General features: G+C 40.1%; 1 protein-coding gene, 1 long non-coding RNA gene, 1 other non-coding gene and 1 pseudogene across 6 annotated transcripts; 1 reads left to right on the forward strand and 3 right to left on the reverse strand.

The window, feature by feature from the left end:
• Nucleotides 1–231: 231 nt before the first annotated feature.
• Nucleotides 232–50,589, reverse strand: LSM14A (LSM14A mRNA processing body assembly factor). Of its 4 annotated transcripts, XM_043599069.1 has the most exons (11): nucleotides 50,250–50,589; nucleotides 26,876–27,039; nucleotides 23,857–23,986; nucleotides 18,145–18,267; nucleotides 12,444–12,620; nucleotides 12,094–12,159; nucleotides 9,229–9,411; nucleotides 8,953–9,124; nucleotides 7,375–7,606; nucleotides 1,918–1,976; nucleotides 232–978 (listed from the first exon to the last, which is right to left on the reverse strand). In XM_043599069.1, exons 1-10 carry the CDS (start codon nucleotides 50,368–50,370, stop codon nucleotides 1,953–1,955), a joined length of 1,392 nt encoding a protein of 463 aa, XP_043455004.1. In that variant the 5' UTR covers nucleotides 50,371–50,589; the 3' UTR covers nucleotides 232–978; nucleotides 1,918–1,952. The 4 variants fall into 4 exon arrangements, with proteins under 4 accessions (XP_043455004.1, XP_043455006.1, XP_043455003.1 ...); XM_043599071.1 differs by lacking the exon at nucleotides 12,444–12,620; XM_043599068.1 differs by lacking the exon at nucleotides 1,918–1,976.
• Nucleotides 50,590–56,624: 6,035 nt separating this feature from the next.
• LOC122495167 lies at nucleotides 56,625–62,841 on the reverse strand. Its single transcript, XR_006300349.1, has 2 exons — nucleotides 62,364–62,841; nucleotides 56,625–56,908 (listed from the first exon to the last, which is right to left on the reverse strand). It is a non-coding gene; the product is annotated as an uncharacterized LOC122495167 (long non-coding RNA).
• Nucleotides 62,842–71,288: 8,447 nt separating this feature from the next.
• LOC122494304 lies at nucleotides 71,289–103,996 on the forward strand (annotated as a pseudogene).
• Nucleotides 77,626–77,733, reverse strand: LOC122495339. The gene has a single exon (XR_006300411.1). It is a non-coding gene; the product is annotated as a U6 spliceosomal RNA (small nuclear RNA).
• Nucleotides 103,997–144,179: the final 40,183 nt, after the last annotated feature.

Genomic DNA, 144,179 nt, shown 5'->3' on the forward strand with positions numbered 1-144,179 from the left:
GTGATATGCCATTTGTTATAAAATGAAGTTCTTACAATGAGTATGAGCAATTTATCCTTTTCAGGTAATGGAAGAAATGTATCAAATCTTCATTTGTGTTCCAAACATTAAAAAAAAAAAAAAAAAAAAAAAATCAAAATCAGAAATCTCAAGCCTGGAAAACTATGAAAAAAGACCCACCACCCATAGCTCTGCTCCTCAGCACATCAACTTCTGCAAGGACACAGTATGTTTGCTGACTTTAAAATGTTTATTCTTTAAAAAATTAGTTGCTTTTTATACAGCTATACAAAGTTCTTAATGTTTCTTTGGCAATGGAATATAATGGAATTTTACAACTATATAAAAAAGTTACCTTTGCCTAAGAAACAGTATTTACTGTGTTTACATAGTTGACTGACAAAATTCTCTACCATCCAGCACCCTAATTAATTGACGAAATAAGCTACCTCAAAAGGGATATTACAGGATTTCCAAAAAGAAAGAAACAAAGAGAGATACACACACACACACACACACACACACACACACACACACACACAACCTTCTGTGGCTCAAAACACAGTATCACGGCCCTATCTGCAGGCAACTTACAATCATTGCCAAATACAATTTAGTGATAAGAAAAATCCTTTCAGTGATGAAAAAATACTTATAAGTCCCATTGAAGTACTGTTGTAGTTTAACTATACATAAGAAATTACTTAACCTTCTGCTATTCCAAATATATTTAATGCTCATTTTTTAAGATGAGCCTTCCCGCCCCCTCCCTCCCCCCCAAAGTAACTGCATTGGATCTTTGAAATTAAGCAGAAAAAAACACACAAACAAACACCCAGTGCTGGTGACAAATATACAGCGGATTCACCTCTTCCTTCTTCTCAAAGACCGGAACCAATTCTCAGGACCATGAAGAGCTAGAAATTCACCTACTTTCAAAGACTTGTCTGTAGACTATGCAGCAACTTTGTTGTCTTTCTAAAAAGGAAAAAAAAAAATTAGCTCATGCTTCACATGATTGGTTTATTAGTATTTCTTTCTAATTTACTTAAGTATATTTCCCATTACTTTTAAATATACCCTCCTTTTCCTTTCATGTATAAATCTTTTCACTAATTTCCAGAAAACATTTTGTAACTTCCACACACCCAGCAGTAGCTCATTATTTGTTAACTGCATTTTCCAGTTAGTGGAGGTTAAAGCAGTCATGGTGTGGGCTGGTTCCAGCAAGAAGGCCCCCTAAGATATAGGCATACCTTACTATCTTTGTTTGCATCCTAATTATTTTTAAACAGAATGATAGAACTTAAACTTTCAACACAGTTAGCCAAGGTCATCGAATATAACTGACAACATACTCTGGAAAAAGATTAATAAAATCCCTAAGTCTCTGATGCCCTTACTAAGCAATAAAATATCCAGACAGTAAAATAACATTTCTCTCCAAAGTTTCATGCAAGGAGAAAGCAATGATTTAGAAATTCATTTTAAAACGATAACTTTTAAATTTCAAGTAAGTTCTGCAAATCAGCAAGCTGACAGGGTAATTTTTAAAAAGTAACCATGGAAAAAACAAAAATGTCAGAGAGTCTCTAGCTTCCTAGTGAGATGAATCCTAATCTAAAGTCTTGTATATAACATCAGAGCCAGGGGTCTGTTTTCCTCAGGACTAGTTGTTACCACATACCTGAGTTTAACTGCTGATTTTCATCCTGTTAGAAATACACTATTTCCTATGTTAAAGATTTAACTTTATCTGTGTATACGGGCACCAAACCATTTGTACAATGTCATTAAACTGGAATACATATGGCATGGTGTAAACTGGTACAGAAAGAAATAAACTGAAGATAATCCCACCCCACTGTCCCCCACCAAAGCCAACCTTCACACGCCCCCATTTTTTTTTTTTTTTACCTTTCAGAAAGCTGTACGATCAATCCAGACCTATTTTAGGGTCCAAAAGCTGTGGTTTTCTGAAAGGTAAAAAAAAAAGAAAGCAAAAGAGAGAGAGAGAGAGAGAGAGAGAGAGAGAGAGAGAAGGGAAGAGGAGGGGGATACAGAGAAATAGAGGGAGGGAGGGGAGAAAATAAAAGGGGGGAAGGGAGAGAGAGTACCATGCTGAGTCATTTTGGTTACCTCTTTGTCTCTGGACCCTATCTGAAAAAACAGACTCAAACGGAAAGTAATCTGTCTTACCTGCCATGGTGGCTTAACCATCTTAGAAGCAGCATATAAAATAAGAGCAGACTATACTCTTATTACACCCAACCTGATCTCCTTGCCCTCCACCCCCACAAAGCATCAAAGGACCAAGCTCAGCACAAGTTTATGTTTCTAACATTATCCTTGAGGAAAACTGGGCTAGAAGTCAACGAGAGGAAGTTTTGGCTTTATTAGCTTGTATCCATATCAAGAGAGTTAACCTTGGGGCGCCTGGGTGGCTCAGTCCATTAAGCAACTGACTTCAGCTCAGGTCATAATCTTACAGTTTGTGAGTTCGAGCTCCATGTCGGGCTCTGTGCTGACAGCTCGGAGCCTGGAGCCAGCTTCAGATTCTGTGTCTCCCTCTCTCTCTGCCCCTCTCCAACTTGTCCTCTGTCTCTCAAAAATAAACATTAAAAACATAAAAAAAAAAAAAAAAAAAAAAGAGTTAACCTCTCTGGGTCCTTGGTTTCCTAACTATCTACTGGGGGTAGGGTGAGAGAGAGCCTACAGTTCAGCTGATACTTTAAAGGAGTTCTAAAAATCTACAATTCTGCTTTGCCCATGTTTTCATTAAACAACCACTTGCTTATGTACACCTCAAAACTAATGATTCATGCCAATAGAGCACAAAGAACAAAGCCAACCCATTACATAAAGGCTGCTGCAAATGCCACTGACATCCATTTATGAGAAGTATTAGATGTTGTTTTAGAAACAAGTTTAATCCTTGAAAGTAAATCTCCTTTATGTAATAGTGATCACTATTTCTGTCAGGTGATATGATTTAGAAGGCATAGAATGCAGAGAAGGTCACTGCTCTAGTGGCAGACATAAGGGTCATGCAACTTTGGAATGGGCAATCAAGGGCTAGCCACACTGATGGATCTTCTGCCTTACTGAAGGCTGAAATAGTGTATTCCTAATCAGCATGCTGAGCATTTACTTCAAGCCCACTATGGTTCCATGTCCATTGGTGGAAATGAAAGTAAAATACATATTCACTAATTGCCAAGAGACTCCCATCTAGCTGGCGATGCAGAACAAAACACATGAAATATGGAAAATGAGTGTTAAAATGTGTGCCAATGAAAGCAGATACCACAAGAGGTCAGAAAAGGAAGAAATCTGTGGAGGAAGGAAGAGAAGTTTCTGAAGACAGAGCATACCTTGGACAAGACTGTGAAGGGTGTGAAAGGGACCCCGTGACTTTCAGCTGTGTCTATCTCTACATTGGACTAAAACACAAGAAGACTGCATCTGTTTTGCTTACACTAACATCCAGGCTAGTGCATGGCATATATGAATTCAATGTATTTGGTCAAGGAATGAGGTCAGTGTTGGAATCAAGGACAGTGTATACAAGTGATGACCACGAGTCAAACTGCTTGAACCAGATAGCTTAAAGGGTAATGAGAAATGGGGCTGGATACATTAGCAGGATCCTCACAGAGTATGAAGAGCAGGCAGTACAAGGTCACATTTGAACCTTCTTGTCATCAGGGCAATACCTAGGGTCCGGTCAATCTATCACCCCTTGAAACACTCAAGCAGAGGCTGGACTATTTGTCAAGGATACACTAATGTGGATAAAGACTCATGCAGATAACTTCTACAGTGCATTCTAATTCTGCAATGTATGTGACAGGGGATTTAACTGAAGGCTCAAAGTGACCAAAGAGTGAGACAGAGCTTCAAAAAATGTTTGTATTCATAAATGTATGTACTGTGCACCCAGCAGTTAATCAACAGTTTATGGATGACTGTTCAGTTAAAGGGAAATAATAGTTCAATCTTACAGACAACATGACAGCTCTTTTTTCAAATATCTGCCAAATTATTAAGACAATTATGTATATTCTGTACTTTTACAAGGGTAGAGTTAAACTAATAGGGTGAGGATACAGGGGAAAAAAATCTTCACTCACATTGTAAAATTGTAACAATTAAGACCATTCCTGAGGTAGGATGGATGCTCTTAGAAAAAGTAAGCTGCCAGCTCCTTAACAGGGATACTTCAGGACTCATGGCTTGGCCAAGAGCTCAGACCTCTCAAATGTTTTCCAACTCTGAAATTTTAATGATCTTTAGAAGGTGTATAGGAGATAAAACTGTGTTAACTCTCTTTCCACAATGTGAAAACTGAGGGCCTGAAAGGTTTGACGACTCAACTGAGGTCACACTAGCAACAATCACTAAAATCCTCATTGGGATCCAAGTTTAATTTAAATGTACTTTTTCTCAAACCAAGCTGACTCAATGTGGTCTTCAACAAGAAGGTGTCATAGGTTCTTCAACAGGTAACTGACATGCCTGAAGACCAATCAGTGAGTTGTTATGGTAGCTGGCAGGGACATCTCACAGGAATGAATGTGGTAATGCGGACATGGGCTATACTGCCTGGGAGATGAAAAGAGTGACACACCATTAGCCAATGCAGACACTGGGAGGAGGCTGTGCGGAGACGATGGAAAGGCTAGAAGATGATAAGGTCATTTGAGGAAGGTTAAGTTTAAGTTGGTCACAGGACATAAAGCACATAAAGACAGAGAAATGCAGGTAGAAGCACAGAAGGTCCTAGGTGAAAAACCAATTAAAAGCGATGAATCAACACGTTCACAAAGGAGAGGAGGAAAGAAAGGGGAAGGGAGAGGAAAAAGAAAGAAGGGAGAGGAAGCAGGAGCCCAAGCATGAGCACAAATGCTTACAAGGAGCAAACTGAACATTCTGGGCAGAAGGAATGGGTGAAAAGGTCCTGAGATAGTTGTAAGTTTGGCACTGAACAAGAGCAAGAAGGTCCACATATCTGCAGCAGAGTGAATAAAGAAAAGGTGAGTCCCACTGGCAAAAAAGACCAGAGCCAGTATAAGACTTATGACCTGAAGAAGCAGTCAGATCATGAAGTGCCTGGCTGTGGTGAGGAACACACGTTATTATTATTTTCTAAAGATTTTATTAAATAATATTTTATTTTTAAGTAATAGCTACACTTGGGGTGCCTGGGTGGCTCAGTCGGTTAAGCGTCCGACTTCAGCTCAGGTCATGATCTCCTGGTTCGTGAGTTCGAGCTCCACGTCAGGCCGTGTGCTGCCAGATCAGAGCCTGGAGCCTGTTTCAGATTCTGTGTCTCCTTCTCTCTGCCCCTCCCCCGCTCATGCTCTGTCTCTGTCTCTCTCTCTGTCTCTTTCTCAAAAAATAAACATTAAAAAAAATTTTTTTTACATTGTATTCCATTTTAAAACGAAAACTTGGGCGCCTGGGTGGCGCAGTCGGTTAAGCGTCCGACTTCAGCCAGGTCACGATCTCGCGGTCCGTGAGTTCGAGCCCCGCGTCAGGCTCTGGGCTGATGGCTCGGAGCCTGGAGCCTGTTTCCGATTCTGTGTCTCCCCCTCTCTCTGCCCCTCCCCCGTTCATGCTCTGTCTCTCTCTGTCCCAAAAATAAATTAAAAAAAAAAAAAGTTGAAAAAATAAAACGAAAACTTGCCTCAATGCTTATAATCTTTTCTGAGTAAGATATTGAAAAGCAAAAAAAAAAAAAAAAAAAAAAAAAAATTGTTTTTAAAGATTAAAACAAAAAGAAAAAAGTAGTAGCTATACTCAATGTAGGGCTTAAATTCACAACCCCGAGGTCAAGACTCATACTCCACTGACTAACCAGCCAGGTGCCCTGGAATATGTGTTATTTTTTAAAAAGAAAAAAACAAAACAAAAAGACCCCAAACAACAGTATTTAAAAAAAAACTAGGAAGAAAGTTTCTAAGTTGGGTCAGTGGTTGTCAGTGTCAAATATTGCAGAGGAGTTCAGGGCAAATATTTGTGAAAAGGCTACTGACCTCTATAAGCAAAAGGTCACTGGCAAGAACCTTAATAGTGACAAGCAAAAGGCATTCTATAACTCCTAAGACACAGTCTCCCCAGCCAGAACGGCAACTTTCCAAGTTACAAGTCCTGTAGCTGCACCAGGTCACCAGTGCTGGATAGCCTGAGCTAATGAACTGAGGCTAATTTTCAGCAGTCTTGGCTGGATGATACAGTATCAGAGGTGTCAAAGTTAACAGACCAGACCCAAAAGCCACTAACACTGATCCTTCAAGAAGGATCTCAACAATGTCCAGTTCAAATAATGGACAGTGAAACTCCTGCCAGTAGGTCTTTTTGTTTCCAGCTGCCCTGTGCAACTCTTAGATCTCTTTATAAGGTGATTTTGATCCCTTCTGTGATTATATAAAGTTCCTCTCTACTAAACCTAAAAATCAATAAACTAGGAAGTGACATTGACTTAATTGACAGACTCCTTTAAATAAATTAATTATATATATAAACAATACTATACAGAGCTATATAGTTTTCTAGCAGCAGTTTGCAAATACCAACATATCACAGTATTTTCAAGACCAAGGTAAAATAAGAAAACCAGGGAAAACATAGTTGAATTTTCCACAAAACTAAATTAAGGGTACTGACTCAGAAACAAACTTACAAGGCTTGAGACCCTGAAGCATCGCTTACTAGCTGACCTTGGACAAGGTATTTACTATCTCAATACCTATTTCTTCATCTGTAAAATGGCGGTAAGAATAGTACTATCTTACAGAGTTCATGTGAGGTTTAAGCGAGTTAATACAAAAAAAACATTTAGAACAATGCCTAGTAAGTACATGCAAAATTCTATATAAATGTTGACTGCTATGAATGCTTTCCACTCTGGAGTATGTGCTTCCTAGACTCTTTTGGTGTTAAAGCACACTCCATAATATGAAATAAAGGTGACATTATACAGTCTTTTTTTGGTATAATTTCTTTAGCAATCCCCCATGCCTCCAAAAAAAAAAAAAAAAAAATCCTAAGCCTATCTCTAATACATTTTTTATTTTGGGGGGAAATTTTACTATCCATGAAATCTAAAACCATGGTTCTATAATAAAAAAGACCCCTCCACCCCAATCTCATTTCTATCTTTTGCTTCCTCCAAATGGAAACAGTTAAAAAAAACTTGGACTCATTAGCCAAGAAATTACTGCTCCTTATAATTATATAAACAACCTCATCCCCCACTGAAGAGTCAAAATGGAAGTTATACAATGTCTTAAAAATATTCACCCAATATAAAGTAAAAACATTCCAAATTTCATAAAACTGCCTGCCAACCCCAAAGCAGACAATACTTACTCTGTATTCAAAATCTGCAAACTCCCTGCCCCCACGGCCTCCTCTGAATCCACCACGAAATCCTCGAGGGGTAGTGAAGGTACCACCTCTGCCACCACCACGCCCTCGGCCACCACGGAAACCAAGACCTCCTCTGCCTCTGTAACCGCCACGGCCACGGTTTGGACGAAGTGGGATTCCAAATGTTTCGGCATTTAATCTTCTTTCCTCAGCCCAGGTTGGTCTCCGTTCTCTGTTATAAGAATAAACTCTACTGTATCAGGTCGTAAGAACATTTTCCGGCAAAACTATGTGACACTAATTCCCAAATTACGGATAAGTAATTCCTAAAGATCAAATAAAAATAAGCACCTTATCTGCGCTGACAGTGTGGAGCCTGCTTGGGATTCTGTCTCCTCTCTCTGCCCCTCCCCCATGCACTCTCAAAAATAAACATTAAAAAAATAAAAAATAAAAAACCAAGCACCTTATCTAAGTCATCACAAGCCATCCATGGCAAAATGTCCTCATGATATTCTCTTAAATTTCATATGCAAATATGACCAGTATTAGTTTTTTCCAAATACAGTATATAAAACAAACATGGTAATAGCCTCCAATATAATGGGAATTCAAATATAGGATTGGCAACTGACTCCACTCTCCCTTTGGCCCAATGTAAGAGAGGGCAAAGCCAGGAAAGGGGACTCTGTCTCAGGAAGCTGGAAGAAGGAAGCTAAGTCCCCAAGTTCCTAGTATGCTCCTGGCCCAGTCCCCGGACCTGGTGTCTGAAGCAAGTGTTTAAATTGCTACTGATGCAGGGGTGCCTGGGTGGCTCAGTCAGTTAAGTGTCCAACTCTTGGCGTCAGCTCAGGTCATGATCTCATGGTTCGTGGGATCGAGCCCTGCATCAGGCTCTGCTCCGACAGTGTGGAATCTGCTTGGGATTCTCTCTCCCTCTCTCTGTCCCTCCTCTGCTCATGCTCGCTCTCTGTCTCACTCTCAAAATAAATAAATAAACAACAAAAAAAATTAAATTGCTACTGCTGCTGTAGTAAATTGCTCCAGCCCAGACAATCGCAGGACTTTGATCACAACATCTCCATCCGTGTTTACACTGAAGTAGACAACTGCCACCAGGTGGCACCAAACTATAGTCAGAAACTCTGGAACTAGTGATGCTGGATCTTTCAATTAACCTGACAATTTTCTGGATCCACATTTGCTGTGATATGACAAAGTTTTACTGTATCAACAAACTTCAAAGTAACATTAGTGCTTTTGGCCTTGGCTTCATTTGAACCACACTGAAGAGGAGTAAAATAAAAGGTCTTACTTAGATGTCAGATGTTAGCTTTTGGTTTAATTACCAATTTTCAAATGTGAATGCATCCCTAAACAAAAGTATATGGTTATTTCTTCTTCACAAGGAGTAATATCACTGAAAATTTTAGTATGGATTATTTTCTTCTAGCAAAATAAAACATTAAAAAATTATAGTCATTAGATATCTTTAAGTATTCATTAAAGTTTGTGGATTTCTAAGAAATCATTTCATATTTCAAGCTAAGAATATAAGAGCAGCTTAAAAGACTGTACCTATTATCATCACAAGAAATATTATCAAAGAAGGATTTGGTTTTATCATAGTAGCAATTAGGTCCAAGTGGATCTTCTTCATCTGCATTTCCTTCACTGTTTTGGGTATCAACTCCTGAGTCTCCTTTATCTTCACCATTTACAGGCTTTTCCTGCTTCTCAAGTTTATCTTCTAATGAAAAACAAGCACATACCAGAAAGTCAAGACTTCTATTAAACATCCATGATTCACAAGTCAAATCAGAACATTTTCTGAATAGAAAAACGAAAACTCACCTTTCAATTTAAGTTTATTATGAAACTCTCTGTCAATTTCCTCCTTGTTAAATTGTGCATTCGCACTTTCAAAGTCAAAGTCTTTCTCAAACTTCATTGGACCATCTCGTCGGATACCAAATCGTCCCCTGCCACCTCGATGACCCCCACGTCCTCTTCTTGGAGCTGAAGGAGCACCTGGAACTAGGTCAATAAAGAAAGAATAAGCTGGTTTAGGACAGAAACTATTATTGTAGTCAACAACAAAAATGCTTACAAGTCTCTATACACTTCACTGTACTTGTAGTTTTTACATATAAAAAAAAGGAGTTTCACTAACACTTAATATATAGTAGGCTGAGAACCACGCACATGAAATTTATTTTTATGGGGTCCACACTCATATATGTTATTTATAGAGTGTACAACCAAACAATTTTGGAGGTTCCTGTACCAAATTACTCTAATACTCTTTGAGGGAGGGGCTTTGCTCTGCTTATAGTTTTAATTCCTACAATGTGCCAAACGTATAGTGAATTCTCAAAATTTAGGAAGTCTTCTATGAAAGGATCATAAGAATCAACATTTAGAATGAGAAAAATAGGGGCGCCTGGGTGGTGCAGTCGGTTAAGCGTCCGACTTCAGCCAGGTCACGATCTCGCGGTCTGTGAGTTTGAGCCCCGCGTCAGGCTCTGGGCTGATGGCTCAGAGCCTGGAGCCTGTTTCCGATTCTGTGTCTCCCTCTCTCTCTGCCCCTCCCCCGTTCATGCTCTGTCTCTCTCTGTCCCCAAAAAAATAAATAAATGCTGAAAAAAATTAAAAAAAAAAGAATGAGAAAAATAAATGAACACTAATAAACACAAATTGCAAGGTAGGAGGTATTCTTTCCACATCACAGATCACAAAAGAAGCACCAGGTCTCAACCACTCCAACCACTTCCTCTTTCACCTTTCTTTTCTCCCTCTAAATGTCTTCATATTATTCAAGTCTTCTAGCACCTATTCTTTCTCTATTATGATAACAGGATTTATGAGATATGATAATGAAATACCAAAGTAGCATAAATGACAGTGAAAAGTTGAGAACCCAAATATACAACACAAGAGGAAAAGTTAAGAAAAAATAAAAGAGGAATATGGAGCAGTAATTGATGTGAGTTAACAGAAACAACACAAAGCAGTATGAATTCAATGATTATAATTATGTGAAATGTTTAATACTGACAAAGATCAGAAAGTGGCTGCACAGTAATAGGTTTGTGATCAGTGTTTGCTGAAGTTTGGCAAATTGCCCATGTTTGAGAAAACAAACCACAAAAAGCCACAGCGGCATATCCAGACACTTAGATCTAGATAAGCAGGATGTTTAAAACATTCAACTTCACTATTAAAAACACTTTGGCCACAAGCCAGGAAGTAAGTATAGCACAATCTTTCCGTGTTAAAAAAAGTTTAAGTGTAGTCTGTTTGTAAAACCATAAGAAAAACAATCTGAAAGAATATTCACTGTTCTGTTAATGAACCTTTGAGGGATGAATTTAAGGGCAGTAAAAGGTCCTTTTATTTATTACTTTATATGATTTTTAAATGATGGTAGTATGGCAATTATCTTCTTTTTTTCTTTTATTTAGATTTATTTATTTTTGAGAGAGAGAACACATGAGTGGGGGAGGGACAGAGCAAGAATCCCAAGCAGACCCTGCACTGTCAGTGCAGAGCCCAGAGCCCGACGCAGGTCTCAAACTCACAAACGATGAATTTATGACCTGACCCGAAGTTGCACCGTGGCATTTATCTTATTTTGAGAGAGAAGTTCTCTCTTTCAAGATAAAAAAAAAGTGAAATGTAGTAAATCAAACCAAAACTTCTGTATTCTATGGCACATAGCACATACAAAAATACATACAGCAACGTACAAGAGAAATACAGTATACGTTTTCTGAAGTGAAAAATCACTTTCTTATTATTATCTAAACAAGGTGGTTAAAACTTGCCTTTTATTTTTTAATTTGGACATTTAAAATAATACTTTATCTTCTAATAATATATTTGAAAGTATTAATAAAATGAATGAATCTGGGGATAAATGTTATAGATTACAAAACAGAAGAGTACAATCATGTGAAGTCAAAAATCATGAAAGAAAATTAAAGTTCTTCAACAATTATAGAAAAAAAGCTCAGGGCTTAAATAATTATATTAAGAAAGCCTCAAACCTTCAAGGTACAGATAATTTTACTCCTAACAGCACAGAAAACATTGAAAATAATTTTATAATGCTAATGTGAAACTGACACAAAAATGTAAAAAAAGAATACAAAAGTACAAATGAGGAAACCATACAACAATGTAAGTATACAAATCTTACTGACAGATAAAGTCAATATACTTTAAGACAACTGCCTACCATCCAGTAGAGTTTATTCCAGAAATATAATGGTCATTAAAAAAAAAAAAACTTGTAATTTAAAACAATTAGACACAAAAAAATTGAAAATATAGTACAGAGCAGTCCTATATGCTCATTACCTAGTCTCCCATCTAATGGTAAAATCTTATTTAACTATTTTACTTTACAAAAACCAGGAAACTGACCCTGGCACAATATAATTATACTACCAATCTCACTCCGATTTCAACAGTTTTTTGTGCATACTCATTTTTGGTGTATCTTTGTAATTCTATAACATTCTGCTACATGCATACATCTGCACAACTAGTGCCCTAATCAAGATTAAGAAATGTTTTGTTTCCCCAATAAAACTCCCCAGTGCTACTCCTTCATAGTCACCAACTCAGGCTTTCATTTTTTAAAAGTAATTATGCATCAAATGTTCCTTCTAACTGAGCAGCACAGAATATGGCTTTCAGAATAAAGTAACTTACCGATTTGTCTCTTGCTATCATTTCTGAGTTGCTCATTTTCTGGTCTTGAAACTTTGTGTACTTCAGCTACAAAAGATATACAAAGTCACAAATCAGCTCAGTACACAAAATCAAACACTTCTGTAAAGTTCAAAAATGGGAAAAACAAAGAAACCCAAAACAAAAAGCAAAAAATCTATACCCCCACCACCATCACTACTTTGAGTCAAATTTGAAAGACTGAACATCTATCAAGTACAGTTTAAACCTTCTAGGATCATTTGTATAAAGTAAATCTTTTTAATGAAAAATAAGGTGAATGGAAAATGTGGATCAGTCAATTAATGAATAGTAAATAGCTAAAGTTCTACCTCGCCTGTGCTCTTGATTCTCTATTGCTTTTTGGCTGGTAGATGGTAAAGGCCTGGTTGATACAGGGCTCCTCCTCCCAACAGGTGCTGGAGCAGGTAAGTGGGCCGAGGCGGTCTGTACTGCTTGTTCCATGGTTGGGCTTTTTCTCAAAGGGTCTAACTGAGGGCTTGAACGACCTAAAACGTAACCAAAAGATAAGAAACTACCCTATCCTCTGGGGATTTCAAAATAATCTAGACCCTCAACAAAAATGTCTACAGTTTTATTTCTACCAATTTAAATCTTTAGCACAAATTTGAATTCACCTACTTATTAGACCAGAGTTTAAACCTGGTTATCTTTAGTGGGCTGGTGACTAGGCTATAAAGAAACATTGAAAAAGCAAAACAAAACAAAAAAACAAAACCACCCAACGACTGACCAACCAACCAACCAACCTTTGGAACTTTATTTGTATTTTAACTGGTGGAATAAGATTTAAGTAAGTTTTTAAAAAAGTACTGCCTGGGCAAGATTTCTGAAGAATACTATCAAAGATCATGTTGTAGGCAGTCAGATGCAGGCTTTCCCCAGTAATGACAGCCACAAGATTATACTGACACCTCAGCCATTATTTCCAAAGGCTGTAACCTAAGGTTTTATATCTCCATTACAATCCATTATAAAGGAAGTAAAGGATTAGAAAATTAGACAGGTGAAGTTCTCTAATACCTTAGGTAAATTATATATCAATACTCAGGCCAGCAACAGATAACAACCTTCAGATAATTACACAGCAGCTGTATTCATTTCTGGCCATTTGAAACATCTCTTGGAAGTTTTTGTTTAATATGGGTTTTATACTTACAACTTCCATTTTTCCTTTTATGAGGTCAGAGTCTGGTCATATGAACAGAAGACTGTAACATCAGATGCTCCCATCATGCTTTTTGTCCCTATAATGTTTTCTATAAATCTCTGCTCCAGGTGCCCTCATATCCCATGATATTGCACCAAAATGTTCTAAGGAAATTATGCTCATTTCATGTAAAAAAAAAAAATTCCAAGTATGCTGTACATGTTACTACCCACCTGTGCATATCTGCATAGGCTCCAACCACTGGTAAACTGCGGTGAGTGCTGACAATGCACTGGTTACTGTGTACCAGATGCTTCAGGGACCGTTTATTAGTAACACTTCCCAAGTTTATGGTTATCTAAAGTATGCATTCATAAATGTGTATCACCATTTCCAGCCATTAATGCCAAAGTTTACCATTAAGAGGAACAGTACAATGTTCCCACTGATTAATGGGAAACCATGGCAGTCTGTGTAAGTTTTGGCCTGTGAGAAAGCATTCTATAATCACTTACCACCTTACAAAGGGCTTTATTTACAAAACAAGTGCTAAGGTTTTTTTGAAAAGCCTAATGTTTAATTTTACAATACTAAATTAAATAATCTTATAAATATACAAGACTTGTCTCATCAAGGCTTTTGAGAAAAAAATCCTGTGACTCCCAAGTGTTATAGAACTACAAGTGATGGGGCAATCAAAGCAATCAAGTCTAGTCTTCTAGTCACAGCAATTTCGTTATCGGAGGGAAAGACAGGTAATGCTGGACATACCATTAGGAATAAGATCAGAAGGTGGTTTTAGCATAGTAAAAACACACCCCTTCACCTAGCGTCACATTCTTATCAGTTCAAAGAATATTCTTGGTATTTTAATTTTGTAAAATTCAGAAGTTTTAATTGATGAAACTTAATAATGCAGAATCCCAGGCTTTCTCCATCACTGCTTTATAGAAATACATCCCTCTCTTCTAATAAATATGTACTTGAAAAAAAATCTTAAAATACATTAATCTATTTAAAATTTATTTTCTAAGCATGCAAGAAAGAATCTAGATTTATTTCTCCCAAATGATCAGGCAGTTGTCTCTCCCAACATCACTTACTGGATAGCCAGTTTTCCTCTACTAATTAAAAAATATCTTTATCATATATTAATCACTTATTTATATTTAGAACAGTATCTTTTTTTTTTAAATGTTAATTCCTTTTTTTTTTTTTTTTGAGGGAGAGAGACAGAGCATGAGTGGGGGAGGGACAGAGAGAGCGGGAGACACAGAATCTGAAGCAGGCTCTAGGCTCTGAACTGTCAGCACAGAGCCCGACAGAGGGCTCAAACCCATGAACCATAAGATCATGACCTGAGCCGAAGTCGGACGTCCAACTGCCTGAGCCACCCAGGTGCCCCAATATTTGGAACTATTTCTGACTTTTATTTCTGCATTGCTTTATTTTAGGTGTACTATTATCAATTAGGTAAGCCCATGTCATTACTTTTATTCTAAAAATATGTCTAATTATACTTCCATGTTTATTTTTTTTTTTAATTTTTTTTTTTCAACGTTTTTATTATTTTTGGGACAGAGAGAGACAGAGCATGAACGGGGGAAGGGCAGAGAGAGAGGGAGACACAGAATCAGAAACAGGCTCCAGGCTCTGAGCCATCAGCCCAGAGCCCGACGCGGGGCTCGAACTCACAGACCGCGAGATCGTGACCTGGCTGAAGTCGGACGCTTAACCGACTGCGCCACCCAGGCGCCCCAACCATGTTTATTTTTAAGACTGTGTATGTTTTATTAAGTTCTCCTACTATTTTATTTAGATTTATTACAAGTATCATAAATTTAATTATATGAGACATAAAGTCTTTCTAATACTACATCTTTCTATCTAGGAACAAGATCTGTTTCTTCAATTATATGTACATTTTGTATTTTCTACAGAAATTGGCCATATTTATTACGTATTTTATATATAATTTTTATTTCTCATTATTGTGAACACCTTTTATCTCCATTACATAATCAGTGGGTAGGTTTTAGGACCACTGTTGGTTTTTCACACGTCTGACTTTACAGCTGACCTCGAATTTAGTCCTTTATTAGTTCTAGGTTTTTCAGTGAATTCTCAATTCCAAGTACAAAGTCACAGCACTGTCAAATAATACTAATTCTAATCATTTATGCTTATTTCTTTTTCATGTGTTCCTGATTTGGCTAAAGCTTCCAGAACAATGCTGAGTAGCAGTGGTAACAGGCTTCCTTATTTATGATTTTAATAAATGCTTCAATATTAAGGTTAATGTTCGCTATTAAGATATTTAACAACTAAGCACACTATGTGTTAGGCACTATGCTAAAGGCACTGCACACGTTTTAAGAAATGTAATTCTCACGATAAATGTTAGTTACCAAGGAAGTCCATTTTAATTTTTTTTAAACTTTATTTCTGACAGAGAAAGAGTGAATGGGGGAGATACACACAGAGAGAGAGAGAGAGAGAGAGAGAGAGAGAGAGAGAGAGAGAGAAAGAATCCCAAACAGGCTCTGCACTGTCACTGTGGGAGCCTGAAGTGGGGATCAAATCCACAAACTGAGATCATGATATGAGCTGAAATCAAGAGCCAGATGCTTAACGGTCTGAGCCACGCAGGTGCCCATTTTAAATTTTTTAAAAGATTTTATTTTTAAGTAATTAATGTCTACACCCCATGGGGGGCTTGAATTCACAATCCGGAGATCAAGAGTTGCATCTTCTACTGACTGAGCCAGCCACATGCCCCCTAAAGTCCCATTTTATAGTTTAGAAAACTAATGCTTAAAAACATGAAGTATTTTATTTAAGAAAGAATTCTTAAAAACAACCATTTTAGCTACAGATAAAAATAGAAACAGAATCTTGGGACCACCAAAGATTATAAGACTGGCTGGTGGCAAAACAGATTAAATGGGAATGCAAGCTGGTGCAGCCACTCTGGAAAACAGTATGGAGGTTTCTCAAAAAACTAAAAATAGAACTACCCTATGACCCAGCAATTGCACTACTAGGCATTTATCCACAGGATACAGGTGTGCTGTTTCAAAGGGACACGTGCACTCCCATGTTTATAGCAGCACTATCAACAATAGACAAAGTATGGAAAGAGCCCAAATGTCCATCGATGGATGAATGGATAAAGAAGATGTGGTATATCTATACAACGGAGTATTGCTCGGCAATCAGAAAGAAGGAAATCTTGCCATTTGCAACTACGTGGATGGAACTGGAGGGTATTATGCTAAGTGAAATTAGTCAGAGAAAGACAAAAATCATATGACTTCACTCATATGAGGACTTTAAGAGACAAAACAGATGAACATAAGGGAAGGGAAACAAAAATAATATAAAAAACAGGGAGGGGGACAAAACAGAAGAGACTCATAAATATGGAGAACAAACTGAGGGTTACTGGAAGGGTTGTGGGAGGGGGGATGGGCTAAATGGGTAAGGGGCACTAAGGAATCTACTCCTGAAATCACTGTTGCACCATATGCCAATTTGGATGTAAATTGAAAAAAATAAAAAGCAAAATAAAAAAAAAGATAAAGATTAAAAAAAAAGAAAAACAGATTAAAAAAAAATTAAAAGATCTTTTAAGAAGCTAATTAGAATGCACATCCCCAAACTCCAAGGAGTCTAATACAGCAGTTTTCAGGATCTACATATACTTTTTAAAGTTATTCTTTTCTTTCTCTTTTTTTTTCAGGATCTACATTTTTTTAAGTTTTTAAAATTTATTTATTTAGAGAGAGAGAGAGCGCGCGAGCGAGTGCATGCAAATGTGGGCAGAGGAGGGGTATGAGAGAGAGACAGAGAATCTCAAGCAGGCTTCATGCTATCAGTGCAGAGCCCAGCAGGGGGCCACCCAGGCGTCCCTTAGCATCTACATCTTCAAGAAGCACTCCAGGGGTGCCTGGGTGGCTCTGTCGTTGTCCGTTAGGTGTCCGACTTCAGCTCAGGTCATGATCTCGTGATATATGGGTTCAAGCCCCACATCAGGATCTGTGCTGACAGCTCAAAGCTTGGAGCCTGCTTTAGATTCTGTGTTTCCCCTTCTCTCTGCCCCTCCCCTACTCGTGCTGTCTCACTAGGTCTCTCAAAAATAAATAAATTTATTAAAAAAAAAAAAAAAAAAAAGCACTCCAGATGATTCGGTTGTGTGTGGTCTACACTGAGAACCACTGCTTTAGATCCTGTGAGGATGCTAAGAAAGACCCAACAGCATAAAGCAAAGCTTGCCTTTTTTTTTTTTAAGGTATTTCTTTTTGTTGTTGTTAATGTTTATTATTTTTGAGAGAGTGCAGGCGGGGGAGGAGTAAAGAGAGAGAGGGGGACAGAGGATCCTAAGCAGGCTCTGTAATGACAGCAGAGAGCCCGACACAGGGCTCGAACTCATGAACCACGAGATCATAACCTGAGCCAAAGTCATTATGTTCAACTGACTGAGGCAACCCAGGCTTCCCTTAGCTGCTATTTCAAATTCATTAAGAATAGTTCATCTTCAATGGTGAGTCCGGGACTAATTTGATATATTTAAGTATTATATACAAGTTATATAATTGCCTTGCAAAAAAAAGTGTCAAATTTAGAGAGTGTTCACTGGTTCACAGTTTTATGATCTAAGAATTGTAGAGTATAAATGGTGGATGCCATTCAATAATACACCTATTGCAAGAGCAAGCAGGAGAAAAATTAAAAACAAAACAAAACAAAACAAATTACACATGTGATTTGCAAGCTGCAAAAGCTCTTATATTCAGAGAAAGACAAAAACCACTATAGATGTCAGGAATGGAAACATATGAAGAAAAAAAACCCCGGCTTACCTTGAGATAACTGTGTTTTTAGAGATCTTGTATCCTGTGTAAAGGCAGAACCAACTGCACTACTTTGGGATAGGGTACCACTGTTTGATGTTTCTGTTCCAAAGGATGTCAAAGAGCTTCCAGCTTTAAGAGATTTTTTTAATGACAAAAAAAAAGTATTAATTTAAACTTTTCAATTATATAAAGCAATATTCCATTTTAATGATGATAACTGTTGCCACCCTTCCCCTTTTGGAACACTTGTGCAAATTAATAATCGTGAAAAATTAATGGAAGTGCATCAAAAATAATTTGAGAAATCTTTCACACTATATGAAAAAAGCAAGCCAACACATACATACTCCAGCATCCTTGGATGCAAACAATTTTTATTTTTATTTTTAAAGTTTTATTTTAAGAGAGAGAGTGTGAGCAGGGGAGGGACAGAGAGAAGGAGAGAGAATCTCAGGTAGGCTCCCCATTGCCAGTGCAGAGCCTGACACAGGACTTGAACTCACAAACCATGAGATCATGACATGAGCTGAAACCAAGAGTGGGACACTCAACCAACTCAAGCCACACAGGCACCCCCACACAATTTCTGTAATAGCAACACTGTCCTAGGCAGTTACATGTATGGGACAGCAAGGACCCATGTCAGACAGAGAAGTAGCAGGAAAAGGCACATTCTACACCAATATTAAGATTTAATTACTCTAATACCAAGTATCTGTACAAACAGCCAAACGGGCAGTCAGGTCTATGAAGAGCTTGTCCAGCATTTCTAAGGCAACAGCCAGTTGGCTCCTGATTTTAATGCTTTCCCCCAGGATGGCACTGAGGGGCTGCATTCTGCCTAAAGCAACCAAAAAAATTCTGCTTTTGTGATGTGAATAACAAATCCCTAGAAAGAACCCAAATTCTTTGCTATACAAGGTTATGTCAATCTTTAAGTTTCTACAGCACTTGTGGATCATTTACTTTTCACATGCTATGTTCTCTTCTGGTAGTGCCCCCATCTGTCTGATATTAATTTGTCTAACATAGTTTTGTTACTAGTGTTTGTATGGTACATCATGCTGTTTCTTATTCTTTTACCTCTTTCAGGGTATTTCTTATAGACATCATATAGTTGGATCTTGCTTTTTTTTAAAAATTCATTTTGATGCTCTCTGCTTTTTAACTGGAATGTTTAATTCCTTTCACTTTACCGAAGTGGATCCTTAACAATCCTTACTTAGCCTGTCAGTCCCAACGTATGAAATAGCCTCCTGGCTTTATGCTCACTATAAAGTTCATAAGCATGCCTTCTAATGTTCATCAAACTCAGTGATTAAAAATTAATCTGTATGAAGCACTGGAGACATAAGAGAATCATTGTCTAATATGGTTAGACTACTTAACCAGCTAAAATGTATCCAATTGTCTGTCTCTTCAGCCAGTACCCCTCCATCCTCTCCACAAAGGTACTGTGAGACTTAGCTTGCCATGGCTGTTCTGCTGCTTCCTTTATCGTGGGATCATTATTTTTTCCTAAGGATCCACTCATTAAAGTGAATAAAGACTGAAAATCTTTGCACACAAGAATTACTTTAGCATCAGTTTAAAAAAAAGAGTGCTTTAATTCTGTCTGGTGCATCACCCCTTTCAATGTATCTGTTTCCCCACTATCTTATAAAGATAGTATATATATACTCAAACTTTTGGGTTTTTGCCAAATTGATAGTAAGAAACGATGCCTCAGTGCAGATTTAATTTTTATATCTATTATAAGCAAAATTTAAGCATTTTTCCTGTTCAGGGGACATTCGTATTCCTTTTTGAAAAAGGCAAAGTAGTTCCTAACACCTGCCTCTTTTTCTGTAGGGTTGTAGGTCCTCATTTCCGGAAGCCCTATAGATGTTATGGATATTAATTCTTCATGATATAAATTCCAAATAAAACTGTAAAGACTGTAATATATAAAAATTAAAAAGGAAAAATTTTCCCCCAAATAGCAATAGTGTTTTCCTGATTTATTTAAACCTTTTTTTTTTTTTTTTTAAAGTAGGCTTCATGCCCAGTGCGGAGCTTAACGTGAGGCTTGAACTCATGACCCTGAGATCAAGACCTAGGCTGAAATCAATAGTCCAATAATTAACTGACTGAACCACCTAAGCATCCCTAACCTTCCTTTTTAAGTCAGAATACTGTACTATATTCTGACAATAAGCTGGAGAAAAGAAAATGTTATTAACAAAATCACATGGTAGAAAAAATACATTTAGTACTGTATTTATCAGGAAAAAACCCACGTTTAAGTGGACTTATGCAGTTCAAACCCATATTGTTCAACGATCAATTGCACTAGGAATTGAAAATGAAAACAAGAGGTTTAGATTAAAATGGCTTCGTTGGTGCCAACACAAACCATATCTGAGTTAATTCTTTTTCCAAAAAATGCCTGCCACCTTAATCAATGCTACAATTTTCCTCTTCCTCATTTAACAACTTCTAAATATTATTATAGCTCTCTAGCCACTCCATAAATTATCCTACAAATACAGAAATCAAAAAATCAAAAATAATCTGCAAAAATTACTCAACTGACATAGAAAATACAAACACCCTCTACCTTTGTGACACCCAAAGAACATTGAACTTGCAACTCCCAGTAATATTAAAACTAGACAAAAGCATTTATAAGGAAGAGATATTTCACCACCACAAAATATTTCTTGGTTAGAAGACCAGGCTCTGAAGAATGGTAGAAGCAGTATTTACTATGTAACACCATGTGCTAGACCCTATTCAAATGCTTTATACATATTAAATCATACAAACATCACAGTAATGTAGGAGGTAAGTACAATAAAAATCTGTGTTGGGGCGCCTGGGTGGCTCAGTCGGTTAAGCGTCCAACTTCAGCTCAGGTCACGATCTCGCGGTCCGCGAGTTCGAGCCCCACGTCGGGCTCTGGGCTGATGGCTCAGAGCCTGGAGCCTGCTTCCGATTCTGTGCCTCCCTCTCTCTCTGCCCCTCCCCCATTCATGCTCTGTCTCTCTCTGTCTCAAAAATAAATAAACGTTAAAAAAAAAAAAATTAAGGGGCGCCTGGGTGGCGCAGTCGGTTGAGCGTCCAACTTCAGCCAGGTCACGATCTCGCGGTCAGTGAGTTCGAGCCCCGCATCGGGCTCTGGGCTGATGGCTCAGAGCCTGGAGCCTGTTTCCGATTCTGTGTCTCCCTCTCTTTCTGCCCCTCCCCTGTTCATGCTCTGTCTCTCTCTGTCTCTCTCTGTCCCAAAAATAAATAAAAAACGTTGAAAAAAAAAATTAAAAAAAAAAATCTGTGTTAGCCAACTATTCAATTTAATCAAAGGAATCTCAAAAGGCTAATTTGCAACCATCCCTTATTTAAAACCTCAGAATAGGATTCTAACAGTTATAGCTAACAGAGTAAATCTTGATTTCCCTCCTCCCTATATCATCACATTAGGAGACATTTAATTAGTTAACTATGGCAATGCCAAACTGTATGACTTGATTAAAATGGTGAGCATCAGGGGCGCCTGGGTGGCGCAGTCGGTTAAGCGTCCGACTTCAGCCAGGTCACGATCTCGCGGTCCGTGAGTTCGAGCCCCGCGTCAGGCTCTGGGCGGATGGCTTGGAGCCTGGAGCCTGTTTCGATTCTGTGTCTCCCTCTCTCTCTGCCCCGCCCCCGTTCATGCTCTGTCTCTCTCTGTCCCAAAAATAAATAAATGTTGAAAAAAAAAAAATAAAAAAAAAATAAAATGGTGAGCATCAGATCTCTCCCTTACAAAGGCACGATGTCTTCCCTCTGTAATTAATAAGTTAACTCTGAGATGATACTTTAGGACCATTTTAATATTCTGCCCAGCACTGTTCACCCAATGATTTTAGCATCCACTAATAATCCTTGCTAATTAGTATATTGGAGATTACAAAAATGATGATTTTCTACATCTACCATTCCTTCTATTTATTAGCTAGCATTTTTTGGTAAAAAAAAAAAATAAGTAAATAAAATAAAGAACTTTTATTTTATTTACTGTTGGGATGCCTAGCTGGCTCAGTTGGAAGAGTATGCAACTCTTGATCTTGGGGTCATTAGTTCAAGCCTCATGCTGGGTGTAGAGATTACTTAAACAAACAAACAAACAAACATAAAAAGAAAAAAGAGCAGTTTCCCCATCTTCTTTTTTCAAGGGTTCCAGTTCCTTTTAGTGGGGAACAGTATTTAGAAACCAATTTCAGGTGTATCTTGAAACTCACTAGTCTACACATATTCTCTGCCACTGGGCATCATTGCTTCTAGGCCCCTTCTATGAACAGAATCAAGAAATAACCAGTTTTAAAAAAATAAGTTCACATTCATACTTCCAATTCATATTCAACACCACAGGGTTCTGCATCATCCCTATATTTCTATCTCCCTTCTCCATGGAAAGAACAGCATTTGCCAACAATATTAATATACTAGTCATTTGCCCTATCCTGTAATACATACAAAATAGTTTAAAAATTAACATCAATACCACTACCAATTACAAACCCTAAGTCAAGGTTTTTTTACGTTGCTATTTATTCTTACAATATATCCCTACTACAAGTGTAAAAGTTACTTGAATTCTTTTTTTTCTCTGTGGTTATATTATCAATTTGATATACACTTAGCACCAGTTGTGGATACCAGTTGTATCCATTCAACTTTAGGATTTATTTTGTCCCATCCTTTTTGATTTTGTGAAAGCCAAACATTCAACATACTTGAAATTACAACTATATAAAAAAGTATATTTATAAAAAGAAATTAATTTTAATAAAACCTGTTAACATACTGATGAGTTTTAAGCTATATCTGAAACTGGATTTGTGATTCAGAGAAACAAGGTAAACTGATAAATGGTTATTTCAATTGAACGAACAAAGATTAAGGGCTAGAATTTGAGATTTAAAAAGTTATTCCTTACTGTGGGAATTTCAGTAAAGGTGTAGAGCTAAATAGCTATAAAAACAAAACAACACTGAGCTGATCTTATTATATCTAGCTTTCTCCTTACAGTGTTAATGTTTCTAAAACATTGTTACAATAAACAAAGCACCACACCCTCGAAACATGCTATATAGGAGTATCTTTTCACATTCTGCATAATATAAATACTCCTTACTGGCATCATCATTCCCTAATAATTACAGCATTATCTCTAATCCCTTTCTGAAAACCCAACCTGCTGGGAATAAATGGTTATTTTACTATTATTTTTATTTTTTATAGTTTATTAATTTAATTTTAGTAATCTCCACATCCAACGTGGGGCTCGAACATACAACCCTGAGATCAAGAGTCACATAGTCTTCTGACTGAGCCAGCCAGGCACCCCAGAAAAAAAATGCTTATTTTAAACGGAGATAGCTTATATAAATTTAAAATAACATTCAATGAAAATTGGTACTTGGATATATGTAGGTTTAAAAACAAATGTGACTATTCTGGGCGATGACCTTCATAGAACCACTAGTCAGTCATCAAGGGCATTAAATAAAGCCTTTAAAATAATAGGTTACAGAAAGAACAACAAACAACATGTCTGCAAATTTGTGGTAAAGGCAGGTAAATTAAAAAAAAAGAAAGAAAAGAAAGAAAGAAAGAAAGAAAGAAAGAAAGAAAGAAAGAAAGAAAAGAAAAAGAAAGGAAGAAAGAAAGGAAGAAAGAAAAAGCAAAAGCACAACATACCAACACCAACAGCACCAAACTGCTGCCCCACTAATGAACTTGGACTGAACTGACTGTATGTCGACATCCTGCCAAAAGGTCCATAGGAACCCACTGACTGGAATGAAGAAGTAGATGAGCCTAGTGAAGACTGAAGAAAGACCGGGGTTATTTTTCCAGGCTCTACACAACATGTATAGAATGAAAAAATTTGAGTATTTACACTTTTAAGAAAACTTTAATTATAATTACTAGATACAAAACCAATTATAACAACTTACAACATGCATTTAATATCAAAACAGTTTAATACCCTTCTGATTTCAATATTTGCAGATAATGTGCCAATTACACTGGATGTGATTTATAAATAATTTTTTCTGCAATAAACTCCTACTTTGAGTTAAGATTTTTATAGCAGATTTAGGAAAGAAAAGTTACTTGAATAAGTAACTCTGCTTGAAGAAAAAAAATATGGGAAAAATTACATTTGGTTATACTGTGTTTCAGTCTGGTGCTGACAAAAATAAGACAACTCACTTTTGATTTTGCTCATATTTTCAATCATTTGAGATGCACTATTAAATTTACAGGAAAGAGATGAAGAAACAAACTATCTCACATAAGACCATTTACATTTTTAAATATATTTATCATTACGTTAAAGGTCATTTTCTAAAAACTTTAACTTACTAAACCTAAAATAATTATAATATGTAAGTATGCATGCTATACACTAATTTATCTTAATATATAAAATATCTCATAATACAAATATGAAGTGTACTAATAATGACCAAAAGAATATAAGCTCACTAATGGCAGGACTCTGTGTGTTTACCGCTACTATGAGGAACATGGCAGGTACTCACTAAATACTACTGAATATTTGAATCAAAAGATCAAAAGTGAAAATTTATGGTGGCTGGAAGAAATTCAACACCAGTTTAACTTGTGTTCTTTTGGTTCTTCTTATTCCATAAAGCTGATTACTTAAGTAACTATTTCCCTGGAGAATTATCAGAAGATATATATACAAAAGACAATCAGCTAACACCACTATTTGGTGAGGGCTAGCTCTATTAAAATGTGTCTCTTCTCCCTCCATTAAAAAAAATCACATTTTTGGGGTGTCTGGCTGGCTTAGTCAATAGAGTTTGTAACTCAATCTCAGGGTCATGAGTTCAAGCCCTGCACTGGGAGTGGAGCCTACTTAAAAGAAAAAAAAAAATTTCTTTTAAGGATTTTCTCAGGATTCCTTCAGACTACTTCCTCAAAAGTTAAGACTTAAAAAGGACCAGGGGGTGGAAGGGGAGATGAGAGTAGAGAATTTCTCCAGTTTATGTATATTACAAGAATAAATTTAACTATTTCTTATTAAAAAGCTTATATTCAGGGGTGCCTAGTAGCTTGGTCAATTGAACATCCGACTTTTGATTTAGGCTCAGGTCATATCCCAGGGTCATGGGACTGAGCCCTGTGTCAGGCTTCACGATGGAGCCTGCTTAACATTCTCTCAAAACAAAAACAAAAAAACAGAGAGAGATTCTCTCTCTCTCTCTCTCCCCTGTTTGCATGTGCTTTCTCTCTAAAATAAAAAAAAAAATGTTTTAAAGCTTATATTCAGGAAAAATAAATACTAAATAAATGTTAAAAGGTACTTTCTCTTTTTTCCTTTTTTTTTTTTTTTAACTAATTTCTATACCCAATGCGGGGCTTGAACCTACAACCCTGAGATCATACACCCCCTCCACTGAGCAAGACAGGCACCCCTCTTTTTTTCCATTTTAATTTTATATACCACTTACTATTTTCTTCAGAAGAGTTTATCAGGTATTTTCTTTTAATAGCTGGAAGTAAGACAAACCTTATGCAAGATAATATTTATTCTAAGAATCTGTTTTGTGGAAAACTAAGATTTTATCACGTACAGCATTAAAAAGGGGAAGTTAATTTTTAAAAATCTAAAAGTATAACCTTAAAAAAAGTCAACAAGCATATTTTAGTGCAAATGACCAAAAATTCTGACAAGAAAAAAGGCTGAGAAGAAAATGGGTCCAGGAGAAAAACCTAGGGGGTCATAAACTTTTAATCAGCTATGCCCTAAAATGAAAATATTCCTATATGAAATCTGCTTCCTCTGCTGTTATAACTAAATTCAGGCAGTTTCTATACACTTCCAATTAACATGGAAACAAGTACTGAAAGGAACAGCCTTTTTAATTCATAATTTACAATCTCTTAGATATGTTATATCTATTTCTAATAAATTACAAATTTTTTATTTCTTTTACTGAGAATACTTAGGGTCTTCTTTTTTCATACCTTTTTAGAAGTATACATAAAATCCTTTTATGTTTTTGTGCTATCTTATTATATAACACTGCATGCATATTATGTAATATACATATATAAAGTACCAATGTGATTTATCACTTTTTTTCACTGAACTTAATTATCTTAACCTAAGAGTAGCCATTACCACCCTGGTTTATAATATGAACCAAATGTGAATAATATAGTGAGTGGCATGGATTCTGGATTCCAGAGCCAGACTGCTTGGTCTGTCCAAATTGTGGCTCTATATTAAATTATTCACTTATAAAAATGAGAAATATAAAAACAAGATTATAGTACCAAGCTCAGAGAGTATTGTGAGGATTGATTTACTGTATGTGCAGTGGTTTGAATAGTGCTTCTCATACAGTTAGACTTCAATAAATATAAGCTATTTTAACTATTGCTGAAATTAGAAAATATTTTATGATAAAAATAAATTCCTCTGCTATCGCTTACTTTATTTAGTCCCAACTTACGATCTAAAGAATAAAACCTGGGTGAAAACATTATCCAGGTATTTTAGGTATCTAGGTGACTAGGAAATGGTAAGTACACGAACATTCAACTGAGAAAATTAAAAAAAAACAAAAAACAAAAAACAAAAAAAAAAACCATGCCAAAATCCAAGAGAGGTACAAGCTAAGGCTAGCCATGTACTTGCAGTTTTCTTGCACTCTAAGACAAATTTACTATCTGTTACCTGAACGATAGCTGGGTCCTGAGGCAAAGAACATTGTGGTTTTGGTGGCTCACAAACAGTGAGGTCTTTAATATCACTCCCACGGAATATGATGTATTCAAAGACTTCATCACGAGGTGGTATTGGACGATCTGTTGGTCTGTCTTCTGTACCAAAGGATCGAACTGGTGAGAAGAGAGAGGATATGAGATATATGTCTACTCATTATATTCAGGTAGTGACTGTACAGTTCCAATAAACTGCTGTTCCAATACAGCAGTTCTTAAATGTCAGCTGTGAGAAAATATCTATTAATCTGTAGCTAAAGAAATTTTGTTTAAAAAAAGAGGAAAACAGAGTGGGTTTTGCCTAGAGCTCAATGTACTCAATTTAAAAAACAATCTGTATCATGAGGTCGTGTTCTTCCTACATCTTTATTTATTTATATCTTTGGTGATTATGGTGAGAGGAGGTGTTAAAAATGTCCTTTCATTGTTGATTTATTTTGAATGTCATCATTCAGCAACATAAAAAACTGGCAAGCCTACGTGAGATTTCTTGTTGGGAGTGGCAAGTGAAGACTTCCCTGTCCACAAAATACCAAATTGAACTTTTGGATTAAAAGAAGACAATGAAGGGAACATCTATCCTGGTGAGTAGTAGGTCCTCTAGAAGCCAAGCCAAGCGGCTGTCAGGTATTCACCCCAGGGGACAGCCTGAAATGACCTAGTTACCTAAATTTTTTTTCTCATAATTAAATATGATTATTTCAACACTTAAGACAGCATGACTCAAAGTTAAACTGTAGACCACCTGCACAATGGTAAGCTGGCTAAAAAGATTTCTGGAATCCTATTCAAATCCATTGAATCAGACTTTGAGGAGAGTCTAGAAATCTGTATTTTAAACCAATTCCTTAAGAGTTTCTTATGAACACTAAAGTTTCAGGTTTACTGTCTTACACCTCTGAAAATATCTGCGTCCATACGTAAGTTCCATATAAGAAAGTTTGAAAGATCATATATTATCCACTTAAAGACTAACCTAAAGGGAGTAAACGCTTTAACACTGTGCAACATTTTGAATGTATGCATTTTTCTGCAAAACTGATTCAGGGCTAGATTAAATATGAATGCTATTTCCTTTTAAATAATGACCCACCCATCCTAAAAATTCTATTACTTATGCTGCTTCCAGGAAAGATGGTGGCATAGATGTAGGCTTGCAGAAGAATATCCCTCCCTAAAATTAAAGAAAATGAAAAGTTAAAATACCCCTATTGAGAAGATCTCAAATTCATACCATAACTTTTATTAAAAAGTATCACTCAGCTACTGAATTTGTTAGTCCAAACTGGAAGGCCAGTCTGAGAATCCACATGCGTGCGGCATGCCCTGAGAAATTTTCACTGGCACCTCCATATTGGTAGATGGGGACAGAAACACTGATGTGGTAAGGGCAAAGATGCAGAATGCCCTAGTTGAAGTTCTTCTTTCCCTAATGGCCAAAGAATACTTTATAAGGAGAGGAGTAAGTGACAAGGTTCTATATTTTGTCCTATATCCAAAAGGAAGGGTAAAGAGTTAGAAAAATCAGGATTAAGAAAATTGCATATAAATCAGTATCATCCCTAACCTCAGTAACAGCAGCACCACCACAACCACCACACAATGTATAAAGTTCCAGGCCTCAGAAGTAATAGACTAGTTCATCTGAAGCAGAAGGAGGGAAAGTTCAAAGTCTTCCTTACACAAAAATGACGGACAAGCCCCATCAGCTTTTCCAAGGCCTAACAAAACCATTCAAACTATACCCACGTAGCCATTAGACAGATGAAAAATCCATGCAGGATTAATATTTGTCCCAGGAAATAGAAGAAAATTTCAGGAACATACTGCTTTACCTTTTGAAAAAATTAAAACTCTTATGATCAAAATGATACTGAGGGGTGGCTGGGTGGCTAGGTCGGTTAAGCGTCTGACTCTTGATTTTGGCTCTGGTCATGATCTGTTTGTATGTTCAAGCTCCTTGTTGGGCTCTGCATTGACAGCTCAAAGCCTGCTTGGGGTTCTTTCTCTCTCTCCCCCTCTCTCTCTGCTCCTCCCCTGCTCACGCACACACGCTCTCTCAAAATAAACAAATAAACTTAAAAAAAAAAAAGATGCTGAAAAGGTAGCATACAGAGTTAAGGAAAAAATAGATAAGACAAATATAATATAGAACATAATATAGAGTTATTAGCAGAATAATTACATCAGCAGATCAAAGCAGTAAAGCCAAGTCATTAATAGAGAATAATTTTGAGAAAAAGTAAGTAAAGAAAAACTACAGCAATAAAATGGTTGGAGGTGATTATTCTTGCAGACCCAACAGTTAACTGATGCTGGTTAGAAAGACAACAAAATGAGAAAATATACTTAAATATATAACAGAAATTTCCTGAATGAAGCTCTAAATTTGATCAAAAGGTTCCTCTGTATTTCCAGAAAAAGACTTACTGCTCTATAAGCCATAGCGACTTATCCTTTGCTGTATCAAAATAAGGAACTCACAGAAAAGTGGTATCAAATAAAAGACAAGAGATGAAAAATAAATTCATTTAAGCACATAAATGTGTATGACAATTTACTATGGTCTTAGAACAGAATGTGTTGAATAGTTGTCAAAAAAGCTACAAAGTTACACACTGACAAAATCAGTCAAGACAGTGTATCACATAGTATTCTAACAAAAATTGGAAGATGAAGATGAGTGGAAACAGGAAAACAAAAGGAAATACATAAATTAATACTCTCCCTTTTTATAACAGGGACTCACTTGACAAAATTTTGGAGAAAGTTGATAAATTAATATATGTAGGCTTAAAATTGTGTTATTTGAGGTTCTAAAGGTAACCAATAATAGAGTTTAAAGCTTAGGGCATATTTTCCAAAATGTGGTGTGAAGAAAATCTCTTATCATAGAGGAAAATGAAAATAGAGACCATGGAGAATGAATTGCACACAACAAGAGTATGGGAAACACGCTCTAATGATAGAAACTGATTTGATTAGATTTAATGTTTCTAACAGACAATTCTTGTACCATTATAAAGAACAAATTAAAAGACATCAGAAGGACACACATGGCTGGAAGATGATACAAATAACCTGGGCACTGTGAGTGGAAAGAAAGGAATGGTAAGCACAGAAAAGGTAGAATGTCACCACCACCATTCAGCTACAACACAATTCAACACATGAATTAGCTCATGTACACGTACAACTTGTAAGCAGGGGAATTATGTCAATGCACTAAGAAATCACACTGGTTCACCCCAGTTTATCCTGTTATTTAATTTTTGCACTTGGAGGTAACAGCAGCTAAACACAACAAACCATGGAAGAATAGTATATGATACCCACTCACCCCAAGTTTCCTCTTGGCTCAATCTGGTTATGCAAAGAAGACTTAAAAGTGCTTATTGTATGGTTCTCCCTGATCTTTATGCACTCGTCTCCAGGAACAAGCCTGAATTCTTTATCTTCTTCTATCAGGCTTTCAATTTTTTCTTTAAAGCTGACAACTTTATTAGGTATACGTCACCAGCATTTTTGTTAATGCTATCATTTTGATTTTTTAAAAAACTGCAGTAAGAACACATGAAATCTACCCTCTTAACAAAATTTTAAGCATACAGTACAGTATTTGCATAACAAAATGTTGTATAGTAGAGATCTAGAACTCTATCATCTTTTTTAAAAAAAATTTTTTTTTTCAACGTTTATTTATTTTTGGGACAGAAAGAGACAGAGCATGAACGGGGGAGGGGCAGAGGGAGAGGGAGACACAGAATCGGAAACAGGCTCCAGGCTCTGAGCCATCAGCCCAGAGCCTGACGCGGGGCTCGAACTCCCGGACCGCGAGATCGTGACCTGGCTGAAGTCGGACGCTTAACCGACTGCGCCACCCAGGCGCCCCTATCATCTTTTTTTTTTAATTTTAATGTTTATTTTTTATTTTTGAGAGAGAAAGAGAGCGAGTGAGCACGAGCGGGGAAGGGGCAGGGACAGAGAGGGAGACAGCCTCTGAAATAGGCTCCAGGCTCTGAGCTGTCAACACAGAGCATGACGTGGGGCTCGAACTCAGAAACGTTGAGATCATGACCTGAGTCAAAGTCAGACGCTTACGCCACCCAGGTGGCCCTAGAACTCTATCATCTTGCTGAACTAAAACTTTATACCCACAGAACCACGATTCTTCATTTCCCCTGCTCTTAGCCCCTGGCAACCACTATTATATGTCCTTCTGTGACCGTGGAAAACAAAGTGAAAATAGAAACAAGAAGACCAGTTTGGAATTTGCCAGGCAAGTAATGGTGAACAGGAACTTAAAGAAAGGGGCCAGTCTTAAAGAGACTCAAGCTTGGGGTGCCTGGGTGACTCAGTCAGTTAAGCATCCAGCTCTTAATCTCGGCTCAGGTCTAGGTCATGATCTGCTGTGCTGCCGGTGGGGAGCTTTTGGGATTCTCTCTCTGACCCTCCCCTGCTCACACATGCTCTCTCTCAAAATAAATAAATATACTTAAAAAAAAAAGAGAGACTCGAACTCACCAAAATAATATGATTTGTTGAATGCAATGTCTTAGAATTCTACAACTCTGATCATTATTTTTTCCAAAATAGATAGGTATATTATTTGTAGCATTAAAAAATCAGGTAAATATATAGTAACATTAAACATCTTATATAGGCAGATTATAAAACTGTAATTTTCAAGAGATTACAATTATCTAAAATAAAAACACAGATGCAACTGCTATAATGAAAGATGGCAAAGTAGGAAGATCCAGGATTCAGTCCCTACACCGAAACAACTATTTAGTTGGCACGTAACGTCTGAATAAACCATTTTGGAACTGTGATGTCTACTCATACACTTGTAGCATCTGTGGGAGTACCTGATGAAGAAAGAGACTGTTAACTTGAGGTAAATTTTAGCATTTTGTGTAGTGGCTGGCTGTACCATTCATTAACTCCCAACTCCACAAAAGGCAGCTATGGGGATGGCGGCTCATGTTCCTGGTGCAGCTTTGCTAGTGATAGAGGGACAACAGGAAGCATATCCTACAAAAATTGGGGTTGTATGATTTGAAACTACCTGGCAATTCATTGAGAGACCACTGTTTCAACCCTCAAGGGCCAAAAGCACTTCCCCCATAGTGTCTTTAAAGTATTTAAAAGCAACAGATTATGCCCCTACCCCCCACCACCAACAGCAGAATATACATTATTCTCAATTGCACATGGAACATTCTTCAGGAAAGACCACATGTTAGGTCAAATTCAACTCTCAATAGATTGAAAAAAATTGAGATTTACAAAATATCTTCTCTGACCACAGTGGAATAAAGCTGGAAACAATAATAAAAAGAAAACTGGAAAGGTCACAAGTACCTGGAAATCAAATAACACACTCTTAAACAACCAATGAGTCAAAGAAATCACTAAGGAAATTAAGAAAAATTGAGACAAATGAAAAAGAAAAAACAACATGCCAAAATTAAGGGATATAAAGAATGATTAACTCAAAAGGAAAATTTATAGCTATAATCACATTAAAAAAAATCTCGTATCAATTTTACATCTTAAAAATCTAGAATAAGAGCAAACTAAACCCAAATCCAGCAGAAAGAAGGAAATAAGAGAGATTAGAGCTGAGATTAAAAACACAGAACAGAAAAATAGAACTAACAAAACCAAAAGTAGGTTCTTGGAGAAGACCAACAAAATTGACAAGATTTTAGCTAGAATGACTAACGGAAAAAGGTGAGAAGATGCAAATAACTAAAATCAAAAAGGAAAGCAAGGACACTGCTACCAACCTTATGGAACTTAAAAGGCTTATAAGAAAAAACTACAACTGTATGCCAACTAACTAGAAAATCTGGATGAAATAGAAAAATCTCCAGAAATACCAAATTACCAAAACTGACTCAGGAAGGAACAGAAAATCTTAACAGACCTATATAACAAGCAAAGAGACTGGACCAGTAATCAAAAACCTCCAAAGAATTAGGACCAGATGGTTTCACTGGTGAATTTTACCAAACATTTAAAGAAGAAACAACACCAATCCTACTCAAACTCCTTCAAAAAAGAGAAAAGGGAACACTTCCTAATAGACTCTTTGAGCCCATGTTACTCAAGTAATACTAAAGTCAGACAAAGATACCATAAGAAAACTAAAGACCAGTATCTCTTATGAATACAGATATATAAGTCCTCAACAAAATAACAGTAAAGAGAATCTAAAAGTATATTAAGAGGATTATATATCACAACCAATGGGGATTTTATTCTAAGAAGGTATGGGTAGTTGAACAACAACAACAAAAAATCCGGGGCGCTTGGGTGACTCAGTTTAAGTGTCCAACTCTTGATTTCAGCTCAGGTCACAATCTCACGGTTTGAGGGATCCAGCCCCATGTTGGGCTCCACACTGTCAGCATGGAGCCTGCTTAGGATTCTCTCTCTCCCTCTCCCTGCTCGCACACATGCTCTCTCTCTCTCTTTCAAAGTAAATAAACTTAAAAAAATCCAATGTAATACACATTAATAAATCAAAGGGGAAAAATACCCCACACGATCATTTCAATATATGCAAAAAAACCAAACCAAAACAAAACCACATGTGATAAAATTTAACACCTTTTCACTATAAAAACACTTAGCAAACAAGGAATAGAAGTTATTTCCCCAACAGGATAAATGGCATATATGAAAAACCAAGAGCTAACATCATATTTACTGGTAAAAGATTGAAAACTTTCCCTTAAGATCAGAAACAAGACAAAGATGTCCACTTTCACCACTGCTATTCAACGTACTAGAAGTTCGAAACAGTACAATTAGCAAGAAAAAGAAATAAAAGGCATCCAAACTGGAGAAGTAACTCTTTTCTTGCAGATGATATGATTCCATGTGGGAATTCTACATATAAAGAATCCATTAAAAAACTAAACACTAGTGTTAATAAATGAATTAAGCAAAATTACAGGTACAATATCAAAATACAAAAATCTGGGGGTGCCTGAGTGGCTCAGTTGGTTGAGCATCTGATTTCAGCTCAGGTCATGATCTTGCGGTTTGTGAGTTCAAGCCCTGTATCAGGCTCTGCTGACAGCTCGGAGCCTGGAGATTGCTTCGGATTCTGTGTCCCCCTCTCTCTCCGCCCCTCCCCTGGGTGCACTCTGGCTCTCTCTCTCTCAAAGATAAATAAACATTAAAAATTTTTTTTAAAAGTAAAAACAAAACAAAACAACAACAACAAAAAAACAATCTCACTTACAGTACCATCCAAAATGAATAAAGTACCTAAGAATAAATTTAACAAAGGAGGTAAATGAATTGTACACTGACAACTACAAAACATTGCTGAAATAAATTAAAAAGCAGCTGAATAAATGGAAAGTCATCCCATGTTCATGGACTGGAAGACTTAAGTATTAAGATTACAGTGCTCCCCAGAGTGAGCTAAGATTCAGTGCAATCCCTATTGAAAATGCAATTCCCCCACCCTGCAAAAAAGGTAAAGCCAAACTTCAAATTGATAGGAAACTTCGAGGGAACCTGAATAGCCTGAAAAGGTTGGAAGACTCATACTTCCCAATTTCAAAACTTACTACTAAGTTACAGTAGTCAAAACAACGTGGTAGACCTATAAGGGGAGACATATAGATTTATGGAATGGAACAGAGTCCAGAAATAAACCCAAACATCTCTGGCCAATTGATTTTAGATAAGGGTCCAAGGATATCCAACGGGGAAAAGAATGGTCTCTTCAAACAATGGTTTTGGGACAACTGAATGACCATATACAAAAGAATGAGACTAGAACTCCATCTTATTCCAAAACAAAATTTAACTCAAAGCAGGTATGATGCTGTACTATAATAAACAATATATATTTGGTCTCTATCTGCAGCTCCCGGCCAGAACTCCTAAAACCTTTGCATCTCCTAAGAGATAAAGGTACTAAGAGCATCTTTTTTTTTTTTTTTTTTTAAAGATTTACTCTTAAGTAATCTCTATACCCAACATGGCGCTTGAACTCACAACTCCCAAGATCAAGAGTCTCACGCTCTTCCGACTGAACCAGCAAGGCGCACCGATCATCTTTTGTTCTAATATTTGGTTCCTAATACAGAGCTCCCAAATCTCTTGGAATTTCCTGGGCAATAAGAGCATCTTTTGTTCTAATGAAGAGACTCTTGGTGGGCTCCTGGACAGCTTCAGAAAAGGGGCTGGTCACCAGAAAGCCCATCCTCTGGGGAGAAAGGGCTGGAGACTGAGTTGATAACCATGCCCACGTGATGAAACGTCCAAAAAAATCCATGAACTATGGGGTTTAGAGAGCTCCTGGGTTGGTGAACACGTGGAGGTGCTGGGAGATTGACTCACCTGGAAAAAACACAGGATCTCTGTATTCATTCCCACATATCTTGCCCTATATATGTTCTATCTGGATGTTCCTGAGTTGTATTCTGTTATAATAAACCAATAATCTAATAAGTAAGCTGATTTCCTGAGTTTTGTAAGCTATTCTATCAAATGACCAAACCAAGGAGGGGGTCATGGGAACCCCCAAATTATAGCCAGATGGTTAGAAATACAGTTCACAAGTTGTGACTGGAGACTGGCATGTGAAGTAGGCGGGATGGGTCATCTTGTAGGACTGAGCCCTTAACCTATGGGTTCTGACATCAACTTCAGACAGTATCAGAAAACGAATTAAATTGTAAGATACCCAGTTGGTGTCTAGGGAGTTGGGAAAATTGGTTGATGACTTGACACATGTGGTGGTAGCCAGAACTACTGAGTAAACTGTTAAGTAGAGGAAAAGCAGTTTTTCTTTTAGTGAGTCAACAATATAAACCAAAACTATAAAACTATTAAGAGAATACAGGAGTAGGGGTGCCCGGGTGGCTCAGTTGGTTAAGTGTCCAACTATTTCGGCTCAAGTCATGATCTCACAGTTCATCAGAGCCCTGCATCTGCACTGTCAGTGCAGAACCTGTTCGGGATTCTCTCTCTCAAAATAAATAAATAACTTAAAAAAAAAAAAAAAAAGAATGTAATCAATTCCCTATTTCTGGCTACAAATGATTTATTCAGAAATATGTGTCGGGGAGCCTGGGTGGCTCAGTCAGTTGAGCGTCTGACTTTGGCTCAGGTCATGATCTTGCAGTCTGTGAGTTCGAGCCCCGTGTCGGGCTCTGTGCTGATGGCTTGGAGCCTGGAGCCTGCTTCAGATTCTGTGTCTCCCTCCCTCTCTCTCTGTCCCTCCCCTGGCTCATGCTCTGCCTCTCTCTCTGTCAAAAATAAATAAACATTAAAAAAAAAGAAAAAAGAAAAAAGAAATATGTGTCCCATGATTGTCTTTAAAAAATAATAATAATAATAGAAGTGACCAGGTGGCTCAGTTGGTTGAGTGTCCAATTTTGGCTCACGTCATGATCTCACGGTTTTTGAGTCTGAGCCCCTCATTGAGCTCACTACTGTCAGCACGGAGTCCACTTTGGATCCTCTGTATCTGTCTCTCTGCCTCTCCCTGACTTGTCTGCACTCTCTCTCTCAAAAATAAACAAACATTAAAACAAAAACATAAATAGCGTCAAGGTTCTGTCAAAATCACTTACCTAAAAAAAAAAAATCTCTATTTCTAATAGATCAAGTTCAAACATCACACTAATGTCAAATCTAGTTACCAGTATATTAATACCTCCACATACAGTGATAGTACATGCATAGAGGGAAGAGCTATAGTGACCAACTTCCCAATACAATATCTCTATTATAAAATACCAAAGCTTGATAAATATATACATAGTTAAATATAGTCAATATGCCAAAATGACATCATTAGTATTTTCCAAAGACTTCACCTTTGGATACAAACTAAAAATTATAAATTAGGCTCTAATACCAATTTGATAAGGAAGAAACACAAGTCTGTTGAATACCAAAATGTGAGAGCAATAAACAAAAGACTGAATTATTCAAGTTAAGTTAGAAATCTAAGACTAAGTTCAAATGAAGTCTAGAATAAGATTTCTGATGTAGTCTCAAAGTTAAAACTGTAGTCAAGTATCAGTTGAAGATCTGGTCCCAACCCACTTACAGAATCTTAAGTTCCAACCAAGCTCATTATTCTCAATGCACAGAGCAGTTCTGTACTCTACCACAGCTTCTCCCCACATTCAACCCATCCTAAATTTCAGCTTATATACTACTTGTATTCATCAGGTTTCTCAGAGAAACAGAACCAACAGGATGTGTTTGTGTGTGTGCATGCACACACACATTTATTTACATTAAGGAACTGGTTCATGTGAAAATCCAAAATCTTCAGAGTAGGTTGGGAGGCTGAAATTGAGGGAAGAGCCACAATCTGAAGTCCAAAAGTGGTCTGGTGGTAAAATTCCTTCTTGCTCAGGGGAAGTCACTCTTTGTTCTATTAAGGCCTTCATATGATTGGATGAGGCCCACTCACATCATGGAAGGTAACCTGCTTTACTTAAAGTCTACTGATCTAAAAATTAATATCATCGAAAAAAACATCTTCACAGAAACATCCAGAATATGTTACCAAATATCTGGGCACCTGGCCCAGCCAAAGTGACACAACTCTATCCGTAGTATTTCCAGGTGGAAGTAGCAAATTCTCCCTCTAAAAATGACAGTGCATTCTACCCGTCTATAGCTCCCCCTTCCTAGAATTGAAAGATCTTTAGAAAGATCTGTATTAAAGTAATCTTTGCAACTCCCCCAGTATCCAACGCAGTGCCTTACATACTGCTGACATCTGAATACTTCCTGAATAAATTCCACAGTGGAAAAAGCTATTAAGTAGGCAATTTCCAAAATTACTGGATGACTACATCAAAAAGAAATGACAATTAGAAATCAATAGGATGGGAAAACAGAAAAACAGCATTATTTAAAAAACAGCATATATGGAAAAGCATCGAACCAAGGGAAAAAAAGTGAAAAGTTGCACTTGGTATTTTTCTCCTCTGATAGTTATCCAGAAGTACAGTTCTTGTTGCACATCCAGTATCATACACTAACTCTTGTCAAAAGCATATGAAATACTGAACATTTATTACCTGTTATATATGGTTTAATTATTTAAAATACTAAAAGAAGTAGTGCAGAAGAGAAGCCATCTATCTCTTCTACAATGTAGTATCCTTGTACAAACACTGAAAATATGCTCTTCATTTTTTATTTGGGAGGGACACAGGCCTGCTTGTGAATCACATCACAAACTGCCTCCACAAAGCTTCACTTTCCACATATCTGCCCTTTGGCCCCTTCTTCATTCTTGCCCACACTACTTTGTGTCAGGAAGTATTACTACACTGAGTGAAAACATCAGTCTCTGGCCTCTATCATCTCTCTCCTGTATGTATATGCAGCTATAGACATGTCACCCCTAATAGACTTTACTACCAATCTTTGTCTGCAATATTCCGAATCTCCTCAGCACTTATCACATGCCAATCACTGGTGATCCGAAGACAAAAAAAACCCACCTCCACCTCCAGAGTTCACAACCCAGATGACTTTCCCCTCACCTTTCAAACATTCTTAGAACCAACTCCTTCTACTTTACCTCTAAAGGATGGGGAGCCTGTATGGCTCAGTTGGTTAAGTGCCCGACTCGATTTCAGCTCAGGTCATGGTCTCACGGCTTGTGAGTTTGAGCCCCTCATCGGGCTCCACAGTAGCAGTGTGGAGCCTTCTTGGGATTCTATCTCCCTTTCTCCCTCTCTCTCAAAATACATAAACTTAAGAAAAAAATTGGGGTACTTTGGGTGGCTCAGCTGATTAAGCATCCGACTCTGGGTTTCGGCTCAGGTCATGATCTCGCAGTTCCTGAGTTCAAGTCCCACATCAGGCTCCTCCGCACTGACAGCGTGGAGCCTGCTTGGGCTTCTCTCTCTCTCCCTCTCTCAAAATAAGACTTTTGAAAAAAGAAATTTTAAATAAATAAATAACTGCTAAAATAAAAAAACTTGTCCTTTTCATCAATACATTTCATCATCTTCACTGATTTTCTTCCCTCTTGCTTGCACACTTGGGGGGGAAGAAAGACCCTTACATTTCCTTTAACCTAAAGTCATCTCCCACAATTACAGGTTTGAGACCTTGCTCAGTTAACTAGCTCCTCTCATTTGCAACTTCACTTCTTATGCAAGACTCTTTCCCTCAAATTACTAATATATGCAGATTTACTCAGATGCATCTTTCCTCAAACATAATTTCAGACTAAGCGTAAGGGAAGAATGACTTGTGAGAATAAGAATTTGAGGAGAGTGGCATGCAGAGAGAATGGTAAAACCAAAAAGCAATTAAAAAATTTAGATGGTGAGGCAGTAACAAGACAACAGTAATAACGCTAAATGCATTTACGAGGACCTTTTTGAAACTGTAAATAGGAGACTCTGAAACATTTCTATCAGGCACAGGATGGCAAAAGAAAATTGAGTTATACTCATTAATCTGAGAGTAAAATATCTTTAATAGTGTCTTCATTTATCACACTGTCTTTTCCTATTAAATATCAAGCTGTTCAACTACATGTTTTCCAACGAAGGAAAATTTTCAGATAATAACCCTTCATGTGACCAACAAAGAGTTAATAGTTAATTTGCTATGTACGAGGGACATAAGGGGGACAAGATGCTGAGGTCTAGTAGTGAAATATAATAAGAAAGGCGCAATAAGCACAAGAAAATGAAAGACAAAAAGAGAACACAGAAGGTACATCTAACATTTCCTGACTTATGGGAATTAGGGAAGGCTTTGCGGGGTGATGACACTCAAGCAGAATCTAGAAGGATATACCTGATTACCTCCTGATCCACTCCTAATTTGTTGACAGGAACCACTATATGTACTATCACTTAATTCCTCCCAGTCAACTTTTTTTTTTTAACTTTTTTTTTCAACGTTTATTTATTTTTTTTGGGACAGAGAGAGACAGAGCATGAACGGGGGAGGGGCAGAGAGAGAGGGAGACACAGAATCGGAAACAGGCTCCAGGCTCTGGGCCATCAGCCCAGAGCCTGACGCGGGGCTCGAACTCCCGGACCGCGAGATCGTGACCTGGCTGAAGTCGGAGGCTTAACCGACTGCGCCACCCAGGCGCCACGCCCAGTCAACTTTTGAAAAGCCACGCCATTCTTCTCATTTCTCATGTATCTGTTCCTCCTTCTCTATTTTAACTAGTTTAGGTCCGTATTTCCTCTTTTCCAAACTCTTAAAAATACTCCAACTGACCTCACTACTATCAGCCTCTCCTCTCACCCCCCATCAATCTTTGCACAGAGTTGCAGCATAAGCTTCCTAAAGCTGGACTCGGACATGCCACTTTACTGGTTAAAAAACTCTCAATGGCTCCCTACAATCTACCAACAAAATTCAGACTTGTTAGCCTGTCATTCAGATGACAAACTGAATATATTAAGATAAATTTAGCAGTGGAAGCAAAATAAAAGGGGAGGGGAGAGTACCTGAGCCTGTTATTTGACACATCTTCGCTGTCACTTAAGCTTCCAGAGCTGTTAGTTCTTTTCTTTCCACTGTGACTTCTTAATCTGGTGCATTGTTCATTTCTTCAACAATAGCCATATAAGGGGAGTAGGGAAAGAGAATTCCAATTCAAGGGAAGCTTGTGAAAAGGCCCCAAATCTGAAGGAACTTGACTGAGTTGAGGACCTGAATGACCCCTAGTATAATCCTACCCTTAGTGAGCTGCAAGGTGTTATAAGTCAGGATGAAAGTTTTAGACTCTAGTTGCTTTTGTGTTTGCTTCCCTGGTAGACGGCAAACTCCCTGTGGCTTGGAACCAGACACTTACTTCCTCCCAGATATCCTCTTCCTGTGGCTAACTGTGATTATCTGTCAGGCTGCACCTTAAGACACTGTGTTCTCAAGAATCTTGTCTGTAAGCTCTCTTTTGTTTCCTAGCACCTAGTATACTATCTAGTAAGCACTCAGTAATTCTCCTGAATGAAATAATAAGCACCAGGGGTGCCTGGGTGGCTCAGTCGATTGAGCGTCTGAGTCTTGATTTCGGGTCAGGTCATGATCCCAGGGTCGTGGGATTGAACCCCGTGTTGAGCTCTGCTCTGAGCACGGAGCCTGCTTAAGATTCATTCTCTCTCTCTCTTTCTCTCTTCCTCTGCCCCTCTCCCCTGCACTTGTTCTCTCTCTGTCTCTCATGAATGAATGAATGAATGAATGAATGAATGAATGAATACACCAGGCATATGCAAGCTTCTTCTATGACCCATTTGCTCCAAACTGTTCTTAGTGTGGTAGTAGGTACCTATGTTCCCAACTGTGCCTGGGTTTCCCCAGAACCTCTATTTTACCAGGGTTGGAGAAGAGTACCTACCCAGGTTGTGTGAAATGCAAAAGGGGATTTGGAAATCTGACCACTGCTGAAACAAATTATGAGTTACTCTTCTAGTTTTTAGCTCCATCTTCACTCCTAATTACTTCATAGCCTTCTAGTTTCCCTGCACCTGGTGATGGTCAATTGCTGAGCCTTTTAGGAGTTTGGATGTAAATCAGGCTTTACCTACTGTCTACTTAGGTTGCAGCTTTCTCAATTCTTCTAAGTCATTTAAATTCACCCATTTGCTTTTCAGACTGTTGCTGTTGTCTCCTTTCCAAATCTACCTTGTCCTTTATGGGTTTATGCCTAAAACAATAAAAAAGTCCCTCTCACATAGTTTTAGTAGGATTTATCAGCAGGAAGTAAAAGTAAAAGCTTGTCCAATTTGCAGTCTAAATTTAATCTTCACCCTGTAAGCTGCTTTCAGTTGTGCATTCTTCGTTATAGTTAGTTTTATATCTTAATCTCCCAAACTATCAAACCAAGAGACAGAGATATGAAAATATAAGAGCAAATACACGCACGCACAATATTGCATCCAAAAGGAATTAAAACAAAACAAAAAACAAACAAAACAAAACAAAACATGGATGAGGAAGGGAGGAACAGAAACAAGACTGTCTAATCTGAGATAGACACAGAATTTATTAGGTTAAAGAGACTCTGAGTCTTCAGATTTGTAAGGTCTACAGAGAAACCATTCAGGAATCAGTGTGGTAACATTTCTCAACTCTTAAGAATAAAAGCTTCCAGAGAGAAAAGTGACTGAGAATCAGACTGACATCAGTAATCAGAATGTTAGAACACAACAAACCCATACCCTCAAAGTTCCACAGAAAAAGATTCTAAATTTAGAATCATACAGTCAAGTGATTAAGAAAAACATAGGCTCACTAAAAAAACTTGCTACCCACACATTCCATGTTGTTTTAATGGTAAAGATACACTCAAACAGTACTGAGGGTGAAAAGAGAATCAAATAAGAGGCCGACACTGAAATAGGAACCCCTGAGTGTCTCTGAATAATCTAGTGAAAGATAATAAACCAAGGTAGAGCAGTAGAGGTACTAAGAGGTCAAATTTTGGATATATTTTTAAAATAGAGGCGATAGGATCCAAAACGCATATGAGGTGTGCGAGAACAGAGGAATTAAGGATGGCTCAAAGGTTTTTGGTCTTACCAACTAAAAGAATGAATTGTCATTCAAATAGATGGAGAAGGCTGAATGAGAAATAGGTATGCAAGATCCTTACTAGATATCCCTCCAGGTGGCAGTGTTAGGGAGGCAGGTGGTATATACATCAGGAGTTCAAGAGGTCCAGGATGGAGATAGGAGTCAGTAATGTACAGAAAGTATTCAAAGGTAGGTATTGCAGATTATCAAGAGAAAAGTGCAGATGGTAAAATAAAGTAAATTTTAAAACACAGAAACAGTGGGGAGCTTGGGTGGCTCAGTTGGTTGAGCTTCGGACTTTGGCTCAGGTCATGATCTTGCAGTTCGTGAGTTCAAGCCCCGCACTGGACACACTGATGTCAGTGCAGAACCCACTTCGGATCCTCTGTCCCCCTGCTCCTTGCCCCTTACCAGCTTGTGCTCTCTCTCAAAAATAACTAAACATTAAAAAAATAAATAAATAAAGAGTGAAAGACACATACACACAGAAACAAGACAGAATGAGACCCTGGAGCCGGCCAACATATGGAGGTTTGTAGAAGAATCAACAAAAGAGACTGAGATGCAACCCATGAGGTATGAGAGAAAACCAGGATAAGTCAAGTGAAGAAAGTATTTCAAGGAGAACAGACCAACTATGCCATATATTGGTGATGGGTCAAGTAGACTGAGGATAAGCACCAACCACTAGATTCAGCAACATGGAAGTTTTTGGGGACCTTGATAAGTTTGTCATCTGTGCAAATAAAAAACCTAAATAAAATGGGTTCAACAATTAACGGATAAGTGATGTAGACAACTCCTTCAAGGGGTTTTGGTGTAAAGGAAAGGACAGAAACGGGGTGATAGAAAAGAGGAAACAGTTAAGAGTAGTAGTGTTTTCTTGTTGCTGTTTTTAAGATGGGTGAAATAGCATCATATCTCTTAGACAGGAAAGATCTGGTAGAGAAGGAAAAACTGAATACACAGAAGAGAGAGTACAGAATCACTAAAAGAAATACCTTCAAATCAAGAGGAGATGAAATCTGCACAAGGGGAAGGGTGGTCTAACAGAGAAGAAAGAACACTTTATCTACACTGACCAGAGAAATGGTAGAGGTGTGGAGCACAGCTGTGAGGAACTGGGTACATGTCGGATAAGTTAATCAAAAATTTCTATTTGCTATTCTTTCCTCAATTAAATAGGAAGGAAGGCTCACAGGCTAAAAGTGAAGATGGGAAGGAGGTGTTGGAGGTTGGAGGAAAACAAGGAATAAAAGAGTCATTAGGAAAAATGGAACAAATAGACTATGGAAATGCATTAAGACTGCTGGGAAGTAACTATGACTGATGAGGTCATAGTTTTAGAGTGAAGATTTAGAGTGAAACTGGTCACCATGTCTGTGTTAATATAATCGGGACGGTGGTTTCTCTAAGCTTGTGCAAGAAAGCAGAAGGGCAGGGGGGGTTAGAGTTTATGCTAAGTACTGATTGTAACAACTGCTCATGGAATTTAAACAGGATAAAGAAGGAAGTAAAGTCATGAGGGGGATGTGGGACAGTGAAAGGTAGTAAGATCAACAGACTAGAATACAGCAGGTCCGAATGACTTATGGAGTTCAGGTACTAGAGAGACACAGATGGAGATGGTAGCTAGAAATAACAATGAGATAGTTACTCTCTATTAAGCACCTACAGTAAACTAGTTACGTTTGATATTATCTCATTTAATTTTCAGAATGACTGAAAGATGGGCATTATTATCTATATTTAAAAGATGCAGAAGTTAAAAGCTAAGGGTTCAATAACTTGTCCAAGGTGAAAGAGCTCCTAAGCATTCCAACTGGCCTTTTGGGTCACATTTTCTTCCAGAAACAAACACCTCACAAAACTAGAATAAGATCCCTGTGAATAAAATATTTTACAAATGAACTCACACTTTATTCATTAAAAAACTTACCTCAGTGATACCTAGCTTTTAATACAACTAAGTAAAGTATCGTAGAGAAGTAAAAGGTAAACTGTTCCTGTAGAGGGCATCTTCTACTACGGAGTAATAAATTGAAGCTAAACCATCTGCAGTTACTGCTATTATTACTTTGGCACTGGGTTTATTATTATAAAAACTCTTGCTATGTGTCAAGAACAGATAATATTTCTTTATTCTTCCTACTTCCGTCTTTTTACTACTACTATTATTATTATTATTTCGGGGGGGGGGGGCTTTCTGCTGTTTTCTCTACTTCTGATTCAGAAGGCCACAGCTTATCTCGCTCTGCTGGAAAGTGCAGTTGGTTTCTGGCATCTGACTTCAGACTCCCAAAATTACTAAATATTTCTGTGGACTGTACAGCAACAATAAACTGTTTCCAAGGCTCCCAGTTCTGGCAACCTCACTAAACAGAGGAACCAAAAGAAACTACTGCTTTAAGTGTTACTAGATCTTTGACATTCTAAGTAGTGATTTTGTGAACTGCTAGATTTAGGTCCCCAACTCATGTGAGAATGGAAGAAATCAATAAAGTACTTTACAAGTATTTCATCCACCATACAAAGCTCTCCTACTTGCTCACTCGAGTCTATGAGTACGTCGCTAATTAACAATCAAGAAGTGGGTAAGATACACCAATGGGGAAGACTTAGCAGATGATTTAAGGAAATAATTCATTACCAACTTTTATATTCCCTTTACCAAAGCCCTGATTTTAAGGACAAATCATTTTAAAAGCAGCTAGCTTGGGGCGCCTAAGTGGCTCAGTTGGTTAAGCATCTGACTTTGGCTTAGGCCATGATCTTGCCCTTCCTGAGTTCGAGTCCTGGGTGGGGCTCTGTGCTAACAGCTCAGAGCCTGGAGCCTGCTTCGGATTCTGTGTCTCCCTCTCTCCCTGCCCCCCCCCCCTCCCTGCTCGCACTGTCTCTCTCTTTCTCTCTCTCAAAAATAAATAAACATTAAAAAATTTTTTTTTAATCAATAAAAGCAGCTGGCTTATAATCATTCTTCTTTACAAAGTCTCTTTTCCTAATGCAGCAGCAACCTGGTTTTCATTAGAGTAGTGTATTATCCAGGTATGGCTGACTTAATATGTTAGATAAGAATTTTGCTCTTTTTAGGGGCACCTGGGTGGCTTAGTCGGTTAAATGTCTAACTCTTGATTTCAGCTGGGGTCTTGATCTCACAGTTCCAGGGATCAAGCTCGCTAAGCAATCTGCGCTGGAGCCTATCTGGGACTCTTTCCCTCCCCCTCTCTCTAACCCTCCTCCGCACTCCCTCTCAAAAATAAACAAAAAAGAACTTTACTTATTTTAGCCCATTTTATTTAAATAGTGTAAAAGTCTACACATATGATGCTTATAGTAAATGTGTACTTTCTCCAACTTTGAAATTCCCATAATTAGAAACCTTCACTAACTACAAGTATCCTTTCATTTATTCAAATATTTACCAAGGGCGTGCTATGTGCCAGGCACTGTTCTAGGCACTGAGGATACAGCAGCGAAGGGGACAAAAATCCTGCATTCACGCAACTTCCATTCTGTGGGCAATCTCTTGGCATCCAGGATCTAGTATGTGCTTGAGCATCATGTTCACAAGACACAGGTGGGAATATACAGTAAATTGATAACATGCCACCACTTTGTAATTCCCTCAAACATCTTGAACTAATTCTTCCCTTAAATTTTAAATGAAAATTATAATTGAGCTTGAGTCATAAGGTAAAACTCTGTCTTCCTAACAATGTCAATTTTGTTATAAGATTTTTTTTATCCTCTTGTATCCCTATTCTCCAAAATCTCTCACTGTTGGGGGGGGGGGACAACAACATATCTTAGGCATTGTAATTTTAGGGAGATATACAATTGTGAACATGGAAAGCATTATTTGGAGATACCCCAAGAAACTTCTACAAGATTAATAAACAAAAATGCTAAATCATTTTCACTTATTCATTAAATAAACATTCTTTCTTCCAGGAGCTCAGACTATGGTGGGGAGGGAAGGTGACAATAAACACATGCAAATAAAGCAAAGCAGATTACGTGCAGATCATAATCAGTGTTAGGAAGAAAATCTCAGAGATGTGACAAAGACTCTTAAGAGACAAACTACAGACAGATGATCTATTAGCATACTTAGGAAACTGACATCAAGGTTGCCTTTATGACTTCTTGACATTCATACAGAAGATCCTGTGTATCAAAGCCCATCAAACTTACTTCTATTTTACCTTCACGGAACTAGAGCTAATCTGTGAAATCTCTAGTAGAAAATAAAGGACATCACTCACTTAGTTATGATCTCTGGGATTGGGCTTTTGATTATATTTAGTGTGACCATACAATTTATTACCCAAACTGGAACATTTTCAAGAAAATAAAGGGATACTTTAATAATCATGCCAGAACAACAGGCACAAACAAGGACCTTCCATCAGGCCAAAACAAGCCATACGGTCACCCTAATTATATACCACATCAAACATAACGAATCCAAAATTTTAAGAGCATTGTATAATTCCACATGAATTTAAATTATAAGTAACATCCAAGTAAGGGACATAAATTTTAATCTGGACCATATAAACCAAGTGACTCTCTTACTAAATTTAAGTGAAAAGTGAAACAAAAAGTTTTGTAAAAGTAATCAAAGTACCTCCATGACCTTGGGGTAGGGAAAAATTCCTTAAAAAAAAAAAAAAAAGAAAAACACTAGCCATAAATAAAAGTGATAAACATGTCTACATTAAAATGAACTTCTGTTCACCAAAAGAAACCATTAAATGGAGAAAGATGTTTACAACAGATATTCCCAGCAAAGGATTCATACTCAAAATGCTGAACTCTAGAAAGAGACATGCATTTCAGTAGTAAAATGGGCACAAGATTTCAAAGGCATTTCATGAAAGATGAAATCCAAATGAGTAAGATATGAAAAAGTGTTCACCTCATTAGCAATCAGGAAGATTAAAGCCAGGTACAATCACACCCACCAGATTGGAGAGAATTAAAATATCTGATACTAAATATTACTGTTAGTAAAGGATGTGGAACTACAATTCTCATATACTAGTAACTGAAATCAAAACTAGTAAACAACCACTTTGGAAACTGCTTGGCATTTCCTAATAAAGACGAACTTTCCCCATGATCCTCCAATTCAAGTATATACCCTCAAGAGAGGTACACAGGCCATCAGTGTACTTAAACACAAATATTTATAAAGGCATTGTTCGTAATAGCAAAAAACTGTAAACAATTTAATAAACACTAACTGTAGAATATCAAAAACAAATGCAGAATAAAGCTGTGTTATACTCATGATGGAATACTATGCCACAACAAAAGCCAAAATCAAAAATATACAAGATGGTTCCATTTATATAAAGTTCAAAAAAGGACAAACATAAACACTATTACTTAGGGATGTAAACTTAAGTGATAAATCTACAAATGTGAGAATAACGTTTCTATCTAGCTTAAGAGTGTAGTAGTGATAATGGGAAGATGCAGGGGGTGGGAAGCTTCTGAGATTCTGCAATGTCTTTCTTGCCCTGGGTGGTAGTTACACGGAGGTTTGTTTAAAAATATTTCATTTTTATGCATGCATCTTTTCAAATGTGTGGTTATTTCACAATAAAAAAGGGGAAAAAACTCTTCCCAAAGGGGGAAAAATTAACATCCAAAAGAGAATTCTAAGAATGTCACTTGAAGAGATTAACTCAATTGATAGTTTACAAAGATAAGGGATCTCTAAATCCAAAAAATATTGTATTCTAAACTCCACAAATAAACTTTAGGCTTTTATCTGTTAGACTGCCATTCTTCAACCAAATTTTCAAAAAGGGGGAAGTGGAATATCAGATATCAAATTACTCACAAGGCATGTAAATTGTAAAATTTGAAGACCAAACACCCCACTTCTAATTTTAAAATTTGAATTAAGTGCCCAGGGTTGACTAGACAGCTATATAGTAGTTCTAGATTAGATACTGCTAAGTAGAATAAGCTACCAAAATTTGGTAACTTCAGTTTTTACAAACACAATTAACTTCCCAAACCTGTCACACATTAAATAACTCCTACTGCTTAAGAAAAAGCATATATTTTGTGTTGTGAGATTATCAAAGCCATAAGTACAGATATAAATTCAATGATTAAAAAAATCTTTTCACTGTTGTACTATTTATGAAGTCATGACTGATACAAAGGAACAAACTGGCATATGAATTATTACAGAATAATAAAATTTTAGTTTATGGACTCTAGAAGCTGTTGAAAATAAGTTTTTTAAAATGTTGGTCATTAACAAAATAAAGATTTTTTAGTTTTCCTGCATAAAAGAACATATTCAAAGATTTTTAAAAGACTTTTTGAAATCTTACATATGTACGTATTTTTTTTCACTGTGAAGAATAAAGGCACAGCCAATTCAACAATAAGTCACTAGGCTGGCAACACACCTTAAATAAAAAATTATTAAACGCCCTTAATGAAAAGTACTGTATGTGGCTCTCATCGAGAACTTTAGGAAGCCTTTTTCATAATTTCATAAAGCCATAAAAACTAAGACAACATACAGCTAAATATCCATGGGGGGAGAGCGGGGTGGCAAGGAACCTAAGATAAAAAAATTTAAGACCTCTTACTCAGGTAATAAAATTTGTTCCAACCCAAGTGTTATTAAAAAGGACACAAAAAATGTCACTAAAACGTTTGCTTGATATTGTGAAACGACTCTCCTGTAAGTCATACGTTAATTTTCTTTTCTTTTCTTTTTACAGATTTAGATAATTTCTTCCTAGCCCTTGGCCCTCTGTCTCTACCACGGTATTCATTCTGTAACTCCACCAGATGTGCTGGGAAAGCTACCTTGGTTATCTTGCTACCCTCTCCTAAGCATTCTTAACTTGCGAGATTTCTTTCTAGAGAATGAGCTAAAGTTTATTTTCTTCCTGGTTTTCTGGCGGAGCGAAGGCACAGGACGTGTGAACGGAAAGAAAACCCACTCAGCCTGTGCGACCCTTAATTACATACTCTACTACGGGTAGGGCACTATCCTCAACACCCAGAAGAATCCGCCGGCCCAGGGAGGCTGCCCGACGATCGGTCAGCGCCCAATGACCACTCCGATTAAGGGGACTCCGCACCGGCTTTCCAGAAACAGGGTCGACGCGACAACAGCAAGCAGCTTTAAAGAGGTGGTTGCACAACAGCCTTGGAGAAGGATTCCGGTTTAACAGGTAAATACCACGTATGAGACAAGTGGGATGCGATCTGCTGGATGGTACCGATGGCACTCCGAGACCGTCTGCGTCGCTGAGCAAACCCAAAGTTTTGCACATTACTTACAGTTCACCTGATGAATTCCGTAACGGATTGAAATTAAGAACGTGAGAAAATAGGTGCCTCAGATTCAACAAATCAGCACTAAACTCAAGCTAGGCGGAAAAATTCTTTGAATACTTAGGCTTTGTTTTGCGGTAAGACGACAGAACCACCGAATTTCGGAGTTGGAAGACACGTCTCTCCGTGTTCTCCGGCCCGTTCTCGGACTTCAGGGCCGCCCCGCCCGCCCCGCTCACCGTCCTGTAGTTCCCGGATTGAAGGCGCGGACCTTCGGGGTGGGAGCCGGGAAGCCCGGGGAGGCCGCGGCCCAGCCCGAGACGCCGGGGCCCGGAGGGAGGGAAGGGAGCGGCCTCCGGGAGGACGACGGAGGGGGCAGGGAGGGAGCGAGGAGGCCGCGGGCCGAGAGCCGGGCGCAGCACCCCACCCCGAGGCCCGCCCCGGCGTACCTTTGGCGAGAGCTACGGTGGAGTTCTCGGTGTCGATGGTGTAGAGGATGCCCTCGTAGCGGATCTCCGCCTTGGAGATAAGGCTGATCTTGCTGCCGATGTAAGGGGTGCCCCCGCTCATGGCGCCGCCGCCGCCGCCGCTCCCGGCCGCTCGCAGAGAGGCAGATCCCACGTCGCTGTCGCCGCTCCTCAAGTCCGCTCGCTCCGTCGGCGCCTACAGCAGCCGCCTCAGACCCAACATGGCGGCGGCGCCGGCTCCGCTACCCTCCCCCAGCCTCCCGCCCTCAAGCCGCGGCGCGGCGGCGGCGGCGGCGGCAGCGGCGGCGGCGCGGGGCATGCTGGGCTGGCGAGGCCGCGCTCTCGCGAGAGTCGGCCGGTTTCGAGCGGCTCAGCCCTCCGCGGCGTGCGGCCTCGGTGGTCCCGACAGCGCCGCTGGGCGAAGCCCAGGGCTGCCGTGTCCGCGCGGGCGGAGAGGCGACTCAGGGAGAGACGAAGTACCTCGTGGCTCTCGGACGCCGTGGGCTGGAGTGGAAGTGCGCGCGGCGCTCTTAACCTCACCTGCGGCCTCCGCCATTTCCAGACCCGTCGTATCTAGTCCTAACTCCTGTGTCTTTGCTAATGCGGATACCTCAGCCTGGAAAGTTGCCCATCCGCCTCCAAGCTGCTGGCGAGCCCCTCTATGACCGGGTCCTTTCCCCTTTGAGACTATTATGCCCCCTTTGAAGCTCTCAAGGCCCCATTACGGCATCCATTAGCCAACTATCCCCCCCCCCCCCCCCCCCCCCCGTTCTCTCTTTCGCAGCTGCTGGAGCTGGGACTCTGTCCAATACTTTCAGATGGTCTCATCTAGACTCATGGCTTTCAATACCACTGTACACAGACCAATCCCAAGCATTTGTCTGCAGCTTTGACCGGTTCTGTGAACTCTGGATTCATATAAGCCATAGTCTTCTCAACCTCTCTAGTTGGATGTCTAATTAGCGTCTAATTAACTTTGTGTATCCAAAGCAATACTCCCGATTTTCCCTCTAAAGTTAACCTTTGCTCATTATTTACCGCTGAGGTAACTGGTATCATTAATTCACCTGCTCATCCTTGGAGTCATCCTTGACTTCTCCCTCACCCCCACATCTGTTCTCACTGCAAATCCTGTCCGTTCCACCTATAAAATATACCCTGACCACTTCTCGCCATTTCCATCCCTACTCTTAGCACAACAAACCCCACTTACCCTGCCCAGCATTATTGTAATAGCCTCCTAAAACATCCCTCTACCTCTCTTCTTGCCCCTAGTAGTTAATTGTGGACACAGCAGCCAGAGGGATCATGTCAAAACCTAAGTCAGATCATGTCCTTCCTGTACTCAAAACTCTCCACGGTTATCCCCTGTCACACAGGAGTGAAAGCCAGACTCCTTACTTAGGCTTATAAAAACATATATGATTTAGCTTCTTGTTACCTCATTTCACCATTCTGTTCTAGCCCCCTTTCTTCACCCAGAACTTTTGCACTTCATTCAGATCTCAAATGCGACTTCTAGAGATGACTTTCCTTACTGTCTTCATTAAAATAGGACAGCTCCATCACTATATGCTCTTAACTTGCTTACTTTTTCTTCATAGCATTTATCTCTCCCCTCTATGTCTTTTTAATTATGTGACTGTGTATGTCTCCTTCGCTAGAATGTAAACATATTGAGGCAGGGATGTTTTGGTCACTGCAGTATGGTCAGGACCTAACATTGCTCCTGGCACAGGGTGGCTTCTCAGTAAATTTGCTATACGAACGAGCAGTTGGATGAGGGCCGGGCACAGACACGATGTCTGGTGAGCTAAGTGAACAAATGGCGAGAAGCTTGACAATGCAGAGAGGGAAAGGCAGGAGACAAGACTAGAGGTTGTTTTGGGTCTGATGCACAATGGCTTCAAAGGAAGGCTATGAAATACCTGCTTCAGTACAAGCTTCGTGCCGGGGAGTTGAGCTCTTACTCCTGTTCATTCCTTTCCCTTTGAACCCTGGAACCTAGCTTGGCTTCTTATGCTTCCTGAGTGAGCTCATCTTTTTTCCATCTCAAAGCTGATGATTCCCAAATTTACATCTTCATTCCTGATCTCCTGACTTCCAGGTCATACAAACTATGTACTTTCTAGATGCAGTTGCTTGGGGCGTATCTCACAGGCACTTCCAACTCAACATGTTCAAAATTATCTGCATCTATACCCTTCCTTCCCCAAAATAAACCTGCCCTTTATCCATGCTCCTCATTCCCATCACTGGCAGGACTCCCCCAGGTATCTGATACTGAAACCAAGAGTACTCATCTAGCTAGGCCCAATCAATCACCAATCTTTGTTGCTTTTACTTAATGTTTTGCAACTCATGGTTTCCTGTACTCTATGGCATTATCAACTATGCTGATCAGTGTGATAGCCCATAGTATATTATGCACATGAATTTCCAACTTATGTGCCAGAAAATGGATGAGAACTGTGACACATTTCATTACTGTGGCTTCCAAAAACCCAAATCCCATGTTGCTCCCCTGCTTAAGAGCTACAAGATCCCGACTTTTTTTCTTTTTTAAATTTTTTTAATGTTTATTTATTTTTGAGAGAGAGACAGAGTGCGAGCAGGAGAGGGGCAGAGAGATGGGCCGCCTGGGTGGCTCAGTCGGTTAAGCGACCGACTTCGGCTCAGGTCGTGATCTCGCGGTCCGTGAGTTCGAGCCCCATGTCGGGCTCTGTGCTGACAGCTCAGAGCCTGGAGCCTGTTTCAGATTCTGTGTCTCCCTCTCTCTGACCCTCCCCCATTCATGCTCTGTCTCTCTCTGTCTCAAAAATAAATAAACATTTAAAAAAAAATTAAAAAAAAAAAAAAAAAAGGAGAGGGACAGAGAGGGAGACAGAATCCAAAGCAGGCTCCAGGCTCCGAGATGTCAGCACAGAGCCTGATGCAGGGCTGCGAACCACAAGGCGTGAGATCGTGACCTGAGCTAACGTTGGACACTCAAACAACTGAGCCACCCAGGTGCCCCAACAAGATCCCAATTCTAATGTGTGTGGGGAGATTCCCATGTAATCCCTGAACACCAGCTGTGGTGTCCTACAATTCAACTTAATTTTGACACTATTTACCCAGATTCCACAGGTTGAGGGCTCAGTCCTACAAGACTGCCCTACCCCCTTCAGATGCCAATCATAAGCCCAGGTTATTACCAGTGCCTCTGACCAACCAACTACAGACTGGGGGGCTCCAATGATTCCCTCCTTGGACATCAGACCCAGTCCCAAGTACAGGTTACCATACTTCTGACAAACTGACTATATCAGAGGTTCCCACAACCCCCTTTCTTGGGTTCAATTAATTTGCTACAGCGGCTCACAGAACCCAGAGAAATATTTTACCTACTAGATCACTGGATTATATAAGGATAGAACTCAAGGGTGAGTGGGTGGCTCAAGGGGTTAAGCGTCGGACTTCGGCTCAGGTCATGATCTCACAGCTCGTGAGTTCGAACCCCGCGTCGGGCTCTATGCTGACAGCTCAGAGCCTGGAGCCTGCTTCAGATTCTGTGTCTCCCTCTCTCTCTGCCCCTAACCCACTCGTATCCTGTCTCTGTCTCTCTCAAAAATAAATAAACATTCAAAAAAAAAAACAACAACTCAGGAACAGCCAGAGGGAAGACATGCACAGGACAAGCTATGTTGAAAGGGGTGTGGAGCTCCTATGCTCTCTCTAGGTGTGCTGCCATCCCCAAATCTCCACATCTTCACCAGCCTGGAAATTCTCAGAACCCCTTCATTTTGGATTTTTATATAAGTTTCATTACACGGACATGATTGGCCATTGGCAATTGATTCAATCTCCAGCCCCTCTTGACTCCCAGAAGTTGGGGGTGGGGGTTGTAGAGGGTGGGAGAGTGGGACTGAAAGTTCTAACCTGTAATTACCCTGTCCACTGCACTGGCAACCAGCCGCAATTCTTAGGTACTTTCTAAAAGTTACCCCATTAACAACAACAAAAAAAGCAAGAACAGACAAACAGGATTCCTTTATCACTATCATTACTTAGGAAACTTCAAGGATTTTAAGAGCTCTCTTCCAGAAACAGGATGAAGACCAAACATGTATTTTTTATTATAAATGACAATATAACAAGTTCACCTGGGCTTCAAATGCCTTGAGGGCAAGATATGATCTATGTGTCTTACAGGCTTCCCCTTCGATTAGGACTTGGGCCCCAAACTTTGGGAGATGATGGAACTGTCTTTCAGTTCAGGCCCCAGCCTTCTGCACTGTCACACATTTAACCCAAGAGGAGGATTGGCTCTGTGTTCTGAATGTTCATGTATTCTTGTCTGTTGCTTTAGCCCATAGGGATGTTTAAAGTATCACTGGTTTCTTCTTGGGCAAGCAAAGCCCTCTGACTGGTGGCAGGCCCCATCATTTGCCTGCCCCCATGGCAAATGCCCCCAGTAGCCACTAATCTCTTCTCATCTATAAAGTCTTGTTCCCCTTCTCCACAATGTACTTTCTGTAGACCACTTTGTGATATCTGTAAAAATATTTTTACTTCACTCATCTCCCTCCCCCCCCCCCATTAATACAGGGGAAATGGTCATCCATTGTGACCTTTTCAACCTCATTGGAAGTGGAATTTGGAAGATTTTTTTTTCTATATGTATCCATTAGGGATATGCCCATTTTATCCCTAGAGAGGCCCTCCCAGTCAGTGTTTCCTCTAGATTTGGGATAGACTGTTGTTACTTCAGTTAAGTAACCTATGACATTGTTGGCCTGCATTTAAGGCCTGTGTTTTGGGAAAATACGTTCCTTCAGACATCAGAACCACTCTCAGTGCAGTGAGATGCTCATTCTATGAGACATGCAATAAACAGATTAATTGATGGTGCTGTGGAGGTGCTATGTCCTGTGTTTGCTCCGTGGTGCAGACACATAAAGTGAAATTGTTACTTATTTCTCTCTTACTCTTTCCTTTCAGAGCATGATCACTGAATTTACGTAGGTAAATGCACAGATGATACAATTTCATTGTTTGCTGCCTTTCGATGAATAGTAGCTCTGAGTAACATGTTTTTACTTCTAATTTTTAAATGAGGAAACTGAGGCTCAGAGATGTCAAGTAACTTAGATCCAACATTAAGGTGGGAAATCACGAATTTCAACCACATCTGTATGATTCCATTAATGTGTGTGCTTTATACCATTCTAGGATGGCAAGTTGAACTTTTCATCAAGTGACAACTAAAGTAGATAGCACTGTTTGCCTGGAGGTTTGTGTTGCAAGTTCTGAGGATGTGTCTGAAACCATCAGGACCTTGTGCCATGATCGATTATCAGTATCTTCCATGGACAGGAGGTGGAAGAATGGTGATGCCAGGAAATCTCCGCCTATACCACCTTCTGTGAGAGTGCATATGATAAAGTGCTTTGTAAACTTAATAGCACTCTGTAATTAGGTACAATAGTCTTATCATCATGCAAATATCTGTCCAATGACCTTAACAACAAACGACAGAAATGGGTAAGAAGTGTGTGATTGGAAAGTAAACAAAGTGATAAAAATCAGTCTATAATGAATTTATCTGAGGAAAAGCTTTCTCTTTTTTAAAAATTTACTTATTTGAAAGAGAGCAAGTGCGAGGGGGAGGGGCAGAGAGAGAGACAGAGAGACAGAGAGACAGAGAGAGAATGAGAAGCAGCTGACAGTGCATGGAGCCAGATGTGGGGCTCGATCTCACGAATCTCAAGATCATGACCTGAGCTGAAATCAAGAGTATGACACTTAACCACGCCCCAAGGAAAAGATTTATAAAATGCAAATCTTAGGGTGTGAGATCTGGCCCTCAAACCTTACCTCAAAAAACCTTCAGTGACTCCTGTGGCTCTGTGACCTTAGAATAACCTGGGGTCTGTTTACAAAACTCTGTGTGAACTGGCTCTTGAAGTCTCCTGTCTCAACTTTTTTTTTTTTTAATATTTAGTTATTTTTTATTTTAAGAGAGAAGGACAGAGTGTGAGCAGGGGAGGAGCAGAGAGAGACACACAGAATCCGAAGCAGGCTCCAAGCCATCAGCACAGAGCCCGATGCAGGGCTCAAACTCACTAATGGTGAGATCATGACTTGAGCCAAAGTCAGACGCTCAACTGACAGAGCCACCCAGGTGCCCCTCCTGTCTCAACTCTTATTACTCCCCTTTACTGTCCCACATTCTTGTTGCTGGGTACAGTTGGTGCAGCAGCACTGGCAAGGGGAAGGGGTGGGGGGTGGGGCGGTGGGGTGGAGTGTGGCAAGTCCCCAACAGATCAAGTCGAGCCACTTGCTGCTGACAAAATCCAAAGGCAGAGAAATGAGTGGAGGTGAAACAAGAAAGGAATCTATTTCAGGGAGGCCAACACCAGGAAGATAGTAGACTGGTGTCTCAGTGGTCTCCAAAGTGTAGAAAATACTTCCAGGTTTTTAAAAGAAAGTGTGGTCTGTGCACCTGGGCAGTAAAGATCAGGTCAATCCATGTCTCGGACTCAATCACTGGCAGGGTCTTGCTGGCTCAGAGCAGTCCTTGTTGCTTGAGGGGGTAGGTTCAGGTCCTATCACGGGATGCTTTGCCCTCAGGGTCTTCATCTGAGCCACGAACCAAGCTGGAAAAAAGAACCCAACTAGGAAGTTTGAGATCAAAATTGGAAGCAGCCCAAGTCCTCTTTCATTCTCACTACCCTCCAGGCTTTGTCCTCCATTCCAGAAGCCACGTAAATCTTCTCTCTGAATCCCCCTCTGGAGCCTTCTCACTGCAGCTCTAAGTCTAGATATCACTCCAGTCCAAGGGCCTTCCTGAGAGCAGCTGTCCTGAGAGCAGCTGTTGAGATAGTTGCTCTGTCCAAGCGATCCTATCCAACCTTCCTATCCAACCTGTGCTAACTCTGCCGTTGAGCTAATCACATTGTGGTGAATTGCCTGTATATGTATCCATTTTCAACATTAGTTCACAAGGTGTGCCAAGAGCAGGGACTGTATATGTGCCTTTTCACCACTGCATTCTCAAGTACTGACTCAGGACCATGTGCAGACCTGCAAAATATCGGTCAGTCTCTCTCTGTCAAGAGACCAATTCTTTTTTGGCATTTTGTAAACTTTCAAGAAAGATACAGTGAAGGTGACCTTTTTTATTTTATTTTTTATTTTTTTATTTTTAGGAGACAGAGCATGAGGGGCAGAGGGAGAGAGAATCTTTAACCAGGCTCCATGCTCAGCATGGAGCCCAAATCGTGGCTCGATCCCATGCCCCTGGGATCATGACCCGAGCCAAAATCAAGAGTCAGATGCTTAACCCACTGAACCACCCAGGTGCCCCCGAAGGTGACCTTTTTAAAAAATAGGAGATACAGAAGGAACGACTTCCAGCTTTACAGATTCTATTTTAATACGTGAGGCCTTAAAATGAGTGGTGTAGGAGCTTCATTATGGCACCTGTGTTCTATGTTTGGTTTTTTTTTTTTTTTTTAAAGTGAAATGTTTTGCCTCCAATCCAGGCATTTTTATTCATTTCTTGTTGTGTACTAAGTTAACATGCAAATTTCAATTGCCAGTTGAGTAGTTCTGGGTGATGTTTTCTTGTTACTATATGGCAGACACCCATGGCTTTCTCATTCACCCCATCTGGGCCTCCAGTGTGGTCTAATTATCCTGAAAAGCCAAGATGTGTTAGAGCTGAGCTTGATTACTCTAATGGCACACAGTGTTTTTACAAACCTCCCGATTCCTGAATAATTATCATTATCATATGTATGTGTTTAGCCAAAAGCTTAATTGGAAAATTCCAGAATGAAACAATGCTACATGAGGAAAAAAAAACAACAACAAAACTTCCAGTCATTTTCTTAAAAAAAAAAAAACAACATTAAAAAAAAATCAAAGTACTGCTAATACATGCACAAGGTTAAACCATCAAATCATGCAGACGGGCTTCTATCGCAGGGCAATTATTCCCAGCCTATGTCTCCCCCGCCGTGGTCCTACGGAGGCAGCCACTTTTAACTCATTCGGCTGTTTCTCTTGGTGGTTTCTCTAAATAATATGCTTACATCACCAGTTCTTGATTCATCCATTTTAGACATTATCTTAATTTCTAGCTACGTTAAATGAAGGTTTATCTTACAGGGGTAGTACTTAGGGATATTTTAAAGTTCTTTTCCATTCCCTAGTTGCCTTTATGCGGGACTGAGGTCCAGGCTGTATGCATTGTAAGGTGGGCTTGTCATGTCTGGGTGGTGCCTGTTCTGACCATGCACAGCCTTTGCTCTACCCATAGTTCCACGGTATGAGGATGGCCCTCGCCTCTTGGTGCTAGGTTTTGTTTTGCTTATCTTAGTGTGACTCTGCCTTTTGGAGGCTTTCCTCAAAGTCTGGTGACTATTGGAGCACATAAGAGAACAAGATCATAGGGAATCTCTGGATGGGACCTCTGGGCTTGCAGGGGGCTCACAAATTGAAGGAATTCACTTAGGGTGATCAGGTGGGAAGCCACTCTCTTAGACAGTTAGCTGGTGAACCTCTAGATGACAGATTGTGGAAGTTTGGGGATGTTCGATTCTCTTTTAGAGAAGAACCTTTGCCCTATTTCTGGGGATGGTGTATGTCAAGCCAGCACGTGGCTGCTGGTTCCGAGTGGCGGGAGTGGGCAAGGTTCAGCCCCTTGTCTTACTCCTACCCTTTGTTGTACTGGGTATTTATATGACACAAGCCACTTGGGAGTCCAAAGGGATGATTTGCTCTCTGCTTGGCTGCTGTTTCCTTCCCTGCCATGTGCATTCCAGTCCTTGGCCTCCTGTACTTGCCTTTACCAGTTGCCTCCATTCTCGGTTTTTGTGTGTATGTCTGGCAAAATAGACATAAAATTGATCATTTTCACCATTTTTGCGTGTAAGGTTTGGTGGCATTAACTACATTCACAGTGTTGTGCAGCCATCACCACCATCTACCTTCAGAACTTTCCCATCTACTCAAACTGAAACTCTGTACCTGGTAAACAATACCCCCCTGTTCTCCCCTCCCCGCAGCCCCTGGCAACCACTATTCTACCCTCTGTCTCTATAATTTGACTACTCCAGGAACCTCATATCAGGGGAATCATACAATATATGTTCTTTGTGTCCACCCTCCATTTTACATCATCAATAAGGCTGTTGAAATTTCTTATCTCTTCGATTTCTACTGAAGTTCCCAGCTCTGGTTGTGGATTTGCACCTTTTACCTCTTTTACTGTTCTTTCAGTAGGGTAGTGGGAAGGCACGGAGATAAAAATGTGAGGTTAAACAGCCATTTAACCAGAGTTTACTTATTTGGAAGAGGGGGCATTCCAACAAAAGGACAGATATTGTTCAATTGCACTTGTATGAGGTACCTGGAATAGCCAAATTCACGGAGACAGAAAGTAGCATGGTGGTTACCAGGGGCTGGTGGCAGGGGTCGTGGGGAGTTATTTAATGAGTACAGAGTTTTCAGTTTGGGGAGAGGTGGTGGTGATGGTTGTACAACAGTCTGAATACACTCAAAGCCACCAAACTATACATTTAAAAATGGTGAAATTGGTCAATTTTATGTTATGTATACTTTATCACAACAAAAGCTTTTTTAAAGAAAGGAAATAATTGAGACTTCTGTCTTCACTGCATTTAATTCTATTACAATTGAGTGTCAGAGGAAAAGTAGCTCCTTTAAAATGCTACAGAAGGGGGGGTGCCTGGGTGGCTCGGTCCATTAAGCGTCCCACTTCGGCTTTGGCCATAATCTCTCGGTTTGTGAGTTCAAGCCCTACATGGAGCTTGCTTCGGGCTCTCTGCTGTCAGTGCAGAGCCTGCTTCGGATCCTCTGCCTCCTCCCCGCTTGCCTTCTCTCTCTCTCTCTCTCTCTCTCTCTCTCAAAAATAATACATAAACATTTAAAAAAAAAATTCTATGGAAGGTGGGGTTTTAATTCTGGAAATGACAGTATCTTGTATTGGACCCACTTACTTGTTTATAATGATTACTAACCCTAGAAGAAAAACATTTTTTAATGTTATTGCTTGAAGGCACTGGTAAACAATCTAGAGCAGGCAGGAATTGAAGGGAACATGAGTCTTGTAAGAAGGGAAGGAAATAGGTTTAGTGCCAATTTATTAGGCTTTTCCTCTGAGGACATTCCGCCTTTCAGCAACACACGGCACCTTGTAGAGTAGGGTTAAGATATAAAGAGGTGGTTTTAGTAGCTGAAGAGACTGAGCTTAGATTTTGGGGCTGCCAAAACAGTTGGGAATTGAGGGGTGACCTCCCAGGAAGGAGAGAGTCATACTACAAAATGTGCATATACATTCCCCCAAATCTCTGGCTGACTCCTAAAGGGAACATGCACAGGGCAGGACCTCAGGGACCCCAGTGAAAGTTTTAGGTAGAATTTTAGGCAGATATTTCTGTACTAGTTTGAAGTTCAAGTCCTGACAAGTAGGAGGGGCTTGAGGAACTCCCAAATCTTTTTATAGAAAACCAAAAGTAAGCCCAGAGTTGAGTATTATCAGAGATCAAAGACATCCTTGGGGTGGCCTAATGGCAGACTGGATACAAGAGAGTCAAGTTGAAGACAAGTCAGTAGAAATTATTCAAATGAAGATTTGAATAGGGAGAAAATGATTGAGGAAGCTGAGTAAGAGTCTCTGTGACTTTTGGGAAAATATCAAAATGGTCTATTAGATGTGCATTTGGAGTCCCAAAAGGAGAGGAAAAAAATAATGGGGTAGAAAAAAATATTCCAAATACCAGTGTTCAAAACTCCCCAAATCTGGTGAGGTACATCAACCCCAGGTCCAAGACTGAAAAGAGAATCTGTAACACAGCTTCATAGCTGCTTTTGTTTTGTTTTGTTTTGTTTTGTTTTGTTTTCCTGAAGTGTATGTATAGATGTAAAGTTTGCAGAGAGGGGAGACTTAGTCCATGGGCAGCCACAAGATGGGACATGAAGTTAAAATCCAATGACTTCTAGGCCCACGGTTAGCTTGATGTAAAGGAATGCAGAAGGCCAGCCCCTCTGTGATGGAGCTTCAATAACCAGGGCACAATAGGCCAGGAAACAATGACAATGCTTATTCCTGTATCTGTGGGCTTTGTAAGTATCTCTCCCAGGGTACCAGGGCCACGGCAAGGGTGAAGCAGGGCAGGTACCTAACACGCAAAATTTAAGAAGGCCCTCATTCCCAAGATAGAGTTCCAATAAAGAGACAGAGGGCTGCTCCAGCACATTATCTGTTCGGATGACATCTGTCAAAGGAACACAATGCCACCACAGCATTAGGGATCATGATGCCATGAACAGCCTTGGCACGCCGTGAAATGATACCGACCAGCACATTAAGGTACTGCTAATAAAGCATTTATCATTTGATCTTCCTATGACCTGCATTGTAGAGCAGAGAACCAGCATTATCATGCTCCTCTCTTTACAGTGGGAAGAAAACTAAGGGCCAGAGAAGGTGGTGGTTTTGACCTCAGGGGGTCAATGGCTGAGCCAAAACCAGCACTTGAGGCTTTTCAGTCCAAACCTCAGCTCTTTCTATTGCAGCTAGAAGAGAAGGGAATCCACTCAATAACTGATTCAGCCCTATATATTTGTGTGCAAAATTCCCGTGTTTGTTCTGTCTCATATCTTGCCTAATTATGTGTTTTGACAGTGACTTGAGTTATTGAGGGTATAAATAAGTAAATTATGATAAGTATAGGCATAACTATTGGCAAATAAAAATGATAGAGTAACTCATCAATATAGTATTGCAAAGCACTTTCATAAAAATGGCCTTCTCCTGGCGATTCAAAGCATCATAAAGAGAAAACAAATTACAGTGGAACAACTTTTAGAGTTTATAGAACACGATTTTAGGACAAAAGTAAAAAAATAGAGCAAAATAATGAAAAGAAGAGTAAACTATATAACAGCAAATTATATGTTACTAGAGTCTAGTAATTATGTAAATTACATAGCAGTATATTCTTAGATTTAGATGTTATTGGATGCCTTGCCAAAAGTATTACTTTATTGAAAATGATATTTACACCAATACTCATCACTTACCTCTAAAAAAGTTAGAAGTACTTCATGGGGTAACATTTTAGAGAATCGATCGTCTTTCCCAATACACTGCACTGCTTACAAGATCTGGGCACCATACTGGTGTTTGCGTAGGTAGCTAGTTGGAGTTTCAAAGTCTCTTGGACACGAGTATGCACTAGTGTTGGCAAGATGGCGACCCCCTACAACGTCTTCTGGGTTGGAGTGTTCTGAGTGACGGAAATGTGACTTATAGGCTCTGCGGTGAGCACAGAGGAAGTGGTGGCAGTGTGGTGATGGCAGAGGTGGCGGTAGTCATGGTGATGGTGGCAGTCATGGCGGTGGCAGCGGGGGTCATGATGAGGGTGACGGTGGTGGCGGTGGTGATCATGGTGATGGTGATGGTGATGGTGGTGGCAGCGGTGGTGATGACAGAGGTGGTAGTCATCATGGTAGGGATAGTATGTTAAATGAATGATAAAGGGAGACAAAAAGCAACCTTCCGAGGTCTTACATCTGCCACAAAGGAATGTGTTGTTCAAACATCAAGAGGTTCAAAGAAAGTAGTTAGATAAACTAGAAAGAAAAGACGTTCCAGAAGTATCTGATAGGAGGAATGAGGAACTGGCCAGTTGGTGTCATCCTTGTTCTGTCACTGAGAACATGAGCACTGAGCGTGGGGCCCGCAGCCAAGCCGAGGAGCTGAAGGCGAGGGAGGCTGCGCGGCATTGCCACAGGTCTCTCCAGACTCTCCCGGAGCGATGTGGAGATAGGAGCCAGCTCGCAGATTCCCTTTGCAGATGAGCGCCTGTGGGGACCCGTTCAGCTGGCTGAGGCTGTTCTGAGAAGTGTTTGTGCTTTTGCACAGGTGGCCCCTTGCATTCTGGGGCAAGGGCAAAATATAAATGGAGACCACATACCATATGTCTGAATGTTTAAAAGTTATAATTCGAGCAACAAATGGTTGAATAAAATATGTTAAGTGCTTTTTTCTCTGGACAAAGTATACCTTCAGACCAAGCTGAAGGCCAGGTTCAAATGTAGACTTTTTAGACTCCTTGGAGTCCCACACTGGAACGTGGGAAGTGGAAGAGAGGCCCACACAGGCCAGTCTTGTGTAGGGGGCATGAGGCTGTTGGGGCATGGCATTGTGGATCTTTGGGTAGCCACGGCATGGATTAGAAAATTGGTTAGTAAGCTATGCTCCTGGGCCAAATCAAGGCCCTCTGTCTGATTTTGTAAATAAAATGTTATTGGAATCCCAGCCACACTTCTTCATTTACATATCATCTGTGGCTGCTTTCTTGTTACACAATGGCACAGCTGAGGAGTTAGAGCAGACATCTTCAGGGCTACAAAGCCTAAAATATTTATTCTCTGTTCCTTTATTAGTTTTTTTCTAATGCTTATTTATTTGTTTTTGAGAAAGAGAGAGCGCACAAACAGGGAAGGGACAGAAAGAGAGAGACACACACAGAATCTGAAGCAGGCTCCAGGCTCCGAGCTGTCAGCTCAGAGCCTGACGCGGGGCTTGAGCCCACAAACTGTGGGATCACGACCTGAGTTGAAGTCGGTCGCCTAACTGACTGAGCCATCCAGGTGCCCCTATCTTCTGTTCCTTTAAAGAAAAAGTTTGCTGACCTTTGGTCTGGAAGGAAGTGGGCAGGTTCCCATGGGCTTGCCTCCTTGACTCTAGACTTGGGAGATGCAAGTAGAGGAGGGTCAGAGTGGATTTCCCGAAAGTGTGGGGCCCCAAACCTGGATCTGAGCATGAGGGAGCAAGGCCTATACTCTTCAAACTTCCTGTGCCATGAAAGACAAACAAACAAACAAACAAACAAACAAACAAACAAAAAAGGGGCTAAGGAGCTATTCCCAGCTAAAGAGGAATAGAAGTACAAGACAAACACAAGCAATGTGATGACTAAAAGATGGGATCTGGGACCAGGAAAACATGCTCTAAAGTACCATATTGGAAAAATTGGTGAAATTTTCATAGATCTGTCAATTAGGTAATAGCTTTGTATTAATGTGATTTCCCACCTAGAGTGTTATACTGTGGTTATGCAAGTAGATGTCTTGTTTTTAGAATATTCACAATAAAGTATTTAAGAGTAAAGGGATATGATGGCTGCAACTTGCTCCCAAATAATAATAATAATAATAATAATAATAATAATAATAAAAATAAAATAATAGTAGTAATAAATGTAGAGGGAAAATAAAAATAAAATAAAGCAAACGTGGCAAAATGTTAGCAGTGAATCCCTGTGAAGTCTTTCTAGGAGTTCTTCAGCCACTGAACCCCTTTCCCTCACTATTATATTCATTATAATTCAACAAATTATAACAAATTACAAATGAAAAGGAAATGAATACGGTTAAGGAAAGGAAACAGAAAAAAAAGTCATTTGGGTGGCTGATGTAATTACCTATGCAAGGCCCATCAAGGGTGATGTTAGGCTGACTCAGGCTCACAAGGTGACCATGGGCCATGCTCAACTTATTAAGAAGGATACAGGGCAAGAACTGCAGCAGTCAGCAGGGAAGATCTGGAACCCTTTCCAGTGAGTGTGCCTGTCATAGTTCACTCACTAGGTGCAAGGAGGTGAGGTGCACATCTGGCCTTTACCAGAGCAGCTCTGATTTCAATGTGCATGCCTCCCGGGAGGCAATCTCACAGTAATTCTGGAGGCATAGCTTCCAGGGCCTCTGCAAGGGACGTGCGCAGTTACAAGGGTTCCACACTCAGGAAACCCAAAACAGTGGTTTCCTCATCAGGTATTTATAAGTCTGTCAGTCCAGATGCAATTTACCAATGATCATTTTTACTGTAAGCAGCGTTGTCTAGCAACATAGTTGACGCATACTCTCAGGGAAAAAAACCTAGGATTAGATTCTCATGCAGAAGTGTTTTGTTAAACTTTTGCCAGTCATTTACCCCCATGAGTTTGTTGAACACTTTGAACGAAGAAAAGGACAAGTAGGCACATCTTTTGATCACCAGAATTTATATTACCCAGGGGGGTAAGGATGTCCCCTCCATATCTTATGCAACTGGACTGGTCTTTGGCCATCTGTCTTTACAGGACCTACAGTACCCTTTTTATTCTGGGAATTCTAGGAATTTTACATCAGACAATATTACATGCTAGTTTGTAACAAACAACATACTACAGTGAAATTTATTTAAACTTTTTAGGAAAATCATCTCCGCACACCATATGCTGTTAAATCAAGAATTTTATCTAGTCTGAAAGTACAGCGTGGGTCCTTAAAATAACCAATTGTGGCTTTAAAAAAATGTCTGAACTGTAGAAAATCTTTTCATTCCCATCTATTTTCACTAGGTGGCAGCAGAGGACACTGGTCGGGCTCTAGTGTCGCACTAAATTCACTCAAGGGCTCAGTCCATAGTTTTTGTCAGACTTTGGGGTTGACCTGGGGTTACCTCTTTCGACACACAGAGAACTTTCTTTCATTGGTGACCCCAGTCCTGTTGTTACTGTAGTCCTGCTTGCTCCTGCTGGACACCACTCAGCCATGTGTCTGCTTTCGCCCTTTGCTCCCTTGTGTGCTCTCGAACATTCCTCCATGCAGATAAAAGTTTGAATGGAGTTGGACTCAACTTGGAGGTAACACCTAGTTTATCACAAGTATGGGGTCTTCAAGTTCATTCTCTTGTCTTCGTGGTCCCCCTCAACACCCACCCAGCCAGACATGAATCCATCCCTGTAGCCGCCCTTTCTGGCCAGGTTTCTGCATTTCTGGCCAGGTCCCTTTCGTGGACAATGAACAGTTTCTCCTCTCCGTATGAATTTGGTTTTACTCCAACCTGCAACTGCCCCACAGGGATTTGTCCTCTGTCATATGTCTCAGAGTTTTCTACATCAGAGAAGGGGTAAAAGTACTTTTTCACCCACTCAGTGCTTTGTTAGCATTTCCTTTCCAATTCCTTTATCTTGTAGTCCATCGGTTGAAGAAAATTGAGCATTTGAGGGTCTTAGCCTACTGTTGCCATTACCCTGTGATGCCCACGGGTAGGTCTTCTTAGATTCGGCCTAACTTTCAGACTCCTAAGGCTAATGGAGGTCACACACGACACTATTCAGAAAATATAGGAGACTATTCAGAAAATATAGGACAGGAACCTCACATGCCACCAAGGCAGTGTCAGATATTTCCAGCCGTGGGAATCTTTGAAGCAGTTCACTCAGCAGATGGCTCAGGAGCAAGAAGACAAGATCTACATTGGGCAGGTGTACAAGTTGCCCTGATTTCGTGCCCCCTAGCAAACAATATCTCTGGAAACAACTTTAAGGCATGGCCTTCAGGGTCCCCACAGGGGACTTGCAGGTTAGAAAAGGACCCCCAAGGCTACAGTGACTCCAAGTCCAGATAAAAGTTACAAACCAAGCAATGTTGCCAAGTAACATAGTTGACACATACTGTCTTTACCTGTTTTCAAGAAAACGTAGAAAATTAACCAAAAATCAGACTCTCATATAATGGAGAAAAGGTTTGATACTTTATACCTGAAAGTTTAAAAAGTCCAATGAAGAAAAACTATAATACTTTGTTCAATGAAAATGAAGAAGCTCATCAAAGTGGCCAGATCTATCTATCCATCATCCATCCATCCACCTATCCATCCATCATCTATCTATCCATCCATCCATCCATCCATCCATCTATTATCTATCTATCTGGATATTTTTTATTTGAGAAAGAGAGAAAAAGGGAATGGAGGGGCAGAGGGAGGGAGAGAGAATCCCAAGCAGGCTCCCCCGAGTATGGAGCCTGACGTAGGGCCCAATCCCATGACCCCGGGACCATGACCTGAGCTGAAATCAAGAGTCAGATGCTCCACCACTTAGCCACCCAGGTGCCCCAGATACATAATTTTTAAAAGCCTTTTCATGTACCATCAATGATTACAGAATGTAATAGGATAAATATTTCTTATATAATAGCAGCAGAAATAATAATTACTTAATACATATCATGTACATAATAATAATATACCAAAAATATTCAAGCATTACCTGAAAAATACCTTAAAACTTGACTGAATTCCTGAATAAATGAACCATGTTAATTGGATGGAAAGAGTCAATATTGTAGAGATTTAAGTGCTCTCCAAATAAAGTACAGATATGGCATAATTCCAATGAAAATCCTAACAGGTTTTTTCTGAGGAATTTGAAAAATTGATCCCAAAGTTCACCTGAAAGCATACATGTGCAGGAAATTTTTGAAAGAAAAACAGTTAGGCTTATTTTTCAGACATCAAACCTCCTAGGAAGTTATAGCATTAAGAGTGCAACTTTGGCTCAGAAATAGATACATATCAGTAGAATTGCATTATGTTCAGAAACCAATACTTTATTTAGTTGTCTTTTATGTTAATAAAACTTATGTACATAAAACAAATAAATCTTATGTGTAGAGCACAGTGTATTTTCACATGTGTATTATCTCTGTTTAGCCACCACACAAAGATACAGATCATTTCCGCTACCCCAATAAGTTTGCTCGTACTTGTCCCAGTGGTTATCAGTCCCCACCCCCAACAAAAATAACCATGGGTTAGTCTGGCCTCTTTATGAACTTCATATAAATAGAATCATACAGATGTAATATTTTGTGGCTAGGTTGTTTTGATTGGCATTATATTTGTGATATTCATCCATATGCTTGCATGCAGCAGTGGTTTGTTCTTCTTCATTATTGTATTCCACAGCATACGGTAGTATTTCAATTTTTGAGTAAAACAAAATATGGTTGCGCATTCTATTGTTGATGGAATTGGGCTTGTTTCTAGTTTCAGCCATTAGAAATAAAGCTTCCATGAACATTCCTCTACATGTCTTTCTCTGGACATAAGCATTCATTTGTATTGGGCATATAATCCAGAAACGGAGCTACTAGGTCATAGGGCATACATGTATATTTAGCTTTAATAATGCTTCCAGGGGCGCCTGGGTGGCACAGTTGGTTAAGCGTCCGACTTCAGCCAGGTCACGATCTCGCGGTCCGTGAGTTCAAGCCCCGCGTCAGGCTCTGGGCTGATGGCTCAGAGCCTGGAGCCTGTTTCCGATTCTGTGTCTCCCTCTCTCTCTGCCCCTCCCCCGTTCATGCTCTGTCTCTCTCTGTTCCAAAAATAAATAAACGTTGAAAAAAATATATTAAAAAAAAAATAATGCTTCCAGTTTTCCAGACTGGTTGCAGTATGGTGGGAGATTGAGAGTTTTGATTTATAGTGGTAAATCAATTGTGGTTTTAATTTGCATTTCCTTGTTGACCTAATGATGTTGAATGCCTTTTCATCTGCTTGGATCTTCATCCATTTGGATCTTCTTCTTTGTGAAGGTCAGTGCAAGTCTTCTGCCTTTCCCCTTCCCTAAAATTAATCCAGAGATTTTCTTATTAATTTATAGGAGCCCTTTGTCAGATATATGTTTTACAAACATCTCCTGCTGGCCTGTCACTTACCTTTTCACTTTCTTAGTGGTGTCTTTTGATGAGTAGAAATTTTATTAACTGATGTAGAAGTTAAGCGTATTTAATTTATAAATTAAATTGAATTAGTGTATCAGTCTTCTATGGTTACAGCTATTTGTGTCCCATGAAGGAAATATTTGCCTGCTGTTACCCATTAACATAGTCTCTTATCTTTCATCTCTTACCTTTCATATGCTTCTCAAATTGATTTTTGTGTATGGTGTGTGGTGGAGGCCAAGGTTCATGTTTTTATTTATTAAAATTTTTTTATATGTATTGATTTTTTGAGAGAGAGAGCACACATGCACGTGAACAAGAGGGGGACAGAGGATCTGAAGAGGGCTCTGTGCTGACAGCAGATGGCCTGATGTGGGCTTTAACCCACAAACTTCGAGATCATGACCTGGGCTGAAGTTGGATGCTTAACCGACTGAGCCACCCAGGCACCCCTCATATTTCCTTATATAAATATTCAACTGACCTAGCCATATTTATATTGAAAAGACTACCCATTCCCCATTAAATGTTACTGGAGGTTCTAGCTAGTGCAGTAAGGTAAGAAAAAGAAGTAAAAGTCATTCAGGTTAGAAAGGAAGAACAAAATGGTCATTATTCATTGATGAAATGACTGTCTATATAGAAAATCTTTTGGTATGTATAAAAAACTACCTAAACTAATAAGTGAGTGTACTAAGTTTTCAGGATACAAGATAAGTATACAAAAACCACTTGTATTTCTATATATTAGCAATAAACTATTAAAAATATAAAAATAATACCATTTATAATAACACTAGAACTATGAAAACTTAGAGATAAATCTGTCAAAAGATACACAAGTCCTATACACTGAAAACTACAAACATTTCTGAGAGAAATTACAGAATACCTGTGTACATGGAGATGTATACCATATTCATAGATTGGAAGACTCAATATTTTTAAGGTTTGATGTAGATTGATCTATAGATCCCTTACAATTCCAATCAAAATCTCAGCAGGCTTTGTTTTTGTTTTTGTTGAAATTGACAAACTGATTCTAAAATTCATTTGGAAATGCAAAGCATATAGCAAAGACCACTTTGAGAAAAAAGAACAAAGTTGGAGGATTTAAATGATCTGATTTCAAGCTTATTATAAAGCTATGGTAATCAGGACTATGTGGTATCAATGTCATGATAGATAAATCAATGAATAGAATAGATTCCATAAATAAGCCCACATTTATATAATCAACTGATTTCCCACTAAGTGGCAAAGGCAGGTCAATGGAGAAAATATAATCTTTTCAACAAATGGCTGAAAAAAATGGATAGCTATAGCAAAAAATTAACTTTAACTCATCGCTTGCAATATATATAAAAACTAATGTAGCATAGATCATCATCATAAGTTTAAATTTTAGAACTATGAAACTTATAGAGAAAAAGACAAAATCTGTAGGACCTTGGGGTAGGCAAAGATTTCTTAGATATGACACTAAAAACAAATAAAAATAGCTAAGTTAAACTTTGTCAAAATTAAGAATGTCTGCTTTTGAAACATGCTTTTAAGTCAATGAAAAGATTCCAGCCACAGATTGGAAGAAAATATTCACAAATCACATATCTGAAAAGACACATCCAAAGTATGTAAAAAAACTTGAAACACTTATTAGTAAGAGAATGAGAAACCCAATTTTTAAAAATGGGCAAAAGATTTGAATTGACACTTTACTAAAAAATACATGGATGACATATGCTTATGAAAGGATGTTCAACTTCATTAGTCATTAGACAAAAGCAAATTAACCTACATGAGATCTTTTAGATCTCTAGAATATCTTTTAGACATTTAGAATGTCCAATAAGTTTTGGTGAGAATATGGAGAATCTAGAACTTTCACTCACTGTTGGTGGGAATGTAAAGTGGAACAACCACTTTGAAAAACAATTTGTCAGTTTTCTTAAAAAGTTAAATATAGATCTATCATAATGAGAGCCATTCACTCGTAGGTATTAATCGAAACAAAAGCGTATGCCCATACAAAGGCTTGCACAACTATGTCGATAGCTTCGATATAGCCAGAAACTGGAAACAACCTAAAAGTCCAACAACGTGTGAATGGATAAACACATGGTGCAATATCCACATAATGGACTACTACTCAGTAATAAAAAAGGAATGAACTATTGATACACTCAGCAACATGGATGAATCCAGAAATGATTAAGCTGGATTTCTAACCCCCTCCAAAGCACATAGTATATGATTACGTTTATATACAACTCCATAAAGTGCAAACTAATCAATAGTGACCAAAAGCAGATCTATGGTTATGTAAGGAATAGTTACAGTAGACTGCCTGGGAAGAGGGATTACCAACGGGCCGAAGGAAATTTTCGGGGGTGAGGGCTATGTTCACTCTTGATTGGGGTTTGAGGACTGAGAAGGGCGGACACTCAGATGGCCGGCACAGGTGATGAGGACGTGGCTAAGGCTAGAGCAGCCCAACAAGCAAGCTGCCAGCGCACCAACCACCAAGCCATCGCTACCTCCCAGCCTGCCCCGCGTTATCAGGCGCAGGCGCAGAGAGGTGGGCGGAGGAAGGGTCTGGCCCCAAGGGCCTGTGGGTGTGATGTGGCCCTCAACCCCGCCCCGGCCGTGGCCACACCCCTCTCCCCGCCTCCTGGCTCGGGACGCCCCGGGCGAGGTGCTGCTGCGGTCGGTTGGGCAGCTTTTTGGTGGCAGGTGAGTGAGGTGCAGCGTCGGCGACCGGCGTTATTTGCACCGGCTTGTCTGCCGGAGGGGAAGGCGGGAAGTTGTGGGTACCGAGTGGGTTGATCTTCCCCCGTTCCTCTGCTCTCTTAGGACAAGAGTCCTGTCGGGAGTGGGACGACTACCCAGGGGACGCTCCCTGCGTCCTCGCGTGGGCTTCAGGGGCACTGTTGCAAAACAGATGCAGCACCTGAGTGGTTTTCTTCCTGGGAGGGGAGTTTTCGGTTTAAATACGGCTTCCTTCCCGAGCTTTCTTTAAAAATAAAAAGTCCTCAGCCCCGTCTAGTAATGAGAGTTCTTAGGGGCGGCTCCATTAGATGGCCAAAATAAAGGTGTGTTTTCGAAGTTTTTCGTGATGCAAAACAAAATAAAATATATTTTTATAAAAATATTGTTCTACTCAGTTTCATTTGTGAAGACTTCCTTAGAATGTAATATATGCGTGCCAATATAGTATGTGAGTGCTTGAGGCAACTGAGGCACAGATAGGCGATTTTGCCTCCCAAAGATTTCACACCTATTACTTGGCAGAGTCAAGATCAGAATCTCATTATTCTGGCTTCAGAGCTTGTGCTCTTGACTATATGCTATTGCACTCTGGCCACTTTCTTGTCAAACTGTGGGTAGGTATTTACTTCAATTGCCTTTTTTTTTTTTTCTAATTTTTTTTTTTTTTTAAGAATAATATGGCTAGATCCTGGATACTAATTTGCCTCACTAATAAATGAGGCAAAAGTTACCCAGGGAGGGGTGCCTGGGTGGCTCAGTCTGTTAAGCCTCTGACTCTTGGTTTCAGCTCAAGTCATGATCTCAGGGTTCATGAGTTCAAGTGCCTAGTCCGGCTCCGCACTGTCTGTGAGAGCCTGCTTGGGATTCTCTCTCTCTCGCTCTCTCTCTGCCCCCCCCCCCACTTGCTCTGTCTCTTATTAATTAATTAAATAAATAAACTTAAAAAAATTAAAAATAACATTAAAAAAAAAGTTACCCAGGATAATCTGATGTGTCCCATTCATACCTGAACTTGAATGACATCAGTTAGGAAATTGTTATTTTACTCATAATCAAGTTATGAAAAACATATTTATGACTCAAAACACTCCTTGTTTCATTTTAGTCTCAAAATAATCGAATCTATATGGGAGAACACCTGCGGTTTTATGATAATTTCCATTCTTTAGAGATACAGTGTCTCCCCTTGATGAGGAGGGCCATCTTCACTTCTGCTGGCCCCTCAGTCCTCTTCTGGGCTGCACAGTAGCTGCTAGTCAGCTGAATCGACTCAAAAGCAGCCATGACTCACGAGTGCTTGGCAGGCTGCTAATTTTTGTTTTCCTACCATAGCAATTGTTAAACACACAGGAACAAGAATAAAAACTCAATAGATGACAAACCAAAGCACAGATTTCCCTTACAAAATGGCAGTGCAGCTTGTTCTTCTGTGTAGGCAAAACATTTTAAGTGGACTTTAGAGGTTGTGGTTATGTGGCATCTCAGTGGTACATGTTCTGCATAAATAGATGTACATTTTTACAGGTGAGATTTTATGGTTTTGTAGTTGCCATCACATGTCCTCTGTCTGCCTCCAGCCCGGAATCAGATCTTATGATACTTGGCTGCCCTTGTTCTGTGATCATATTGGGGAATCTTGGATCTAGCTTGGGTCGAATCCTCTGTTCTTCACCTCCCCAGACCCACAGCCTTCTGTGAAGACAGGTCACCCAGCCCCAATTGGCAGCTGTCTTTTTCAGCTTCCTTTTCTTTTCTTTTTTTTTTTTTTTGTTTCAGTCTGCAAAATTTTTTTTTCATAATTTAACTTTATTTTTTATTTTTATTTTTATTTATTTATTTATTTATTTATTTATTTATTTATTTTTAATTTACATCCAAATTAGTTAGTATAAGTGAAGCAATGATTTCAGGAGTAGATTCCTTAGTGCCCCTTACCCATTTAGCCCATCCCCCGCCCCCACACAACCCCTCCAGCAACCCTCAGTTTGTTCTCCATATTTATGAGTCTCTTTTGTTTTGTCCCCCTCCCTGTTTTTATATTATTTTTGTTTTCCTTCCCTTATGTTCATCTGTTTTGTCTCTTAGAGTCCTCATATGAGTGAGCTCGTATGATTTTTGTCTTTCTCTGACTAATTTCACTTAGCATAATACCCTCCGTTTCCATCCACGTAGTTGCAAATGGCAAGATTTCCTTCTTTTTGATTGCCGAGTAATACTCCATTGTATATATATATATATACCACATCTTCTTTATCCATTCATCCATCGATGGACATTTGGGCTCTTTCCATACTTTGGCTATTGTCGATAGTGCTGCCATAAACATGGGGGTGCATGTGTCCCTTCGAAACAGCACACCTATATCCCTGGGTAAATGCCTAGTAGTGCAATTGCTGGGTCGTAGGGTAGTTCTATTTTTCGTTTTTTGAGGAACCTCCATACTGTTTCCCAGAGTGGCTGCACCAGCTTGCATTCCCGCCAACAATGCAAAAGAGATCCCCTTTCTCCGCATCCTCGCCAACATCTGTTGTTGCCTGAGTTGTTACTGTTAGCCATTCTGACAGGTGTGAGGTGGTATCTCATTGTGATTTTGATTTGTATTTCCCCGATGATGAGTGATGTTGAGCATTTTTTTCAGCTTCTTTTTAAGAAAAAGAGCTTTCTTGGGGCGCCTGGGTGGCGCAGTCGGTTAAGCGTCCGACTTCAGCCAGGTCACGATCTCGCGGTCCGCGAGTTCGAGCCCCGCGTCAGGCTCTGGGCTGATGGCTCAGAGCCTGGAGCCTGTTTCCGATTCTGTGTCTCCCTCTCTCTCTGCCCCTCCCCCGTTCATGCTCTGTCTCTCTCTCTGTCCCAAAAATAAATAAACGTTGAAAAAAAAAATTAAAAAAAAAAAAAAGAAAGAGAAAAAGAGCTTTCTTGCAGAAAGCAAGACTCCTTTGTCCCAAAGGAACTGAATTCCTGGTTGCCAGTGCTGGGACCTGTCCCTAATCCAGTAGGCCTGGGGCTGCCCTCTTGCCACCACTGTGTATATCTGTACCTTGTCCACTGAGATGATTTTCTTATTCTTGAGCCTAACTGGCTTACTGTTTTTCTCTTTTTATATTTTATCATTCACTCTAGGCTCTCAGAGGAGAGGAACTGTCCGTTTTGTTCATCACTGTATCTTTAGCATTCAGAATGGAACCGGACATATGGTAGGTATCCAGTAAATATTCATTGAATAAATAGAGGAACAAAATGCTTTGTTTTGAAAAAGGATGTGTTAAAGTGTAAACTTAGGAATCATCCAGAAGTGGAATTTGACATGTTCTCCTGGATATGCATTCTGAAGAGCAAAATATGGCAGTGTTCCAATATTAATCTCTAGTTGTCTTCGTCTCTCATTTAAAACCACATACAAACTTTCTAGTCTTATCTTTGTTTCATATCTAATAGCTTTACTTTATAATTTCGTCAAGACATGAAAAGAATAATTAGATCATTTTCATTAGCAACATATTTCTGTAGAATGGAGAATTCTATTTAAAGCTGCTAATTTTATCAGGTCTTTATTGTACTAGTTATCAATTTCTGGGTAACAAATTACCCCACAGCTCAGTGAGTTGAAACAACAGTCATTTTCTCATAGTTTTGTGGGACAGGAATTCAGACAGAACACAGTAAGGAAGATTTATTTATACTTATTTATATGTGAGACCTCATCTGGGGGCTGGCTGGGCATGTCTGTCCTCTCATGCGGTCTCAGGACCTCCCTACATGTGTCTCCAGCAAGGGGGCCATAGGGTAGTTGGAATTCTTACATGGTGGCTGATGGCTCCAAGAGAGGCTGTTTCAAGACTCAAGAAACGGAAGCTGCTTGTTTCTTAAGGTCCGGGCCTATGACTGGCATAGCATCACTCTTGTATTCTGCTGGTCAGAGCAGTTAGAGAACTTGGCCAAATTTAAGGGACAGTGACACCTCTAATGGTAGCAGTACCCCTTTCTGGCCATCTTTAGTCCAACACATTGACTATAGAAAAAAGTATCTTTGTTACAAGGTATCTCATAACCTGCCATGCTCTGGACTTTTCTTTTGTAAATAGCATCCCTAACAAAAGCAGTTCAATTTTTGCTCAAACATATTCAATGAGGTGAAAGTAAGCCTTTGTTTTGATCTTAAACCAGCCGCTACCGTCAGCTTTGAGATCAAGTGAATCATAAAAATGGACAGTTGATTTGACCACTAAGAGCCCTCATTTTATAGCTAATCTTTTTGAAGTTTGTACAGAACCTCAGTTAAAGCAACAGTTACGGTGATACCCAGGGAAAGTGGGAATCTCCGGGGTGCTGAAAATCCAAATCATGCATGATGCCAATGTGTTGGATGTAAATCCTCCAAGTTGCATTTGAAGTAGAGAAAACCAGCTAAGAGGCAACAGCTGTAATCTGTGGAGAGGAGACGTGGTCCTGGCATTATAACAAGGCAGCTAGTTAGCAGCAGTGGGTGCTGTTGAGGCTGACTGGACAGGACTTTTGCACCTGGGTGTGGGAGAGGAAGGGATATCTGGTACCTCCACACGTTGAGTCTTGGTGGCTGGAGATGGGGACTCCTCTCCCTGAGGCAGGGAGGGAGGATGAGCATGTGTTACTGAACTGAGATGATTATGAAGTCAAGATATCCCACTCGAACCGGAAACATGAATGCATAGTTCGCAGATAGGAAACCAGAATGGTCAGGCCTCTGTTTGGGGACTAGATGACTTCATTTTTAAAAAATTTTATTTATTTTTGAGACAGAGAGAGAGAGAGAGCGCACGTACAAGTGGGGGAGGGACAGAGAGAGTGAGGGAGACCCAGAATCCGAAGCAGGCTGTAGGCTCTGAGCTGTCAGCACAGAGCCCAACATGGGGCTTGAACCCATGAACCGTGAGATGATGACCTGAGCCGAAGTCTGACGGTTAACCGACTGAGCTACCCAGACACCCCAGGGACTAGATGACTTCAGACATTACATTCCCTGGGTGTGTTCCTAGACTAGACCAGGTAGCACTTGGCCTATTGTTCCGCTAGGAGTTTAGATATTCTTTTACAGGTAGCATAAATCTATCAAAGAGCGTTTAATGAGGGAGTGAATTTTAGGAAGGGTTATGAGTTTTAGGAAGGTCACTCTTTTGGCATTGTAGAGAAATAAATAAGAAATGGTAAGTCCAGTTATAAATCTATTTCACCAGTCCAGGGGTATGAACTAAGCCTGGGTCATTAGTAGTGAATATGAAGGGGCAGATTTGAGAGCGTGAAACTCTCAAGGTAATAGAGCAGATGAAGAGGAAGAGGGAAGTCTAGAATGGGTTGGACTTGAAGACTTAAATAAATGGTGATGTGCTAACTAAGATAAAAAATAGGAGGAAAAGGGAAAGAAGAATGAGGCTTGATTATTTATGTTAATCAGGGTATAATTTACATATAGTGAAATGCATAGATCTCAAGCATACAGTTCGACCGATTGGACAAATGCGTGTATCTGTGTAAGTCATAGCTCTGTCAAGATATAAGACATTTCCATCACCCCCAAAGAGTTTCCTGTTGCCTCTTCCCAGTGAGTCCCCTGTCCGGAAGCAACCGTTCCTCTGATTTCTCTCATCAAAGGTATGAGTTTTGCCCATACCTTCTAGGTACTACTCTGTGTCTCGCTTTTCTCACTGAGTGTAATGTTGCTGAGATCACTCTGTTATTATGTGTATCAGTAATTCATTCCACTTTGTTGCTGGGTAGTTTTCTCTTACGTGACTATGCTACGGTTTATCTCTTTGCCTATGGACACCGGGGCCATTTTGAATTTTGTCACTGATGTAAATAAAACTCCTATGAACATTCTCGTACAAGGCTTTCCGTCGACATACGTTTTTATTTTTCCTTGGATAAATACCTAGGAGCGGGATTGCTGAGGTTTAAGTTAAGAAAGTGCCTAGGAGTGTTTGTGTGCCGTTTTACACTCTACCAGCAGAATGTCAGAATTCTGGTTGTTTCTCATATTCACCAACGCTTGGTGTTGTGGGTCTTTTTGCATATCATCCCTGCAACAGGGGCCATGCTGCTCTTTTCTGTATTGTTCCAGTTTTAGCACATGTGCTGCCGAGGCAAGCACGTCAGCCTTCTTCATATTAACTATTCTGATGGGTGTATGGAGGTATCTCATTGTGGTTAATTTGCATTCTGCTGATGATTTATGATGTTGAGACCATTTTCATGTGCTCACTGGCCTTTCATATGTTTTTTGTTAATTGTCTATTCAAGCCCTTTATTACTAACTTGTAGAAGCCCTTTATCCTGGATACAAATCTTTTGTCAGACACATATATGTACTGAGAATATTAACTCCAAACTGCAGCTTTCCAATTAATATTCTTTTAAAAAATATTTTTAATCTGGGGCGCCTGGGTGGCTCGGTTGGTTAAGCATCCGACCACTTCACTCAGGTCATGATCTCATGGTTTGTGGGTTCAGGCCCCGCATCGGGCTCTGTGCTGACAGCTCAGAGCCTGGAGCCTGCTTCGGATTCTGTGTCTCCCTCTCTCTCTGCCCCTTCCCTGATCATGCTCTGTCTCTCTCTGTCTCAAAAATGAATAAACACTAAAAAAAAAAATTAATTTTAGAGAGGGGGGTGGTGTAGAGAGAGACAGGGAGAGAATCCCAAGCAGGCTCCACACTTCGTGCAGAGCATGACGTGGGGCTCAGTCCCATAACCCTGAGATCATGGCCTGAGCCGAAATCAAGAGTCAGACACTCAACCAACTGAGCCACCCAGGCACCCACTTAGTAGTATTTAGGCACCCCGGCAATTAATATTCTTAGTAGAGTATTAAATCCTGTGTCCTGGGAAGGTGATTGTAAGTGGATAAACTCTCCCTTCTTCAATTTATATATTCTAGTCCTCTTGATCAAACAAACACTCTAGAATCCAATCTTATAGGTGCTCTCCTGGCTTTTGCTGGCACATGCTAGCTCCCTTTGGGGTACAGTCCCTTTCCTTCCTTATCAGGCCCTATGGGTTATATTGTGGGTCAATCCTAATTTTAAGATTCAGTCACCATTTGGAGATTAAACTCCTGGTGGTTAGGAAGGACAGGTCCTGAGGGTCCACATCCCTGCAGAGATGGGAGTGGGTGGGTGAGCGTTGTCTTGGGGGGGGAGCAGCCTCTGTGTGATCTCCACAAGGGGGAGATGAGAGGTTAGCTCTTAATGGGAGAGGGTGAGCTCCTTCTGTAGGCTCAAAGGGCTCAGAGGAATCTGGGTATTCAAGTTTTTCAAGGACATCAATCCAGATAATTCATTCCATTTCTTCTCACTGGGCCCTGACCTAGGTGCAGCCGACCTCCTTCGTTGGGAATGTATCTTTCCGTGGAGTTTGGCTCCTGTGACCGTTAAGTCTTGGGACTGGTCCCCGGCTCCTCTGCCTTCCCACAGAGCAGATGAGAGCCTGTTTGTTTACTCTTAAGGAGGCCGTGGTGGTTTAGAGATATGTCTACACGTTCTTTGATACTCTTCCCTTCAGGAGGTGGGGCCAAACTGAATAACCGGCTTGCCAGTTTCTCTTTTAAGTAAAAATGACATTCTATCAAAAGAGTGGCTAGGTCCGCTTAGAACTCAAATGATCACACACATGCTTGTCCTCAAGATAACCATGGCACTTCAGTATGTCACAGAAGTGCTTCCCGCATACCTCATACGTCATCTCATAGTACGTATTATATTAAAATGGTTTTTTAAAAGATTTTATTTTTTAAAAAATGTTTATTTTTGAGAGAGAGAGGGAGAGAGCATGTGCACGCATGTGTGCACACGCAGGGGAAGGACAGAGAGAGAATCCCAAGTAGGCTCCCTGCTGTCAGCTGGGAGGCCAGCATGGGGCTCACGAACCATGAGATCAAGACCTGAGCCTAAATCAAGAGTCAGTTGCTTGGGGCGCCCGGGTGACTCAGTTGGTTAGGACTCTGACTTTGGCTCAGGTCATGATCTTGTGGTTCATGAGTTCGAGCCCCACATAGGACTCTGTGCTGACAGCTCAGAGCCTAGAGCCTGCTTTGGATTCTTTGTCTCCCTCTGTCTCTACCCCTCCCTCACCTTCTCTCTCTCTCTCTCTCTCTCTCTCTCTCTCTCTCTCTGTCTCAAAAAATGAATAAACATTAAAAAAAAAAAAGAGTCAGACACTTAACTGACTGAGCCACCCAGGCACCCCTTATATTAAAATGTTAAGATTTATATTCAAGGGAAAGATTTAGGAGCATTAATAATATTTACAGCTTCATCAAGACAGGCGCCTCTTATATTAAAATGTTAAGAAGATGTATATTCAAGAGCAAGATTTAGGAACATTAATAATATTTACTGTTTCATCAAGAACATTCTTGATGAGTAAAACTGGCCCTGCCTCCCAGGCCCCATTGTGAGGGCAGGGCTATGAAGAATACAATGACTCTGACAGTTTGGTGCTGCAGCCTTGATTTGTGCTAGGACATCAGCTCCCCTCTGGTCACATCTGCTCCCCTGCACCTGGGGGAGCAGATAACTGCTATCCTAACTTCTCATGTGCTAGATAAAGTTTTGCCTGCTTTTGAACTTCGTATAAATGAAACCACAGAATACGTACTTTTTCATGCCCAGCTTCTTTTGCTCAACATTATGTTTGTGAGATTCATATGTGTGTGTTGTTGCAGTTTATCCATTCTTTTTTTTTTTTTTTAAATGTTTTTTAACGTTTATTTATTTTTGCGACAGAGAGAGACAGAGCATGAACAGGTGAGGGTCAGAAAGAGAGGGAGACACAGAATCTGAAACAAGCTCCAGGCTCTGAGCAGTCAGCACAGAGCCCGACGCGGGGCTCGAACTCACATACCGCAAGATCGTGACCTGAGCCGAAGTCGGACGCTTAACCGACTGAACCACCCAGGCGCCCCCAGTTTATCCATTCTTATTCCTATTTATAATTTCCTCGTATAAATCTTTGTCCCTTCTGTGACCATCGTTCCACTTGGGGTGAGCAAAGCATGTATAGAGAAGGTGAATCACGATGTTGTGCACCTGCCACTAATGCAACATTGTATACCAACTATACTCAAATAAAAAAATTAAAGAATACCTGCATGTTTCTGTTGGTATTTACCCAGGAGTAGAATGGCTAGGTTGTAAAACACGTGTCAATTCAGCTTCAGCAACTGCTGGTTGCTTTCCTATCATGTTCTTTTTTTTGTCTTTTTGAAATAATAAAATTAGATTGGAGAAACAACTTTGATTTATGTATAACAAAATAAGAGCTGTGAAAATGTGTATTAGGTTGGGGAGTCAGTTTGGGGCTACGTTGTTCAGAGCCTGAAAGCCATGTGAAGGTCAGGTGGGCTGGGAAGTACAGTGAAGAAGGGGCTGGGTTTCAATCCTGGGTCCACTGCTTACACTCTACGTCACCTTGGCCAAGTGACTTAACCTTCTTCAACCTTAGTTTCCTCATCTGTAAAATGGGGATAGTACTCACATACAAGGGTTGTTTTGAAGAGTAAATGAATAATGTATGAAAACTTTTTTTAATGTTTTGATTTATTTTTGAGAGTGCAAGTAGGGGAGGGGCAGAGAGGGGGGCAGAGGATCCGAAGAGGGCTCTGTGCTGATGGCAGCGAGCTCAATGTGGGGCTCTAACTCAGGAACTGTGAAATCATGATCTGAGCCGAAGTCCTATGCTCAACTGACCGAGCCACCCAGGTGCCCCTATGAACATTTCTTAGAAGAGGGCCTGGTACCTAAGACACCCCAGAAATATTAGTTTCTTTCCTTTCATTAGTTTCTTACCTTTTATTTGAAGGTATTAGGAGATTGATAATATTTGAGCAGGAAGATATATCCTTAACTGTATATCCTTTAAAGTGTTTAAGAAAATAAAGGTAAGTCTGAGACTGAACCATTAGAGGCACAATCTTGTAGTTTTCTGCTGGTGGGTATATTTTATGCCAAGCACAGAAAGGGAGTGAGTGTTTCTCAGCTTCTTTTTCAAGATGCTGTTTTGCAGAATACACAGACTCACCCGCGTATTTACAGTGCTTTGAAGAGTAGAGACAACTCACTGCCCTCACCTGACAACCGAATCTATCACAGAGGATGAAGCCCTACAATGTAAAGAGTAGAGACCAAGATACAAATAATTGGTCTTTGTCTCAGCTGCAAAGACATGACCATTGCCATCACAGCCAAAAAAAAAAAAAAAAAAAAAAAAAAAAAAAGGCAAAAAGTAAAGGGATCTGAAGCCTCAAAGTCCAAGCACCTAACATTGTGAACGTTGATGTCGGGTACAAGAGAGGGTAGGGAACAGCATCGGGATCTTACGTTATACTCACAGATGTTGTTAAAGAATAAGCAGATGGACCTGACTGGAACAAAATGAGGTGACCTAGTAACGCAGGTGTTTTGTCTGGAGGTAAGGGAGGAGTAAGCCAACTAGAGGCGTCTTCTGCTTGCCCAGTGGCTATGGGCTGAGTAAAGACTTATCTTCTTTTACCTCATTGAGACACAGAGCTTGAATAAGTCGGCCTGCATTTTGGTTATCTGTGATCTCTTCCAACTAAACAAGGTACGTGCAGCAGTGAACGTCCTGGAGATATCCATCCAGGCGCTGTTGTTTGGGGGGTAACTCTGTTCTCAAAGCTTATGTTAAAAAACGGAAAATTCCCTACAGGGAAGGCTGAGTGGATTAGTGACAGTTTCCTCTCATCCTTCAGTCTCCTACCTTGCCAGAATAATCTTCCTAAAATACCACATTGATCATAGGAAGGCCCTCCATTAAACCTTGAAGTAGCTCTCATTGGCTGTAAAATAAATCTCATCCTGGCATTAATGGTCCTCAATGAGTTGAGTCCATTCTGCTCTGAGCCTTCTTTCTGATTTCTCACTAAACCACACTCTCTTCTTTAGCAAAATGAGATTATTCGAGCTTTCACGACTTTTTCAGTTTTTGTGCTTTAATGAATCCTACTCATTCTTCAAGGGCTAATTCACATTCATTTTCTGTCTTCTCTGATGTTTTTTCTTTCCAGTCCAACTTCAAGTGTTTTCCTTCCTGAGAATTTCTATAGCAAATAATTTGTTCATATTTAACAGCTAACCTTGTGGCACCTTGTGATGGTAGTTTTGTTAGGCTGTTATTTACATTTTTCTGTTTACTTCTTTATTATTATTTTCTAACTCCATTCAATTTGTGAACTCCTGTCCCTGGTATGAAGTTACATTAAAAAAAAAAAATCAAAGGGCATCTGGGTGGCTCAGTCAGTTAAGCGACCAACTCTTGATTTTGGCTCAGGTCACGATCTCAGGGTAATGAGATGGGGCCCTGAGTCGGGCTCTGCACTGAGCTTGGAGCCTGCTTGGGATTCTCCTTCTCCTCCTCTCTGCCCCTCCCCCTCAAAATAAATAAATAAAGCTAAAAATCGTTTTTAAACAATTAAGTTGCTTTTTATGTAGGCAAAATGATTTTATATGAAGCAAATGATTTGCAAGTACTAGGCCCTTAATAAGGGTGTGTGTGTGTGTGTGTGTGTGTGTGTGTGTGTGTTTTAATATAAGTATAAATGAAGATAAAGAAAACTATATACCATAAAACATCAAGGATATCTTACAAAACAAGATTTTCATAAGCAGAAAATAGAACTGGATTTTCCTGGGGCCAGACATGATGTGGTGATGCACAGAACTGAGGATGCTATGTCTTCTGGAAGACCAGTCTTCTAGGAAAACTGTAACATTGGGTAGATTTCTTGATCCAACCAGGAGTCTCAAAGGTGTATTGCTTTCTCATGCCCCCTAGGACTGTAAGTCCTACACATGCTATAAGTTTGAAGACTTTTGAATAAGTCTTGTGCCCAAGAAATCCTTCATTTCATTTCATTTTTATGGCATGCCTGCTACATTCCAGACACTGAAGCAGGTATTGGTGACAAGACGGACAAAGTCCCTACCCTTCTAGAACATGTGTTGTGGAAGATGTGTTCAAAATGAATGTATGTCTATTTTGTTAGGTATCGAGGGAGGAAGAAGGAGACAGTATATAAAATAATTTTGGAGGGAAATGATAGGATGATGGGATAGTAACCGGGTGGGGTGGAGTAGGGATAGTGGCCATGAGTTTACTGTAGGGATAGAGTGGTCAACTACTTTTGTCAAATAAATGTGAGGTGAAGAGCCCCCCTGAATTTAGAGCCAAGAAGACCCGGACTCTATCCGGCTCTGCACTTATGACTTCACATAAGACCCTCAGTATCTCTGAACTTTAGTACCTCACTTGTAAAATGAAGATATTGATAATTGCCTTACAGTGTTGTGCAAATTAAGTGAGATGTTGCCTATGGAATGTTATATATATATACACACACACACACACACACACACACACACACACACACATACACACACAGTGTGTGTGTGTTTTGGTATAACAGTATAAATATATATATGTATTTTTTTCATATGTATATATGAAAAAAACTAAAATATGATGTTATTCCATTTCTCAAATGACTTCTTGGATTTCATGCAGTGATGATGATTGTGTACCAACCCTTTGGTGGGAACTTGAAGCAGAGACGTGGGCCATATGAGCTCTGGACTGCTTGGATCTTCTGCTTCTCTCATATCTAAACAAGTATTACTGTTAAAAGCTCATGAACTCATACTTAGTTTAGGCAAACTCAATAGTAAGAAGAAAAGTATGAATGAATATTAACAGTGTTTGAAATTTGTAAACTAAATTGTATCAACTCCTAGAATTTTCACTTTTGATTCCTGATTATTTTTGATGTTTGAAAGATGACAGCAGTGTGACTTCCATTTGTAGCAGGCAGGTGCTGCCATCTAGTTTTAGATGTTTGACTGTTGTCTTTGCTGACAGTTGGAACAATGTTTCTGGAGAAACTTTCTGAAATACTAAATAGTGGTTAACATATAGGGTAAAGCTCATTTTTCATTTGTAGCTTGTTACAACCTCGTAGGGTTGATTTACCATTATTTTAATTATGTGGCATGTTTTTCTTTTTAATTTTATTTGTTTATTTTGAGAGAGAGAGTGAGAGCAGGGGAGGGGCAGGGGGGGTGGGGAGAGAGAGACTGCCAAGCAGGCTCCATGCTGTCAGCGCAGAGCCTGATGCAGGGTTCGAACGCACAAACTGTGAGACCGTGACCTGAGCCAAAACCAAGAGTCAGACGCTTAACTGACTGGGCCACCCAGGTGCCCCAATTGTGTGACATATTTAATATCTTTGGTTTAACTTTTGACTCAACTATTCTAGAACACGGGAAAGTCTGTTTTAGGACAGGAAGGTGTGTGGTGGACTGAATATAGAGTTGTCCACAAAGTGCACTGTTTTGGCCATGGTGGTATTACAGACAACTCCAAACACCCAATTTTCAAGTATTTAAAGACCATTTTTAGTTGTGGCTCAGGATGGAAAGTGCAGTTATTGGAGTGGATTAAGTTTTGATCAGAGGCAAGCTTATGAATGACATTCCAGGGTTCCAGAGTGGCCAGCAAGCTCTGGTGGTGGTTTTCTTTTCTTTTCTTTTCTTTTAAATTTGTTTTTTAATGTTTATTTATGTTTGAGACAAAGAGAGAGAGACAGAGCACGAGCGGGGGAGGGATAGAGAGAGAGAGGGAGACACAGAATCCGAAGCAGGTTCCAGGCTCTGAGCTGTCAGCACAGAGTGATGCGGGGCTCGAACTCACGAGCCATGAGATCATGACCTGAGCCGAAGTCAGACGCTTAACTGACTGAGCCACCCAGGTGCCCCACTGGTGGTGGTTTTCTACCCCTCTGCCTCACGTTGTAGGACTTTCTGTTCCGTACTGTTTTCCTTTAGTTTCTGGGTGACACCAATCTCCTTCCTCTAGGTTCGGCATTCACGCCATTTCTTTTGCTGGCAACATTCTTGCCTCTACTCTTGTTTATTTACTTGTTATTTTTTGGAAATTGAAAATGCACAGCAAGGTCAAAGAAGAAAGTAACAATCATTTACACTCCTACCACTTAGAGGACTAGGTCCTGCTAACGTGTTTGCCTGTTTGCTTTAAATATCACTTTTAAAGTAAAATCACTATCACTTTATGTGATACCGTGATTTATAAGAAATACCTATTTTGAAAAAGAAATATGTATTTTGTCATTCAGATAGTCAAATGTATATTACTGATATATTTGTTTTTTGTCCATGGTTCCTGGATCACAGCTCCCTAAACACTTGGAATTTCCTAAGTGGTGATAGCTTAAAGGTTTTTCTTATACTATGTTAATAAAGTGACTTTCGGAAAGCACCTACGGATGAGGGCTGGTTGCCAGAAGAAGCAACTGTGTAATTAAAGGCTTGGGACTTTCAGTCTCACCCCAGCCCTCTAGGGAAGGGAGAGGAGCTGAAGGTTGGATCAGTTGCTGGTGACCAATGATTTCATCAGTCATGCCTATGTAATGAAGCCTCCATAAAAACCCAGAAGGATGGGGGCGCCTGGGGCCTAAGTCAGTTAGGCGTCTGACTCTTGGTTTCAGCTCAGGTCATGATCTCGCGGTTTTGTGAGTTCGAGCCCCACGTCGGGCTCTGAGCTGACAGTGTGGAGCCTGCTTGGGATTCTCTGTCTCCTCTCTCTGTGCCTCTCCCCTAGTTGCGCTATCTTTGTCTCTTTCAAAATAAATAAACTAACAAAAATCCCAGAAGGATGGGAGTTCAGGGAGCTTTACTGTTGATGAACGCGTGGAAATTTGGGGGAGAGTGACATGCTTTGAGAGGGCATGGAAGCTCTGTGCCCTGTCCCTGCACCTTGTCCTGTGCATCAACTCTATCCGGCTGTTCCTGAGTTCTATCCTTTTATAATAAACTGGTAATCTCTGAGTTTTGTGGATTGCCCCAACATATTAATCCACCCAAGGCAGGGGTCATTGGAGCCTCTAATCTATAACCTGTTGGTCAGAAGCCTGGGTGATAAACTGGGTTTGCAACCAGTGTCTGAAATTGGGGGTGAGCTCAGTTCTCCAAGAACTTAACCTGTGGAATCTGGTGCCATCCCCGGGTAGAAAGTATCAGAATTGGGGTGCCCGGCTGGCTCAGTCAGTTGGGCGTCCGACTTCAGCTCAGGTCATGATCTCATGGTTTGTGAGTTTGAGCCCCTCATCAGGCTTTGTGCTGACAGCTCAGAGCCTGGAGCCTGCTTCAGATTCCGTCTCCATCTCTCCGTCCCTCCCCTGTTCGCGCTCGCTCACGCTCTCTCAAATATAAAATAAAAAAAACAAAACATAAAAAAAGTATCAGAATTGAGTTGAATTGTGGGACATCCTGCTGGTGTTCCAAAAATTGGTGCCGTAAAGGAATCCCACTCCCACTACAGTGGAAATTGGGTCCCAGAACCTTTTAATTTGATAATAATGTTTGTTTATTCTACAGAGTTCAAATAATACAGAAAATGGCAATGATAAAACTAAAAAAAATATATAACCCTTTCATTGCCCATCAGCCAGAAATAACCACCATTAAATAAGCATTAAATAAACATTGTTTATTAACATTAAGCTTCTTTTTTTAATTAAAAAAAATTTTTTTTGACAGAAAGAGACAGAGTGCAACTGGGGGAGGGGCAGAGAGAGAGGGAGATACAGAATGTGAAGCAGGATCCAGGCTCTGAGCTGTCAGCACAGAGCCCCACGCGGGGCTCGAACTCACGGACCGTGAGATCACGACCCGAGCTGAAGTCGGACATTCAGCCAACTGAGTCACCCAAGTGCCCCTCTTGTGTTTTTTCTTTGAAAACTTCTTTTCCATTTGCTGGGTTTTCACAGCAGGGTCACCAATCATCCTATCCCCTAACCTCCATAGCCATCTGTTTCTCTCTAATTGCTTTAATTTCTTTTACTTTTGAGTCTTTGTTCACTGCCATTCCTATAAACCCCCTTTCTCCCATCTGTCATAAATGTGATAATTGGCTGTGTTCTAGTTTGTTGCCATTTCTATTGTATTGACTTGTTCTGTAATGTTTTGGTCCTCAGTTTTAGTAAGCCTGCAATCTTTCTTTTCATACCATTCTGTTGTTTTTCATCTTGTCCTTGAGCATTATTGAATTCTTGTTCTCTCCGACTTGGATTGTGAGAAGCAGCGTGGGGAAGTGTTCCTCTGTTCCTTGAGTTCATTTTCTTCAGGGTGAGTTTTGTAGGCTAAGTTCCTGGGAGTGTGTTTGCGTATTGCATGCTGTTCCCGTTCAACCTGCTCCTGCTTGGGTGACTCTGCACATGCGCAGGCCGGCCCCTCTGCTCCTGAGGTCACTCGGTGAGGTGACTGTTTGACAGTCTTTCTATAGCATCTGGGCAATTTGTTTGCCGCAGGAGCCGCAGAGTGAGAGCTGGACATTTCCTGTGATGTCCAGTTGTTTCTGTGCCTTGAAGGAGTGGTGGATGAAGCTGGTGTGGGGTTTGAGGGGGGGGCGGGGTTTGCTCAGGTGAAGGCTTGACCTGTAAACGTAGTAGAGATGTTATTACTCCCCAGAATGACCTGTAGGGTTAATTCGATTCCTATTAAAATCCCAGCACAGTTTTCTTTCTAGATGTAGATAAGCTTATTCTAAAACTTTCATGGAAAAAAGTCACAGGCTCAAGAATAGCTAAAATGATTTTTTAAACATTTTTTTAATGTTTATTCATTTTCGAGAGAGAGAGAGAGAGAGAGCGAGAGAGAGCAAGAGAGAGTGAGTAGGGGAGGCAGAGAGAGAGTGGGGGACAAAGGATCCAAAACAGGCTCTGTGCTGAGAGCAGCAAGCCTGATGTGGGTCTCGAACTCACAAACCGTGAGATCATGACCCGAGCCGAAGTCGGATGCTCAACCGACTGAGCCACCCAGGCGCCCCTAAAATGAGTTTTAAAAAGAAGAATAATGAGAGCCCCGCATCGGGCTCTGTGCTGACAGCTCAGAGCCTGGAGCCTGTTCCGGATTCTGTCTCCCTTTCTCTCTGCCCCTCCCCTGCTCACACTCTGTCTCTGTCTCTCTGAAAAATAAATACACATTAAAACAATTTTTTTTAAAAAGAAGAATAATGAAGGAACCACTCTAACCCAATCTTAAGGCCTACTATACAGCTACAGTAAATAAGACAATGTGGAATTGGAGGAGGGATGGACACATAAGTCAGTGGGACAGAATACATAATCCAGAAATAGACCCAAACAAACATACTCAATTTGTTTTTGACAAAAGTGCAAAATCAATTCAATAGAGGAGGCACAGCGTTTCCACAAACAGTGTAGGAGCAATTGGACATTCATAGGCAAAAGAAATGAGTCTTGACCTGTAACTCAAAATGGAAAATGCAAAACTATAAAGCTTTTAGGAAAAAGCCACGGGAGAAAATCCTTAGGGTCTAGAACAAGGCAGAAAGTTTCTTAGACTTGTTACCAGAAGCACAATCCATAGAAGGAAAAACTGACAAATTGTACTTCATCAAAATTAAAAACATTTGCTCTGCTAAAGCCCATGTGAAGGGACATGAAAAGACAAGCTGCAGACTAGGGAAAGATATCCAGCAAAGCACTGGTATTTACAATATATAAAGAACCCTCAAAACTAATGTTAAAAAACAAAACAAAACAAAAACCAACAACTCTCAGGGCACCTGGCTCAGTCAGCGGAGCGTGTGACTCTTGATCTTGGGATCATGAGTTTGAGCCCCATGTTGGGTGTAGAGTTTACTTAAAAATAAAATCTTTAAAAAAATCTATTATTTTCTGCAACTTCATGTAAACCTACAATTACCTTAAAATGAGAAGTTTAATTGAAAAAAAAAAAAAGAAACTTCATGTCTCCAGAGCATCCTTGTTTCTGATCCTTCCGACTAAGGATCTTAGGTCTTATTGGACCCTGAACTTTTCCTTTGGAGCATTTGTCATGGTTTTGTACTTATTTGAGGGGTTATTAGTTTAATGTCTTGTTTCTCTCACCAGGCTGTGAGCTCTATGCCACTGTATCTCCAGTGCTAAAACAATGCCTGATACATATTTATTAAATGAATAAGAGTTAATGCCTTGCAGAATTATTGAAAGGCTTTGTATTTGGAAAACACTTTATTTTGAATTTTAATTTTTTAAAAGTAATCTCTGTGCCCAATGTGGGGCTTGAACTCATGACCTCGAGATCAGGAGTCACATGCTCTACCAACTGAGCCAGCCAAAAATCCCTGGAAAATATTTTAAATCCATGCCCCCCCAACTTTTCGTTTGAAAAAATGAACACCCATCCTTTTTCCAGGACACTCCTCATACTTTGAGGTTCCTGGCTCAGCCCTGCATCGTCAGCAGCCTCTGTACAACATCTGCCATTTCTCCGAATTCTCCAAGTTGGACAGCTGCCGAGAAAATCCACCCTTTTGGCCTCCTCGGGGCTGAGTTTACCCAGTAATTGGTCTCATTATTCTATGTTGGAGTTTTAGAAAGACAGCATGATGCTGTCATTATTCAATGAATAACAACATCTAAATTGATCCAAGGCTCCATGAAAATGACATTTCTAGGCTTATTTATAACAACCCATTCAAACATTTTGACTTATTACTAAAACAATTCAAGTGACTTCAACTTCCCAAATGACAAGGTATCTTCAGAAAGTATATGGAGGGGAATCTCTGTGACAGGTAAGACCTTGTAACAAAGTGACTAACTTGACAGTTAGTTTCAGAATTCTCTTTGAATTCCAAGCAGTGTTTGCCTGAGAAAGAGGGAGTTTTGGAGGTTACAGGCTGGTGGCATTCTTGTTTGCTGTTCTTGGGCCAGTCCGGTTGTGAAGTCCGCAGGATTTTCTTATGTGGTCTGACTTGTCACAGCATTTTTGAAGCATATATATATATATATATATATATATATATATATATATACACACACCATATATATATATACCACACTCAAGACAACAGAGAAATCCCCCTTTATGACTACAGAAATATATACTCAATGCAGAAGACTTAGAAAAGAGTAAAATACAGGGGCACCTGGGTGGCTCAGTCACTTGAGCAACTGACTCTTGATTTTGGCTCTTGTGGTTCGTGAGATCAAGCCCTGGGTCAGGCTCCGTACTGAGCGTGGAGCCTGCTTGGGATTCTCTGTCTCCCTCTCTCTCTGCTCCTCCCCCACTCACACGAGCTTGTGCATGCTCTCTCTCAAAATAAGCTTTAAAAAATGTAAATCAATTTCTTCAAATATCACCATCAAGAGATTATCATTCTTTTTAAGTTTTAATTTTGAACTAATTTTAGCCTTGGAGACAAGTTGCAAATATACTTGTAGGAAAGTGGACCCCCCCCCCCCCCAATATCCATGCCCTACTCTCAGAATCCTCTGAATATATTATGGTGATGGCCATGGAGACTTTGCAGATGTATTTAAGGTCACAAACCTTAAAATAGGGAGAGTAGCCTGGAATGTCCAGGTGGGTCCAATTTAACCAGAGCTCTTAAAAGCGGAGAACGTTCTCTGGCTGAAGTCAGAGAGATTCAGAGCATGAACACACTTTTGCTAGCTGTGAGTTGGAGGGGGCTCCCTGCATAGACCAGAGGGAGGCCTCTAGAAGATAAGGGTGGCCCCTGGCTGACACACAACAAGGAAATGGAACGTCCTCCTGTAACTGCAAGGAATTCAATCCTGCCAACAACCTGAGTGAGCTTGCAAGAGGACCCTGGGTCTCAGGTGAGAATCATGACCTCCATGGGTATCTGAATTTTAGCCTGGTGAGACCCTGAGCAGAGAATCTAGTGATGCTGCTGCAGGCTTCTGACTCTGTGGATCTGTGAGATAATAAATGAGTAGTGTTTTAAGCTGCTAATTGTGTGGCAATTTGTTATGGAGCAATTGAAAAGGAATAGAAGAGAACAAAGAATTCCTGTCTTTTACCCAGCTTCCCCTAATGTTAACATTTTACACACCATAGGACAGTGATCAAAAACCAGAATATCGGGGCGCCTGGGTGGCTCAGTCGGTTAAGCAGCTGACTTCGGCTCAGGTCACGATCTCGTGGTCCGTGAGTTCGAGCCCTGTGTTGGGCTCTGTGCTGACAGCTCAGAGCCTGGAGCCTGTTTTGGATTCTGTGTCTCCCTCTCTCTGACCCTCCCCCATTCATGCTCTGTCTCTCTCTCTTTCAAAAATAAATAAACGTTAAAAAAAAAATTAAAAAAAAAAACCCCGAACATTGACATTGATACAATACTACTGATGAAACTACCGACTTGACCTGAATTTCACCGGTGTTTCCACTAATGTCCTTTTTCTGTTCCAGGACCCCATCTAGAGTTAAACGGTGCATTTAATCATCACGTCTCCTTAATCTCGTCCAATCTGTGACAGTTCCCCAGTCTTTCTTGACCTTGACACTTTTGGAGAGTACTGTCTAGTTATTTTGTAGAACATAACTTGATTTGCATTTGTTAGGCATTCCTACATGATTGCAATGACATTATGTACCGTTGGCAAGAATACCATAGAAGGGTGCTTTTCTTGGCACGTTATATCCAATGCTTTGTGATTTTGAGATGTCTTTTTACTGGCTTTATTCACCTCGATCGCTTGGTTATTATGGTGTCTGCTGGGTTTCTCCACCATAAAGTTACTATCTTTCCTTTTGTATTAATCAATACCTTTGAGACCATGCAAATCTTATTTGCCTTTAAACTTTTGTCCACTATGGGGTGCCTGGGTGGCTCAGTCGGTTGAGCGTCCAGCTTCAGCTCAGGTCATGATCTCACAGTTCGTGAGTTCGAGCCCCGCATCAGGCTCTGTGCTGACAGCTCGGAGCCTGGAGCCTGCTCCAGATTCCATGTCTCCCTCTCTCTCTGCTCCTCCCCTGCTCACACTTTTGTCTCTCTCTCTCAAAAATAAATAAAGGTTAAAAAAAATTAAAAAATCACTTTGGTCTACTAGTTTTAGCATTTATTAGATTTTATCATATGTAACAAGGGGGGATGGGAGGACTCTTAATAGTTTAAACAATATTCTTCTAATTCCCTCCCATGTTTGGTAAATATGTGTTTGTATATATAACATATATATATAAATGTAAATACATATATAAAACAAATAAGGTATATTTGTTACATATAATACTAGTGCTATTTTGTAACCAGCTATTTACTTAACAAGCATCATAAACACTTTTCCTTGTCATGAAATATTTTTTAGAACATGGGTTCTAAAAGTAGTTAATACTAGTAGTTAGATAGCATTTTATTTTATGTTTCTATTATTTTTCTTTTCTCTATTTTTAATTGAAAAAAATTTTTTTTAAGTTTATTTACGTTTGAGGCAGAGAGACAGAACGTCAGTGGGGGAGGGACAGAGAGAGAGAGAGAGAGGGAGACAGAATGCAAAGCAGGCCCCAGGCTCTAGGCTCTCAGCTGCGAGCACGGATCCTGACGCGGGGCTTGAACTCACAAACCATGAGATCATTATGTGGGCTGTAGTCAGATGCTTAACCAACTGAGCCACCCAGGCACCCTGGTTCCATTATTTTTCTAGCCAGTTTACAATTTTCAGGTGAGTGGTTTAAATTATTTTCTATTATAAGTAGGGTGCAATGAATATCTTTGCACACATCTCTATTTCCTAAAGGTGTGTTTTTTTTTAAAATGCTTATTTATTTTTTGAGAGAGAGAGTGCGAGCAGGGGAGGGGCAGAGAGAGAGGGAGGCACAGAATCCGAAGCAGGCTCCAGGCTCCGAGCTGTCGGCACAGAGCCCGACGTGGGGCTCGAACCCACAGACTGTGAGATCGTGACCTTAGCTGAAGGTGGACGCTTAACCCACTGAACCACCCGGGTGCCCCCCTAAGGGTGGTTTTCTTGAAAGTTGAACCTGCTGGCTCAAAAGATTTGTACACTATTTAAAAAAGGTTTTTAAATAGTGATTTATTTTTGAGAGAAAGAGACAGAAAGTGAGTGGGGGAGGGGCAGAGAGAGAGAGAGACACACACAGAATGTAAAGCAGGCTTCAGGTTCTGAGCTGTCAGCACAGAGCCCAATATGGGACTGGAACTCACGAACCATGAGACCGTGACCTGAGCTGAAGTCAGAAGCCTAACTGACTGAGCCACCCAGGTGCCCCGATTTGGACACATTTGATACGCATTGTAAACTCCCTCTCTCTGACCCAAAATGCAGTGTGTGGCAGATTCTCCCATTCATCCTATTCATAACAGTGTTTTATATCAGGATTTTCAGCATTCTTGCTCATGGTATAATCATTTAATACGAATTCGATTCCCGCAAAGCCAGCTTTCTGTTTTCAGAACCCACGGCTTTTAGGGGAGACACAGACCACTGCAGAACCAGCCTGTGGTGTTCTGGGGGTGAGCGGGAGGCCCAGCTCAGCCTGGAGCTAGGAGTCTTCTCTGTGTAGGCACAAGCTCATGGTTCGTGGGCTACCCTGTGGCACAGGCTGCTGTGGTAGTCCTCAGAATTTGGTGGTATCAGAATTATTTGGGAGGTTTATTAAAAGGTAAATTTCTGGATTCAGATCCAGGCCTTAAAGATCCGAATCGTTGGTGGAGCATCCCAGGCATTTGTATTTTAAACAATCTCATCAAGGGTGTAAAAATGAGGTGGCCCTTGGGGCCGTACTTTGAGAAACACCAGTTTTGGCTTTAAGCCACTTTAAGAGATTATTCTTTGGAATAATCTGTGAGAAATAAACATAACAGGGGAATCAATGCCCTAATTTTCACCATGTGCAAAGACAGGTTTTCTCTCGCCTTCCTCTCTCAATTACCCACTTTTTAGTTTTTTTTTTTTTTTTTCTGTCCAGGCTCTCTTTCCAGCATGCAGCTTTCCCAAAATAGAAACATTTTCTTTTCTTTTTTTTTTTTTTTCAACGTTTATTTATTTTTGGGACAGAGAGAGACAGAGCATGAACGGGGGAGGGGCAGAGAGAGAGGGAGACACAGAATCGGAAACAGGCTCCAGGCTCTGAGCCATCAGCCCAGAGCCTGACGCGGGGCTCGAACTCCCGGACCGAGATCGTGACCTGGCTGAAGTCAGATGCTTAACCGACTGCGCCGCCCAGGCGCCCATAGAAACATTTTCTTTGTATCAATAAATGGTCTTGTCACTCCCACCCTTTTAGGTCTCCTTCAGCCTCTCTTGCTTTGATGAACATTTTGTAACGTGCCCATACTTCACGTATGTGATTTCACAGGATCCTAACGGCAGCCCTTCATGGGAAGGGGTGCTGGTATTAGGAGCCATTGCATTTGTAAATATAGGAAATAGGATTAGAGAAGTTAAGTAATAGTAATAATAATTGCATTCATTGAGTCTCTGTTGTGTCCCAGCACCTCTGCAGTGTGGAAATTCATAGTATTAGGCTCAAAATGGTCAAGAGACTGATCTAAGTGAGCTGGTTAGAAACCGAGTCAAAGTTCACATCACAGCCTGGTCCAGAGCAGATCCTCACTGTAGCTGATCAAGCCCTTGTTCCCTGGGGTGTGTGTGTGTGTGTGTGTGTGTGTGTGTGTAGTGAGGGATGGGATCCAAGTTCTGGGATCTTGGTTCTCCGTCTAAAGCAGTTTCTGTCTGCAGTATATTTACTTACAATCTTAGCGTGTGTATGGGGCACCTGGGTGGCTCAGTTGATTAAGCATCTGATTCTTGGTTTCGGCTCAGGTCATGATCTTGTGGTTTGTGGATTTGAGCCCCCACATCAGGTTCTGTGCTGGCAGCACAAAGCCTGCTTGGGATTTGCTCTCTCACCCTCTCTCTGCACCTCCCCTGCTCTCTCTTTCTCTCTCTCTCTCAAAATAAATAAACAAACATTAAAAAAAAAACACGATCTAGCGGTGCCTGGGTGGCTCAGTCGGTTAAGTGTCTGACTTTGGCTCAGGTATCTGCTCCTGAACTTCCGTGGTGCTATATAGTTGTTTATGTGAACCCGATGCATTTTAAGGTGTAATATTTGAAACATTTGGAATCAAATCATAGTTCTGCTCTTAACATTTTTTATGGAGAAGTTGGGACATGGTTTCATTCGTACAGATTATTCATTTAGATTATTAGGCTCATCTCCTTAACAGAGTCTAGCTTCTTAAAGTAATGGGTTTGATGTGTACAAGGATACTTTTTGTATAAGTAGCTCTTAAGCTATGCAGTTGAGAGCAGAGACAGTGGGGAGTACAGTGTAATTGCTTTCTGTAAGGAATGTTCATCACTTCTGTTAGCTCATGCTAACGATTAGGTATAAATACATAAGACCTTTTTACATTAGATAGTGTATTGACAAAAGCAGGTCCTTAAAATAGCTCAGTTTCTCTGGATTCAAAGCTGAGGGAAGAAGGCAATGGATTTCACCTGGATGACCCTTTACCAACTTCTTTTCCTGAAACCTCATATCCTTTCTCTCCCATTCTCACTTCCAACAATCAGTGAGAACCTGTGGACCTCCCATCACCATGTCTACACAGCAGCCATGTCCCTCTGTGTGAGCTTTGCCTTCCCTCCTGTGACTTTGACTACCACCATCCTTTGCCTTCTCAAGCATCTGGCTCCAGCAGTTTTTTCCCTGTTCTGTATCTTCACATTTTCCCCATCCACCGGATCATTCCCATCAACAGATACATTTGCTATAATATCACCTATTGTAAGATAAAAAAAAAAAAAAAGCTTCCTTACCCTATATCCTTCCCTAGTGATGACTTATTTCTCTTTTCCCTTTATAGCAAAACTCCTTGAAAGAGTTGTCATAGTCTTTCTTGAATGCACACAGGATTTCGGGCCCTCGTTCCCTTCCACTGAAGGTCACCAAAGACCCTGTGTTGTTAAATCCGGTGGTCATTTCTCAGACCTTTCTTGACCAGCCTGCAGCATCTGAAGCAGGCACTCCTTCCTCCCTCAAACTGTTTGTAAACCCTTGGCTTCAGAGAACACACAGTCTTGGCTCACTTCCTTCATCACCGTTCACTCTTCTGCAATTTCCTTTGCTGGCTTTTCCTCATCTCCCCAACGTCTAAATTTTGAGTACTCTAGGACTCAGTCTTGGAGCCTCTTCTCTGTATTCCCATTCCTTATACTACCACTTCTGAAGCTTTCTCACACCAGAGCCCCCACAAGAAAATAACCACTCATTTAGTCACACTGGGGTCATTAAGGCTCTTGGTTTGAGATGACCAGTCAGGAGGCTCTTGTAGCCCCCGGCTGCCATATCTTGGCTCACCCATCACCCTGTTATATGCAGAGAAATGTCTTTACTAGAAATCTCTTTACTGGATGATCTGCTTTCTGTTATAGACTTTAAAACATTTTTAATGTTTATTTATTTTTGAGGGGGGGGTGGAGGGGCAGAGAAAGAGAGAGAGACACAGAATCTGAAACAGGCTCCACGCTCTGAGCTGTCAGCACAGAGCCCAACGCAGGGCTTGAACCCACTAACTGCGAGATCATGACCTGAGCCAAAGTCAGATGTTTGACTGAGCCACCCAGGCACCCCATGTTATAGACTTTAAATAGCATCCATACTTTGATCTCCAAATTTGTTTCTTTAGCCTAGATCTCTCCCTAAACCTTCCCTAAACCTATCCAACTGCCTCCTGCAGTCTCCATTTGGACATCACTTTCCATCTGCTCTCAGTTCTTTTTCAGGAGGAATTTCCCTATAAATAGGTATGGATTTGGTGTGTCTGTGGAGGAGGTGAGTTCAAGGTCTTCCTACATTGCCATTAACAAGGGAACCCTTAACAAGGGTGGAGAGAGGAGAGAGAAGAGAGGAGAGAGGAGAGAGAGAGAGAGAGAGAGGGAGAGGGAGAGGGAGAGGGAGAAGGAAACATAGAGAATCAGGGCGAAAATCAGTTCATGAGGTTTAACATTCAAATGAGAGGAGTTCCAGAAAATGAAATCAGAAAGAGCTGAGAAAGGATATAATTAGTTAATTCAGGAAACCGAAATCTCTAAATTAAAATGACCCATCTCAGTACTCATCTCGATGGATAATTAAAAAAAAAAAGACTCACACCAAGTCATGAAAGGTTAGACTTCTGGGGATAAAGAGAAAATCATAATAGGTTATAGAGAGGAAAAAATAACACACAAAAAGATTAAGCATCAGAATGACTGCTTGTCAATACTGTGAAGTAGAAGAGGCAATGCTGTAACATTTTTTTTAGTATAAAAATATGGGCATGAAAACAAAAACTATCATTGTTTGTAGATACTATGATTGTTTTTCCTAAAAAAAATCCATGACAACTGAAAAATATAGTCGTCAGAACTAGTGAGATGGCTGGGTACAATATCAACATGAAAAATCAGTAGGAATTTTATGCCTGTCAATCTCTCAAACTCATTAGGTTTTAACTAAACTCATCTTTCCCCCCCAAACAATGTATCCTGGATATTCATATTTCGGTGAATTTTATCATTACTCTTTCAGTTAGTCTACACACCTTAGGGTTATCCTTTCCTTCTCCCTCCACATCTAAACAGCCACTTTATATTAGAGATTATCCCCAGACAGTGCCTTTGAATACATCTCTTCTGATACTACCAATACAACACTCATATATTTCCATTTCACACAACACTGAGTCCAACTCCCTTCTCCCTGACCTTGCTCTGCAGTAGAGGCTGGAAATATGGAAATGTTAGAATTCCCAGCTTTCAAGCCATGGGTGACCATTTGACACAGGTCAGGCCAATGAGCCGTTAAACAGAGGTCCCTGGGAAGACTTCTGGTTTTTCAACAGAAACTGAGAAACACCAAGACAATGGATAACATCTTTAAAGTGCTGGAAAAAACCAACAACCTATATTCACACATCCAGTAAAAATATCCTTCAAAGACATTTTTGAAGTGAAATTAAGGGAGTTCCTTAGGCTAAAGGAAAATGGCCTTGGACAGAAGCATGCAATGCAAAAAGGAAGATCACCAGAAACAAAAAATACGTGATCAATACAAAGGAGCATTTCTTATTTAGAAAGCAATAATGATAGTATTTTATAAAATTTGTAATATATACAAAAGTATTAAAAAATTTTTTTAAATGTGTATTTAATTTTGAGAGAGAGAGAGAGAGAGAGAGAGACAGAGAGACAGAGAGACAGAGTGTGAGCAGGGGAGGGGCAGAGAGAGAGGGAGACACAGAATCTGAAGCAGGCTCCAGGCTCTGAACCATCAGCACAGAGTCAGATGCAGGGCTTGAACCTACAAACTGTGAGATCATGACCTGAGCCAAAGTCAGACACTGAACTGACTGAGCCACCCAGGTGCCCCATGTAATATACACAGAAGTAGAACGTATGACAACAATATATAGGAAAAAAAGGCAAGAGCGTATTAAAAATGGAGCTGAGTTTCTTGTATTATTTAGAAAGTGATAAAGGCACTAATTTAAAGAATTCTACAACAACTATTTTTTTTTAAAGTTTATTTTCAGAGAGAGAGAGCAAGCAAGCACAAGTGGGAGAGGAACAGAGAGAGAGAGGGAGAGAGAGGGAACACCAAGCAGCCTCCATACCATCAGCTCAGAGCCTGATGTGGGGCTCAAACCCACGAACCACGAGATAATGACCTGAGCTGAAATCAAGAGTGGGACACTTAACCGACTGAGCCACCCAGGCGCCCCCTCCAACAACTATTTTTAAGTAAGCATACATACAGTGATTACTAATGAAAAGATCACTGTAAGAATGTTTATAAGGATAATATAGGAGAAAAATAATTGAGACTTGGGTTAATCCAGAGAGGGCAAAACAGAAGGACTGAATCCAGTTTCTCAACTCGGGGTTTGTGGGACCCTAGGGTTCCAACAAGATGTTGCCTAGAAATTCTGATTGAAGGGGAACAAAAACATTGAATTTTAACTTTGCACACCATGCTGAGACTCCTAGGGATGAGCAGTGATGAAACAAGCCCTTTAACAATTTGGTTAGTGATCTTTCAGCCCCGATGGTGGTGCACAGTATGACCTTGTTCATTCATTAAGCCCAGTGTCTGTTCTGATGTAAGAAAAGAGTAACATATGAGAGTCAGAAAGATAGGAGGGAGCCAGATTCTGTAGGCCACTGTAAAGACTTGACTCTAAGATCGGAAATCCCTGGTGGGTTCTGAACACAGGAGTGACCTGATTTGACTTCTATTTTAAAATAATAATTCTGAGTGCTGTATTGCAAATGGCTAGCAGGAGTGCAAAGCCTAAAGCAAAGAGGCTGGCCTGGACACTGTTGTACTAAACCAACAAGACGATGAAGGAACTTGGTACATTTTGAAGTGACACCAACAGTTTTTTTTCTGATGGATTGGAGGTAGGGTGTCGGACAAAGAAATAAGTCAAGCAACTGGAAGAAAACCTGCCATTTATAGATATGAGGAAGATGATGTGATAAGCAGTTCTGAGACTAAGATCAAGAGATCAGTTTCAGATGTGTTATTTCTCTCTCTCTCTCTCTCTCTCTCTCTCTCTCTTCTGGAAAATTTTCCTGACTTTAAAAAATCTCTTCTATGGAATCTTTGAATTGTTGAAATTTTTTTTTTTTTGAGTGTCCATTTTCCAGAATTCCTAATCTTATTTCCTGGATGAAATATCTTTTCTCTCCAAAAACATTAATTACAATTTAAAAGGGTTTTTTTTCCTGCCCCATGAGGTATCTTTTTTTACTGGGTTCCTTTATTTACTGGGTTTCATTTGTTTATAATTTTTATTCAAAGTTGATAATCCTGCAAGGTTCACTGTAGAAACCAGCATCATCTGTCCCCTCTCCCTTTGTTCATTTTGCCACTTCCCCTCCCCCCGGGAAAACACAAGTCTTCTAGCTGATATTTCTAAATAGCATACTTGTATTGCTACTTCTTGGGTTTTCAGTTCCAGCCACTATCTTTTTCATTGGAGAATGAGAATTGACCCCTCCTTTTTATCTCTGCTGCTATAAGCATGCTCTGTTGTCATCCCTCCATGCTTCCAACATTATTAGGTAATTGCTGAGTGTGCACACTATTATTCTTAGCTCATTGCAATTGTTTTTTTTTTTTTTAGTTTTTAAAAATATTTTATTTTTAAGTCACGTCTACACCCACGGTGGGCAAACTCAAAAGCTGGAGACCAAGAGTCGTGTGCTTTACCCACTGAGCCAGCCAGGTCCCCCTGGTTTGTAGGAGTTATTTATATAGCTAGGCTATTAACTATCCTCTGTTAGTTGTATGTATTGCAGAAAGCCCTCCTTCGTAGCCTTGTCTTTTCACTTTGTTGGTGGTGCTTCTGTAATGTAATCACATGCAACAGTATTTTCTTTACGGTTTGTGGTTTCCCCCCTCTTGTTAAAGAAAATTACCTTGAGATCATGAATCTATTTTCCTATATTTCCTTCTGAAAATTTAAAGTCTTGCTTTTCACATTCAGAACTTTAATTCACCTGCAAAATCATTTTTTTGTGTGTGAAACGAGGTAGGGATACACCTGTCATTATTTTCCACGAAGGTGATGAGTGATCCCAACTCCCTTTATTAAAGAGCTTCTGTGGGACTTGATTGGCTGAGCCATGGAGATGGCACCTGCAGCCAAGGGGGCGGCCAGAAAGCAGCTGTAGAGTCTAATAGACTTGCACTGTCTTCGGCTTTTGGTTTCAGCCTAGAGCTCTGAACTGAAGGTTTCACATCTTGTTCTCCACTCCTAGGGCATCACATCCTCTCTCGACCTGTTGTTGCCACTGGAGCCCACTTGAAGGGCATGGCTGGGATGGAGGGTTGGAGCCTGGGGGACTGTGGGACTAAGCACCTCCAGTAGGCGCTTAGCCCAAGACTGGCCCTATGATCTCTGGGAGGAACATGTGGCTCTGGCATCAGAAAGAGTGGGAGAAGTGAGAAACAAGGGGGGATAAAAAGCAGCGGTGGGTGGAATCCCCTGCTGTAAAAATCCCTTGCTCCTGCTCAGATTGCTGGTACTGTATGCAGTGATGGAATGCTGGAAGTCTGTCCCAGGCGGATGGGAAAGAGTTGTGAAGCAAAGGCGGTCAGGGAAAACAGCAGGAAGATTCGATGGATATTTTATCAGCCCACAAGGACTGACGTTGAGATCCGAAAGTTCACTTGCTAATTATCTTCACATAAATGGAGAGACTTCTCTTATGCTGGAAGAGTTTGATTTTACTGTACTTTCTAAAAGGAGCATCAAGTCCAGATATAAAGACTACAGCATAGCACTTCTGACATCCCAAATGCAAAATGAAAGTATCACTTCAAACCAGAACATCAGGACATGGGGCTGGTGGGAAAAAAGATGTCTTTCCCCTGCCAAGTTATAGTTTGGAAGGGCAAGCTAGCACAGGACTATCTAACTTTATTTTTTAAATTTTTTTATTAAAAAAAGTTTTTTAACGTTTTTTCATTTTTGAGAGACAGAGAGAGACAGAGAATGAGCAGGGAAGGGGCAGAGAGAGACACACACAGAATCCAAAGCAGGCTCCAGGCTCTGAGCTGTCAGCACAGAGCCCGACGCAAGGCTCGAACTCACAAACCGTGAGATCATGACCTGAGCTGAAGTCAGACACTTAACTGACTGTGCCACCCAGGTGCCCCAGGACTATCTGACTTTATTACTTATTTATTTTTAAATGTTTCATTTATTCTTGAGAGAGAGTAGATAGAGTGTGAGTGAGGGAGGGACAGAGACAGAGAGAGGGAGACACAGAATCTGAAGCAGGCTCCAGGCTCTGAGCTGTCAGCACAGAGCCCAATGTAGGGCTCAAACTCATGAACTGTGAGATCATGACCTGAACTGAAGTCAGACGCTTAACTGACTGAGCCACCCAGGTGCCCCAGGACTATCTAACTTTAAAGAAGATGAGGGTGTCAATGATGTTGACTCCAGAAAGGTTAGAGAGTGCAAAGGAAAGATGACTATTTTGAAAGGAATTCAAATTAAAGAAACTAAAACAGGATGTTGGAAGGGTTTTCCAGATTCTGCTCACAGTAATAGGGAAAGAGAATCTGAGTATAATAAGGCAGCTGCTAAAAGTGAACCATTGTCGCTTGATAAAACTTCCTCCGTTTCTGAATCTGGAGTGAACAACAAGAACCTCGTGTAACCAATGAAGAAAAGAGACTTGTAGAAGAAAAATCATTGAGTTCCGGATCAAATTTTTGTTTTGAACAAATAACTTCTGGCATCATAAACAAATTATGTTCAGCTGAAGAAGCAGAACACAACGAGAAGTGGGAAGAAATCTTTTTAGAAGCCAAGGAAATAAAAACAAAAGTAGAAGTCAGGGAAAGGAAGGAACATTTGCATACTGACATTTAAAAATGTGGCTCTGAAATGGACAACTGCTCATGAAACCGAGAAAGACTATTTATGTGAAAATATATCAAGAAGATACCATTCCACAGACACAAATAGAAAAAAGGAGGGGCGCCTGGGCGGCTCAGTCGGTTAAGCATCCGACTCTTGGTTTCAGCTCAGGTCAAGGTCTCGCGGTTTGTGAGCTCAAGCCCTGCATTGGGCTCAAGCCTGGAGCCTGCTTGGGATTCTCTCTCCCTCGCTGCCCCTCCCCTACTTGTGCACGCTCATGCTCTCTCTCTCTCTCTCTCTCTCTCTCTCTCTCTCTCTCTCTCTCTCTCAAAAATAAAATAAAGTTAAAAAAAAAAGGAAAAAGGAAAACAAACATATATTTTTCCAACAAATACTACAAAGAAGCTCTTAGCCCCCCAAGACGTAAAACCTTTAGGAAGTGGACACCTCCTCGGTCACCTTTTAATCTTGTCCAAGAAATACTTTTCCATGATCCACAGAAGCTCCTCATTGCTACTATATCTCTCAATCAGACCTCAGGCAAAGTGGCAACACCTGAGCTTTCGGAGTTTCTGGAGAAGTATCCTTCAGCTGAGGTAGCAAGAACTGCAGACTGAAGAGATGTGTCAGAACTTTTATTTTTTTTCCAAAAAATTTTAATGTTTATTTATTTTTGAGAGACACAGAGAGACCGAGCATGAATGGGGGAAGGAGAGAGAGAGGGAGACACTGAATCTAGAACAGGCTCCAGGCTCTGAGTGGCAGCCCAGAGCTTGATGCGGGGCTCAAACCCAGGAACGGCAAGATCATGACCTAGGCAGAAGTCAGATGTTCAACTCACTGAGCCACCCAGGTGTCCCATGAAGTGTCAGAACTTCTTAAACCTCTTTTTCTCTACAATCTTTGAACCAAAGCCATTATCAAGTTCTCAGATGAATATCTGGCAAAACAGTGGAGGTAGCTGATTGAGTTTCATGGGATGGACAAATAGGGCAACGACTCTTACTGAATTTTTTGCATCAATGAATGGAAGCAGGTGCGTGCTGAAGACCATAAGTTAAGTGAATATCGTGACTGGCTTTGGAAAACTCATGAAAAATTAAGTCTGTCTTAAAATTCTTCAAAGTTTTCAAACCCATCTTTTATATGTTACTCTGTACTTGATTCTCAAGAGCTCCATTAAGCACAACCAACTGCCTTTACAGGCATATAGATTTTAGTCAGTACAACTAGAACTGCAATGTAGGTTATGTTTTTTGTGTGTTTCAAATTTTTATTTAAGTTCTAGTTAGTTAACATAGTGTAATATTGGTTTCAGGAGTAGAATTTAGTGATTCATCACTTACATATAACACCCAGTGCTCATCACAAGTGCCCTCCTTAATACCCATCACCCATTTAGCCCATCCCCCGCCCACTTCCCCCCTCTAGCAACCCTCAGTTTGTTCCCTATAGTTAATAGTCTGTTATGGTTTGCCTCCTCTATTTTTTTCTTCTTTCCCCTATGTTCATCTGTTTTGTTTCTTAAATTCCACGAGTGAAATCATATGGTATTTGTCTTTCTCTGACTGACTTATTTCACTTAGCATAATATACTCTAGCTCCACTGAAGTTGTCACAAATGGCAAGATATCACTCTTTTTGAAGGCTGAGTAATATTCCATTGTATATATATACACCGCATCTTCTTTATCCATTCATCAGTCAGTACACATCTGGGCTCTTTCCTAAGTATTGTTGATAGTGCTGCTATAAACATTGGTGTGCGTGTGCCCCATCAGATCAGTATTTTTGTATCATTTGGCTAAATACCTAGTAGTGCAATTGCTGGGTCATAGGGTAATTCTATTTTTAACTTAAAAAAGGTTTATTTATTTATTTTGAGAGAGAGAGCATGAGAGGGAGAGCATGAGCAGGAGAGGGGCAGAGAGAGAAAATCCCAAGCAGGCGCCTCACTGTCAGCATGGGGCCCCACGTGGGGCTTGATCTCATGAACTGTGAGATCATGACCTGAGCCAAAATCAAGAGTTGGATGCTTAACTGACTGAGACACCCAGATGCCCCTCTTTTTAACCTTTTGAGGAACCTCCATACTGCTTTTCAGAGTGGCTGCACCAATTTGTATTCCCACCAACAGTGTAAGAGGCTTCCCCTTTCTCCGCATCCTCGCCAACATCTGTTGTTGCCTGAGTTGTTAATGTTAGCCATTCTGACAGGTGTGAGGTGGTATCTCATTGTGGTTTTGGTTTGTATTTCCCTGAGGATGAGGGATGTAGGTTTTCTTCATGTGTGAAACACTGGTAGATCTTTGCTACTGAATGTGCTAGGACATGTTTTGAGTTAAAAAAAAATGTTATTTGACAACAATCCCAAAAATGTATTTTCCAATAGTAAAATATGATTTGAAGTTGAAAAATAAAAGAGCTTCTGTTCTCCACTGATGTTTTTTAACGCCCCCTCTGTCATTTGTGAAATCAACACATATGTTTAAGTCTTGCATTTTTTAAACAATTTCTTTAATGTTTATTTAGTTTTGAGACAGAGAGAGACAGAGCATGAATGGGGGAGGGTCAGAGAGAGAGAGGGAGACACAGACTCCGAAACAGGATCCAGGCTCTGAGCTGTCAGCACAGAGCCCGACACGGGGCTCAAACTCACGGACCATGAGATCATGACCTGAGCCGAAGTCGGACGCTCAACTGACTGAGCCACCCAGGTGCCCCAAGTCTTGCATTCTTCATATGCGTTTATGTATGTTCTTTTTGTGTGTTCCACTGGTCTACTGAGTCAATAATACGATGTCTTAATTATTATAGTTTGACTATAAGTCTTTGATATCTGGATGTTCTTGTTCTTCTTCAATAATTTCTTGGCTATTCTTGCTGTTCCATTTAAATTTTAGGATCAGCTTATCAAGTTCCATGAAAATCCCTTTTGGGATTTTGATTTACGGTTGCATTGCATTTATATGTTAGATTGAAGAATAGTCTTACTTTGGTTATGGTATTAAGTATTCCTTTCCATGAACATGGTGTATATTTTCCAGTTTTCTTTAATGTCTTTCAATGACATCTTATACCTTTCTCCATTAGAAGGCATGCATATATTTTGTTAGATGTATTTATTTGTATTTTTATTATAATTATAAAGTGATCTTTTTAAGAGAAAATGTCTGATTATCATAGGCGCATAGGGATGAAATTACTTTTTGTATACTTATTACATATATAGCACAACTTTGCTGAATTCTTATTATAATTTATTAGTAGATTTTCTTGGGTTTACTATCTAGACAATTTTATCACATGATTAATGATAATTTTGACTATTCTCTTCCATTCTTTATTCCTCTTATTTATCTGACACGTTTTACTCTGCTAATATCTCTAGTACAATGTTGAACAGAAATGAGGATGCATGTATCTTCGTTGCTGATTATTAAGGGAGTTCTAATATTTCAGTTGTAGTATTACATTTGCATAAGATATTGGTAGATTTATTTTCTATTCCCAGCTTGCTAAAGAGTTTTTGTTGTAAATGGATTTTGAATTTTACCGGACGCTTGTGTGTGTGCAATGTACGTGTGCCTGTGAGCTTGCACAATCTTTGGAAGAATCGTGCTTTTCATCCTTCAGTTTGTTATGTGGTGAGTTACATGACTCTAGTTAATTTTTATTTTAAGAAATATATTTTGGATTTGGCTTGCTAGTATTTTGTGAGATTGGCCCATGATTTTTCTTACTGCTTTCTCTTGGGTTGGTATCAAAATTATGTTAGTTTCATAAAATGGGTTAACTGATGTTTCCTCTTACTCTTTTTATTGCTGTTTATTTTATTTTATTTTATTTTATTTTATTTTATTTTATTTTATTTTATTTTTTCAACAAAAAGCAAGCTTTATAAAATTAGAATAATCAGTTCCTTGATTGGATGAATTTACCTTCAAACCTGTTTTGGACATTTTTTTCTTTTTCCCTTGTGAGTTTAGTTTTAATGAATGATTAGATTTTCTTAATCAGTTTAGAACTATATGAATTTTCTTTTTCTTTCTGGGTAAGTTAAATTTCCCTGTGAAATTATCTATTTTATGTAATGTCCAGATATATTGCATTAAATTGTAGATAGTAATCTCTTCCAATTAAAAATTTTTTTTAATGTTTATTTACTTTTGAGAGAGAGAGAGAGAGAGAGAGAGAGAGAGAGAGTGCTAGTGGGGGAGGAGCAGGGAGAGAGGGAGACACAGAATCCGAGGCAGGCTCCAGGCTCTCAACTGTCAGCATAGAGACCATTGTGGGGTTCGATCTCAAGAACCGCGAGATCTTGACGTGAGCCAAAGTTGGATGCTTAATTGACTGAGCCATCAAGTCACCCCTCCAATTTTTAAAATCTCTAATTTATTTCAACTTCATACTTTAGAGATATTCTCTCTGGATGTTGAATTGTGGCTTGGCAGCCTTTTTTTTTTTTCTTCTTCTTTTAGCCCTTTAAAGGCACTGTCTCCCTGTCTTCTGACTCTGTAGTTTCTGATGAGAAGGAAACAGTAATTTGAATTATTGCTCCACTTTTTCTGTGGCTGCTTTCAAGATTTTTCCTTTTATTATTGGTTTTACCAGTTTGACTAGGATAGGTGTAGGGTTTTTGTTTGTTTTGGTTTTCTACTTGTGATTTGCTCAACTTCTTAAATATGTGAATTTATATATTTTTTAATGTGTATTTATTTTTAATTTTTTTAATCTTTATTTATTTTTGAGTGAGAGAGAGAGAGAACGAGTGGGGGAGAGGCAGAGAGAGAGGGAGACACAGAATCCAAAGCAGGCTCCAGGCTCTGAGTTGGCAGCATAGAGCCTGACGCTGGGTTTGGACCCGCAAACCGTGAGATCATGACCTGAGCTGACATCAGATGCTTAATTGACCGAGCCACCCAGGCGCCCCTAAAAATTTTAGCCGTTCTCATGGAAGGGGTGGTGGTATCTCACTGTGGTTTTGAGTTGCCCTTCCTTAATGAGTAATACTGTTAAGCACCTTCTCAAGTGCTCACTGGCCAATTGTGTATCTTCTTTTGTAAAACATCTTATGTTTTGGAGGAGGTCATGGAGAGGACACGACCTCTGGTTGACCCTTTAGCTGAACAGGGGCAATTGGAGGCTCCTCATCCCCTCCTCTGTCCCTGGAATGTACATCGCCCACCATTCCACAAGTGGCGCCGTTTCAAGGACGTAGCCTTGAGAGAGCAAGGTGTTGAGGTCAGCTCGGTGGTTTATGTTATTGAACCCTGTTAACGCCTCTATGTAAACTTTTAAGATTCTGGCAGGCGGGTGCGGGGATCTACTGGTCTTGCAGCCTCCCAAGACAAGCCTCGTAAGTCAATTCGCTTGCCTATTAAACCTGCCACAACTCAATCTGGAGTGGCTTCTTTTCCCTTCCGTCTCTCCCTGCCCACTGTGTATGGGGGCTGGTTTGCAAACCCACGCTATTTATTTTTTTGCCCATTTTTTCACTTGCGTCGTTTGTCTTCTTAATTTCAATATGGAGGAGTCCTTTCATGTATCTTCTGGATAGAAATCCTTTGTTGGATACATGTGTTATGAGTTTTTGCTTCTAGTCTGTGGCTTGCTTTTTCTTCCCCTTAATGTGCCTTTTGGAGAGCAGACGTTACTCATGTTGATGATACCCAGTTTATCAAGAATTTTATTTTATGTTTTCGGTGTCCTTTTAAGAAATCTCTGCATACCCCAAGTTTGCCAAGATAGTCTCTTATTGCTCCTAGAAGCTTTATAGTTACAGCTTTCTCATTTTGTTCTGTAACTGGCCTATTTTATCTGAAAATGCCTTTATTTCAACTTCATACTTTAGAGATATTCTCTCTGGATATTGAATTGTGGCTTAGCAGCCTTTTTTTTCTTCCTTTAGTCCTTTAAAGGCACTGTCTCCCTGTCTTCTGACTCTGTAGTTTCTGATGAGAAGGAAACAATAATTTGAATTATTGTTCCACTTTTTCTGTGGCTGCTTTCAAGATTTTTCTTTTTATTATTGGTTTTACCAGTTTGACTAGGATATGTGTAGGGTTTTTGTTTGTTTTGGTTTTTATATTTATTCTACTTGTGATTTGCTCAACTTCTTAAATATGTGAATTTATATATTTTTTAATGTGTATTTATTTCTGAGAGAGAGAGAGAGAGAGAGACAGAGTGCAAGTGGGGGAGGGGCAGAGAGAGAGGGAGACACGGGATCCAAAGCAGGCTGCAGAGTCTGAGCTGTCAACATAGAGCCTGAGGGGGGCTTGAACTCCTGAACTGTGAGATCATGACCTGAGCCGAAGTCTGATGCTTAACTGAGTGAGCCACCCAGGCACCCCTCTTTTTTTTAAACCAGATTTGGGAAAGTTTCAGCCATTATTTCTTCAAAGATTTATTTTGGCTTTTTCTCCTTATCCTTGCCTCCTGTAGTATAATTACACTTATGCTAGACATTTTTTAATTGTTCCACAGGCCCCGAGGCCTCACACATATGCCTCAGAGTAGGCAGTGTCTGGTGATCCTCCTGTCCTGTGTCCAATTTTTCTTTTTTTTCTTTAAAAAAAAATTTTTTTTTAACGTTTATTTATTTTTGAGACAGAGAGAGACAGAGCATGAACGGGGGAGGGGCAGAGAGAGAGGGAGACACAGAATCGGAAGCAGGCTCCAGGCTCTGAGCCATCAGCCCAGAGCCCGACGCGGGGCTCGAACTCACGGACCGCGAGATCGTGACCTGAGCTGAAGTCGGACGCTTAACCGACTGAGCCACCCAGGCGCCCCCAATTTTTCTTACACATACTTGGTAAAGGCCTGTGGAGTAAGTTGGTCATAGGTACAGACTCTTTGTGTATGGGCGCTGTTAGGGATTCTCACCTATCATGCTAACCTTTAAAAATTTTTTTTAAAAAATATTTATTTATTTATTTATTTATTTATTTATTTATTTATTTTTAAATTTTTTTTTAACGTTTTTATTTATTTTTGGGACAGAGAGAGACAGAGCATGAACGGGGGAGGGGCAGAGAGAGAGGGAGACACAGAATCGGAAACAGGCTCCAGGCTCTGAGCCATCAGCCCAGAGCCCGACGCGGGGCTCGAACTCACGGACCGCGAGATCGTGACCTGGCTGAAGTCGGACGCTCAACCGACTGCGCCACCCAGGCGCCCCTAAAAATATTTATTTTTGAGAGAGAGAAAGAGAGATCACCCGTGGGGGAGAGGCAGAGAGAGGGGGACAAAGGATCCAAAGTGGCTCTGCACTGACAGCATAAAGCCTGATGTGGGGCTTGAACTCACGAACCATGAGATCATGACTTGAGCTGAAGTTGGACGTTCAACTGACTCAGCTGCCCCAGCACCCCATATCATGCTAACCTTTGCTGAATCTCTAGAAATTTATTAAAAGTTCAGTGCTTTTCTAATCCATCTGTGGCCCCCTCCTCTGCTGTACCAACGATGAAGGCAGCCATGGTTGTCCGTTTTGGGATTTTGTGAGGTTTCATTGCAACCTCAGCTCTGTGATGTACTTGAGAAGACTATGATTTTGTGGTTAACCACCTTCACCTTGCTAGAGTTAGAGCAACTTTCTTTTTCTTTTTTTTTAATTTTTTTTTTTAACGTTTATTTATTTTTGAGACAGAGAGAGACAGCGCATGAGCAGGGGCGGGGCAGAGAGAGAGGGAGACACAGAATCGGAAGTAGGCTCCAGGCTCTGAGACATCAGCACAGAGCCCGACGCGGGGCTCGAACTCACAGACCGCGAGATCATGACCTGAGCCGAAGTCGGATGCTTAACCAATCAAGCCACCCAGGCACCCCAACTTTCTTTTTTTAAAACATATTTTTATTTATTTTTGAGAGAGAAAGAGAGAGACAGCATGAGTGGGGGAGGGGCAGAGAGAGAGAAAGACACAGAATCCGAAGCAGGCTCCAGGCTCCTGGCTCCGAGCTGTCAGCACAGAGCCCCATGTGGGGCTGGAACTGGTGAACTGTGAGATCATGACCTGAGTCAAAGTCAGATGCTTACCCGACTGAGTCACCTACGCGCCCCTGTTGCAACTGGTTTTGACATGCTAGATTTAAATTAAAAAAATTTTCCATTCTACATACTTTCTAATTTCCGTGACAATGTTTTTCCTCTGACTTTTGTGTATTTTTTGTATTTAAAAATTTCCAAATATACAGATTTTTTTAGAAGTTAATTATTTTTACTACTGATTCCTAATTTAATTACATTTTAATGAGATTAAGGCAGGTATGCTTTGGAGTGTTTGTTTGTTATGATTTGCCTTATAGCTTTGAATAGTCAGGTTTTAAAAAAAAGTTTTATTTATTTCAGTAATCTCTACACCCAACCTGGGGCTCGAACTCATAACCCCGAGATCAAGTGTCCCATGCTCTCCTGACTGAGCCAGCCAGGCGCCCCTGAATGGTCAGTTTTTATGAGTGCTGCATCTGAATGAAAACAGTGTTTTTTCTTTAGTTATTCATTCATTGGATCAAGCTGTCGTTCAAATGGTTCTTTCTAAATCTTTATTAATTTGTGTCCCCTGGACTGTAAACTTGCTGAGAGAGCCATGTTCACATTACCTACTATGATTGTGGATTCACCAATTCTTTCTTGTAATTCTTTAATTTTTGCCTTATATATCGTGAGCCACAGGATTGTGTACCTTATGTACTTTTCATGATTGCGTGGTGGCCCCTTTAATCACGTAGGCTGGTTATTTGCCTTTGAGGCTATTCAGCTTTAGTCTATGCTCCTCACTCTTGTTTCCTCTGAATCTCTGGGATGTAGGCATTTCCATCTTTTTTTTCTGTTGAACTTCATTACAGCTTAAACTTCCTCTTCCCGTTTTGTCTAGCATGTCAGTGTGCACGTGTGTAAGTGTGCATGCATGCGTGTGTGCATGTGAATGTGTGTGTGCTGTAGATACAGGCTTGCTGTGTGAAGTCTATTGGCTCTCTGGCACCTACAGTCCATCAGAGCCTCTCTGGCCTCCTTCATCATGACCTTTAACCTTCTTCTCTCATCACGAAGTGCTTTGTTTCCATGTCCTCACTCACATTGCCCCGCAAGAGACACTGATTGGCCTTGCTTATCATTTTGCTCCAGGTCCCAGCATAGGAGACGGGCCTGCATATGAGTTAGCTGCCCTTGGGACGCATGCTCATCCCTGATGCAGAGCTGGGTCCGCGTGCCAGCCAGTGTCCCATACAGAGCTCTGTGGAAGGGCAAACTGGCCAATTTGGTCCTTCTGTATGTGGGCTGTCAGTGAAGTTATCCTCGTTTGGTTGTCTGCCTCAGCTTCTGTCCAGAATCTGCTGCTGCATTGCGGAGACCCCTCTGGAAGCCAGGGGCTGTTGCTAGGCTCCGAGGAAGGCTCAAGAGTCACATCTTGGGAGTGCTGATCAGTGCCTTTGCCTCTCAGGCCAGCTCAGAGTTCATATCAGGCCTTCTCCCCCATCACTGCAGTCACCTGCCCAAAAGTTCCCTCTATCACAGATGGAGACTATTAGGTCATGGTCTTGAATCGGTTGCTGGGCAAAGTCTTATAGAGCAGAGCAGTACTTAAAAAAAATTTTTTTTTAATTCATTTTAGAAAGAGGGAGTGCATGAGCAGGGGAAATGGACAGAGGAAGAGAGAGAGAGAGAGAGGGAGAGAGAGGGAACCCCAAGCAGGCTCCACCCTGTCAGCATGGAGCTCCATGTGTGGCTTATTCCCACGAACCATGAAATTATGACCTGAGCCAAAACCAAGAGTCAGACTTGTAACCAACTGAGCCACCCAGGTGCCCCTCTTAGTACTCTTTATGTAAGGGTAGTCTTCCCTGTCTAAGACCAGTGAGGTCCGATTTTATAGCTATTCTGATCTTGAGGACTTGTCCAAGTATGGGAAGTTTTCCCCCTTTGAAACAGTCAGATCTGTTATTTATTTCAACTCTAAGAAGCTCTGGGAGCAAATCTTGGGTATTCATCTCATTTACCTATTCATCAGCATCCTCCGTGAGTGATACAGGAGGTTCAGTAACCGTAAATCACAGAGCGATAGCTTATCAGAGCTGGAAGGAATCTCAGGAATCTCCTCCAACCTTCTTACTTTACCACGCCACCACAGAGCTCCACAGAAAGGAAGGGGCTGCTCAAAGTCCCACATCAGCAGGTGGCAGAGGGACAAGGACCCTGGTGCCTCTACCCTCCGGTCCAGGGCCTTCTTCCTCAATGGCGGAGCACAAAGTCACACTTGAAGTTTTAACATTGTTTTGTCAGAGTGAATTGAGAATCTGCAGTGACAGGGAATGTCTAGAAATTAAAGTGAAGGAAGAGCTGTGTCCCTTGATGTGTAATTGAAGACAGGGGTAAATGGCTTGAGTGGGGGCGGGATTCGTGCACAGGGCCTCTGGGCTGTGCGGGAATTAATGAATGCTTCTCTGAGCCTTGTGTTGTCGTGTCTGCCCAGAGCCTGGACAGCGTCACCCCACGTCTCGTTTCCAATGTCATGGGTTTTCCTTTTCCTCCCTTCTTCAGTCTGTTTCCTGCCTTCTTCCCTTCTTCCACCGCTTTCCTATATACCATTAACCCCTCGTTTCTGTAATCTTTGTTTCTTTCTCTCCTAACCTCTGACATGAAGTATTAATTTTTGGCATTTTTTTCCCTTTTCTTTGAAGTGCTCCTTCTGGCTACAAAAACTTCCAATTAAGTTTTTAAATAAAAGATAGAAGTTAAAAGCAACGGCTGCCTCGGGTTAGCAGGATGGAAACTTGTAGTTGCTTGAAGCTGTACTTCAAAAAGAGAAAACTCAATTTTAAAAGTGTAGAAGTTTATTCATAAAATACATTGTGTTAAAAAAAAATGACTGGATTCTGTGGGCTGCAGAGGAGTCAAGCTGTAGGTCAGTTGTTCCGTTGTGTTTATTTACAGAATATTCTTTTTCTATGTAGTGTTTTTTTTTTAAAAACAAAAGTAAAGAGACAGTTTCCAGCATCTGGATCGTTGTTCTGTTCTTGGGCAATGTTAAGTAACTTAATATTGAGATTCTCATCTTTAGTAACAGAGGAACTTTTACAAAGTTCTTACATGTATTTCCTTTTGTGTGCTATTGATACATACAAAAAAAGTATTTGCATGCATCTCAGACTTTTGCTTTCTTAGCCATTTCCCTTATTTCCGTTTTTTAAAAAAGATTTTATTTTTATTTATTTATTTATTTATTTATTTATTTATTTATTTATTGAGACAGAGACAGAGCATGAATGGGGGAGGGGCAGAGAGAGAGAGGGAGACACAGAATCGGAAGCAGGCTCCAGGCTCTGAGCCATCAGCCCAGAGCCCGACGCGGGGCTCGAACTCACGGACTGCGAGATCGTGACCTGAGCTGAAGTCGGACGCTCAACCGACTGAGCCACCCAGGCGCCCCAAGATTTTATTTTTTAAGTAATCCCTACACTCAACGTGGGACTCAGACTCACAACCCTGAGATCAAGAGTTGCGTGCTCTACTGACTGAGCCAGCCAGGTGCCCCATCAATTTCTCTTATTTCTAAATTCTACTTAGACTCCCTAGAAAGTGTGCAGGTATTCTGAGAGGAATCAAAGGGGTGAGGAGGCAGTGGCCGGGTTTATAAAGTCCTATGCAGGGAGGCAGGTTTCTAGGGTTCTGTGAGCCTCTTGATTGCCAGGAGGGGACACCCACCCAGGCGTCTCTTTTCCTCTGGAAGGGAAAGTTCCAGAGAAAACACTCCCCTTTCGGGACACCTGAGTGGCTCAGTCAGTTGAGCCTTGGACTTCGGCTCAGGTCATGATCCCAAGGTTCATGAGTTTGAGCCCCACGTTGGGCTCTGTGCTGACAGTTCGGAGCTTAGAGCTTGCTTCAGATTCTGTGTCTCCCTCTTTCTCTGCCCCTCCCCTGCTCATGCTCTGTCTCTCTCCCAAAGATAAATAATAAACATTAAAAAAATTTGCAAAATCACTCCCCTTTCATTTTCATCCTAAATCCAAAGCAATAATCAAGAAGAAAACGAAACAATCCTCACTAAATGCAGTGCTTTTCAAATTGCCAGCTGTGCCCATTGGTGAATTATGAAATCAATTCAAAGGCTTATGATCTACATTAAAAGAGGAACAAATAGAAAATCCAAACACATGGCTCAGTGAAGGTAAATACTATTTTAATGAATCTTTGTACACGTGTCCGTGTGTGTGTATCTACATATACACGGGCACACGCGCACGCATACACACACACACACACACACACACACACACATCCCTGATATACAATGTATTTCTTCCCAGGGGTTGACTGGAAAGGAGTCTCAGGAAGCAGATTGCTTTAAATGGTGCAGAGCTTCTCCGATGTGCCAAGCCCTCCCCTTTGGGTCAGACTTCCATGTTTACCACAGAAGCCCCTCTTTTTACCTGTGGTCTGCAGGCCCTACTGATCTTATGCTTTTTGAGGGACACTATCATCTTTTCTTTTTTTAAAAAAATTTTTTTTTTCAACGTTTATTTATTTTTGGGACAGAGAGAGACAGAGCATGAACGGGGGAGGGGCAGAGAGAGAGGGAGACACAGAATCGGAAACAGGCTCCAGGCTCCGAGCCATCAGCCCAGAGCCCGACGCGGGGCTCGAACTCACGGACCGCGAGATCGTGACCTGGCTGAAGTCGGACGCTTAACCGACTGCGCCACCCAGGCGCCCCTCATCTTTTCTTAATTTCTTTACCTGTGTGCTAAATATTACCATTTTTTAAAATGGATCTGCTTCTGGAGCTCCAAGCCCACCCACCTTTCTCTGAGCCCACATCCCCTCTTTCTAGTCAAGCTATTGTCGTCTGTCATTTGGGGGACGGCCTCCTTCAGGGAGTTGGGGGGATTTGGGGACCGAGCAAAGGAAACAACATGACCACAAGGTGGCAGTAGCACATACTGGCTTTATCGGGCGATGCTTTCATTATTTCCCAGCTGTGGAAATCCCTCTCAGCTGCTGCAGTGTGTGTGTGTGTGTGTGTGTGTGTGTGTGTGTGTGTGTGTGTGTGTTGGGTGGGGAGAAGGGGATTCCCTGGGGAGAGGGAGATTTATATGTTTAGCTGGTGGCCCTCAGTAGCACAGTGGGCAGTCTCTGGGTCTCTGAAGGATGGTAGCTGCTTGAAGTCTTGTAACCATAATGCTCTGTCTTATCAATGGCCTTCAGATGCTGGGTGAGTGTTGCAGACTGTGCAAGGCAGGAAGGCCCTACATGCCTAAAAATCTGGTTGTTTGGACTATTTGTAAATGACTGTATGTGTAAAAGTTTGAGCTTGGTGCCAGTGAGCTTCTGACCTAACTCACTCAGCCTGCAGTGGAAAAATGACCAAGGGTCCATATGCAAAGGCCATCTTTGGCTCATTTATATCACACCCTCTCAATCCCTTCTGCACAAGGAAACCTGAGCCATTTTTTTGAAATGCAAATCAGGACATGTTACTGCCCTTAGGGTTTCCGTTCGCCTGTAACACTTTTGCCCACCCCTTTATTTTGGCAAGAAAGTGATGCCAGGAAGCAAGATGCTGAGTATCTGTGGCCAGGGGGCAGGGTGGGATGAATCTAGAAAGGTATACAAAGGCCAGGTGTAGAGTCTGGTGTGTCAAGTTGTGGAGCGGACTCTGCAGAGGGGGTAGAACCATGCGGACCCTGCCCAGCATCTTGTATGTGGTGGGAGCTCTCCAGTGTTTGGTGATGAATTACTCCTTAGGCAAGTTCCTCGTTTGGACCCTTCTCTGATTGAAGCTTGACCCTGACACGAGCAAAAGGAATATGGGGGACGAACCCGGCTTGAACAGCATATCTGTAGGAGTGTTGAACTTCTTATTGGTTCTAGTTATTTGCCTTGTCTTTTGTGCTTTAAAATATATTGAATGAAAACCTATCTTATTTTAAAATTGACATTTAAAAAAATATTTATTAAGAAAAATTTTTTAAATGCTTATTCATTTTTGACAGAGAGAGACAGAGCATGAGTGGGGGAGGGGCAGAGAGAGAGAGAGACATAGAATCCGAAACAGGCTCCAGGCTCTTAGCTGTCAACATAGAGCTCGACGTGGGGCTTGAACTCACAGACTGCGAGATCATGACCTGAGCCAAAGTCGGACGCTCAACCGAATGAGCCACCCAGGCACCCCAAATGTTTATTTATTTTTGAGAGACAGAGAGAGAATGAGCAGGGGAGAAGCAGAGAGAGAGAGAGACACGGAATCTGAAGCAGGCTCCAGCTCTGAGCTGTCAGCACAGAGCCTGAAGTGGGGCTCAAACTCACGAACCATGAGATCATGACCTGAGCCAAAGTCAGACGCTCAACCGACTGAGCCACCCAGGCGCCCCTATTTACCAGTATTTAAAAAATTAATTGCATGAATCTGGCTCTCAATGATTTGGTGTTTTTAGAAACAGACGTATGCATGTGCACACACACGTACATGCATTAAATAACTGAGTCCTTCTGATTGATTCTGAGTTAGAAAACCCCTTTGATGTCAAAAAGAATGGCTGGAAGTGCTCGTTTTTCCGAATATATGTTGTTTGTGATTGTTATGTAAGAATGTTGTAAAATGTGGATTAATCCAGCCAATATTTGCTTAGCATGTGAAAGAAAAAACTGTTCCTTTGACTTCAGACATAACAGAACAAGACTATCTGCAGGCTTTAGCATTTAGCAAATTTCGGCAGACCTAAGTAGGAATTTCATTGTCATTTGCAACTGGTAGCACAGTAGAAATCTTGAAATGCTGACGTTGGCAAGCTTCAGGTTTTTTGCATTTGTTGCCCTCTGGGAGGCAGGGTTTTTAGCAGTTTTCCCTACTTTTGGTACCATTTCATATTTTCTAATTTACCAAACTTGTTCTCTTTTTATAAATTCATGTAAATGTAAGGTCACATATTCCTGATAAACTCTGTACATAGATTTGCTTACTTATTCACCCACCTGGGTTCCTCTTCCCTTTCTGTGGTCTTAAAAAAAAAATCTTTTCTGTGTTTTTTTTTAAGTTTATTTATTCATTTTGAGAGAGAGAGCATGCATGTCTGTGTGCATGCAGGGGAGGAGCAGAGAGGGAGAGAGAGAATCCCAAGCGGGCCCTGTGCTGTCAGTGTGGAGCCTGATGGGAGGCTTGATCCCAAGAGCCATGAGATCATGACATGAGCCAAAACCAAGAGTCGGATGATGCTGAACTGACTGAGCCACCCAGGCACCCCTTTCCTGTGTTTCTTAATCTCTGACCTTCCTTCTGGAGATGGCCTCTCCAGATGCTGAAGTCAGGACACTCTCTGGGGGATGATCCTTGCTGATCTTGAAGTCACCTGGATGTTTTTGAGAGGCCCAAGCACTGTATTCTGTGCACTTCTCGATAATAAGGAAATTTAGTTCAGGCAGTGTCTTTGAGTCTGGAGAGGGAGGAGTTTGTAAGCAAGTGAACCACTGAGTTGGGAATTTTTACTTCTGGCTAAATTTTAAACTCAAAACTTCAGGTCTAAACATGGAATATCCCTAATAATTCTCGTTGTGAATTGCTTTTAAGACTTTTTCCTTTTGCCCAAAGGAATGACTACAATTTCATGATTTCACTGAAAGCTACATAAAGTAAAACTTGGAGTATTTTCCAGTATGTCACAGTATACTTTAGGACAGGAAGCAGCTAAATAATGGAAAAATGAGCACATGGTGGGCTTTCTTTGGCAGACTATTTCAGAAGTAGAGCTTTTTGGGAAAAAAGCATATAGATTATATATTTTGAGGTTATCTTAATAGGTGTTTCTAAGATTATGATTTTTTTCTGAATTGTGGTTAAGTAATAACTATCTTTATCTTCAATAATGCTTTTTGCTTCCAGTTCCATTTATCTTATGCTTTACTAGCTCCATGTAGGTGAGTGAGTGGTTAGCATTCCTTGTCTTGCCCCTTTATTTCCATTCTCTTTATATTCTTAGATCTCTTTCTCTCTCTCTTTTTAAAAAAGTTTTATTAAGGGGCGCCTGGGTGGCGCAGTCGGTTAAGCGTCTGACTTCAGCCAGGTCACGATCTCGCGGTCCGGGAGTTCCGGGAGTTCGAGCCCCGCGTCAGGCTCTGGGCTGATGGCTCAGAGCCTGGAGCCTGTTTCCGATTCTGTGTCTCCCTCTCTCTCTGCCCCTCCCCCGTTCATGCTCTGTCTCTCTCTGTCCCCCAAATAAAATAAACGTTGAAAAAAAAAATAAAAAAATAAAAAAGCTTTATTTTTTTTAGGACAGCTTTAGATTTTACAGAAATATTACAAAGAGAGTACAGAGAGTTCCCATGTACTCTGCATGGTTTCCTCTATTATTAACATCTTTATATTAGGTAGGTATATTTGTTACAATTAGTGAACCGATATCGAGACATTGTTATTAACTAAAGTCCATACTTTATTCACCTGCCCTTAGTTTTGTACTTGATGTCCTTGTTCTGTCCCAGAATTCTATTCAGGATACTATATTACACTTAGTTTCATGTCTTCTTGGATTCCTTTTGGTTGTGACAGTTTCTCAGGCTTTCCTTGTTTTTGATGACGTGGACAGTTTTGAGGAGTCATGGTCAGGTATTTTGTAGAATAGCCCTCAATTGGGGATTTCCTGTTTGTTTGTTTGTTTGTTTGTTTGTTTTTTCATGATTAGACAGGGATTGTGGGTTTAGGGAAGAAGAGCATAGAGGTGAAGTGCTGTTTTCATCACATCATATCAGGGGCAGATATCGGCATGATTTATTATTATTGAGGTTGACCTTGGTCACCTGGATGAGGTAGTGTTCGTTAGGATTCTCCACTGTAGAATTACTCCAGCCCCATCCTTTCCAAGTTGTCCTCTTTGGAAGGAAGTTACTATATGCAGTCCACATCTAAGGGGTGGAGAATTATTTGAATTTCTTCTGCATGGGAGATTTGTCTCTTCTGCCACATTTATTTATTTAATCACTTTTTTATGTCAGTATGGACTCCTGGATATTTGTGTCATACCTTGGGTTATAATCCAATCTACTTTATTTTCTTGCTCACATTGTTCCAGCTTTGGCCATCGGGAACTTTCTCAGTCCCTTTGACATGCTCTCAATGATGCAGGCTTCCCCCCATCCTGACTTTTTTTTTCTGCCCCAGCCCTAGAAGCAGTCGTTTTTCTAAGTAATCCTGGTTCCTGTTGGAGAATGGTATTAGAAACCAAGATCTGGGGGCTGATCTGGGATGTCATTGCTTCTGGGCCCCCTCAGCTGTGTAGATAGGCGTCTCTTTTTAAATGGCATATAAATGGAATTTTCTTCCTTAAAACATTCCAACCTGAAGACTCTGTCTTTTAGAGGTAGTTTTAATTGGTTTACATTTATTATGAATGCTGATTGCAGCAGAAGCTCTGGGATGCCTGGCCTCATTGTAGTTATCCGTGGCGGCATCTGTCTCTTTGCCTGTCATTTTCTCTAAACTGCTGGAGACCTTTCAGCTACAAGTAGTCTAGGGAGAAGTGTCTGGAAATTAATACCTGGCAGTTCTCAGATGCTCCAACAGGACTAAGCTGCAGTTATCCACAATGGAAATGTGCCGCACAACATATCCTTTTTTGACTGCCTTCCCTTCTCTATCTCACTTTCCTGTTCCCCAACCAGTGTTTCCTGGAATCATGTGTCAAATAAACTGCTTGCATGTGAATCTTTGTTTCAAGTAATGCTCCTGGGGGAATCCCAAACTAATCCACGGATACATTTAGATCTATTTCTAGCATGTCATGCTTTCTCTCTGTAATCATGTTTCTCCCCTCCCTGCTCCCTTCCTTCCATCCTTCTTTCTTCGTCTAGTTTTTTTCTCCCTACCCTGTCAATAATTTAGAACTTTTACGTTCTACTTCTATTCTCTATTTTTTAAGTTTATTTATTTATTTTGAGAGAAAGAGAGAAAGAGAGAGCATGGGGGAGCAGAGAAAGAGGAGAGAGAGAATCCCAAGCAGGCTCCCTGCTCTCAGCATGGAGCCCGACACAGAGTACAATCTCATGAACTGCGAGATCATGGCCTGAACTGAAATCAAGAGTTGGACGCTTAAGTGACTGAGCCACCCAGGCACCCTCTACTTCTCTTCTTTTTGAGGTTAATTTTATCTTTTTAACATGTTTAGTAAGTAATAGCTCTACTTTCCTACAGAGTAATATAAGGATTTTAGGTAACTTTTAAGCTGATCCCCTCAAATCATTCATACTGTCATTGAGTAATTTTATTTTCATTATTATTTTTTTAATGTTTATCTATTTTTTGAGAGAGACAGAGTGTGAGCAGGGCGGGGGTGGGGGGCAGAGAGAGAGGAAGACAGAGAATACAAAGCAGGCTCCAGGCTTTGAGCTCTGTCAGCACAGAGCCTGACATGGGGCTTGAACCCATGAACCATGAGATAGACCTGAGCTGAAGCCTCTTAACCGACTGAGCCACCCAAGCACCCCATGTCATTGAGTAATTTTAAATTCCACCTTCTTTTAATTAATTCTTCTTGCCCCAAGTTGGATACAATTTTTAAAAAATATGTTTTTATAGTCAGTACTTATTTAGGTATGTTTTTGACTTTCTTTGCTAATTATTCTTCTTGCATCTGCTTTTGGAGTGCTTTTCTTTCCTGAATACACCCATTAGTAATTCTTCTAGCAAAAGTCTATGTGTGACACACTTTCAATATTTGTTTGAAAATGTCCTTATTTCACTTCTACTCTTTTTTTTTTTTTTAAAGTTTATTTATTTTGAGAGAGAAAGAGGGGAAGGGAGAGGGAGGGGGGAGGGGCAGAGAGAGAGGGTGAGAGAGAGAACCCCAAGCAGACTCTGCACTGTCAGCATGGAGCCCGAAACAGGGCTTGAAACTCACAAACCATGAGATCATTATCTGAGCCGAAATCAAGAGTCAGATGCTTAACCAACTGAGCTACCCAGGTATCTCTATTTCACTTTTACTCTTGACTGATAATTTAGCAGAGATAATTCTTTCTGTGAATACTTTTTTTTTTCAACGTTTATTTATTTTGGGGACAGAGAGAGACAGAGCATGAACGGGGGAGGGGCAGAGAGAGAGGGAGACATAGAATCGGAAACAGGCTCCAGGCTCTGAGCCATCAGCCTAGAGCCGGACGCGGGGCTCGAACTCACGGACCGCGAGATCGTGACCTGGCTGAAGTCGGACGCTTAACCGACTGCGCCACCCAGGCGCCCCACCAACATTTTAAAAAGATTAAGTCCAGCTGCTTTGTAGATGATAGACTGTAGGCAAGCAAAACTAAAAGCAAGAAGAAGAGGTATGGGCTATTATAATAAGTCAGGTAAGAGATGACGGTAGCTTGCCAAGGTGGTAGCCAGAAGGAGAGAAGTAGTCAGATTCCGATTTTGGTTTGAAGGAATGGGAGTGGGATGTGAAGAAAGAGAGGAGTCAGAGAACTTCTAAGTTTCTGACTAGAGTCCCAGGAAAAATTGATTGTCAACCAAAGGAAGACTGGAGGAAGAGCAGGTGGGGGGTGGGGGTGGCGGAGAATAAGGAATTCAGTCTCGAATATGTTAAATATCAGGTGCTTATTATACGTCAAAGTAGACACAATGAGCAGGCCACTGAATATACAAGAGAGGGGAGAAGAGGTGAAATGAGAGCTATGTATTTGGAGAATACTTGTATATAGATCGAATTCAAAGTGCTAAGATGAGAACTGGAATAGTTGGAGGAAAAAAAAAAAATCCAAGGACTGACCTAGTGGGAACTCCAGTGTTAAGAGGTGTTTATAGTGGGGTAGGAGGATTTTATCTGTTTTAGTCTAGTATGTCATGAGTCCTCAACACATTGAATTAGCATTTTTTACCCCTAATTATTTTTTGCAAAAATTTTTGATGCTGAAATAAGTGGTATTTTAAATGAAAAACATTTCCGATTGTTTGTTGCTAATATGTAGAAATACAATTGGTTACTAAATATTAAACTGGTATTCTGAGACCTTTCTGAAATTATGTATTCTACTAGTTTTTTTGTAGATTCCTTAGGATTTTACATGTGTAATTATGTTGATGATAAGCAAAGGCAACTTTACTTCCTTTCTAATTTGTATGTGTTTCATTTAATTTCCTTGCCTTATTGCACTGGCTAGGACCTCTGGGGCAGTGTTGAATAGAATTGGTAAGTGGACATCCTTACCTATTCCTGATCTGGGGGGAGGAGATGTTAAGTCTTTCATCATTATGTAAAGTTTTTTATAAATGATCTCTATTAGACTGAGGAAATTTCTTTGCATTTCTAGTTTGCTAAAGTTGTTTTTCATGAATGGGTATTGAATTCTGTCAGATGCTTTTTCTGCATCTAATGAGATGATCATATGTTTGTCTCCCTCTTTTATTCTATGAATAAAAGTGAATGTGGTGAGTTACACTGACTAATTTTTGGGAGATAAGCTAACTTGCCTCCTTGAAAAAATCCATTGGTCATGATTATTATTCTATATATATATTATTGGATTGACTTGCTAAAAATTGTTAAAGATCTCTGCATCTACATTTATGAGAGATAGTGCTCAATAATGTTTTTGCCTGATTTTGGTCTAACAGTAACGCTGACCTCATAAAATGAATTTGGAAATTGCCTCTTCTAACTGTTGTCTGAAAGAGTTGGTGTAAGATTTCTTCCTTTAAAAAATCAGGATTTTCAGGGTTTTTTGAGGAACAGTTTTAAAACACAGATTCGAGGGGCTCCTAGGTGGCTCAGTCAGTTAAGTGTCCAACTTTTGATTTCGGCTCAGGTCATGGTCTCAAAATTTTTTCAATGTTTATTTATTTTTGGGACAGAGAGAGACAGAGCATGAACGGGGGAGGGGCAGAGAGAGAGGGAGACACAGAATCGGAAACGGGCTCCAGGCTCTGAGCCATCAGCCCAGAGCCCGACGCAGGGCTCGAACTCACGGACCGCGAGATCGTGACCTGGCTGAAGTCGGACGCTTAACCGACTGCACCACCCAGGCGCCCCATCAAAATTTTTGAGTTTGAGTCCTGTGTCAGTCTTTGCACTGACAGCACAAAGCCTGCTTAGGATTTTCTTTCTCTGTCTCTCCTTGCCACTCTCCCACTTGCTCTCTTTCTCAAAAATAAATAAATAAACACAAAAAAGATACAGATTCAGTTTCTTTAATAGATAAAGGTCTATTCAGATTTTCTGTTTCTTTCTTTGATACTTTTGGTGCTTTGTGTGTTTTAAAGAAATTGTTTTTTCACAGTTGTCAAATGTATTGGTATAATCTTATTCATTATATTACTGTATTATCTTTTTAATAACTTTAGGATCTGTAGCCATATCTCCCCTTTTATTCCTGATGTTGGTAATTTGTATTTTCTCTCTTTATTTCTTGATCAGCTTAGCTGGAGGCTTATCACTTTTATTAATCTTTTCAAAAAAATAGGTTTTTGTTTCATTGATTTTTTTCCTGTTTGCTATTTCATTGATTTCTGCTCTTATGTTTGTTATTTCCTTCCTTTTACTTATTTTGGATTTAATTTGTTCCTCCATTTCTATTTCTAGCTTCTTATGGTAGAAGCTTAGATAATTTATTTTAAGCCTTTCTTCTTTTCTGATACAAGCATTTTACAGGATAAAATTTCCTTTAAGCACTGCTTTAGCTCCATCTCACAAATTTTGGTCTGTTATGTTTCATTATAATTCAGCTTGAAATATTTTCTAACTTCCCTTGTGATTTCTTGTTTGACTCATAGGTTACTTAAAAATGTGTTTAATTTCTAAATCTTTTGGAATTTTCCATATATCTTTTTTTTTTTAATTTATGATTTGATTAAGTTGTGGTCAGAGAATATATTCTGTACATTTCCAGTCTTTTTACATTTATTGAGACTTGTTTTATGGCTAGCATATAATCTATCTTGTTAATTTTCCATGTGCATTTGAAAAGAATGCATATTCGGTAGTTGTTTCGTGTAGTGTTCTATACATATCAGTTACTTAAAATTGGTTGAGAGTATTCAGATTTCTGTATCCTTATTAATTTTGTCTATTCCATCAGTTTAAGCTTCTAACTGTAATCGGGGGTTTGCTTGTTTCAGTCCGTCAGTTTTTGTTCTTTGTTATTTGAAGTTCTGTTATTAAAGGCATACACTTGTTGAAGATTGTTTTGTCTTCTTGATGATTGTAGTATACTATACCAAGTCACATGGAAGGCAGGATTTTTAAACCAATACTTCTATTTCTCACCCTCTACCCATTTTGGGGCTATTTTTATTCTTATACATTTTATTTTTATATATTTTATATACTGCACAATATATTGTTGTTATTTTTGCTGTTAAAGGTCAAATGGCTTTTAAAGAAATTGAAAAGTCTTTGATGTTCATTCAAATACTTACCATTTCTGATGATCTCCCTTTTGTCTTATAACTTGAAGTTTTCCTCTGCAATCATTTTCTTTCAGCTTGAAGAACCCTTTTTCATATTTCTCTGGCTACCAATTGCCTTAACTTTTGTTTGAAAAAAATTCTTGTTTTGTCTTTAATTTTGAAAGATTTGTTTTGTTTTGTTTTGTTTTTTTGAGAGAGTGCATGAACGTACATGGGTGCATGAGTGGGGGAGGGGCAGAGAGAGAGAGAGAGAGAGAGAGAGAGAGAGAGAGAATCCCTAGCAGGCTCTGCACTGTCAGCACAGAGTCCAGAGTGGGGCTCAAACCCACAAACCGTGAGATCATGACCTGAGCTGAAACCAAGAGTCAGACACTTAACCGACTTGAGCCACTCAGGCACTCCAAGATTTTTTTTGATATTTCTAATGATATTTTCTAGGTTGAATTTTTTAAAGCACTTTAAAGATGTGATTTATTGTCTCTGTGCTTAGCAGTGTTTCTGAAGACAAGTAGGTGATAATTCTTTTCTCTCTTTCTCTATCATCTTGATTCTTTTTCTCTGAAGGCTCTTAGGATTTTCTCTTGTTGGTTTTCAGCAACTTGGTTATAAGGATCTTTGCATTGTTTTCATTGTGTTTTTCCTACAAAGGGTCTGTTGAGCCTGTATCTGTGGGTTTTGGGTTTCAGAAGATCTAGAAAACTTTCCACTATTACTTCGTATTTTTTCTGCCATATTCTCCTTTTAAGCCACAAATATGTCAAAACATGTTATAATAATGTCAGATCCTGTGTTAATTTTTCTTTTTCTTTTTTGTCTTTCTTGATTTCTCTGTGCTTCAGTTTGGATAGTTTCTGCAGCTTTGTCTTTAGGTTTACTGATCATCTCTCCTGCAGTATCTGGTCTGTTCCTGAACCTACCCAGTAAACTTCCCCTGTCAGATACTGTATTTTTCATCTACAGATGTTCCATTTGATTTTTTTAGTTTTAATTTTTTAAATTTTTAATGTTTATTTTTGAGAGAGAGAGAGAGAGAGAGAGAGAGAGAGAGAGAGAGAGACAGATCGTGAGTGGGGGAGGGGCAGAGAGAGACAGACGGAGACACAGAATCTGAAGCAGGCTCTAGGCTCTGAGCTGTCAGCACAGAGCCCAACATAGGGCTCAAACTCATAAACCGCAAGATCATGACCTAAGCCTTTTTGTATGGATTTTGTTTATATATTCATAGATATTCATAGATGTATGCCTTACAAATGATGTACAACATATGCATTGTGTGTATGCAGATGTGTTTAAATTTATATGTTTGAACATACACGCACACAGAGCCTATGGGTGGGAATTAGAAACTCTCAAGAAACTTAAATGCCACTGCAATTGAATTGTGTCTCCCCAAAAGATATGTTGCTACCTGCTACCTGTGAATGTGACCGTATTTGAAAAATAAGGTCTTTGAAGATATAATCAAGTTAAGATGAGGGCATACTGCATTAGGGTGGGCCCTGATCCAATGACTGGTGTCCATATGAGAGGGAAATTTAGACACAGGGACAGAAACAGAGGGAGGATGGCCATATGAGGATGGGAGCAGGGTCTGGAGTCATGCTGCCACCAGCCAAGGACCACTGAAGATTAGCAGCCACCACCAGAAGCTAGATGAGGCAAAGAAGGACTCTTCTCTACAGACATCAGGGCGAGTATGGCCTGCTGACATCTTGAATTTGAACTTCTAGTCCCCAGAACTATAAGAGTATAAACTTCTGTTGGTTTAAGCTACCCAGTTTGTAGCACTTTGTTATAGCAGCCCTAGGATATTAATATAGCCAACTTATGTAAGTTCTTGGCAGCTATGCCAAAGACATTCAAGGGGAGGTAATGAGTAGGCAAGGGGATACAGACCCATGAAATTTAGGGGACAGGTCGGGATACGTGATATACGTTGGCAACATCATATCCCCCCCCCCTTTTTTTTATATTAGATTGTGTTTCTTATTTATTTGTAGGAACTCTTTATAAATTCTGGATAGCTCAGTTCATATTGTGTCCAAACCTGGGTGACCGGTTTGTGCAAAAGCACTCTTCCCTAGCAATCAGTATAGCAGAGAGTTAAGAACATGGCTTCTGAAGTCAGAATCCCTGGGTGTTAATGCCACTTCCCATTTTCTAGCTGTGTGATTGTGGAAAAAATATTAAACCTGTATATGTGTCATTTTCCTCCTCTGTAGAGTAGGGGTATATCTACCTTATGGATGTGGGGATGATTAAATGGGATAATTCTGGTAAAGCACTTGTTTGTTTCTGTTATATATTAAGTATTCAATATATATTAGCTATAATTAATATTATTGTAATTTCTCTTGCAAATTTACATAAAAGTTTGGTAGATATTATTTTTATTAATTTCAATAAGCATTTGGTTAACTATTTATTAAAAAGTTCAAAATATAAAATGAATAGAATACAGGAATGATTTGTTCACAAAATAGTTGCTTCAAAATGGTGAAATTTGGGAGCCTGGGTGACTCAGGCAGTTATGTGTCTGACTTTGGCTCAGGTCATGATCTCACGGTTTGTGGATTCGTGCCCCGCGTTGGGCTCTGTGCTGACAGCTCAGAGCCTGGAGCCTCCTTCAGATTCTGTGTCTCCCTTTCTCTCTCTCTACCTGTCCTGTCCCCTGCTAGTGCTCTGTCTCTCTCTGTCTCTCAAAAATAAATAGACACTAAAAAATTTTTTAAAAAGGTGAAATTTAGGTAAATATTTTTTTCTAATAAGTATTATAATATCTACAAATTCTAAGTCTCAGATCTGACAAATTAAAAATCATAGCTATTTGGGGCGCCTGGGTGGCGCAGTCGGTTAAGCGTCCGACTTCAGCCAGGTCACCATCTCGCAGTCTGCGAGTTCGAGCCCCGCGTCAGGCTCTGGGCTAATGGCTCAGAGCCTGGAGCCTGTTTCCGATTCTGTGTCTCCCTCTCTCTCTGCCCCTCCCCCGTTCATGCTCTGTCTCTCTCTGTCCCAAAAATAAATAAACGTTGAAAAAAAAAATCATAGCTATTTGAGATTATAGGTGTGTCCAGACTGAGATGTAGACATTCTAACCTGTATTTATGTGTGAGAAAACTTCAACATTATTTTCCTTAACATCATTTAAGATAATCTCCTTCAGAGTTTTTTAAACTCTGTAATACATAGTATTACTTATGTTTAATTACTCTTTTGAATTTTTCTGCTGAGATTGCACATGTAATTCTTGTATGTGCAACCATCAAAACCACCTTCCCAAATTATTTTAAGTGCTATTAGGCAGGATAAGATGATCAATGTACAGACAGTTATTGCCAGCTTTTTTGTTAGTGTTGCTGTTTGTTGTGCATAAAAATTGTCTCACGTGTTAAAAGTCTTCTATAATATATGGTGTATATTATACTCTGATTTTTATTTTTCCTATAAAAATTAATAGAAATTTTCCTGTAGAAAAAAATCTTTGGTTTATTTCCCAGAAACCACTTCCCTGCAGAAAGTCTTAAAATACTTTTTTTTTTTTTTTCAAAGAGAGTTGAATATAGTTCCTGGATAAAAAATTCTCTGGTATGAATTGGCTAAGAGAGCTTGTCATAACATTACTTGGTATTTTTCAGGCACGGTGGGAAAGGTATTTACAGTATATTGCGGTAAAGTCCTGTGGGATTTTGTGTTCAGATTTTGCAAGCCAGAAACAAGTCCCTGAAGGTAGTGGTTCTTATGCTTAAGAAAGGCTTTTTTTTTTTTTCCTTTTTGTGTTCCATTAGTAAATATGGAATGACCTCAACACCAGAGGGCAGTATTTTATAGTAGTTGCCAAAATGTCCTCCTGTAAATCTGATGGATTAAAAAAGATGTCTTATGTATGTTTAGTGTTTTCCCCTGTGTTGCATATAATGCACCTGGTCCTGGAAGTCATAATGAATCTAGACTTTCATAAACCACAGGCTTTTTTAAAAGAGCCATTTTGTTTTGTAGAGTTAAACCTCCTGGAGTTAATGTTCACGTTAAGTGGAGCTGTTTCTAGGGGTGCTGTGTGTCTGGCTGGCAGGGATGAGTGGCTTTAGCATAGCATCACCTGCCCCTAGCCCAGGCCTAGAGGAGGGCCCTGACCTGTTACTAAGCACAAGTCACATGCGTGTGTAGCCAGCAGACTGGGTTTGGCTTCAGAGATGATCGAATTTTGTGAATTTTGTTCCAGAAGAGTATCCTGGTCTTACTGAAAAGAGAATGTGCTTTTTATCCAGAAGCTTTTATAAAATGTTTTATTTAATGTGCATTTACATGCACTTTTATGCCTTTTGCAGGAGTGAGGACAGTAGTGGAGACATTTCATTCTGCATTTGGTTCCCTGTCTCTTGTTTGCTAGCTTCCATTCAATATAACTATATATTGAACCTTTCAGAAAAGCATATTTATATTGACTAGGTAATTCCTATTGAAATCCCCTTAAAAAAAGGTTTTTCCTGTTTGCTACACATCTGTTACATATTCATTATAGAAAATAAATATGGCAAAAGAAGAAAGTAAAAAAAAATACTTGTCAACACTTCATACATTTTTTAATATATATTCTGCTTTTTTCAAATTTTTTTCTTTTTTATGTATTTATTTTTTTTTAAGTTTACTTATTTTTGAGAGAGAGAGAGAGAAAGAGAACAAGCGGGGTAGGGGCAGAGAGACAGGGGGACAGAGGACCCAAGGAGGACTCCGTGCTGATAGCAGAGAGCCTGACACATGGCTTGAACTCACGAACTCACAAACTCAGAAACCATGAGATCATGACCCAAGCCGAAGTCGGATGCTTAACCGACTGAGCCACCCGGATGCCCCTAATTTTTTTCTTTTTTAAAAAAATATAGTAGAAACATACTGTATGTGCTATTTTATAATTTGTGTGTTCCACATAGCAATGTAATGAGCATCTTGTCATGCTGTAAAACATCACTTTTAAGGATTATTTGGTATTTTATAGGTATGAATATATATGGCTCATTTAATCAGTTTACCCTTCTATCTGAAGTACATGAGAGAGTCTGGGTTATCCATGCTCTTGCCTACTGTGGTTATTATTATTATTATTCAAAAAACCCCTTATTACCAACCTGCTGTATTCACCCAGCAGATGTATATTGATTCCTGACTGCATCCCAGGTATTATTCTCAGTGCTTGGGATGATTAATGGAAAAGAACAATCCTTGATCTCAAGAAACTTACATCCTACTGGCAGAGACAAACATAAGTAATACATGTAATAAATGAGTAAATCATTTAGTATTTTACAAAGCAATAAATGCTATACCAAAAAACAAAAACAAAACAAAAAAACCCAGAGCAGGTTAAGGGGACAGGAGCGAAGGGGGCTTATAGTTCATTTACAGTAGTCAAGGTACACTTAATTGAAAATGTGACATTGTAAGACTTGATGGAAATGACACATATTTTAATTTGTACTTTTATTGTTACTAAGGCTAGACACTCTTTCATATGTTTATTCTTATGTGCATTGTCTGTTTAGATCCTATGCCCCCTTTTTTTTTTCTGATTGGGATGTTAGTTTTTTGTTTCGATTTTTAATTAATTTTTAAAGTTTATTTATTTATTTATTTTGAGAGAGAGAGAGAGAGAGAGAGACAGAGAGAGAGAGAATCCCAAGCAGGGTCTGTGCCGTCAGTGCAGTGCCCGATGTGCGGCCTGATCTCACAAACTGAGATCATGACCTGAGCCGAAACCAAGAGTCGGATGCTTAACTGACTGAGCCGCCCAAGTGCCCCTTTTGTTTTGATTTTTTTTTTAAACTTTTCATTTGGAAATCATTTCACACTTACAGAAAAGTTGCAAGTCTAGATCCAGTTTTGAGTACCTGTATACACTCTACCCAGCTTCCCATATTACTATCGTCCTGCCTATTTTTATTATCAGTTCTGTATATTCTATTTTTTCCACCTGAACCATTCGAGAGTAAAGTTGCATATATCATGACCCTTTACCTCTAAATACTTTTGTGTATTTTACCTAAGAATAAGAATGTTCTTGTACACAGTGCAATTATCAACTGCAGTAAATTTGCATAATACTTTGCTCTAATCCACTGTTGGTGTTGTGATTTTGCCAATTGACCCAATAATATCCTTTTCTAACATCGTTTTTCCTCCATCCCAAGATCCTGTCTAGATCAGATACTGCATTTAGTTGTCCTGTCTCTTTAGGCTCCTTTAATCTGGAACATTTCCACAGCTTTTGTCTTTTATGACTTTGACATTTTAAAAGAATTATTGTTTTCGTCTGTTCAGGCTTCTATAACAAAATAACACAGACCAGTGGCTTATAAACAACAGAAACTTCCTTCTCACAGTCCTGGAGGCTGGCAGTCCAGGATCAGGGTGCCAGAATGGTCGGGTTCTGGTGAAGGCTCTCTTACGTGTTGCAGACTGCATACTTCCTCACTATGTCCTCCTGTGTGGAAGGGAGCTCTGTCAGCCCTCTTTTATAAGGGCACTAATCCCACTCATGAGGACTCTGCCCTCATGACCCAATTACCTCCCAAAGACCCTACCTCCTAACACCATCACCTTGGGGGGTAACTTCCTAACATAGGAATTTTGAGGGGGACACAAACATTGAGATCATAGCAAATATCATTTTTAAAATTAGAATGTTCCTCATTTTGGGTATTTCTGATGTTTCTTCGTGACTGGAATAGAAAATGAATCCTTGGCTGGAATACCATTTACATAGTATGTGTCCTGAGCATATCCATCTGGAGGCATTCAGTATATATCTGCCCCAAAATAGAGATGTGAATTTTGGTCATTTAATCAACCCGTTGTCTTATTTCTCTACTAGATAGTAACTATTTTTCCCTTTAAAACTAATAAGCCATCTATGAAGAGACATTTTAAGATGATGCAAGTGTCCTGCTCCTTATCAAAATGTCCCCCTAGGTTTATCATCCATTGATGATACTTGCGTACCCAATCTCTACTATGGTTGCAACATGATTTTCCAACTGGAGCGTTCCCACCATGTTTTCTAGTTGGTACAGCCACCTACCATAAGCAAGGATCCTCCTCCTTCCCTGTCTATCTCTGTATCCCTCATCCAAATGTCTATCTATCTATCATCTATCTATCTATCTATCTATCTATCTATCTATCTATCTATCATCTATCAATCTATTGATGTGTCTAACCATCTACCCACCGTTTATCATCCACACATACTCATGGATTTCTATTTTTCAATAGTTTATAATTCACTTGCTTTTATTATTTCAGTGCTCAGATTGTTCCAGATTTGGACTATGGTAGCTCCTGTGTCTTTCTGAGCTTCTCTCATTTTGGAGAAACATTTCCTTACTTTCTAATCTAACACGGTATTTCAGGCTCATCATATATCTTCCCAATCGTAGAATTCATTCCTTTCTCCAAGGATTCATGATTCTTTTTAATATGACATGGTGTTAGTGACCGAAATATGGACACTGTGTACATGCATTGCTACTGGAGATTTTGCTTTCAGGCCCTTTTGTGGACCTTGCTGGAAGTATGTGGATGTGTTACACATATACATGCATATATATAGTTTATACTGATGTTTAAGAGTTCTTTAAAACATTTTTTTTAAACATTTATTCATTTTTTGAGAGACAGAGAGAGACAGAGTGTGAGTTGGGGAGGGGCGGAGAAAGAGGGAGACACAGAATCTGAAGCAGGCTCCAGGCTCTGAGCTGTCAGTACAGAGCCCAATGCGGGGCTCGAACTCACAGATGGACCACGAGATCATTACCTAAGCTGAAGTCTGAGGCTCAACTGACTGAGCCACCCGGACACCCCTAAGAGTTCTTTATGTATATTAGGGAATATGTTAGAATTTCATATATATTAAAAGTAGCTTCCTGGTTTATAATTTGCACTATATATAATTTTTCTTATTGTTTTATGATGTTTTGAAGTTTTGCTATAATTTTTTTTTAAATTCATAGTTTTATTAATCTAAGAGTCTACAAATATTCACATATTTTGGTCATTTCATTAAAAAAATTTAAACCTCTGATTCACCTGTGATTCATTCTTACATATAACATAACAAATGTTATCTTTCCCTGAATATTTAGCAGGCTGTGTTAATAGCACTTATTAAGTATTTTATGCTATTAATGCTTATTGGCAAAGTCACTTTTATCATATTTGTCATATCACATATCATATTTGGTAATGTCACATTTATCATATGGTTTGTTTTTAGATTAAAAAAATTTTTTTAATGTTTATTTTTGAGGGAGTGACAGAGAGACAGAGTGCAAGCAGGGGAGGGGCAGAGAGAGTGGGAGACATAGAATCTGAAGCAGGCTCCAGGCTCTGAGCTGTCAGCCCAGAGCCCGATGTGAGGCTTGGACTCACCAACTGCAAGATCATGACCTAAGCAGAAGTCAGATGCTTAACCGGCTAAGCCACCCAGGCAGCCCTGCTTTTAAGCTTTTTTTTTAAGTTTATTTATTTTGAGAGAGAGTGTGTGCACAAGTGCATGTGAATGAGGGAGGGGCAGAGAAAGAGGGAGAGAGAGAATCTCAAGCTGTCAGCACAGAGCCTGAAGCTCGGCTTGATCTCATGAACCATGAGATCATGACCTGAGCTGAAACCAAGAATGGGATGGATGCTCAACCCACTGAGCCAGCCAGGCGTCCCTGCGTCTTAGATTTTTAAGAATTCTCGTCCACTGATCTGTTTGTTTTGTCTCGTGCCATGACTGTACTGTGTTAAATTTTCTAGCTTTACAGCTTTTTGTTGTCTGCAAAGCAAAATTCACATTCACTCATTGTTGTCATTGAGCCATTCCTCATGTTTGTCGAGTACTTCCTATGTGCCAGGCTTTGTTCTAAGCACCAACAATAGGATGCTGAGCAATGCATTTGCTCTCTCACCTGTCTTAGAGAAGCATGCAGGCAGACAGGGGTCATTACCACTCTGCCCGATCAGTGGTACAAAGAGGAAGGGCAGAGTGCTATGGGATACACCGACCCGCCTTCCTGTCTTCATGTCCAGAGGCTCTGCTTTCCCTCCTGTTCCTGCAGATGGACCTTCTGCTCTTGTCTGAGGCCAACCCTCCACTCTGCACTGGATCCTTTCCCCTCTCACTCTCTCAAGAACTCATAGCAGCAATTCTTTCCTTGCTTTCCTTCTCTACTGGATTAGTCCCATTATGGTGAGGGAAATCTTTTCCTTTTTTCATATTCTCTTCCAACTACCAACCATTTCTCTGCCTACCTTTATAGCAGAGTTATCCATACTCCAGTTCTCCTCCTGTTCCTTCTTGAAGCCACTCTAGTCAGTTGTTCATGTCATCACTTCACCAATACATCTCATGCCGAGGTCACCTGTGACCTCCGTGTCGCTAAATCCATTGGTCCATTCACATCGTCATACTGCTTGACCTACCAATGGCATCTGACGTGGTTGATGGCTTCACTGATATCCCATCGTTGCTGGCTTCTGGGACACCACTCTCTTGGGTTTCCTTCTATCTTATTGGCTGCTACTTCTCAGAGTCCTTTGCTGTTTTCTCTTTATGTCCCCATCTCTAGATGCTGGAGTGACCCAGGAATTAGACCTTAGACCTGTTTTTTTCTCTGCTCTCATTCCTTTGATAATCATATTCAGTCTCAAGGTTTCAAATATCAGCTCTATAATGAAAACTCTAAATTTGTATGCCTAGATCAGGCTTCTCTTCTGAGTTCCAGAATTACATATCTACTTTCTTCTTTACATCTAACTTAGTACCAGCTAACATACCCCATTATTTAATTTTTTAACTCTATTTGGGTATTTGCTTATTTCCCACTAGACTGCAGGTTCCATAGGGCAGAGTTTTTGTTTTGTTTTGTTTTTTTTGTCTGTTTATTCAAGGTTGTTAATACAGCTCCTGGAACAGTACGTAGTGTATAGCAGTTCTTCAATAAATATTTGTTGAATGAATGAATGTCCAAAATATTCGAATTGATTATGTTCTGAAGTTCCCCAAATTTCTTACAATAAAAATTTCAAAATCTTTTATTTCAAAAGGGGTAATCCCTTTTATTGTAAGCTAGTGAGTTTATTTGTTCTCTGATTTTTTTTTTTTTTTTGGCTCATCTTTATAGAGGGAACAGTGTTTGGCCAATGCTTAAATAATAATAGGTTTGATCTTTTATTACATTATGGGTGCCCATTTCAAATATTTCATGTCAAGTGAGAGGAGAAGAGAATAGTTTGATTTGATTGGGGGTTATTTTTCCAGAGTTACAACTGCCCGTGTAGAGAAGAAAGAGAACTCACTTGGAAGCGGCCAAGGGCAGGACCATCCCGGTGGTGCTGAAGGGTTTTTTTTTTTTTTCTTTTGTTATCATTATGGAAGTAGCAGCAGAAATAACAAAAATGAGGTCAGTAACAATTGTTAGCACTTACTGAGTGCTTCACTGAGTGCCAAGCACTGGGATCAGGCTTGATATATATTCTCTCACTTAAACCTTATAAATTACCTTAGGAGCCATGTATTATTATGATTCCACCTTCAGAGGCAGAACTGAGACTTGGATAAATTAGGTAATGCAGTAGCCAGCCTCCAATGGTGCCCAATGATCTCCACCTCCTGGTGGTTATATACTTGGGTAGTTCCCTCTTGCCCACAGGGCTGACCTGTGGGACCAATAACATATAGCAGAAGTGAGGGTATTTTTCTTCTGAGATGAGGTAATAAAAGATTCTGGCTTCTTTCTTGCACACTGTCTTGCTCTCTTTCAATCTCCTATCATTTGTTCTGGGGAAAGTGTTCTTAGGATACTCAAGCAGCCTAGAGGTTAAAGAACACTGCCCAACAGCCAGTGAGGAGCAGAGACCTGCCAACAACCACAGAAATGAGCTTGGGAATGGATTCTCCGGCCCCATTTGAGCCTTCAGATGTAGCCCTGTCTCGTGGCTTGATGACAACCTTGTGAGAGATCCTGAGCCCAAACCACCCAGCTGTGCTGCTTCCGGATTCCTGAACTTCCGAAACTTTTTGAGATAAAGAATGATAATTATTTTAAGCCATTAAATGTTGGTATTGTGTGTTATGCAGCAATAATCGCTTCTTGGCCTTTTGGCTAAGATCAAGTGTTATGCAGCAGTAGATGGCCCGTATCGGAAAATGGCTCAGGAACACACTGTTGATAAGTGGCGGAGCAAAAATTGCATCTTGGGTTTGTCAGGTTTCAGAGCCCAAGTTCTTCACCACTGAGCCCCAGTGCCATCGCAATAGTCACAGTATCCAACCTTTTCATATCGGGTCCATTGTGGAGTGCAACTGAGTCTTGGAGTTTGCTCTGGCCTGTGGGACTGAGAACTGAGCCCATGACTTCAAAAGGCATCTTTCCCTCAATCTCAGTGGGGATTCATCTTTTATCTATTTTAAGTTCCCTAAATTATTATTGTTTTTTTAACTTTTATTTATTTTTATTCAAGTATAATTAACATGCAGTGTTATAATAGCTTCAGGTGCACGATATAATGATTCAGCAATTCTATACGTTACTCAGTGCTCATCAAGACAAATGTACTTTTCATCCCCTTTATCTGTTTCACCCCCCCCCCCCGCCCCCGCCCAGCAACCATCAGTTTGTTCTCTGTGGTTTGAGTCTGGTTTTTTATTTGTCTCTTTTTCTCCTTCTTTCTTTGTTTTGTTTTTTAAATTCCACATAGGAGTGAAATCACATGGTATTTGTCTTTCTCTGACTGACTTATTTCAGTCAACATTATACCATCTAGGTCCATTCATGTTGTTGCAAGGGCAAGATGTGATTCTTTTCCTTTATGACTAATATTTCATGGTATATATATGTATATATATACATATATATATCACTATATACATACGACTTCTTTATCCATTCACCTATAGATGGACATTCAAGCTACTTCCATGTCTTGGCTATTGTAAATAATACTGTGATAAACACAGGAGTGCATATATGGTAAACAGACACATACGATCCAGTAATTCCATTACTGGGTATTTACCCAAAGGAAATAAGAACACTAATTTGAAAAGATACATGTATCCCTGAATTATGTCTATAAGCATTTCTAGAGAGCACATGGGTTGTGACCTCCAAATTAAACTGGGTGCCCAGATTTTCTTTTTGGATGGGGAATTGTTAAACTTTTTCATAAAGGACCACACAGTGAATATTTTAGGCTTTGCAGGTACAATAGAGTTTTAAAAAATGCTGTCTTGACTGAGTTTTGAGGCCTTGTCTAGGAACTGGTAGATTCTTCTGCTTCAGCAGCTATCTGAGTCTCTGCCCCCAACTACAGACCTCGTTGTCTCTCATACACTGGGCCACTGTATCCCCACCCAGGGCCAGATCCTTGGCAGCCAAGGAGAGCTCCAATACCTCAGAGCCCCTGCAATGATTCAGATTAGCCAATCTTAAGCCTGCCTACCCAGCTTTATCCTTTCCTTTCCATGGAAACCATGATAAAGGTGCTTGCCCACACTTTCCCTCATCCTTCTGCCTTGTGGTTGACCCTGGTGCTTCCCCTGAGTACTTGAGTGGCCCTGCAAGGTGTACCTCTCAGCCCCCGGAACTGTATCACAATTGTAAAACTCTTTCCAGTTTCTCTCTTGATCTGCACCTGACCCCACCATACCTCACCCAGAGCAATATGGTTAAAAGAGCTACTCAACTCTGTCAGTGTAGTGCCAAAACAGCCAGTGTGAATGAGTGGGTACGATTGTGTTCCAATAAAACTTTATTTATAAAAATAGGTGGTGGGCCACGTTTGGCTGTTGGGCTGACCTCTTCTTTAGAACATCCTCACAGGTGTCGATTTTTCTGATCAGTTTAATATATTTCAGTTAAAGAGTAAATCTTTCCAAGCTGTCAGTTAGTTGACTTTGAAAGGCCTTGCAAAAGCTTGAAAGGAACTTTGTATTCTGTGAACTGCTGTGTTGTAGCTCTGATCCCTGCATGTGTTGTAGTCCATTATTATAGTATTATGCTTAATATGATTTTAGAAGAACAGTAATAAAAGGGTGCCTGGGTGGCTAAGTCGGTTAAGCCTCCAGCTCTTGATCTCAGCTTGGGTCTTGATCTCAGGGTTGTAAGTTCAGGCCCTACATTGGGACCTTAAAAAAAAAAAGACAGTAATAAAAATGTAACTGCCACAGTGAAAGCTGGCTGCTGTGCCCAATGCTTTATATTCATTACCACTATTCATTCTCTTAAGGACAACACTGTTTCCTCATTTTGCAGATGATAAAACTGAGGCTTAGAGAAACCCAAGGAAATATCTCCACCAAGTGGTGGAGACTGCAGTCAATTCAGGTAGTCTGACTTAAAAAAATCATGTTTTTAACCCCGTTATGCAATTACATTTCTGAGATTCCCTTATCTCTTTTAAAGCAGGTGAAAGCCATTAAAAAATGTCTAATGGCTTCAATAATGATTATTTAATATATTATTTCTTTGATTAAATAACTTTTAATTTTAGGTATCCCCAAAAGGATAGACATACTTTTTTCATAATTGGATGTTGTACAAAGTGACAGGATTGATCCTTGTATTCGTTCTAGTTCATAATAGAATATATTAGTTTAGTTGGAATTGTTAATTTTCCCTTGGGGAGGATCAAGTGCCCAAGGCACTGATTGATAAATCAATAAATCTTTAGTGAGTCTGGTAAATCAACTGTCACACATATGTCAACCTTTTCTCCGGAGTATAGATTTTACCCAGGGACAAGTGTGTTTATTCCTTTCCATTGTTTTCTCCCTCAAAATTGTATCACACGCAGGTATTTAAACAAATCCCTAAGACTGCAAGCCTTTCCCCTTCTTTTTCCTTAAAAAAAAAAAATAGCAATAGGGATCCTGCTTTTTTCAGCTATTTTAGGGAAAGAACTCGGTTGTTTGCATATTTGCATCGCAACCTCTAACCTCTCCTGAGGACACATGGCTGTCTGACTATTAAGCCCACAGGCACAGCGCTGGGACTGTGGATTAAGCCTCTGAATGCTGACTAGTTTTCTGCAGCATTCCCAGCATGTGTGAAGAATGTGTTTGTAGCTGGGAGGCAAACAGAACATCCAAAGCCGGAGCAAGAATTTTGAAAAATAGTTGTCTTTTGTATAAATTTATTTTGCTGTTAGTGTTTTATTTTTTGCCCGTTTCATTATTCCTTATTTCTAGTTTCTTTTAAAATAGCTGAGTTTTGTTTGATATTCTCCTGACCAAAGTTTTGGTCACTTGTTGTTGGATGAATGCTACAGTCTTGATTTTTAAATGTTCTTTGTTTCTTTGTCATTTAAATACCAAGCCATTGATGGGTGGCTCAGATATTTCCCCCTCACCCCCACTCCCCGTGGTGGAGAAAGCCTGGTGCTTTCCACACAAGATGTCTGCGTGGCCTTCCCTCTATACAAATAAGGGCCCTGTTGGAAACACAGGAGGTACTGGAGAGCAGCACCTCAGGTCTGTAGCACATATAAGAACAGCATGGCTTTGGGCTGTGGATTTATTCCTCTAACAGTTTAAGTTATTATTGTGCTTATGTTTAGGTTAAAAAAAAAAAACCACAACCAAATGTGTTCTCTTAGCTGGCTCTTTATTCTTTTAGCGAAGAAGCATATTTTGAAGAGGGTGAATTATATTTGGCTAGAAAAAATACCAAACTAATTTGATGATTTGGCACGTTGTCATTAAAGGTCACTGGTAGTCATTTATGGAGAACCTCCTTTTTTGCCACTGGAGGTGGGGAAGGTGAGGCAGGGTCCAAAGTGAAGCCAAATCCAGCTTCTGCCCACAGGAGCCCGAGATACAAAATGGGATAAAGAGAATGCCCGAGAATTTACCCATCAGTGAAAGAACCCTGTTTGAAGGGTTAGGGACAAGGTAGCACTGGAGATGAACCTTGAGGGACTGATGGCATTTCAACAATGAGCTACAGTTATCCTAGTTGTAAAATCACAGGGGAAGGAGAGAGAGAGAGAGAGAGAGAGAGCACGCTCTTGAGCACATGAGAGGAAAGGAGAGGGAGGAAGAGGGAGAAAGACACAGACATTGTCTGTGTGTCTGTCTGTCTCTGTGGGGAATAATTAGCTATTCATTTGAGCTGGCCCAGGTTGTAGGGGAGCAATGGGAGATGATTTGCTAAAAATAATTTAAATTTAAGTCTCATAATTTGTTAAGTCTTTAGGAGAAGAGCAATGTATATTTTCCTTTCATATGCAGCAAAATTAGATTCTTGTCTGTAGGGATGATGGTTAAATTTATTATAAAGTTAATGCCAAATCCATTGTTAGCTATTTTGTAAATCGTAATGTGACTGACACATAATGAGCTCTATGTTGTAATTCTTAAAAATAGTTACAATAATGCTGCCCTCTAGGTCAGTGTCGTGGTGCAGTGAAATTCCAGCACATAGCCTGTGCTTTATAAATCTCTTTATTATTTGCTGGTACATTTAACCTGGGAATTGATCCCTAGTCTAGGCCAAACGTCAGGATTGGCAGCAAGGAGTTTTAACTATATCATGGTTTTGAGAGGCAGCTTTGATATTCTGTTGGAATGAGCTAAAACACATTTCACCTATAGAGCAAGAAATGGGTCCGATGAAATTGCCTTTCTACTAGAAGTATTCCGCTAATTGCGACTTTTTTGTTGTATCACGTTGTTAGAAAACACAACAAATCACATTGCATATTCTTTTTATCTTTTGTATGTTTTTGGGTGAGAAACTAGTATTACTTTGAACACATGCTTTGTAAACATTCTACTGTGCTGATAGGTGGGGCCAGGGAAATAAATTGAATGGGAGAGAGGTTTAAAAAACAAATGGGTTAAGATACGCTGTTTGTGGGGCATCTGGGTGGCTTAGTTGGTTAAGCATCTGGCTCTTGGTTTTGGCTCAGGTCATGATCTCTCGTTTCATGGATTTAAGCCCCTCATTGGTCTCTGCACTGGCAGCGTGGAGCCTACTTAGGATTCTGTTTCTCTGTCTCTCTCTGCCCCTTCCCTGCTTGCTCTGTCTCTCCCCAAATGAATAAACTAAAAAAAAATATGCTGTTTGTAAATGAAATAGATTAGTATTTGAAGATAGTGCATTATTGGCTTGTAATTGACCAATATTATCTAGTAGTGTTCCTGAGGAATTATTAGTAACAGAATTGTGGCACACCTCTAGAATCCATCATGGTGGTTTAGTATACAAGTGAATCACTTGGGAAGTTTAAAGAGAAGCTTCCCAGCTCTGAACTAGACATTTTGGTTCCATAATCCTGGAATGGGACCCATAAATGTGCATTTCTAACCACTGTCCCAGTTGATTGAGAAATTCTTGCTGGAATATAGGTGCTTTAATGAAGCCCCGTGTGTAGTATTGAATACCTGCTCAATGAACATGTGTAGGGTTTGGGTTAACAATGGTGGTAAGCTGTATCAGGTGATGGTATAACCTGTCTCAATGCAATAAGCCAACATCATTGATGTCAATACTTTTGGGTTTTCTAAGTATAGATCATTTATAGTTAATGACAGTTTCCTTACTCCCCCCTTCCCCCCACCTTTACATACTTTTCTCTGCTGGCTAGAGTATAGCAATGAGCAGAAGCAGTAATGGGGGACACCAGTGAATTATTTTTCTTTTCTTTCGGTTTTATTGAGATGTAATTGACATACATCACTGTGCAAGTTTAAGGCATACAGCATAGAGGTTTGACTTATGTATATTTTGAAATGATTATCACAATAAGTGTAGGTAGCATACATCATCACATATGGGTACAATAAAAAGCAAAAAAAGAAAAAAAGGCTTATTTTCCCCTTGTGATGAGGACTCTTAGGATTTACTCTCTTAACAACTTTAATATAGTAGTGTTAGCGGTAGTTATCATATGCTGTACCTCCCCAGGACTTACTTATCTTGTAACTAGAAGTTTGTACCTTTTGATCATTTTCCTCCAATTCTTCCCTTCCCCTGCTCTCATCTCTGGTAGCCACAAGTCTGATTATCTGATTTCATTTTCTATGAGGGTTTTTTTTTTTTTTTTAAGATTCCACATACAAATGAGATAACATGTATCTGTCTTTCTTTGTCTGGCTTATTTCACTCAGCATAACACCCTCAAGTTCCCATCCATGTTGTCACAAATGGCAAGATCTCATTGTTTTTAATGGCCGAGTGTGTATCTATTTTCATTGTGTATATACACCACAACCTTATCCATTCATCCATTGATGGGCACTGAGGTTGTTTCCGTGTCTTGGCTATCATAAATAATGCTGCTGTGAACATGGGGATACAAGCCTCTTTTTGAGTTAGTGTTTTCATTTCCTTTGGATATATATATATATATTCCTGGAAATGGAAAGAAGTGCTGGATTATATATATATGTGTGTGTGTGTGTGTGTGTGTGTGTGTGTGTGTGTGTATAATTTATTTTATTTAAGTTTTTATGTATGTATATATGTATATAATTTATTTTATTTAAGTTTTTAAAAATCTTTATTCATTTTTAAGAGAGAGACAGAGCACAAGCAGGGAAGGGATAGAGAATGAGGGAAACACAGACTCTGAAGCATGCTCCATGCTCTGAGCTGTCAGCACAGAGCCTGACACGGGGCTCGGATTCATGAACCCCAAGATCATGACCTGAGCCAAAGTCAGATATTTAACTGACTGAGCCACCAAGACACTCCTAATTTTTTTTTTTTTTATTTTAGAGAGAGAGAGAGAGAGCGAGTGCGAGCAGGGAAGAGGGGCAGAGAGAGAATTTTTAAAATATTTATTTATTTATTTATTTATTTATTTATTTATTTATTTTGAGAGAGAGAGAGAGAGAGAGAGAGAAAGAGAGAGAGAGAGTGGGGAAAGGGCAGACAGGGAGAGAGAGAGAATCCCAAACAGGCTCCACACTGTCCGACACGGGACTTGATCCCATGAAACCTGGAGACCATGACCTGAGCTGAAATCAAGAGTCAGTCGCTCAACTGACTCAGCTACCCAGGTGCTCTGGTAGTTCTATTTTTAATTTTGAAGATCCTCCATACTGTTTTCTACAGTGGCTGCACCAATTTACATTCCCACCAAGAGTGTATTAGGGTTCCTTTTCTCCACATCATGGCCAGGATTTGTTTTCTCTTGTCTTCTTGATGATAGCCAATCTGACAGGTGTGAGGTGATATTTCCCTGTGGTTTTGATTTGCATTTGCCTGATAATTAGTGATGTTGAGCATCTTTTCATGTACTCATTGGCCTTTCATATAAGTGACTTATTCTTTTAAAAAAAATTTTTTTTTCAACGTTTATTTATGTTTGGGACAGAGAGAGACAGAGATTGAACGGGGGAAGGGCAGAGAGAGAGGGAGACACAGAATCGGAAACAGGCTCCAGGCTCTGAGCCATCAGCCCAGAGCCCGACGCGGGGCTCGAACTCCCGGACCGCGAGATCGTGACCTGGCTGAAGTCGGCCGCTTAACCGACTGCGCCACCCAGGCGCCCCTTTTTTTTTTTTTAATTTTTTTTTCAACGTTTATTTATTTTTGGGACAGAGAGAGACAGAGCACGAACGGGGGAAGGGCAGAAATAGAGGGAGACACAGAATCGGAAACAGGCTATAAGTGACTTATTCTTGATCCTAAAAACAAAACTTGTCATTTTATCACTGCACATGATGTTACCAATAGCTTCTTCATAATAATCTCTATCAGATGAAGGGACAAACATCACACTTAATGAGTGGACATGGAAGCTTTCTCTGAGGTGTCCTCTTATAATAACACTTTTTCCTTTAAGTTATATTTTGTCTGGTAATAGAATAACTACTCCAGCTTTCAGCTATTATTTATATACTAGGTAAATTTTCCATTCTTTT

Source organism: Prionailurus bengalensis, chromosome E2 (genome assembly GCF_016509475.1).
Source record: "Prionailurus bengalensis isolate Pbe53 chromosome E2, Fcat_Pben_1.1_paternal_pri, whole genome shotgun sequence".
Taxonomy (NCBI): domain Eukaryota; kingdom Metazoa; phylum Chordata; class Mammalia; order Carnivora; family Felidae; genus Prionailurus; species Prionailurus bengalensis.

Bases quoted from the DNA above. Each gene is read 5' to 3' on its own strand.
- LSM14A (XM_043599068.1), bottom strand. From the start codon at position 50,370: ATGAGCGGGGGCACCCCTTACATCGGCAGCAAGATCAGCCTTATCTCC. The intron at 18,268-23,856 runs GTATGTTGTGCT...AATCTCTTAAAG, and splicing joins GTTTGGTGCTGTTGGTGTTG to CTGGAAGCTCTTTGACATCC. The intron at 7,607-8,952 runs GTACAGTCTTTT...TTCTTATAACAG, and splicing joins ATTTCTTGTGATGATAATAG to AGAACGGAGACCAACCTGGG.